At 47.7% G+C, this 142,788-nt stretch overlaps 3 protein-coding genes and 2 long non-coding RNA genes across 10 annotated transcripts; 3 read left to right on the forward strand and 2 right to left on the reverse strand.

Annotated features, from left to right (window-relative positions):
* Positions 1 to 32,536: 32,536 nt before the first annotated feature.
* On the reverse strand, positions 32,537 to 77,803 carry TMEM44 (transmembrane protein 44). Of its 5 annotated transcripts, none has more exons than XM_063704473.1 (10): positions 77,422 to 77,803; positions 72,878 to 73,004; positions 70,388 to 70,481; positions 68,064 to 68,230; positions 67,758 to 67,844; positions 61,590 to 61,760; positions 60,061 to 60,189; positions 55,421 to 55,582; positions 48,802 to 48,960; positions 32,537 to 33,497 (listed from the first exon to the last, which is right to left on the reverse strand). In XM_063704473.1, the coding sequence occupies exons 1-10, from the start codon at positions 77,688 to 77,690 to the stop codon at positions 33,387 to 33,389; spliced, it is 1,476 nt and encodes a 491-aa protein (XP_063560543.1). In that variant the 5' UTR covers positions 77,691 to 77,803; the 3' UTR covers positions 32,537 to 33,386. The 5 variants fall into 5 exon arrangements, 4 of the variants coding, with proteins under 4 accessions (XP_063560543.1, XP_063560544.1, XP_063560545.1 ...); XM_063704474.1 differs by having other exon boundaries at positions 55,421 to 55,525; positions 77,422 to 77,798; XM_063704475.1 differs by lacking the exon at positions 77,422 to 77,803 and adding an exon at positions 76,932 to 77,363.
* LOC109025562 (uncharacterized) lies at positions 33,493 to 35,106 on the forward strand. Its single transcript, XR_008678370.2, has 3 exons — positions 33,493 to 34,000; positions 34,332 to 34,484; positions 34,712 to 35,106. It is a non-coding gene; the product is annotated as an uncharacterized lncRNA (long non-coding RNA).
* LOC109026346 (uncharacterized) lies at positions 74,990 to 96,974 on the forward strand. 2 transcript variants are annotated; one of them, XR_010133034.1, is made up of 4 exons: positions 74,994 to 75,513; positions 76,857 to 77,020; positions 88,209 to 88,774; positions 95,756 to 96,974. It is a non-coding gene; the product is annotated as an uncharacterized lncRNA (long non-coding RNA). The 2 variants fall into 2 exon arrangements; XR_002005359.4 differs by lacking the exon at positions 95,756 to 96,974 and having other exon boundaries at positions 74,990 to 75,513; positions 88,209 to 88,928.
* On the reverse strand, positions 84,679 to 115,747 carry LSG1 (large 60S subunit nuclear export GTPase 1). The gene is made up of 15 exons (XM_019024338.4): positions 115,581 to 115,747; positions 115,156 to 115,366; positions 113,086 to 113,212; positions 109,533 to 109,653; positions 109,284 to 109,370; positions 108,638 to 108,724; positions 103,542 to 103,602; positions 102,427 to 102,603; positions 96,170 to 96,583; positions 94,554 to 94,655; positions 94,320 to 94,463; positions 92,125 to 92,248; positions 89,603 to 89,682; positions 88,107 to 88,280; positions 84,679 to 86,152 (listed from the first exon to the last, which is right to left on the reverse strand). Exons 1-15 carry the CDS (start codon positions 115,589 to 115,591, stop codon positions 85,973 to 85,975), a joined length of 2,100 nt encoding a protein of 699 aa, XP_018879883.3. The 5' UTR covers positions 115,592 to 115,747; the 3' UTR covers positions 84,679 to 85,972.
* Positions 115,748 to 129,858: 14,111 nt separating this feature from the next.
* On the forward strand, positions 129,859 to 132,023 carry FAM43A (family with sequence similarity 43 member A). Its single transcript, XM_004038237.5, has one exon. It carries the CDS (start codon positions 129,874 to 129,876, stop codon positions 131,143 to 131,145), a length of 1,272 nt encoding a protein of 423 aa, XP_004038285.1. The 5' UTR covers positions 129,859 to 129,873; the 3' UTR covers positions 131,146 to 132,023.
* The last annotated feature ends 10,765 nt before the right edge of the window (positions 132,024 to 142,788 follow it).

Below are 142,788 nucleotides of genomic sequence, written 5' to 3' on the forward strand. Positions count from 1 at the left end.
TCAAGCTTGTCCCTAAGGGGACATAGACTCTCGTGCCTGGAAAAGCATTAAAGGTCACGCAGGCCAGCCCATTCCCTTTGTAGCTCAGGAAGCCGAGGCGCAGGAAGAAGAGACTCCCGTGGGGTCAGAGGGTAAGGTAGTGGGAGAGAGAGGGTAAGAATCCAGAGCCCCTGAACATTCATCCTCAAATCTTCATGCTGGAAGGAGTATTAAAGGGCACACTGACCCCAATAAACAACAAGCCACCTGCAGTAGAGGGTTTTGCTGTCTACAAGGGGGGACTGCCAGAGCCTCAGTTGTCCCTGGTGTCCCCCAAACCCTAAGCCTAGCCAGGGACTCTCCAGACAAAACAGCATGGTGTGATTTGGAGTGAGGAGGCACCCAAGGGAACTCCTTTCTACTCACAGAGACTAACACCCCCTGACTCCTACAGTGACCAGCTCTCTCCTGACGGGTCAGCTTCCTGAATGGCCACACAAGGCCTGGGCTGCAGGGCCCCTCCTGTGCTCCCTAGCAATGGCGGTGTGATGAATTTTTACCAACAGAAGCAAACAGAAGTTACGGCTCACTTCCGGTTTGTGGTGGTGAAGGAAAAGCTTTGCTTTCTCTTCTGTCCACCTGGCTGGAAGCAAAGGATTCCAAGATGGTGAAGACACACATGAGCACAGCCAGGATGCCCAGTTTGGAAGACAGCTGTGTCAGAGCGCCGCCCCCACCAGCTCCACCCACATCTGACCTTGAAATGAAAGAGAAATAAATAAGTTTTTGTTGTGTCCCAAACCGCGATCGGCAGTGGGAAGGGCAGGCTACAGCCGGTGCCAACAACCCTGGTTAACACAGATGTTGTGTCACTGTCCAGGTGACCCCCATTTCCCACCCATCACTCAGGTCTTCTTTTCAGAGACATCTTGCAGCTCCATCTTTCTCACCCCTCCTCCCATCCTGCCCTGTCATAGGTGTCTAATGCCACCGTGCCTCTCCTCTGCCCTCTCCTCTCTTCCCTCAACATCTTTCCTCACTGTGTACCACCCAAACTGCTCAAATGGCCCCTTCTCCCCTTGAACGTGCCTTTTCCACTCTGCCAGAACCGTTTCTTTTTTTTTTTTCTTGCCTATGTAAGTATGAACTTTATTATTGTTTGTTTTGACTGTTTATATATATATATATTTTTTAATTATACTTTAAGTTCTAGGGTACATGTGCACCATGCGCAGGTGTGTTACATCTGTATACATGTGCCGTGTTGGTGTGCTGCACCCATTAACTCGTCATTTACATTAGGTATATCTCCTAATGCTATCTCTCACCCCTCCCCCCACCCGTTTCTTTAAAGGGCCCTCTGACCCTCTTCAGTCACTCAAACAACACACCTAGACCTTCCCCTGGAATTGTCTGGATCTCACAGTCATTGCTGGGTCCCTTAAAGCAAAGCTGCTGGTGAATAACAATATACAACAATATTCTTTTTGGGTTTGCAAATGCCCAAAGAAGTCTCTGTTATCACCTTTATTGTTTAAGAGGGACAATAATTTAAGAGGACTATTTACATGTTTTTGATAACAACAACAATAATAGCAATGACAGGAATGATAACCCAGCCTTTTTTTCCCCCCCCCCCCATTGTAGAAACTTCCAGTCATTCACCCTATCAATCCCTGAAAAGAGTTCTTCCTCCCTCACTCTTCCCTTCTGGGACATGACCTGGGTTTCTGCGTCTAATCTCTGAGATGCTGGGGTGGTACATCACATGGATTTTTTTTTTTAATTGCATCAGGCCATAGGGGATTTTTTTTTTTCTTTTTCGACTGAGAAGACAATGAAATTTATGTTCTTTCCCACCCTCCTGAAGGAAGAAACATTTCAGGGGGCACCACACCTAAACGTCCCGGGCGCTTCCAGCAAATCTCAGTACATGGTGAGATGCAGGAGGGAAATCACGCAACTGAGACCTATGGTACTCCAGGAGGTTTTCGGTGACATTAGCCCAGGATTTTATCCATGTTTCTCTTGAGTTGCTCCTGACTTTTTTTTTTTTTTTTTGACAGAGTCTCATTCTTGCCCAGGCCGGGGTGCAGTGGCGTGATCTCGACTCACTGCAACCTCTGCCCCCCCGGGTTTAAGTGATTCTCCTGCCTCAGCCTCCCAAGTAGCTGGGATTACAGGAGCACACCACCACCATGCCCAGCTAATTTTTGTATTTTTAGTAGTGACGGGGTTTCACCATGTTGGCCAGGCTGGTCTCAAACTCCTGACCTCATGATCCACCCGCCTCAGCCTCTCAAAGTGCTGGAATTACAGGGGTGAGCCACCATGCCCAGCCACATATAGATTTTTATAGTTAGAAATTGTCCTATTTAATTAATGGTGTGCTCAAATAAATATACAATCATTGCATATTCATTAATCGTCTTTCTCTCCCACCAGAATATGAACTCCATGACAGCAGGAATTGTATCTATTTTACTCCCTGCTGTCTCCCCAGGACCTATACAGAACTCAACCATCATTTGTTGAGTGAATAAATGAACAAATGAATAAGAAAAGTAGATACGGGCCAGGCGCAGTGGCTCACGCCTGTAATCCCAGCACTTTGGGAGGCCGAGGTAGGTGGATCACCAGGTCAGGAGATCGAGACCATCCTGGCTAACATGGTGAAACCCTATATCTACTAAAAATACAAAAATTTTGCCAGGCATAGTGCCGGGTGCCTGTAATCCCAGCTACTCAGGAGGCTGAAGCAGGAGAATCATTTGAATCTGGGAGGTGGAAGTTGCATTATGAGCCGAGATTGTGCCACTGCATTCCAGCCTGGGCAGCAGAGTGAGGCTCTGTCTCAAAAAAAAAAAAAAAAGATATGGATGGGCTCTTTTTAAAAATAGGGCCCTGAGGTGTGATTTTTTTTTTTTTCTTTTTGAGATGGAGTCTTGCTCTGTTGCCCAGGCTGGAGTGCAGTGGCGCAATCTTGGCTCACTGCAACCTCCGCCTCCAGGGTTCAAGTGATTCTCCTACCTCAGCCTCCCAAGTAGCTGGGACTACAGGCGCCCGCCACCACGCCCGGCTTTTTTTTTTTTTTTTTTTTTTGTATTTTTAGTAGAGATTGGGTTTCACAACGTTGGCCAGGATGGTCTCAATCTCTTGACCTCGTGATCCACCCACCTCGGCCTCCCAAAGTGCTGGGATTACAGGCATGAGCCACCGCGCCCGGCCTATGGTGTGATTTTTTACCCTCTCTATCTGCAAGAAAAGCTGTGAGTCCCCACGTGCACAGAGTATTGCCAGATAGAAGAAGGACTCTGCAGGAGAATGGCTAGGGGTTCACTTTAGCCACAGAGCAGTTTCTGACTTACGACTCACCTGACTTTCCTTTGCCCCCACTGTCACCTGAAGGGTGTATATTACCCTAGTGGTGGGATGGACAATGCATCCAGCCATCATTCAGATCACCAAACTAACTCCCCTTCCTGGATTCTAGGCTTACCATTAGCCTTCTGATTGTGATTTTGGCTTCCCATGCTGATTTCCGCAGCAAGAGAGAGCAGGCTGGTCAGGCTGACTCAAACGCCTGCTTCTCCCAGCATTTATACATTTCATTATAAACTCATCGCTGGACATTCTGCTCTGTCCCCTCCAGTCTCCTCTGAGTCAGTCCGCTTTGGGAGTCCCATTGACTATGGGGTGCTGAACCTACAAGGCCAGACTCTGAACAGTGGCTACGTCTGTCACAAGTTGCTGCCCCATGAAGGTTCTCAGCAGTGGGCCAGCTGGTCCTTCCCAGGCACCTGCCAGCATTGCTGCAAGATTTGTTCCACATTTTCCCACAGATGTAGTAATGCCACTTATGCCACTTAAAGGAGTTTATATGGAGGAGATAATTGGATACATATGTAAAGACGTATGTCAAAAAGGTATTCACTGTGGTATTGTCACCTCCCCTCAGCGGGAGGTATTGGTGGTGGCACTTTTATATCCCAGGATGTCCTCAGAGTTTGGGTGCCAGAGCCCCTCAGTCTCCACCTTCCATAGCACCAGTGGGGATTAATTGATGGTGTGGTCTCTCACTGTACGTGTAAGGGGAAGCGTTGGTGATGGAGTAGCAGTTGCCTTGGTGATCTGCCGAAGCCCAGAAGTGGGTAAAGCTTTGGCCTTCACTAGTGAGTACCAGGCAGCCGTGTCTCTTGCTGGAGCCACAGGTGGAGTTCTGGTTGCAGAGCAGCAACTGGACTGGGCAAGCTGGACCTTGGACCAGCGGCTGGTCCAGTCTTCAATTCTGGCTCTTTCCAGAGGTAGGTTAGCCGGGGCAGGGTCGCAAGCCGACCCGGAAGTCACCCAGGGTCAGGCCGGGCTCCAGGCACTGACATATCCTTGAGGTCTTCCCCTGGAGCATAGCAGCTTCTCCAGCAGCACCAATGGCCCCTTTATACTCTTTTATCCTGGAGGAGAGCCACAAAGCCTCCCACCCACCTGCCCATTCTCCAGAGACCTTAGGCCCGCAATCACCCGCAAACACTTACTACTTTGGAGGAAGCCAAGTGCTTTTAGTTTCCAAAGTTAATTCACATTCCCAAGGGTGGCCAAGATGACCTCTTTCCCTAAAGCAAGAACTAACCCCCCAAGTTAGTAAAAAACTGAGAACACCTAATCGATCAATCAATCAGAGTGTGGTTGACTATATGAAGATCTCTTCATACAATGTCTACTATGCAGCCATTAAAATGAAATTGTGGGTCTATATAAATGATTTAGTGTAGGGCCAGGCACAGTGGCTTATGCTTGTAATCCCAGCACTTTGGGAGGCCAAGGCAGGTGGATCATTTGAGGTCAGGAGCTCGAGACTAGCCTGGCCAACATGGTGAAACCCCATCTCTACTAAAAATACAAAAATTAGCCGGGCGTGGTGGCACACGCCTGTAATCCCAGCTACTCCAGAGGCTGAGGCAGGAGAATCGCTTGAACCCGGGAGGTGGAGGTTGCAGTGAGCCGAGATCATGCCACTGCACTCCAGCCTGCACAATAAGAGCGAAACTCTGTCTCAAAAATAAATAATAAATAAATAAATAAATAAATAAATAAATAAATAAATAGTTTAGTGTAAAGAAGAATATGACAAACTGCCTTTGTACTCTGGTCCCAACTTTGCCAAAATATGGACGCGTGAGTGCAAACATGTGCCTGGAGAAAACGGAATGGCAGTCATCAAAACGCTCGCAGTGGTTATCTCTGGGCAGTGAGATTTCTGGTAAGTCTTCTTTATACTTCTCTGTACTATTTGAAGTTTCACAATAAGCATGTTTATCTTATCATCAGAAAAAAACTTTTTTTTTTTAAATTTTGGAAGAAAAAACTTCCATTCAATTTGGTGTGCTCTAGTGTGCAAAATACTGGAGTAGTGGCCAGTACAAAGTCCTACAGAAGCCAAGTGGAGAGTGGCATTGACCTTGCTGACACTGTGCGGCCAGCACGCCCTGGATCCGATAGCCTCTGCGGTAGGCCTTCCTATTTCAAGAGTGTACGATTCTAAGACGCCAAATGGTATCTCCAGATCAAAACTATTTATAAGAATCATTTCCTTCAGGATGAGTTGTAACTTCCACTTGCTACTTGTATGTTTCGATGACATCATCTCTGAGATTTATGTGAAATGACTCCTTCTCCTTGATGTTATCAAGGAGTTTGAACAGTTGAGTTCCTTATAGTTCTTTGTGTTTAAACCATATCTGAAGAAGCTGTCATTTGTCCAGGTTTAATTGTTTCCATTATTTTTTTCCTGGTAAGTTTCCAGATATTGCTGGGCAGCTTTGATAAAGAGAACTGAAAAGAAGACGTTAAGAAATGGATGGAGCATGGCTGCAAGTTCCAGGTTCTAGCCCACATCTACTTTTTAGCTGTGTCATCTGGAGTTAGTCATTTCTTTCTGGGTATTTTCTCACTTAAAATTGGAGGGGAGGGTAAGAGGGACATTAGACAAGATTATTTTAAAGATCTTTCTGGGTATTTTCTCACATAAAATTGGAGGGGAGGGTAAGAGGGACATTAGACAAGATTATTTTAAAGATCCTGTCCTGGCCGGGTGCAGTGGCTCATGCCTGTAATCACAGCTCTTAGGGAGGCAGAGGCGGGAGGATAGCTTGAGCCCAGGAGTTCAAGACCTGCCTGTGCAATATAGTGAGACCTCGTTCTTAAAAAAAAACAAAAACAAAAACAAAACTTGTCCAGCTCTCTCTCCCTATGATGAGTTTTAGTTCTGAGCTTATAATAGCATATTTTATAGTCCTAGTGCCAAATATTCTTAAAGTTATCTTCATATCTAAGTCTTTCAATAAATAGAATAGTATATTGTTGACTAGGGCCTTAGAGGTCACTGCTTGAATCCTTCCCATGCCACCCTTGCTAGGTGGTCACCTTGTGTCAACTAACACCTACGGGGACAAGAAACCCTGTCCCTCCCGAGGTAGCCCATTTCTCTTTATTTGTAAAGAGCATTTAAAAGGTGTTTCTTGGCCGGGCACAGTGGCTCACGCCTATAATCCCAGCACTTTGGGAGGCCGAGGTGGGTGGATCACAAGATCAGGAGATCGAAACCAAACCCCGTCTCTACTAAAAATACAAAAAATTAGCCGGGCATGGTGGTGGGCACCTATAGTTCCAGCTACTCGGGAGGCTGAGGCAGGAGAATCGCTTGAACCTGGGAGGTGGAGCTTGCAGTGAGCTGAGATTGCACCACTGCACCCCAGCCTGGGTGACAGAACGAGACTCCATCTCAAAAAAAAAGGTGTTTCTTGGGAGAGCTGAAATCTGCAACCTTCTAACTTCCATTTACTGTCTGCTCTCCCAATCACTTTGCAGAGGACGCTTTTCTTTTGTCCCCTTCCCTGCACCCTTTGCAGCCTCAGAGAAGGTGTTTCTAATTCCCTGATGTTGGAGAAGGGGGTTTTCCCTTTTCTATTTTGTTTTATTTGTATTTTTTCTGGTGAAAAGATACATATATACCTTTAGAATTAGCAAGCTGGACTCAGATTAGATGATCCCAATTTTGTTGGCAACATCCAAAGCATGGTCATCAGGAGCCAGTGGACACATGCCTTCTTCTCTCCATCAGGTCGACTCAGTGTTGACGCTGGCCACACCGATGTCATGGAGCTCCCTCCCTTCTTCTCTCCATCAGGTCGACTCAGTGTTGGCCTTGACCACACCGATGTCATGGAGCTCCTTCATAGCCTGTTCCATCTGGTGCTTGTTGGCTTTAACATCCACAGTGAACACAAGTGTGTTGCCTTCTGTCTTCATGGCTGCTTCTCCAGCAGCGCCAATGGCCCCCCTCCCTTTTTTTTTTTGGAGATGGAGTCTCACTCTGTTGCCAGGCTGGAGTGCTATGGCATGATCTTGGCTCACTGCAACCTCCGCCTCCCAGATTCAAGCGATTCTCCTGCCTCAGCCTCCTGAGTAGCTGGGACTACAGGTATGCACCACCATGCCCGGCTAATTTTGTATTTTTAGTAAAGACAGAGTTTCACCATGTTGGCCAGGCTGGTCTTGAACTCCTGACCTCAGGTGATGCCCCCGCCTCGGCCTCCCAAAGTGCTGGGATTACAGGCGTGAGCCACCGTACCCAGCCACCAATGGCCCTTTTATACTCTTTGTTCCTGGATGAGAACCACAAAGCCTCCCACGCACCTGCTCATTCTCCAGAGACCTTAGTCCTGCCATCTCCTCACGGTCAGTGGGAACTTGAGGCTGGCATAGCGGTCAAACTTGTTTCTTCCGAGGGCACTCTTCCAAGGATATTTGGGCTACCTGTGGTGTCACAGTGTCTTGGGCCACCAGAGGTGGATGACTGGTCTCTGGGGAATGGGCAGGTGCGATGGAGGCTTTGTCCTGTGGACACCTTTCAGCACTGCCTTCTTGGCCCTTAAAGTCTTCACTTTGGCTTTGGCTTGAGGAGGGGCAGGGGCTTCCTTCTTCGCCTTGAATGCCATCTTGTGAAAAGTCCTTTCCTATTTTAGACTTCAGCACCTGAACAAGAGTGGGCAGATATGTACTCCAAGCTCCAGTGATGACCGTGAACCCTACAGAGTTGGAAGTGTGGAAAGCGGGGCATTGTGTCCCTTGTCTGAGACTTTGTCCTTTTGCCCTGAGCAAAAGTCTGGACCTCACTGAGCTGCCCTACAACCATGTGGCTGTCCCTTCCTTTTCTAATGCTGGTCTTTCTCCCTTCTCATATTCCCCCTTTCTTCTGTAGCCCTAGTGGGGTCCCTGCATCTCCCAACCCCATTTTTCTGAGTCACCAACACAGAAATCTCCTGGCCCTAGTTCTCTCTTGTCCCTATAAATTGTGCAGCCTCCAGCATCTCTCTCTGCTGTCCTCACTTTCTGTCACTGGGTACAGGGAAGAGGTAGCTCTGAGACCCAAGAGTGGACATAAAGGACATTCAGGATAAAAGGGGCTCCCATTTCAAAGTGCAGTTTGCTCTCCCCCAAATATGTTAGCAAAAAAATTAGACCCATCTTGCACTCAAGGATTAGTTAACTTTCAAAGGGGCTACATAAGTACTTCGCATTCCTTTTGTCAACACAGCTTTAATCTCACTTTGTAGAACAGAGGTCCCGCTGCCTTCTCACCCCTAGGTCTTTATCACAATGTGCTTTTCCATTAACTCGGGGAAATTATGCTCACATGTTCCTGCCTAATTCTTGGGTTCCTACTGTGGATGGGAAGGTAGGAAATGGGAGAGGCTTTGAAGAGAAAGGTTTTTATGTTTGCACCAGCCAGGGTTCAACTACAGAAACAGAGCAAGTAGGATATGTATGCTGATATATGAAGAGGTTCCGTGCAAGGAATTGGTTTATGCAATGGTGGGGGATGGCCAGGTAAGTCTGAAAGCCCCAGGGCAGGCTATCAGGAAGGACACGCAAGCTCTCAGGTGGAATTTCTTTTTCCTCAGGGAAACCTCAGCCCTGCTCTTAAGATCTTTCACCCGGCGGCTCACGCCTGTAATCCCAGCACTTTGGAGGCAAGCAGATCACTTGAGCCCAGGAGTTCAAGACCAGCCTGGGCAACATGGTGAAACACCATCTCTATAAAAAATGCAAAAAAAGACCGGGCACAGTGGCTCACGCCTGTAATCCCAGCACTTTGGGAGGCCAAGGCAGGTGGATCATGAGGTCAGGAGATCGAGACCAACCTGGCTAACAAGGTGAAACCCCGTCTCTACTAAAAAAATGAAAAAATTAGCCAGGCGTGGTGGTGGGCGCCTGTAGTCCCAGCTACTTGGGAGGCTGAGGCAGGAGAATGTCATGAACCCAGGAGGCGGAGCTTGCAGTGAGCCAAGATCACACCACTGCACTCCAGCCTGGGCAACAGAGCGAAACTCCATCTGGGAAAAAAAAAAAAAAAAATTAGCCTGGCGTGGTGGCGCGCACCAGTAGTACCAGCCATCAGGGAGCCCGAGGCAGGGGATCACCTGGGCCCGAGAGGTGGAGGCTGCAGTGAGCTGTGATTGTGCCACTGCACTCCAGCCTGGGTGACAGAGTGAAACTCTATCTGAAAAGAAAAACAAAAACAAAAAACCCTTCACCTATTTGAATTATCTGATGATTTAGGATAACCGTTCTTACCCAAAGTCAGTGATTACGGGCTTTAGTCACTTCTATAAAATACGGTACCTTCACAGCAACATCTAGATTTGTGTTTGAGTAAATAATTGGGGAATGTAGCCTAACCAAGTTAACACATAAAAAAGACCATCACATTCCTCAAATACTTATCTTGGAACTTGGGGAGGGACTCATCCCACATATACACTTATTTCTTCTTTCTGTTTCTTATAAGAAGGACTGCTAGAAAATGTGCCCTTCTAAACAAGCTTTTTAGAAATGTCCGTATTGTTTGCTTAGGATAGTAAAACCCCTTTTTGCCTGTTCATACAGAGGCATGAGGAGCCTCAAGTGGTTGAGGGTCAGTCTTAATTCCAATTCAGTGGAATCATTGCTGTGTTTCCTGGTGGAAGCATTCCTCCCTTTAAGCCTAAGACTCTAGACCAGCAGAACCTAAGGTCACAAGGAAAGGAGGCAGACGTTTTGCTAGTGGATCATTACGGGCAACGGCGAGTGGGGTCATTCCCATTTCCACCCCTCGAATCCTGGACTCGTGAATTCTGGCTATGGAAGAAACAGTAGCATGTATTAGACACTAATTTAGAGACTATCCAGCCTCCTAGAGGACTTTGCCCCACGAGGTATTGCCACCTGGTTGGCACTGTAATTGAGTCTTCAAAAGCCCATTCTGGCCAGGTACAGTGGCTCACACCTGTAATTCCTCGTTTGAGCCCAGGAGTTTGAGACCAGCCTGGACAACATAGTGAGACCCTGTCTCTAATTTAAAAATAAACAAAAACAATTTCAAGGCCATCTTACCACTCTATCAAGCCAGTTGCTTGAGGATATGGGGAACATGGTAAGATTCTGAGTTCCGTAAGCTGGGGCTCATTGCCACATGAATTGAGTTCTCCGATGAGAAGTAGTATTGTGTGAAATGTCATGATGGTGGATAAGGCATGCTATAAATCCATGGATGGTCGTTTTAGCAGAAAGATTGTCTACAGGAAAGGCAAATCTGTATCCAGAGTAAGTAGCTATTCTGGTAAGAACAAAGTGCTGGCCCTTCTATGATGGAAATGATTCAGTGTAATCAATTTGCCACCAGGTAGCTGTCTGATAACCCTGGGGTCCTATCACGGTCTCTCCGCTGCCAGCAGACTGGGCACTCAGCACTGGCTGCAGCCAGGTCAGCCTTGGGGCTGAGCCCACACACAGCCTCCATCCCTGCCACCGTGTCCACTTGATTCATGAGCCCAGTGGGCAATGACAGAACTGGCTGGGGAAAGAGGCTGACTGGTATCCATAAAATGGGTCATCCCATCCACCTATTGTTAAATTCTCTCTCTGCTGAGGTTACCATTTGGTGAGCACTCACGTGGAACATAAATATCTTCACATTTTTGCCTATTCAGAGAGGTCTATCTGCTTACTCCTCCTTCAGACCTCCTTGTCACCAACTTTCCAATTATGTTCCCTTTAAGTCTCTGACCATCCAGCCAATCCATTGGTGATAGCCCATGCTATGGGTTAAATGTTTGTATCTCCCTAACATTTATCTGTTGAAATTCTAACCCCCGATGTGATGGTATTAGGAAGTAGTGAGGGTGGAGCCCTCATGAAAGGGATCAGTACTCCTTAGGAAAAGAGACACAGAGACCCTGCTTCCTCTCTGCTCTCTCCCACCATGTGAGGAGCCACAAAAAGACGGCCATGTGCAAACCAGGAGACTGCATTCAGGAGGTGCCAGAACCGCCAGCACCTGGATCTTGGACTTTCCAGCCTCCAGAGCTGTGAGAAATAAATTGTCGTTCAGCTGTGTGCAGTGGCTTATGACTGTAATCCCAGTACAAGAGGAGAGGCAGGGGTGGGTCCTGAGGAGAATCAGCAGAACCTTGCAAGGCAACTTAGATGAGGCCTATGAGGTTTATACCTGAAGAGTGTGGCCAGTCTGCTCAGACAGGAAAGGCTACTTTTGGCAAAGAACACTTGGCAGAATTTAGGGGTTTGATGATCCCAGCTTCATCAGGATCTGCCCATATGTCCCAATTCCAATTATCAGTATCCCATTCCTTCCCAGTCAATGCCCTTGCTTTAATAAAAGATCCTGCAAGATTGAGAATTGAATTTACATTGGAATTTAGCTACTTGGAGGATAAGACCCGGGATTTTATTTTCAGAAATCTCAGTCCTTGTAACCACAGGAGATAAGAGTTTTTCTCAGGGCAGATAGAGAAGCTTTCAGATCATTTATGCAAAACATGAGCTAGGAATTTGAAGCCCTGAACTCATCCTTTTCTTTCCCCACTTTTTTTTTTTTAATGAGACAGAGTCTTACTCTTTCATCCAGACTGCAGTGCGGTGGTGTAATCTCAGCTCACTGCAGCCTCTGCCTCCCAGGTTCAAGCGATTCTCCTGCCTCAGTCTCCCGAGTAGCTGAGATTACAGGCGTGTGCCGCCACACCCAGCTAATCTTTGTATTTTTAGTAGAGATGGGGTTTTGCCCTATCTTAAAATATAAATAAATAAATATATAAAGAAGAACTCATTTTTAAGATTCTATTCCTTTAGAACCACTTTCAGAACCAAAGCCTGTATTAGCCAGACTATAACCAAGACAAAGATGACTAGGAGATAAATATTAAGAGATATATTGCAAGGAATTGGCCTGTGTGATTGTGGGGACTGGGTAGGCAAATCTGTTGTCTGAAGGGCAGACCAGAAAAAGCAAGGTATAACTTTCTCAGGCATTACCAAATGCTGCTGCCCACAGATGAAATTTCTTCAGAGAACCCTCAGCTCTGCTCTGAAGGCCTTTCAAGGTCTGACTGAACCAAGCCCATTCAGATTATCTAGAATAATCTCCCTTAAAGTCAACTGATTATGGGCTTTAATCACATCTATAAAATACCTGCACAGCAATGCCTAGATTTGGGTTTGACTGAAAAATGAGACTGTAGCCTAGCCAAGTTGACACATAAAACTGACCATCACACCGGGCGCGGAGGCTCACGCCTGTAATCCTAGCACTTCTGGAGGCTGAGGCAGGCAGATCACCTGAGGTCGGGAGTTTGAGACCAGCCTGACCAATGTGGAGAAACCCCATCTCTACTAAAAATAAAAAATTAACCATGCATGGTGGCAGGTGCCTGTAATCCCAGCTACTCGGGAGGCTGAGTTAGGAGAATCGCTTGAACCTGGGAGGCAGAGGTTGTGGTGAGCCGAGATCGTGCCATTGCTCTCCAGCCTGGGCAAAAAGAGTGAAACTCCATCTCAAAAAAAAAAAAAAAAAAAAAAAAAAAAATTGACCGTCACAATGCCCCCTGTAGAAGGTGGAAAGCCTTTCAGCAGCGGATGCATTCACATGATCACAAATGTGCTGTAGGCCCATCGATTGCCCCGTGGAGGCTTGTTTCAAGGAAGGAAAGGCTGAAGGCAGAGAGACTAGGTGAAAGATGATCCAGGCCTTGCTGTGAGCTGACTCGGGTACTCCAAAACTCAGTTGTTCAAGCTTAACACCTTGTACCTCGAGCAACTGTATTTGGAGATACAGTTTAGAGGTGCTTAGGTTAACATGAGGCTGTTAAGGCCAGGTGTGGTGGCTCACGCCTATAATCACAGCACTTTGAGAGGCCAAGGCAGGTGGATGGCTTGAGCTCATAAATTCGAGACCAGTCTGAGCAATATGAGAAACCCCGGCTCTACGAAAAATACAAAAATTAGCTGGGTGTGGTGGTGCAGGAGGCTGAGGTGGGAGGATGGCTTGAGCCTGGGGGGCGGAGTTTGCAGTGAACCGAGATGGTGTCACTGCATTCCAGCCTGGGCGACAGAACCAGAGCTTGTCTTTAAAAAAAGAAAAAATGGGGCCGGGCACAGTGGCTCACGCCTGTAATCCCAGCACTTTCGGAGGCAGAGACTGGTGGATTGGTCAGGCTTGAGGTCAGGAATTCGAGACCAGCCTGACCAACGTGGCAGAAATCCATCTCTACTAAAAAACACAAAAATTTAGTCGTGGTGCACACCTGTAAATTCCAGCTACTCAGGAGGCTGAGGCACAAGAATCGCTTGAACCCAGGAGGCAGAGGTTGCAATTTTTAATAAAATTTTATTTTTCTTGGTCAGGCGCCGTGCTTCATGCCTGTAATCCCAGCACTTTGGGAGGCCAGACGGGTGGGTCACCTGAAGTCAGGAATTCGAGACCAGCCTGACCAACATGGCGAAAACCTGTCTCTACTAAAAAGACAAAAATTAGCTGGGCATGGTGGCAAATGCCTGCTACTCGGGAGGCTGAGGCAGGAGAATCACCTGAGCCTGGGAAGTGAAGGTTGCAGTGAGCCGAGATAGTGCCACTGCACTCCAGCCTGGGTGACAGAGCAAGATCTTGTCTCAAAAAAAAAAAAGATTATTTTTTCTCATACCAACAAATTCAGCTTCGAAGGAAGAGAAATTTGAACAATATTGACAGAAAGTTGAAGGGCAGGCAACTGGTAACGGCTCAGGCCTGACTGAGGGGGTTCACTATCCTGCTTATTCCAGACAAGCGGTCTGTTAGATTTTCCATCAGCCCAAATAACCTTCTACAGGGTGGAATTTATCATTTCCCAAGAGAGAAGCATCCGCTGCACCCTCAAAGCACAGCCACACAAAGACCTGTGGCTAAACTGGACGCTTTGCTTGCCACTCATCTACTAGACCCATGGTTTCCAGAAGGAGATTGTCTGTGGCCACAGACGGATTGCGAGCAGACTGCGAAGGGGTAGTGAAACCACCGCGGGGCTTCGGAAATGCTTCTCCACTGAGCAAAGCTAAAAAGAAGTCTACAAGACATCGTGGATTTGGATGAAAAGAGTCTGCCTCCCCTTTGTCAACAGAAAGCCACAAGCATGTGTGTGTCATGATGTGAAATGCTGGCATGAAGCAGCAGGAGTTTCCATTTTGTCACACTACAGGGAAACGCTGGAGCATCTCTGCAGCTGTCCCACTGACCCCCAGGACAACTGCAAGTCTAACATTTTTCCTTCTCATCACCTCCTCCACCGCTGGTGAAAGCTTTCCTGCCTCTTTGCCTTTCTGGATGGGAGAGCACAGCTGGGGACACCCGAGGCAGCTCAAGCTGGAACACAAGGGCAGGGAAAAGCAGCGGACAAGATATGAAAAGGCTTGGGAGACATGGGAATGAGATTGAAGGGCCCGAAGCACAGACAGAGCTGGCCCACGAGAGAGGAAGTGTTGCCTAGAATGTACTGTCTCTTCTCCTTCCTGGGATGATGAGAGGGCAGGAGCCACCTCGGACACGTGTGCCCCCGTGCCCAGTGGAGTTCGCTAGAAGTGAGGCCTGCTGCTTCCCAACAGCTAAGTCATGGTGGAAAGCAGAGTGAAAATGTTTTCTTCCAGGAAAACAGGACCTCTGTTTCCATGACGCAGCCTCTGCTATTATCACACTGTGTGACCTGGACAAGTGTCAACCTTTCAATCTGTAGTTTCATCTGTAGATAATAATACCTGCCTCTTTGGGCTTGACGCAGAGTTATTAAGTGCAGAAAGAATGAGTAAATATTCATCAAACTCCAAAACACCAATAGGTGAAAGGTTTATGGGGAAACTTTTAGCCAGGCGTGATGGTGGGTGCCTGTAGTCCCAGCTACTCGGGAGGCTGAGACAGGAGAATCACTTGAATCTGGGAGGTGGAGGTTGCAGTGAGCCGAGATCACACCATTGCACTCCAGCCTGAGTGACAAGAGCGAGACTCTGTCTCAAAAAAACGAATAAATAAATAAAATAAAAACTAATTCGGCTGGGGAAGGGTAGTGATAAATTTGCAGTTGACAAAATGTTTAAGTCTGAAGCCATGGCTGTTATGGTCGAGATCTCTTCAGGGCCCAGGCAAGACTTCGGTCACTGTGGCCAGGGCCAGGACTCGGTTCCTATCTCCCCCTCGCCGCCCTTGCATTGTTCTCCAAATCCCCTGGTGACCGAGCAGATACCCTGGAGGGACGAAACAAGGCCCACCCTGGCTTCCTCGAGCAGGACAGGGCCTGCCTGTGTGCTTTTCTTTAGTCTCAGAAAAGCCAAAATTAGCCTCACTTTTGTTTCTTTTCTCAGGAGCCTCTAAATTGTATCTCAGGAAAGGATTATTGTGCTCTAGGGACCCTATCTTATCGTGGGGTGTGGGGGAGGTGATGAGTGAAAGGAAAATGGTCTTTGACAAATTGGTTCAATTGGGACAATCACGTGATTTTCCAGTAACTGCCCACCACTGCTGTAGTGAGCTATTGTTTCACTTCCCAAATATTTAGTCAAGTAGGAGGCCTGAGAAAACTGGGGAGGGTCAGAGGCTGGAGAGCACGCTCATGGAGAGGAAAAGTGCTGTTTTTGGTGATCTCTGCATATTGTTGTGAATGGTAATACCAAGGAGGCTCTGGACTCTTTATCACTAACTTTGAAGGACTCACAACCACTTTAGGTGTAAGGAGACCCCTCAGGGACACCCCCTGCCGGAATGCACTGCCGTGGGGGAAGAGTCCTTCTGAGGCGTGGGCTCTGGAGCTGGTAGCTTTTGAGCCTAGTTTGATCCAGCTCTTCCCTGCTTCATGGCCGACCAGGCTGCCTTGCTGACCCTTCTGAGGAGATAAGGGAGTGTTGTTTTACCTCTCCTGGTGAACACCGCTGAGAAAAACAAAGTCACACACTGTGAATTAGGGGACAAATGAGACTCGGGCTGCCGGAGCTAAAGGTTTCACACAAAGAATCCAAGGCATGACCAGGCATTTGCTCTTATGCAACTTTTCAAAAATTCCTGGGTCTCCAGGGAAAAAGAGCACGAGCTCTGGGGTGACCTCACCCTGCCTCACTCAGCCTGACATCACGGGACATTTGGGGGATGAGGTCGGACGGTGGCGGCAGCGGCAGCACGTGAGAATGTGTGTTATCGACGGGGAACACTTTTCCCGTGCTCTCATGTGGTCATCTGTCTGATATGCCTGTGGGTGGAGGTGGGCAGAGGGGAAGGGAGTGTCCTGTCACCGGCGACAGAAAAGAGCCATGAGGTCATTGGAGCCCAAGGCTTTCCTCACTGACCATCGGCAGCAATTGTCTTCCCAGCTTCCACTCCCAAGGGTTCACCTCCGCTCCCACAGAGGGTTCTGATCTTGGGATTCCTGCTTTGGACACACATTTTCTTCCATCTGAAAATAGGCCCTGATAGTCGGACAGGGGATATATTATTTGGAGAGAGATTTGGTAATTAACTTTGACAATTTTGGTTTTTTCCAGCTTCTGATGACAATTCCCTCACATCTGAGCCCCTCTGAGATGCTGCCCTTGCTTCTCATAACTCCCTGCCTAGGCATGATGTGCAGGCAGCCCTTCGCCTACCTTGCCCACACCCTCCCCGCCCAGGGTTCCTCACCATGCATCTCACTGCGATCTGGGATCCCTCCCACTCCTCCACCTCCATCCCACTGAATCAGCGTCGCCGATCAGGAGCTGAGCCCTGAGAAGCTGTATAAGAAGCAGACCACTCCCGCGATTCTGCTGCCCACTGAACTGGAGAATCATTGAGTCCGCTGATCTCTAACCACTGACTTAGAGCCTGCGTTCTAGAATCGAAATGTTCCCAGGGAAGGCAGCCTCAAGGGAATCAACGCACAGCCTCCCACTTGTGCAGGGGTTTTAATAACCATTAGGTCTCAGTCTTCCTACCTCAGTGATTCTCTTCCTTGGCTGCATGTTGGAATCATGCCTGGGGTTTTTTAAAGTTACACATAATATGGTTCCCAGCAGAGATTAGACATACGGGCTTTCCCCACCCCGCTTCTCTAAGAAGCAAAAAATGGCCTTGGAATCCCAGGCAGTGGTACCACCGGAAGTGTAATGTTGACACCTGGTAAGGAAATCGCCCAAGGCACAGAGGGCAGCCATCTGAACAGAGTGGGGACTGGGGATCCCAGGACTTACTGTGGTAATTTCCTTTAGAAGAATCGCTTCAGTGTTTGCAGAAAGGGGTGCTCTCAGACGCGTAGGCTCCAAGGTGGCCAAAGAAAAGCTGCAGACCCTGGGGTGGATCTCTGGGGAAGAGCGGGCAAGAGCGTGGAGGTCCTGGCTCTCTGTGCCGGTGAGGCTGGAACGGGGTCTGACACAGCATTCCAGAGCCAGCTGGTGTCCCACGAGGAGGCTGTACTGGTGAACTTAGGAGTCCAAGTAGGGATTGCTTGGCCAGGATTAGCAAGAGGGAGGGGGAGGTGGTCTCTTCTTGAAGAGGCACAGCTGCCCTGCGAGGCTGCTAGGAGCAGCTGGAGGGTACAAGCTAAGGATGGGGCAGGACCAATGACTGACAGTGACACCATGAGGCAGTGAGCGGTCACAGCAGAGGTAACCGTAACTGCTAATAGTGATTTGGTGTTATTGCCCAGCATTGATCAATGTGCCTTACACTTATTAATTCACCCGATAACAGTTCTATGAGGAAGTCATTATCACCCCCACTGTAGAGAGAAGGAAATGGAGGCATGAAGGCTATACAATTAGAGTGGCTGCCAGTCTGCGAACCCAGGCAGTCTGGCTCTGGAGCCCACACCCCTACCCAGGAGGCTTTGCTGCCTTCATGGCAATAGCCTTCATTTATTGAGCACTTACTATGTGCTGTCACGGCCTCTGTGCTCTTTCAGCCTTCACTGCGATCTTCTGAGGTGGGGCATACTTTTCTTCTCGTTTCACAGATAAGGAAAGTGAGGCGCAGGAAAGAAAAATAGGCAACTGCTCACCGTCCATTCTCTCCCCTCTGGGAGTGGAAGCCAGACTAATTCCATGGCAGCTCCTTTGCTTTTTTTTTTTTTTTGGAGACAGAGTCTCGCTCTGTCGCCTAGGCTGGAGTGCAGTGGCACGATCTCGGCTCACTGCAACCTCCACCTCCCAGGTTCAAGGGATTCTCCTGCCTCAGCCTCTCAAGTAGCTGGGATTACAGGTGCCTGCCACCATGCCCAGCTAAATTTTGTATTTTTAGTAGAGATGGGGGTCACCGTGTTGTCCAGGCTGGTCATGAACTCCTGACCTCAGGTGATCCACCCCGCTCAGCCTCCCAAAGTGCTGGGATTACAGGTGTGAGTCACTGTGCCCAACCAGCTCCTTCACTTTTTAGAACTTAATAAGCCTTTAGGGTTCTCAGAAAACTCAGGGTAGGTGGAAGCTTCAACAGGGGATTCTGGGCGTCCTGCAATAAAACGTTTGCCCTCTTGAATGCAGAACTGGAAAAACAAAGATTATAGGACATTCTTTCTCCCTCTAAATTCGTGAAAGCAAATCATACCAATTATAGGGGCCTCATCCCAGATCCATTGAATCAGAATACATGAAGAGTGGGGCCAGGAAATCTGAATTAAATCAAAACCAAAAACAAACCACAGGTGATTCTGGTGCACAACTGGGGCTGAAAATCACTGCGTTATCTCACGGTCATATGCATGGCCCCAGTGAGCAGTCAGCACTGTTTCACCTTGCCCGCTGCCTAGACACAGCCTATTTATCAAGACAGGGGAACTGCAGTAGAGAAAGAGTAATCCATACAGAGCCGGCCGTGTGGGAGACCGAAGCTGTATTATTACTCAAATCAGTCTCCCCGAGCATTTGGGGAGCAGAGTTTTTAAGGACAACTTGGTGGGTGGGGGAAGCCAGTGAGCCGGGAGTGCTGATTGGTCAGGGATGAAATCATAGGGACTCGGAGCTGTCTTCTTGCACTGAGTCAGTTCCTGGGTTGGGGCCACAAGATCAGATGAGCCAGTTTATCCATCTGGGTGGTGCCAGCTGATCCATCAAGTGCGGAGTCTGCAAAATATCTCAAGCACTGATCTTAGGAGCAGTTTAGGGAGGGTCGGAATCTTGTAGCCTCCAGCGCTGTGACTCCTAAACCATAATTTCTAATCTCTTGGCTAATTTGTTTGTCCTACAAAGACAGTCTAGACCCCAGGCAAGAAGAAGGTTTGTTTTGGGAAAGAGCAGCTGTCGTCTTTGCTTTAAAGTAGAAACTAAGTTTCTCCCAAAGTTAGTTCACCTTCGCCCAGGAATGAACAAGGACAGCTTGGAGGATAGAAGCAAGATGGAGTTGGTTAGGTCAAGTCTCTTTCACTGTCTCGCTTACAGTTTTGTAATGGTGGTTTCATTTCCAACAACAACTTCTAGTTTTCAAATTCTCTTGCTTAGAAAGAAGCTGCATGCGAGACCTGAGCAGAACTCCTCTCCTGTCACAGAGGGGATGTTGCTCAATAGGCAAGAGAACGCGCCAAGGAAGGAGTTGGGTAAGGCCTGGGGCAGACAAGCAAACATCCAGGCACTCTGTTCTTACCCTTCCCCCTGCCTTCTCTACTTGGAGAATCATCAACTGGTCTTAAAGCCAGGCCCATGAAGCCATGTCTTCTTGGTGAACACTCCCCCTGTCTGGCCTCCGCCTCCTCCTGGCCTCTCCTCCTGGGCACTGCGCTTCCCCTACATGGCTGAGATGCCCTTGCAGACAAGGGCTGGGAGTTATTCCTGTGCTCCCCCTGCCCCAGCAGGGTGCCTTGGACATAGTAACCCCTCAGAAAGTGTCAGTCCAATGAACATAAGGGAAAGGAAGATGGGAGGAGTGAAGACAGAGGGACAGAGAAGTCAGAGGGTAAAGCGGTAACCATATTTGGGGGATGGCCAGTGAAAGGTGATTTAATGCCAACCCCATGAGTAAATGGGATCTTTACTCTGACCCATGGGACAGCCGGTCCAGGTACTCACCTGGTCATCCTCTACCTGTGGATCACAAATACTGAGAGAAACGTGAGAACAACATGCATGATTGTACCAGGAATCATTTATTATCATTGTTGATCCTTATTATGACCCTCTGAGATAAGTAGGGTAGATATTAATAATCCCATTTTGCAGCTGAGGAAGCTAAAGCTCCAAAAGGGCCAGGTGCAATGGGTCACGCCTGTAATCCCAACACTTTGGGAAGCGAAGGCGGGAGGAACCCTTGAGGCCAGGAATTCAAGACCAGCCTTAGCAACATAGTGAAACCCCCATCTGTGCAAAAAATTAAAAGTTGCCAGGCACAGTGGCTCACGCCTGTAATCCCAGCACTTTGGGAGGCTGAGATGGGTGGATCACCTGAGGTCAGGAGTTCGAGACCAGCCTGGCCAACGTGGTGAAACCCCATCTCTACTAAAAATACAAAAATTAGCTGGGCGTGGTGGCGAGCACCTGTAGTCCCAGCTACTCAGGAGGCTGAGGCAGGAGAATTGATTGAACCCAGGAGGCGGAGGTTGCAGCCAGCTGAGATCGTGCCACTGCACCACAGACTGGGTGACAGAGTGAGCCTCCATTAAAAAAAAAAATTAAAAGTTAGCCAGGTGTTGTGGTGTGCACCTGTAGTCCTAGCTACTTGGGAGACTGAGGCAGGAGCATCAATTGAGCCCAGCAATTTGAGGTTATAGTGAGCTATGATTGCACCACTGTAATCCAGCCTGGGCAACCGAGCAAGACCCTGTCTCTCCAAAAAATTAAAAGAAAAAAAAAAGCTCAGAATGTAGCTACTAAGCAGAAGGTGGGTTAATACAAGTTCATCGTGAGGCAAAAATAGCTCGGATTTTTTTTTTTTTGAGACGGAGTCTTGCTCTGTCACCCAGGCCGGAGTGCAGTGGTGCGATCTCAGCTCACTGAAGCTCCGCCTCCCAGGTTCACACCATTCTCCTGCCTCAGCCTCCCAACTAGCTGGGATTACAGGTGTGCGTCCTGATGCCCGACTGATTTTTGTATTTTTTTTTTCTTTATTTTATTTTATTTTATTTTTTTTTATTGATCATTCTTGGGTGTTTCTCGCAGAGGGGGATTTGGCAGGGTCATAGGACAGTAGTGGAGGGAAGGTCAGCAGACAAACAAGTGAACAAAGGTCTCTGGTTTTCCTAGGCAGAGTGTTTGTGTCCCTGGGTACTTGAGATTAGGGAGTGGTGATGACTCTTGACGAGCATGCTGCCTTCAAGCATCTGTTTAACAAAGCACATCTTGCACCGCCCTTAATCCATTTAACCCTGAGTGGACACAGCACATGTTTCAGAGAGCACAGGGTTGGGGGTAAGGTCATAGATCAACAGGATCCCAAGGCAGAAGAATTTTTCTTAGTACAGAACAAAATGAAAAGTCTCCCATGTCTACCTCCCTCTACACAGACACAGCAACCATCCGATTTCTCAATCTTTTCCCCACCTTTCCCCCCTTTCTATTTCCACAAAACCGCCATTGTCATCATGGCCCGTTCTCAATGAGCTGTTGGGTACACCTCCCAGACGGGGTGGTGGCCGGGCAGAGGGGCTCCTCACTTCCCAGTAGGGGCGGCCGGGCAGAGGTGCCCCTCACCTCCTGGACGGGGCGGCTGGCCGGGCGGGGCTGACCCCCCACCTCCCTCCCGGACGGGGCGGCTGGCCTGGCGGGGGCTGACCCCCACCTCCCTCCCAGACAGGGTGGCTGCCGGGCGGAGACGCTCCTCACTTCCCAGACGGGGTGGCAGCCGGGCGGAGGGGCTCCTCACTTCTCAGACGGGGCGGTTGCCAGGCGGAGGGTCTCCTCACTTCTCAGACGGGGCGGCCGGGCAGAAGCTGCAATCTCCGCACTTTGGGGGGCCAAGGCAGGCGGCTGGGAGGTGGAGGTTGTAGTGAGCCGAGATCACGCCACTGCACTCCAGCCTGGGCGCCATTGAGCACTGAGTTAACCAGACTCCGTCTGCAATCCCGGCACCTCGGGAGGCCGAGGCTGGCGGATCACTCGCGGTTAGGAGCTGGAGACCAGCCCGGCCAACACAGCGAAACCCCGTCTCCACCAAAAAAATTCGAAAACCAGTCAGGCGTGGCGGCGCGCACCTGCAATCGCAGGCACTCGGCAGGCTGAGGCAGGAGAATCAGGCAGGGAGGTTGCAGTGAGCCGAGATGGCAGCAGCACAGTCCAGCTTTGGCTCGGCATGAGAGGGAGACCGTGGAAAGGGGAGAGGGAGAGGGAGCCCGTGGAAGGGGGAGGGAGAGGGAGAGGGAGAGGGAGAGGGAGAGGGTAATTTTTGTATTTTTAGTAGAGATGGGATTTCACCATGTTGGCCAGGCTGGTCTCAAACTCCTGGCCTGAAATGATCCACCCACCTTGGCCTCCCAAAGTGCTGGGATTACAGGTGTGAGGCACCGTGCCTGGCCCAAAACATCTTTATAGGTGGGTTGAGGCTGTGTTGGAATTACTCCAGTAACAGGGAGCCCGTGCAACCATTGCAGCTCAGACAAGGCCACATGAAAGCTCTCCTTTACCCTAACTTACAGTCTTTCTCTGTATCACATGCCCATTAGCTCAATCCTCTCCTCCTGAAGACCAATCCAAAGGCATCAGCTTCTTTCCACTCTGTGGGCTCTGCGCTACCACCCCTAATGTGACAAGACCAATATCCAGGACTGAGCCTAGGCCTTGCTTCCCACCCCTTGAAGTAGGAGGCTGCCAGCCCCTGCTCGGCTGGGACACTGACTCATTCGTGACAGTGTGGGTGAGTCACTGCTTGCCTACAAGGGGTCTACTTCCCGGTTAAGGTGCTATTAAAAGGGTAACAGCCTCTGCCACTCTGCTCACTCAGGAGACAGTGGAGCATCTAAGGTGTCTCAGTCTTGCCTCCTCAGAAGTTCAAAGGTCTTTACTTATACAATCTCATAATAAAAATATACTCAGGACCTAAAAGACATCCTGATGACTTTTAAAGAAATATGGAACTAGACCTAAAACAGGGGATGCTAGCTGGGCTGGGTGGCACGTGCCTGTAGTCCCAGCTACTAGGCTGGCTAAGGTGGGAGGATCGTTGAGCCAGGAGTTTGAGAACAGCTGGGCAACATAGCCAGACCCTGTGTCTTAAAGAAAAAAAAAGAGGGAGAATCTACAAAACTAACTGCTTCATGCTGAGGAAGTAATAATAATAACTGATACCTTTATAGCATTTGGGAGTGGAAAGGCCCTTTCATGGTTTGCTTTTAGTTTTTTTCTGTGTGTGTGTGTGTGTGTGTGTGTTTTTTGGATGGAGTTTTGCTCTTGTTGCCCAGGCTGGAGTGTAATAGCACGATCTCAGCTCACTGCAAGCTCCACTTCCCTGGTTCAAGTGATTCTCCTGCCTCAGCCTCCTGAGTAGCTGGGATTACAGGCACCCACCATCATGCCCAGCTAATTTCTGTATTTTTAGTAGAAACGGGGTTTCACCATGTTGGCCAGGCTGGTCTTGATCACCTCAGGTGATCCGCCCGCCTCAGCCTCTCAAAGTGCTGGGATCACAGGCGTGAGCCTCCGCGCCCGGCATGGTTTCTAGTTTTTGGAGGCACCATAGAGTGAAGCAGGTAGAAGAGGAGTACACTTTCTTTCTTTCTTTCTTTTTTTTTTTTTTTTTAATGAACAAGAATAGGAGTCCCACAGTTGGTGAATGGTGGGAGTTAGGACTGGTCCCCATCAGAGCTGGCCTTCTGGAGACCACACAGGTGCTGACAGCCCCGGGCACTGATGTGCGTCAGCTCGGGCCGAGTGCTGGCTGCCCTGGCTGGGACTGGCAGCAGCACTTCTGAGCCTGGCGCTTTATTGTGTACTATCTTATCTCAATAGGAAAAGGCAATTCAGGGGAAGAATTTCCCTGTCACAGTGCTCCAGACTTTCCATTGTCCAGCTTTCTTAGTCCTAGGTCATCCCCTGGGTCTGACCATTACTCATATCCATGGAGGCACCTTATCAGGGCTGTCTAAGATATAGGGCCTATTTTTTTCTCAGTACCAGACAAACTGGAATTTATCCACCCTTTGTGGCCTGACATCACACGACAGTTAGTCGGCCCAGAATCCAGCCACATTTGGGAAGCTGCTTGAAAAGCAGTCTCTAATAACCAGCTCTTTCCTTGCAAAGCCCTAGAATTTCAGGGTCCTCTGCTGGCAACAGTGGTGGAGATGTGTGGAGACCCCATCTCGTGATGGGCCAACTGTGAGACTCTTTTTTTTTTTTTTTTTGAGACGGAGTCTCGCTCTGTTGCCCAGGCTGGGGTGCAGTGGTGCAATCTCAGCTCACTGCAGCCTCTGACTCCTGGGTTCAATAAATTCTCCTACCTCAGCCTCCCGAGTAGCTGGGATTACAGGTGCCCACCACCACGCCTGGCTAATTTTTGTATTTTTAGTAGACAGGGTTTCACCATGTTGGCCAGGCTGGTCTCGAACTGCTGACCTCAGGTGATCCACCCGCCTCAGCCTCCCAAAGTGCAGGGATTATAGGCGTAAGCCACTGTGCCCGGACTTTTTTGTTTTTGAGATGGAGTTTCGCTCTTGTTGCCCAGGCTGGAGTGCAATGGCGCGATCTCAGCTCACCGCAACCTCCGCCTCCTGGCTCCAAGCAATTCTCCTGCCTCAGCCTCCTGAGTAGCTGGGATTACAGGCAGGTGCCACCACACCCGGCTAATTTTGTATTTTTAGTAGAAACAGGGTTTCTCCATGTTGGTCAGGCTGGTCTCGAACTCCTGACCTCAGGTGATCCACCTGCCTCGGCCTCCCAAAGTGCTGGGATTACAGGCGTGAGCCACGCCTGGCGAGAATCTTTCTTTATTCCTGTTCTTTCTCACCCAGCTGGCTTTGAAAAACTTCCAACCTACAGAAAAGATGAAAGAATAACGAACATGTTTATACTATTCGCCTAGATTAATCCATTGTTCCCGTTTTTCCATTTGCTTTGTCTCTCTCCAACTACCTGAAAAATTCATAATTTTTTTCTGCTGAAATATTTAAAAGTCAGTTGCTTGGGGCCAGGTGCAGTGGCTCACACCTGTAATCCCAGCACTCTGGGAGGCCAAGGCGGGCGGATCACGAGGTCAGGAGATCGAGACCACGGTGAAACCCCGTCTCTACTAAAAATACAAAAAAAAATTAGCCGGGCATGGTGGCTGGCGCCTGTAGTCCCAGCTACTCAGGAGGCTGAGGCAGGAGAATGGTGTGAACCCGGGAGGCGGAGCTTGCAGTGAGCCGAGATCGTGCCACTGCACTCCAGCCTGGGTGACAGAGTGAGACTCCATCTCAAAAAATAAAAATAAAAAATAAAAAATAAAAGTCAGTTGCCAAATCACGGTGCTTCACTCCTAAGTAGTTCAGCATGTATATCCAAAGGGGCGTTCTCCTGTGCAACCATAATATTATTAAGAAAGGAAACAATAAAGTTAGCTAATACACTGTACATATTCAAATTTGCTCAATTGTCCCAGTAATCCCATATAGCTCTCCCACCCCATCCCCACTGCAGACTCCTTTAAACTAGAACAGTTCTCTTAAGATGTATTTAAGTGTTTCCACAGTCAAGAAACATCTACTACAAAAATCCACATAATCTTTTTACAACAGAATCTAATGACTTCTAAGACTTTTCTGATCTATCAAAATTTTTCTTCTAATTGTGAATGGTGGCTCAAGCTCTCTTGTGTTCTACCTTTACTAGTTTACATTATGGTTTGTTTTTTTTTTTTTGAGACAGAGTTTTGCTCTGTTGCCCAGGCTGGAGTGCAGTGATCACTGCAACCTCCGCCTTCTGGATTCAAGCAATTCTCCTGCCTTAGCCTCCCAAGTAGCTGGGATTACAGGCGTGTGTCTAATTTCTGTATTTTTAGTAGAGACGGGGTATTCACCATGTTGGCCAGGCTGGTCTTGAACTCCTGACCTCAGGTAATCTACCCCCACTTGGCCTCCCAAAGTACTGGGATTACAGGGGTGAGCCACTGCACCCGGCCTATTAGCTGACATTATCTTTCATAATTTTTTTTTTATTTTTGTACTGTGTGTGAACTGGGAATTCATGCTGTGAGAACAGGCAAAGCCACTCAGGCACTGCAGTAGATGATTTCAAGGTAATTCATGTCTGTTCTTCAATCCATGGTTCTATGATATTTTAGGTTTAATGGCAAAATGTCGTTTCTTCATTAAAGCATAATGTTTGGGCCAGGTGTGGTGGATCATGCCTGTAGTCCCAGCGCTTTGGGAGGCCGAGGAAGGTGGATCACTTGGGGTCAGGAGTTCAAGACCAGTCTGGCCAACATGGTGAACCCCGTCTCCACTAAAAATACAAAATGTAGCCAGTCATGCTGGCTTGCGCCTGTAGTCCCAGCTACTCGGGAAGCTGAGGCAGGAGAATCGCCTGAACCCAGGAGGCAGAGGTTGCAATGAGCCGAGATGGCACCACTGCATTCCAGCTTGGGCAACAGAGACAGACTCCATCTCAAAAAAAAAAAAAAAAAAGTATGTTTAATTCTGCACAACAGTGGGGTTTGGGAGCTTCATCACTTTTTGTTTGTTTGTTTGCTATTCTAAGTAGTTTTGTGAGAACATCTCATACAAATAGATCTGTTTTAAAAGTAATTTCCCGGCTGGAGTGGTGGCTTGTGCCTGTAATCCCAGTACTTTGGGAGGCCAAGGCAGGAAGATCTCTGGAGCCCAGGAGTTCGGAACCAGCCTGGGCATCATAGTGAGACTCCGTCTCTGTATTTGAAAATGATAACAAAATACCAAGAAGAGATGGAAAAAATAAATACATAAAAGTAATTTCCCGAGGACAGTGTTTTTCAAAGACTGGTCCTGGGTCATCTGTAACAGAATCACCTGAGGAGCTTGTTAAGATTCCCAAGCCCTGTCCAGACCTAGGGAATCCTCCGGGGTGGAGCCTAAGAGTCTATATCTGAATATCAGGCCTTTAGGCTATACTGGCTAGCAGAAGGTAAGGCCCATGAAATGGCCCTTTTCATCCATGGCCATGCTGTCCTTGGGAAAGATGGTGGTGGCCGCCGTGTATGACGTCCCTTGTTCCAGCTGTGGGTTTAGAGAATCCCTCAGATTTCCTCTGGAGATTCCAGGTGCCAAGACACCTGTAGGAGGAAGGCCGGAAGGGAAAGGTCAAGTCCGGAGCAGAGGCGTGGACCGCGGCAGGCTGCTGTTGGAGCGTGCTGGGCTCAGAAGCCCGGTTCTAGCTAGGAAACTGCGGAGTGGCCAAGGAGGTCTTGGCGCGAGGCACGCCACACAACCCTCGGATGCAAAGACTGTGACCATCCATTTCTCAATACGCCAGTGGCCCTGCCGTGCTACTGAGCCTCATCAGCCTGTATAATGGAAGCTGAAGATAATAATGCAGCTCAGGAAAAGCAAGTATGATCTTAAGAACCTTGTAGCTGGAAAGCATGTTCCAAATCAAACCTAATGGAGTCAACTACTAGAACGTATAAAAGTTTTTTTTTTTTTTGAGACAGAATTTTGCTCCTGTTGCCTAGGCTGGAGTGCAGTGGCGCGGTCTCAGCTCACTGCAGCCTCTGCCTCGCGGGTTCAAACGATTCTCCTGCCTCAGCCTCCCAAGTAACTGAGACTACAGGCGCCCACCACCACGCCCGGCTACTTTTTGTATTTTTGGTAGGGACGGGGTTTCACCATGTTGGCCAGACTGATCTCAAACTCCTGACCTCAGATGATCCGCCCGTCTCACCCTCCCAACGTGTTGGGATTACAGGTGTGAGCCACCGCGCCCAGCCCAAAAGATTTTAAAAAGGAGTCTCTTGGAGGCAAAGGGACAGAACATTATTGTTTTTCATCATAAACCTTTTGGTGCAATCTGATTTTCTTTTTTAAACCATGTACTTGCACTATTTTTATCTCAAAAAAGGTTTTTAATGCATTTAAAAACAAAGAAAAGAATGGTTTATAATACACCGTTAGGCTTCTGGGAGGTCTGAAACACACTATGAACCGTAAAATAACCTTGTAATTATCTCCTTAAAAACCCAGTGGGGTGGGCCAGGCGTGGTGGCTCACGCCTGTAATCCCAGCACTTTGGGAGGCCGAGGCGGGCGGATCACGAGGTCAGGAGTTCGAGACCAGCCTGACCAACATGGTGCAACTCCGTCTCCACTAAAAATACAAAAATTAGCCGGGCGTCGTGGCGCGCCCCTGTAGTCCCAGCTATTCAGTCGCCGGAGAATCGCTTGAATTCGGCAGGCGGAGGCTGCAGTGGGCAGAGACCGCGCCACTGCATTCCAGCCTGGGCGACAGACTCCGTCTCAAATAAACAAACCAAAACTGAACTACGGAGACGCCCTCGGCAGTTCTTCCCCGGCTGCGTCGCCGCTGGCTGGGGTCAGAAACGCCGACCTTCGGCGGCGGCTGCGGCGGCGGGGCGGGGCCGCGGGACTCTCGCTCCTCGCGGGAGGCGGTGGCTGCGGAGTGCGCACGCGCGGAACCGCAATTCCGTTCTTCCCGGAAGTGCCCTGGTGGTGCTGGAAATAGGGCGCAAGATGTCGGCGGATGCAGCTCCGAGGAGGTAGGCAGTGGGAGCCGGCGTTCAGTCCGGCCCGTGCCAACAGTGGTTCCTCTCTCCCCCGTAGTTCGAGGAGACCACGCTCTGCCCCTCTGGCACGATCGTGGATGAACCCCCTGGCAACTGAAATGGGAAAGGCAGCGCCCCCGACTCTGGGGACTGGACCGAACTCCACGGTAGTGACAGCTGCCAGACCCTGAGGAGAGGACGAGAAGACCCGAGGCCTCTGCTACGAACACTGGCAGCCAATGGAAAATTCAGACGGAATTGGGACAGTATGCAGAGTTCTCCAAGCGACAGATTAACAGAGGCTCTTGAAGAATAACTGTGTAATCACGTGTTCTGCTCAAAAGAAGGCCTGAATGCCAGTGCCTTATTTGGCTTTCAGGGTTGGTGAAGGAAAAAGCAAAGTAGATGCTTTCTAATGCTAAGTCATTTAATGTAGCACCATTCCTTGAACTTCTTTCATCTCTAAGGTCGTCCCTTTCACCTGATGATGACCTTTGGGCCATCGTACAGGCATGTGTAAACTTGGAGATCTTCCTCAACATTGCACCATATCTTGGGTTCATTCAAGGCAGAGTCTCCTTGCAAAAGCATTCTAAAACAATGTAAAGTCGAAGAGAGTAGAGCAATACCTCCATAGTTGGAAAATGTGGAGGAGGCCAATTAAGGGACAGAAAAAGAAGTGCAGAGAATCTTGGAATTGTTGCAAAATTATTCTGGAGATATTTCTAAGTCTCCTCTGTCCTTTTCCTTAGTGATTAATACAGGTTTTTATATTAAGTGGACAGTAAAATCCAAACAGAAAGAGGTATATGTCGTATAATGAAGCCTATGTTCAAAGTATATCTGAAATTTGTTTTCATAATGTCTTTCTTGAGAGCTTATAAAGATGTCAGTATTCTGTGGGAAACAAATTGGCACATTCATAAAAGAGAAAAAATGAAAAAAATCAGGCCCAACTTTCATTTTACAGATGAGGAAACTGTGACATAGAAAAGGAAATGACAAAGATCACACTGAATCAGACCTGGGAACTGGAGCCCAGCCATGCTCCTTGGCCCAGTGCCTCTTCTTATTCTAGGAGCTCATACCCTTACTTCGAAAGAAACATCATATGAATGTGTCTTCAAATGATGCTCATAAATCTCTTCATCATACTGAGGGAGGGAGATAAGGGGATTAGTTCTTCAGGATCTAGACAGGCTTTCAAGAAAATCTTTAGCTGGGTGCGGTGGCTCATTCGTGTAATCCCAGCGCTTTGGGAGGCTGAGGCAGGTGGATCACCTGAGGTCAGGAGTTCCAGATCAGGCTGGCCAACATGAGGAAACCCCGTCTCTACTAAAAATACAAAAATTAGCCGGGCATGGTGGCGGGAGCCTGTAATCCCAGCTACTCGGGAGGCTGAGGCAGGAGAATCGCTTGAACCTGGGAGGCGGAGGTTGCAGTGAAGTGAGATTGAGCCATTGCACTCCAGGGCAACGAGTGAAACTCCATCTCAAAAAAAAAAAAAAAATCATCATCATCATCATCTTAGCAGAGCTCTCGCTAAATGATAAAGACTTGGCAACTGATATCCTTTTTTTCAGAGAACTTAAGTAGGGACTGGATAATCACTAATTGGGGTTGTGTTTAAGGGCATTCAAACCTCTGAAATCTCTTCCATCTGCAGGTCTAATTATTTGGTTACTCTTTCAGTACACGTGTGCAGGAAGCATGGGGGGGAAGAAAACTAATCCCTCTCCAAAGTCTTCTTTGAATAGGTATTATGTTTGCATTTTCATACATGTTAGTTCACTTAGTCTTCACCATAGGCTTTCTAGGTTGGTATTATTCTTAGTCTACCTAAGAAGTTCACAAAGGTTAGGTGACATGCTCCAAGCCACACAGATGATAGGCAGCACAACCAGATGATACTACAGGTCTCCAGATGAGTGAGCCGATGATTACATAGTTTGTTCCCCAGCCCCTCCCCAGTGTAAGTAAAGTGCCTGCACTGCTCACTGGGTCATTAGAGCAAGTTGCTCCCACTGCCCTCTTGGTCTAACGGCTAGAAACAAAGCTGCAACAGAGGCCCACTCCTACTAGGAGAAAGGCATTTTAATTGGCACCTCCTCACAAAGGCTCCAGTGTTCTAGAGCTTTGCATACAGGAAGATTCTCGTTGAACAATGAAGCCAAACCTCGCTTCCAAAATTCCCAGTTTGGTAGTTCACTGTGGATGAAGAGGCCGGAGACACCCTTAGACAAGCTGGGACCATGATGATAGGAACCAGTTTGTGAAGGGAGGAGGCTGGGCTAACAGGATCTAGGGAGATAGATGGTATCTGGACCTTAGGTAGTTCGTGTTACTCAAAGTCAGCAAGGTTTTTGTTGTTTTTTGAGACAGTCTTGTTATGTTGCCCAGCCTGGAGTGCAGCGGTGCGATCTCAGCTCACTGCAACCTCCACCCCGTGGGTTCAAGCAATTCTTGTGCCTCAGCCTCCTGAGTAGCTGGGACTACAGGTGCGGGCCGCCACACTTGGCTAATTTTTTGTACTTTTAGTAGAGATGGAGTTTCACCATGTTGGCCAGGCTGGTCTTGAAGTCCTGTCCTCAAGTGATCTGCCTGCCGCAGCTTACCACAAGTGCTGGGATTACAGGTGTGAGCCACTGCACCTGGCCAAGATCATTTGATGTTCTTGGGTGAATGGCCACTTTCACCTGGATCCCACCAATTTTTGGTGCCCTAGGGAGCATGATCCAGAGTTCCCTCAAGACAGAGGATGTGCTAAAGGCAAACTCCAGAGGTCATCCTATCCCCATGCCTTCCGCCTTTCTAAAGAGAAGCTCTTCTGCCCTGCTGTTACCACTCAGTACTCTAGATTAAACCGGTTCCCCATGTTCATTCTGTACCCATGACTATATTTCTGCTTCCTGGAAAGTTGTAGCCATAGGAATGAAAAACTCACCAATCAGTTGTGGTCTTCCTGAGGCAAGTCAGTCACCTTCCTACTCTGGTATCTTCCATGGCTACCAGTTGGCCACAGAACCAAGCACTGACTCACCAGCCTCCAGTCTGGTTCCTTTTCAGCCTTTTTGCCACCCCTACAGCCCATACTACATCATCCATTCTGGCCATCTCAGATTCTTCCTTGCTAGCTCCCACCTTTCCCTGCATCCAGTCCTCTGTACTATTTCATCTATTTGAACACTCTTTTCTCCCTGCATCCTGGGTCTCCATTCAAATCTTCCTCTTCCCTGGAAGTACAGCTTCAGTGGTTAACATCACAAAGCAAAGCTGACTTCAGCAAACTTTCCAAGACAACCAGGGACCAACACAGTTCAGATTAAAGGGGATAAATAAAGTGGCTTTAAGATCACTTGTAGTTCAGAGGTCACCCAGGGGATTAGGATCTATGCAGAGACCTGCAGAGCCACGCTGCTTCCCCAAGGGACCCCCTTCATGCTGCTGGAACTTGCCCTACCCCTCAGGAGAAACTGGGCTGCTGTAGGTGCGTCACGCAGGCGGCTGTGGGCCAGCCCGGAGCAAAACTGTGTTGCTTGGCATTTCTCCACTTCCTCTCATGGCCGACGTCATTCTGTGACTGTGCAGGGATTCATGCTTGAATTGATTTAAAATTTATTCACCCCAGTGTTCACTCCCACCTTAGCCCCATTCCATGCGCCCTTACCCTTACTCATCGCAGTATCAAAATAACTCCCAAATGGGATTGCTGTGCTTGAACACTTCCCATCATGCCTCTTATCTTCTGCATGCATTTAGTTAGTTCCTGAAGCATACAGCCCCCCTCACCTGCAAGCCCCGCCTCAGCACACACCCTTGCCAGGTTGGAGGAAGTCCTGGTACCCGGAGCAGTTTGCTTTGTTTTTGCAGTGTCAGTGATCTCACAAGCACTTGGTTGGCCACGCAGTCCTATCGATAACTTCCAGCAGATAACCCAAGTGGGTGACTGGGGGGCGGAAGCCAGGTCTTGGTTCCTGTGTGTGACCCAAGGCCCCCCAGCACAGGGCCCACCCTCTCATCTGGCTCAGCCAGGTCTTGCAGAATGGGCTCTGCTGAGATCTAACCAGACACATTTGCTATTTGTTAGATGAACTCATTCCTGGAAGCTAGCAGGCATTCAGTTTATGGCTGACTCTCAAGGGAATGAAGGGGAAAGGAAAAGCGGGTCTAAGATCCTTTGGATTATCTTTACAAAGCAAAAGCTGTCTGTGAACTGTAATCTTCAGAACAAATGCTGGGCCTATCCAGGTCTGTCTGCAGTACCCAAAGTCGTAGCTCCATGATGAGCTATGATGTAGCCCAGCCACACTCAGTGACGGCTCCTGGTTCCTCACTTTCCAGGGCAGCTTCAGTTCCTGCCGCGGTGTCAGTGCAGATTGATTCCTGCTGCGTTACTGAACAAACTCCTGACCCTGGGCTCTGAGCTCATGAGCTGGCTCCAGAAGGTGTTAATCATCATCACTCAGGTGTGCTGTCCTCACAGAGTCCTGGTGCACCTGGGATCCCAGTAGCTCCACATTTTCTTTGCTGCCTTCAAGGTTCACATCTTCAGGGTCCCACTATGGAGAAAAGATGCAAAGGGTACCTGGGTGGAACGGATAGATGCTCCTCACCTGTTATAACCCCTGACCCAAACAAAAGCTCCAATCTTGGTTCCCATGATCCAGGCACAGACAAGGACAAAAGGGTAAGGACAAGTTACCCAGGCCTGTGTTTCTAGGACCTAAGGAGGCAAGCATAACTTTACATCAAGCAACTAATGAACAACCACCCTAAACATAACAGCTCCACTTTCCTTCCCGCCCTCATTCTCCACTCTTCTCTGCCTCTACCAAGTCCTTATCTAGTGAGACTGAGTCATGTTCTCCTTATCCTGACTCCATGCCTAACTCATTCCTGGAAAAAACCAGGCAAACTTAATCCTTTTTTATTTTTTTAAGACAGGGTCTTGCTGTGTCACCCAGGCTGGAGTACAGTGGTGCAATCATAGCTCACTGCTGCCTCAAACTCCTAGACTCAAGCAATCCTCCTGCTTCAGCCTCCCGAGTAGCTGGGACTACAGGTGTGTACCACAATGCCTGGCTAAGTTTTTAATTTTTAGTAGAGATAAAGTCTTGCAATGTTGCCCAGGCTGATCTCGAACTCCTGGACCTAAGCAGTCCTCCTGCCTCAGCCTCCCAAAGTGCACAGCTTACAGGCTTGAGCCACCATGCCCAGCTTCAACCTATTCTTTATGGGCCAGGTAAATACCTCTTCCCCCAGGAAGCCTACCTTGACCGTGTTAGCCCATTGAGCTCTCACCTGCCTTTCTGTTTGTATTACCTATTCCACTGATTTGCCCCTGAGTACGGACAGCCCTGGCGTTTATGCGGACATCTGCCCTGTTGTCTCAGGTAGATGATGGGCTCCACGGGAACAGAGCACATGTTCGCTCCTGCCTCCTACACGGTGTTTCCTCTAAACCTGAGGCTCAGCAGACTTGTCATCACTTAAAACCCAATTCAGAGCGGGAGGCACTGCCAGTGAATAGTTCATCACCGACTCAGGTGAGTATGGGAAGTTGAAATTTGCAGGGGTGAGTGACGGGTTAAAACAAGTGGGCACAGAAGCATTGACGAAGCTGTCTGTGAGGCCTCCTGCTGTTCTAAGATGATGGATTACAGCCCAAGGGGATCCTTGGTGTTACCTTTGAGGTTCCAGCCATGGAGGCAAGTAGGGACTGGGCTCCAGTTCTCCTCCTGTCACTAATTTGCCTTCGTTTTGGGGGCCTCAGTTTCCCCATGTGTATGCTGTGGTATTGGATCAGCAACGAGATAAGAAGATCTCTCCCATTTCTGAGCGTCTATGATGATTCTGAGGCACGAGGTCACATTTGACAGTACTAGGAAACCCAGGAAACAACAAGCAAAGATGACAAAGGATGTGTCTGCCTGGGCAGACGATCTATTTGGACAAGATAATAGACCCAGGCATGGACATGCTCTCCAAGAAAGATGCCCTGACGGCTGCTCACACTGAAGCTGAATCGAACATTCCAATCCTTAGAGGTTCCAGCGAAGATCCTGAAGTCTCCCTGAGCCACTGACACAATGGCCATGCCATCCCAGTGATAAAACACAAACTGTGGCCTTGTTTTGGACAGAAATAAAGAGCCCAGTTTGTTAGTGATTTACTGATAATAACTGAATCGAGTACTAATACTTGGCGATTTTAAAAGCCATCATGTTAAAAAGACCACCTGATTCCCAGTGACCCTGCAGTGACTGGGTTTGGGCAGCTCGTCCCCTGTACCTGTTTGGGGCTGTGCCAGCCACTTCCAGTGCGAACATCGCATTAACTTGCGGTTGCAGACTTGGCTGGACCCCTTGAACCAAATTCCTTTCTGACATTATCAGACCCCAAATAAAAGAGCTCACCAGGCCCCTCAGCCTACGTGACCCACCTGCCCAGTGAAAGAAGTAGGGCCCTGTTCTGTTCTCTGAGGATGGTCCGTGTGCTCTTTGATGAAAACCGTTTCTAAGCTGAGGCCTGAGACCTAGATCATTGTTCTCACAGCGTGTTCTTGACCAGCCACACCAGAAGCACCCAGGCTGCTGGCTAAAGATGCTGATGCTGGGGCCCACCCTAGCCCCTGGGTAGGGGGTAGAGACCTAAGGTTTGGCATTTTTACAAGCTCCTAGGGTGATTCTTAGATGCCCTGATGATCGAGAACCACTGCTCGAGCTTCTTAAATGGCTGCTGAAGAATGATTCTTGCCAACCGTGACCAGTTCAGCAGCCTGCAAACAGAAACCTGTCACTTTGATCAAGTGAGCTCTTTAAACTAGTACAGGCCGGGCACAGGGGCTCACGCCTGTAATCTCAGCACTTTGGGAGACTGAGGCGGGCAGATCACCTAAGGTCAGGAGTTCAAGACCAGCCTGGCCAACTTGGTGAAACCCTGTCTCTACTAAAAATACAAAAATTAGCCAAGTATAGTGGGGGGCGCCCGTAATCCCAGCTACTTGGGAGGCTGATGCAAGAGAATCGCTTGAACCTGGGAGGCAGAGGTTGCAGTGAGCTGAGACTGTGTGATTGCACTCCAGTCTAGGCAACAAGAGTGAAACTCCATCTCAAGAAATAAATAAATAGGCTGGGTGTGGTGGCTTACGCCTGTAATCCCAACACTCTGGGAGGCTGAGGCGGGTGGATCACCTGAGGTCAGGAGTTCGAGACCAGCCTGGCCAACATGGTGAAACCCCATCTCTATTAAAAATACAAAAAATTAGCCAGGCATGGTGACAGGCGCCTATAATCCCAGCCACTTGGGAGGCTGAAGCAGGAGAATCACTTGAACCCGGGAGGTGGAGGTTGCAGTGAGCCGAGATCACGCCACTGTACTCCAGTGTGGGCGACAAGAGTGAAATTCTGTCTCAAAAAATAAATAAATACATAAATAAGTAAGTAAAAATAAAGTGGTACAAATCTTAGAAAACATTTAGAATCTATTTTTTCTGAATCTCCAGAATAATGTGTTTTAAAACTTCATTATTTATTTACTTATTTATTTTGAGACAGAGTCTCACTCCATCACCCAGGCTGGAGGCATGATCTGGGCTCACTGCAACCTCTGCCTCCTGGATTCAAGTGATTCTCCTGCCTTAGTATCCTGAGTAGCTGGGACCACAGGTACACACCACCACACCTGGCTAATTTTTGTATTTTTAGTAGAGATGGGGATCTCGCCATGTTGGCCAGACTGGTCTCCAACTCCTGACCTCAGGTGATCCGCCCCCCTCAGCCTTCCAAAGTGTTGGGATTACAGGTGCGAGCCAACGTGCCCGGCCTAAAAACTTCATTTTATAATAAAATCATTGCTGGAAACCAGGCATGAAGAGATTCTGAGCAAAAGATCCATTTTCATATCAGAAACAATCCTGGGAGACGACAGGCACAGGTAGTTGTCACAAAACGTGCCTGTCACTTGGAGGCAAGGGTGGCATGGAGACAGCAGCCAGCTGCCCAGGGTCCCAGAATGACAATGTCTGGAACTGTTTATTGCAACAGCTACTGCAGCCATGCCGGCCACTACTACTGTTGTTCCAAACCATGTTTCTTCACTGGGTTACATGTCTTCTTGGAGTCCCTATTACTTGGGCTTACCTGAATACCCCCAAAGCAGAAAGAACTCTGACCTGAGAGAGCCCTGAAAATCCCACTCATCCTCAGTCTTGCCTCTCATTTTGACTTTTTTTTTTTTTGAGATGGAGTTTCACTCTTGTTGCCCAGGCTGGAGTGCAATGGTGCAATCTCGGCTCACTGCAACCTTCATCTCCCAGGTTCAAGCGATTCACTTGCCTCAGCCCCTGAGTAGCTGGGATTACAGGCATGTGACACCATACCGGGCTAATTTTGTATTTTTAGTAGAGACAGGGTTTCACCATGTTGGCCAGGCTGGTCTTGAACTCCTGACCTCAGGTGATCACCTGCCTCAGCCTCCCAAAGTGCTAGGATTACAGGTGTGAGCCACTGCGCCTGGCCTGACATTCTTTTTTTACTAAAGGAATTTGTCATGGGTCTAGCCATCTAAGGAAGTCTAACAAAAACAGGAACTGAAATCAAGCCATAGGAAGTCCCTCCTGGAAGAGAAAGAGCATGATCGTCCATACCTGCTCCGAGTTTAGGGCCTCCCAATACTTCTGCTGCAGAATAAAAAGAGAGACAGAAAAAGCGCTGGACAGATTTTGCCACCATCACACAGCAGAGCAGAGCTCAGGACCAGCTCCTGTCTGCTCAGTGAGCCAGGAGACAGGACCTTAGATGGTTGGGGGCAAAGGAACAGGTGACTTCAGCAAGCAGGAAGGCAGCAGCTACTAGCAGTTACAATTTAGTTAAATGATCAATGAGATAGTTATGATAATTATGAAGGGCTGCACGTCCTGGGAAAAATTACAATATCAAGATTTAAAAATTACTATTAGTAGAAATTATTATTATTATTAGGAGGAGTAGCAGTAATAATAATAAATCTCCCATTTATTAACCACATGGCTGAGATGATTCAACTCAAACCCATAAAACTGAGATGCCAATAAAATTCCTGCCTTGCAAATATGGGGTATTTGCTACCAGCCAAGATTCATTTGTAGTCAGTGTTTACTGCATGGTTGGTTCCACTCCAAACCTCAAATATGTCTGACTCAAGTTCTTGCAGGGCAGGCATCACGTCTGCCCTTGTTACTCCAGCACCTCCTGCAGCGCCTGGGAAACATATGTTTCTGACATGAGCTAAGAATCTATGAATATCTGTTACATTGATCTGGGAATGTCTATTAAATTAAATAGCAGGCAGTCCGAGCAGTCCACAGGATTTAGGGTTATTATCACATTAAAACAAAGCATGTTCAACTCCTTAACATTTTTCATTAAAAAAATCAATTAATTAATTTTTTTGAGAGAGGGGCTTGCTCTGTTGCCCAGGCTGGAGTGCAGTGGCATGGTCATAGCCCACTGCTGCCTCCATCTCCTGGGCTCAACTGATCCTCCTGCCTCAGCCTCCTGAGTAGCTGGGACTACAGGTGTGTACCACCATGCCTGGCTGACATTTATTTTGTTTTTTTAGTAGAGATGAGGTCTATGGTGCCCAGGCTGGTCTTGAACTCCTGAGCTCAAGCAATCCTCCCACCCTGGCCACCCAAAATGCTGGGATTACAGGCATGAGCCACAGCACCTGGCCTAATTTTCTATCTATCTATCTATCTATCTATCTATCTATCTATCTATCTATCTATCTATCTGTGTATGATGGAGTTTCACTCTTGTCGCAGGCTGGAGTGCAATGGTACGATCTCGGCTCACTGCAATCTCCGCCTCCCAGGTTCAAGCAATTCTCCTGCCTCAGTCTCCCGAGTAGCTGGGATTACAGGCGCCCAGGACCATGCCCAGCTAATTTTGTATTTTTAGTAGAGATGGGGTTTCACCATGTTGGCCAGGCTGGTCTCGAATTCCTGGCCTCAAGTGATCAGCCTGCCTCAGCCTCCCAAAGTGCTAGGATTACAGGCATGAGCCACTGCGCCCAGCCAGGCGTAAATCATTTCATCCACAAATATTTCAAAATGTATCTCATAGATAAGGACTTAAAAAAAAAAAAAACCTAAGCACAATGCCATTATTATACCTAACAAAATTAGTGATAATTCCTTAGCATTCATCTTTTAATACTATCCTGCTGAGAGAACATAAACTGAAGAAAAAAAAGATTAATTGGAAGGGATACAAATTACTAAATTGATGGTTCCACACAGTCTGCAAAAGACAGAAATGTCGATGATATAAAGGAGGGTTGAAAAAGTTAACTTAGCGAACAAGTTTATTTAAAGCCAAGCAAACAAACAAGCAAATAAATAGGCTCGAGTCTCCCAGCTGTGCTGAAATGAAACCTTGAAACTTCCTTTACAAAGCTTAAATCTTCAGCGTTACAGGCAATCTAAAATTTAGGAAGAGCGCCCTCTAGTGGGAATAGTCAATATTTTTAAAGTTACTTTATAAACCGCTAATGATAGTGTGCCTAAGGAGTACAATTAACCCAAATCTTTGTAACTGAGGTCTCTCCTCAACCCCCCAGACTAAAAATAAATAAAATTATATAGTCTTTTCCCTGTTTCAAGAGCAAATGTGTTCATTATAGAACATTTTTCAAAAAACAAAAATCTACCAAAATTCTATCCTTAGAAGAAGGCCTCTACAAAGATTAAATATGCCTCTGAAACATGTATGTATTATGTATAATATAATAAAAGCAAATGGCTTTTCTCCCTTAACATACAATGAGCATTTCCACTTGCCCTTAAAATCATCTTCAGAAACATGATTCTATCACCTCCTCAAACCACTGCATATGGCATTTTAATTTGCCTCATGTCTAAAAGCACATTTTTCCTTGCTTCTGAAATCTAGAAGCATCCTATAGCCTTTGTCTATATAGCATGTAGTAATGTTTCTTTAATTCTGGAGGAGTTTAGGATGTGTCTAAGTTACTGAGGAAATAGGGTCACTTTCTAGGCTTACATTTTAGACTGTGGAAGCTGGATGGGGCCAAAGAAACCATTTGTCCAACTCTTTACTCTTACCTTTGGGGAGAAGTGACAACTCCACAGTCTTGGGGAGGTGAGATGGTGCTCGACTTGGGATGGATTGTAAAGTTTTAAGACTGGCCAGACATACACCAGCTTCAGTTCTCATTCTCTATTTTTTTTTTTTGAGATGGAGTCTCACTCTGTTGCCCAGGCTCGAGTACAATGGCATGATCTCAGCTCACTGCAACCTCCGTCTCCTGGGTTCAGGTGATTCTCCTGCCTCAGCCTCCTGAGTAGCTGGGATTACAGGTGCACGCCACCATGCCAGGCTCATTTTTTTGTATTTTTAGTAGAGATACGGTTTCACCATGTTGGTCAGGCTGGTCTCAAACTCCTGACCTTGTGATCTGCCCGCCTCAGCCTCCCAAAGTGCTGGGACTACAGGCGTGAGCCACCACACCCGGCCGATGGTCTGTATTTCTTACCTGCTATATCTGACAGCTCTCCTCAGGATCATGAAAGCCTTCCTGGAGGAAGGGGGATTTAGACAGGACAGCGAAAGGTAGGAGAAGACAGGCAGAGAAACCCAGAGAAGAGAAAGCTGGCTGGGTGCATGGGGAAGGACCTGCAAAGATGGCACAGATGGGGAGGCGTTCTGGAGCTCAGGCTTAGGAGCCTGGGCTTAAAAGTGTAAGCAGCAAGGTGCCCAGAAGGCCTCAAGCAGGGAAGCATCGGGCTGGGGTCGAGTGTTGGAAAATCCTGCTGTATTCCCTGCAGGACGGAAATGAAAGGAGGCAGAGCGCGCCTGCATCGCAATCTGGAGCTCCTGCCCCAGTCCAGGAGGAAGTAACGAGGCTCTTAACTGGATCTGGGGAGCCGGATTGGAAATGCCTCTAGAGACTAAGAGTACAGAATTTTCCAGAGTGGTTTCTGCGCAGACAGCAGCCTGCACTGCTGTGCTACCAAGATTCATTCACACATTTTGCTGGTGGTTTACTTTTCTGTTTTCCTGACAGAAGCCTTTCTGTGTGTAAGAACTGACTCAGTGCTGGGTGCGGCGGCTCATACCTGTAACCCCAGCCCTTTGGGAGGCTGAGGCAGGCAGATCACCTGAGATCGGGAGTTCAAGACCAGCCTGACCAACATGGAGAAACCCCATCTCTACTAAAAATACAAAATTAGCCAGGCATGGTGGCGCATGCCTGTAATCTCAGCTACTCGGGAGGCTGAGGCAGGAAAATCACTTGAACCCGGGAGGTGGAGGTTGCGGAGGTTGCAAGACTCTGTCTCAAAAGCCCCTATGTGCATCTGACTCCTGGGTCAAGGTTCTTTCCCCTGCACAGCCCGTTTCCCTTTGGGGCCCAGTGAAGCATCTTTCTCATGCATACTTTTTTCCCAGAACGAATGATTTGGCTTTAAAAAGGGCAGACATCCAGGGGAATATACCCTTATCTGCTGGTGCCAGAAAGTTTGGAGAGAGAACAAGCAGTTGGGTTATCAAGGGCCTTAGGCACAGAATTAACAGGAACACACGGGCCTGGGACTTGGCTCTCTTCAGACACAGCAATCTGGCATTTAGCACTGTTCTCATGGCCCACACAGGTACACCCACACATGGGCATGCGTGCACACACCCACATGCACACGCACACCCACACAGGACTGCACTGGCTCCAGGCACAGGCGTTCTTCACTATGCAGACTTTGTTCCAATGACAGAAACAGCCTCCTTGCAGAATTCCTATAAAGCTTACACCCTGTCTCTTGCAATGCTGGGAAGCACAGAAGGGAAAAATTGACTAGATGCTGTCTGTAAATGTACTTTTGTCACAAAGGTGGACTAAACCTTTTCTTGAATCCCAGAGGCTAAAGAAAAAGAAAGAAAAGGAAGCCTTTAAAAGGTATAGGAGGCTGGGCACGGTGGCTCACGCCTGTAATCCCAGCACCTTGGGAGGCTGAGGCAGGTGGATGACCTGAGGTCAGGAGTTCATGACCATCCTGGCCAACATGGTGAAACCCCGTCTCTACTAAAAATACAAAAAATTAGCTGGGTGTGGTGGCAGGTGCCTGTAGTCCCAGCTACTAGGGAGGCTAAAGCAGGAGAATCGCTTGGACCTGGGAGGTGGACGTTGCCCTGAGCTGAGATTGCGCCACTGCACTCAAACCTGGGCGACTCTGTCTCAAAAAAAAAAAAAAAAAAAGAAAAGAAAATAAATTCAACCTACAGGAGCAGCGAACTTCAGGCCTTTCACAGCACACGTGTTTGGTCCCTTCCCTGCTGTCACACATACCCCTGACCCATTTAGGTAAAAACAACAGTGAAATGGGATATCCTCAGCAGTTTCAATGCTGGGGGAAGTCAAGCCTGCATTTATAATATAGGTTCTGGCTGTCCCAGAAAGTGAGGGGTCACTCCCATAAGTCCTGCTCTCTCTGGGCCTCTGTCACCTACATGTAGACCCCAGGCACGGGACTCTGAGCTCAGGAACCCTTATTCAACATCTGTTCATTGTGCCCTTCGGATGGCTTTGCCAGGAGTGAGGCTGACGTTGTACTGAATGGGTGGGCTAGTGAATGAATGAATGGATGGATCCACAGTCTCCGTGGAGTATGCCGTCTGCTATGGAGATGTACAGAAATCTGCACAGCCCAGGAAAAAGCCCTCTCTACACAGTTACTGGTCACACTGAGGCTCCCACATGACATGATTCGTCTGGTACCCTGACCAGTGCAGTCAAGTTCTCCCTCCACGCAAGCCCCACATGCCCACGGTCCTGTCTGTCTCAGCCATCTCCTGTTCTGACACTCCTTGAGAACAGTCAGAGCACAGCTGGAGTGAAAAGACACCTGGGCAGAGGGTCCGTTTTCTCGTCTGTAAAATGGGAATAATGGATAATAAACATGCTCCTGCACACCTCCCCGGGTACCAGTCTCTGCCAAGGCAGTGGAGTGCAGTGGTTAATAAGAGAGGCTTCAGAGCAGACAGAACTGGGTTCAAACCCCAGTCCTGCCACTTTTTCTTATCACCATTATTATGTTTTCTTAGGTAAGTGACTTAAACTTACCGAGTCCCAGTCTCCTGACTCAGGCTGTTAAGGCAAACGGTGCTGGGAAGCGATAGCCCACACCGTGCCTAGCACAGTCACTGTTCGCAGTGAGCACCGCTTTTCTTGTTAATGGATTTCAAACACTTTATGAACGGGAGTGCTGGGGGTACCATGGCGTATTGAGGCACCACTCAGTTCTCCACTTCCCCTAGCGCACTGCAAGAAGTATTCAAAACAGTCGGTCCATGCCCCAAGAACTTGGACATAAAACCACCACCGCATCCCAGAGTTAAGTTACCAAATCAGAAAGGACCATAGATAAGGTAAACATGTCACCTTAAAGACACAGAGTGGCTCCCAGGCCCACAGGCCCCGACAGTGGGAGTCAGAGAGCGTTCACTCATCAACCCGAGGGATCAAACAGAAGCCGAGTTGGTGAGTAACAGACAGACAACGGGAGGTGGCTGAGGGAACCGCAGCCAGCCTTGGCAGCCAGGCCAGGGGTAGTCCAAGAGCAGAGACAGACGCCCTGGGTGGTCTGAGCCCAGCGCCATGAAATATTTGAATTATGCAATTCTCTTGGGAGCAAAAGAAGTCACGAACCAGAGGAAGTGAGGACGTAAGGCCCTGACATCAATCTTATGCTCTGTCTCTCCAGGGTATGGTCTGGAAGAACAAGGCAGGGGACCAGACTCTCAACTGTGACTGGTTTACCAAGTGCCTGCCACCCTATGCGGTGGGCTGGGGCCAGTCTATTGGTCCCTCACGGATGTTTCCTTCAAAATCCCACCGGCAGAATATGTGCGCTGCATGAGTGACCCAACAGCCAGGCGAAGTGTGGTGACACTTCATCTGCTCAAAGACACTGCCTCGCCCACCTTTGGCCGCAGACGAACCAGGATCTTCAAGGAATATTGCTTCAAGCAAATAGGGGGGCATGTCAGGCTGGCCCAACCTCACCACCTGGAGGCGGCCATTGGTTGGTAGGCTTGAGGGTTAATTTCAATTTTCTTCTTCACATTTTTTACACTTCACAAATTTTCTTTTCATTTTCTTTTCTTTTCTTTTTTTTTTTTTGAGACGGAGTCTCGTTCTATTGTCCAGGCTGGAGTGCGGTGGCTTGATCTTGACTCACTGCAACCTCCGCCTCCCGGGTTCAAGTGATTCTCCTGCCTCAGCCTCCTGAGTAGCTGGGATTACAGGCACGTGCCACTGAGCCTGGCTAATTTTTGCTTCTTGGGTTATTTTTTTGAGATGCAGTTTTGCTCTTGTTGCCCAGGCTGGAGTGCAATGGCTCGATCTCGGCTCACTGCAACCTCCGCCTCCCGAGTTCAAGTGATTCTCCTATCTCAACCTCCCGAGTAGTTGGGATTACAGGCATGCGCCACCATACCCAGCTAATTTTTGTATTTTTAGTCAAGATGGGGTTTGACCATGTTGTTCAGGCTGGTCTCGAACTCCTGACCTCAGGTAATCCACCCGCCTCAGCCTCCCAAAGTGCTGGGATTACAGGTGTGAGCCACCAAGCCCAGCCCCTTTTCCAAATTTTCTACCAAAACATTTATTTTATTTTTGTTTTGTTTTCAGACAGGGTCTCACTCTGATGCCCAGGCTGGAGTGCAGTGGCACAATCTCGGCTCACTGCAACCTCCGCCTTCTGGGCTCAAGCAATCCTCCCACCTCAGTCTCCCAAGTAGCTGGGACTATGGGCTTGTACCACTACGCCCAGCTAATTTTTTTTATTTTTATTTTTGGTAGAGATGGGGTTTGTATTTTTAGTAAAGACAGGGTTTCACCATGTTGTCCAGGCTGGTCTTGAACTCCTGAGCTCAGGCAATCCACCTGTCTCAGCCTGTCTCTGCCTCCTAAAGTGCTGGGATTACAGGCATGAGCCACCATGCCCAGCCCAGAAACATTTATTACTTTTAAGAACAGAAAATAGGCCGGGTGCGGTGGCTCACGCCTGTTATCCCAGCACTTTGGGAGGCTGAGGTGGGCAGGTCACGAGGTCAGGAGATCGTGACCATCTTGGCCAACATGGTGAAACCTCGTCTCTACTAAAATATTTAAAAAAATTAGCCGGGCATGGTGGTGCATGCCTATAGTCCCAGATACTCAGGAGGCTGAGGCAGGGGTATCGCTTGAACCTGGGAGGCGGAGATTGCAGTGAGCCGAGACCGTGCCACAGCACTCCAGCCTGGCGACAGAGCAAGACTCCGTCTCAAAAAGAAAAAAAAAGAAGAAGAAGAAGAAGAACAGAAAATATAGATTACCAGAAGGACCAGGGGATCACACACCTGAGAAAAGATTTCTTGCTCATTTGTTGTAAGTCTATATTCAGTCTATATTTGAAACTTTACAATCCTGTTTGACCTGCTATTATCTATGTTTAGTTTGGTATTACGCTATCTCTTTACAGGACCTCAGCGGCTTTGTCATTTGTATTATCTGTATGTTTTCGGGCATGAAGGAGGAAGACTGTGGTGGGAAGTGGGTGACGGTTATGTGGAGGGAGGCTGCAGCGGCTGAACTTCTAAAAATATATTCCTTTTGCATGGGCAAAAGCGTTCATTTCCACCTGCTTAATTTAAGTATGTGACCCTGTCTTCTTGGAATTTACTTGTTTTTTTTTTTTTTTGAGGCGGAGTTTTGCTCTTTCGCCCAGGCTGGAGTGAAGTGGCTTGATCTCGGCTCACTGCAATCTCCGCCCCTCCGGGTTCAAACGATTCTCCTGCCCAGTAGTAGCTGGGATTACAGGCGCCCGCCACCACGCCTGGCTAATTTTCTTTTTTTTTTGAGATGGAGTTTCGCTCTTGTTGCCCAGGCTGGAGTGCAATGGCATGATCTCTGCTCACCGAAACCTCCGCCTCCTGGGTTCAAGCAATTCTCCCACCTCAGCCTCCTGAGTAGCTGGGATTACAGGCATGCGCCACCACGCCTGGCTAATTTTGTATTTTTAGTAGAGACTGGGTTTCTCCATGTTGGTCAGGCTGGTCTCGAACTCCCGACCTCAGATGATCCACCCACCTTGGCCTCCCAAAGTACTGGGATTACAGGTGTGAGCCACCCCGCCAGGCCATGCCAGGCTAATTTTTGTATTTTTAGTAGAGACGGGGTTTCGCCACGTTCGCCAGGCTGGTTCTCAAACTTCTGACCTCAGGTGATCCACCCGCCTCTGCCTCCCAAAAAGTGCTGGAATTACAGGCATGAGCCACCGTGCCTGGCCGGAATTTACATATTTTTAACAATCGATTTCTAGAAAGAGAGAGATAAGAGTAGAGAAAGAACAAAGACTGAAAAACAAGAAAACAGCCCAAATCAGCTACAAGGACAGATTTCTGACTTTTTCAAGTTCACCGTGCAGTCCTTACCTCAACTGAGGGTGGGCGGCAAGAGTCAACCTTGTTTCCACAGAACAAATGTTGCTTCTCCCTCCCCGTCGCCCATCCCTGAGTCACCAACTTCACTGTCCCTGCTCACTGAATGCACTCTGCCATCATGCTCACTCCGGTCCCCTTTAGCCTTAGATCTCTGCCAAGACTGCTGGCTCCAGGCTGCCAGCCACGTGCCTTGGGTACCCTACAAATTCTGAGACCGGATCCAAGAACCACACAACACAGAATGATACAGGAATATGAACCCAAAGGATGCAGAGTCCCTAACTCAAACCCAGCCCTCAGGGGCCCGCTGTGCTCCAGGGTGCAGGGACAGAGAGACGCAAAGGCAACCCAGGCCGCTGTGGCTCCCGGGGCACACGGCCAGCAGTGGAAGTGGTGTCAGAAAAGTATGTGCTCTAGGCCGGGCGCGGTGGCTCACGCCTGTAATCCCAGCACTTTGGGAGGCCGAGGTGGGTGGATCACCTGAGGTCAGGAGTTCAAGACCAGCCTGGCCAACATGGTGAAACCTCATCTTTACTAAAAATACAAAAATTAGCCGGGCATGGTGGCGGGCACCTGTAATCCTAGCTGCTGGGGAGGCTGAGGCACCAGAATCTCTTGAACCCGGGAGGCGGAGTTTGCAGTGAGCTGAGATCGCATCACTGCACTCCAGCCTGGGTGACAGAGCGAGAACTCCTTCTCAAAAAAAAAAAAAGAAGGAAAGAAAGGTACGTGCTCTGGGCACTCAGAGGAAGGAGCCGCTAGCCTCTGGGTCAGATTCTGACCTGTGGCGAAAGGGCCAGAGAAGAGTCCGTGGCCAGGCAGTGCTCCCGGTGAGGGGAGGGGGGCGTGTGAGGCTGGGCAGGCTGTGAAAGGCCTGGACTGCCACCCTGAGGAATCCAGACTTCATCCCAGTCAGTGGTTCTGAGTTTCAGATTTCAAGGGTCAGTTTAAGTTCAACCAATCTAGGGGACTTACAATGGCTAATTGATTATTTTGCCAAATAAGGCCAATTAAAACCCAAACCAAAAACTCAACACCAACTACTGCTTACTATTACCATTCTTTCCTAAAAGGGCATTTAACACCAAAACAGTTGGGAGGACACAAACTCAAAACGGAAGACAGTCCTCTCCCCGAACCAAAAGACAGCTGGCAATTGTCTACTGACATACAAGTGGCTGCTACATTGTCCTTGCAGTTCTCATTTTTCCACAGACAGATGGAAATCTCCTCGCTGAATGGGGCTGGGAACCACAACGGTGGGACCAAGAGAGAGAACAGCTCAGACCTGAGAGTTACGCCTGTGTGTGATCCAAGCTGTGATGTGTGTTTTATTCACAGACATAAAAGCTCAAAATGAGGTAAAGTTTATACAGGTGTCAGCCATGGTGCCCACCACAGGGCCCACTTGTGTATGGCCCCACTAACACAGCAGGATGTAGCTGGTGCTCCTCGGGGGAAGAAAAGCTCCCGTGGCAAATTAGTTTGAGAAGCACTGAGACTTTTTTTTTTAGACGGAGTCTCGCTCTGTTGGCTAAGCTGGAGTGCAGTGGCGTGATCTCGGCTCACTGCAATTTCCACCTCCCGGGTTCAAGTGATTCTCATGCCTCAGCCTCCCAAGTAGCTGGGATTACAGGTGCGAACCACCATGCCTGGCTAATTTTTGTATTTTTAGTAGAGACAGGGTTTCTCCATGTTGGCCAGGCTGGTCTTGAACTCCTGACCTCAGGTGATCTGCCTGCCTTGGCCTCTCAAAGTGCTGGGATTACAGGCGTGAACCACCACACCCAGCCAACACCAAGACTTTAAAAAATGTATTGTTCATTCATTCATCGCGCAAGTGATCGGTGAAGACCGGACCCCAATATGCAGTGTCCCTGCGACTAATGTGACCGTGGAAACCTCTTGTTGGTACTGACACACACGATAGGGGCCCCGCGGAAGTTCATTTTTTTTGTTGTTTTTTTTGAGACGGAGTCTCGTTCTGTTGCCCAGACTAAAGTGCAATGGCGCAATCTCGGCTCACTGCAACCTCTGCCTCCCAGGTTCAAGAGATTCTCCTGCCTTCGCCTCCTGGGTAGCTGGGATAACAGGTGGCCGCCACTACACCCGGCTAATTTTTGTATTTTTAGTAGAGATGAGGTTTTGCCATGTTGGCCAGGCTGGTCTCAAACTCCTGACCTCAGGTGACCCACCTGCCTCAGCCTCCCCAAGTGCTGGAATTACAGGCGTGAGCCACTGCGCCTGGCCTCATTCATTATTTAGCAGGTATGAGGTTAACGTGGATAAGATGAGAACAGCTGTGCAAGCCCGAAGGGGCACCCAGCAAGTGTCGGCGAACGATGGCACCCACGCACCCGCCCAGCAGGCAACGGCCGTGTACCTCCAGGTCGGAGTTGATGGAGGAGACCTCAGAGGAGCTGCCGGAAGACACTCGGGCCCGGATGACCTGAACGGGAGGGTACGACGGGGGCTCCTGCAGGGACGCATCTCCGGTGCTCGTCTGTCCGTCACCTGGCAGCCTGGTGGCACTGCAGCCTGCCTGCAAGGTGTGTGAGAAAGGGCAGGCAAGGACACGTAGTTTAGTTTTGATGGTTGAATTGTCAAAGCATTCACATACTTCAGTGTTCAAAATGTACAAAAGGGTGTGCAGGGCAGCATCTACCTGTGCTCTCCTGCCCTGGCCATCCAGTTCTCCCCAGGGCAGCCAGTGCCCTGTGTCTTGTGTATCCCTCCAGATACTCTATACATATACAACCAAATGCACGTACACATATTTCCCCCGATTTCCAAAATGGTAGCACACACTCCATCCTCTTAAGCACCTTGCTTTTTTTCACCTAACACTATGCCTTAGAGATAGCTCTGTATCAGAAGATTTGGGAGGTTTTGGGTAGCATTTCAGGTGTTCCCAGTCTATTAACCCATCCCCTACTAATGGGTGCTTAATGTGTTTCCAGTCTCTTGCTTTTGCAATCAATACTGACTGCAGTAAATTACACTGTACATTCAAGATTTCAGAGTAAAGGATAAATTCCTAGAGGCGGAATTGCTGGATTAAAGAGAGTATGTACATTTGAAATCTGTATAGCTACTGCTAAAAACGCACCCCATAGAGGCCTTCCTCATGCCCACCAGCAGGGGATGAAAGTGAGTTGGGATGAATTAGGAAGGTTTAAGGTAGAAAGAAACTTGTGAGATTTTCTATGTATCTATGTATCTATCTATGTATGTATCTATCTATGTATCTATCTATTTATGTATCTATCTATCTACCAATCTATCTATCTGTCTCAGACCAAAGCTTCCCCCAATGGGCTCATGGGGACTCCTCAGAGATCTACAAAGCTCCACCAGCTGAACTTTTGAAGTCCTGCAGGATTCACATCATTCCACTGACACATGACAGGGCAGACAACCTGCTTTCTAGACCAGCAACTTCCACTAATTAACCATGTGATCTAATGTATTAGTTTGTTTTCATGCTGCTGACAAAGACATACCCAAGACTGGGAAGAAGAAGAGGTTTAATGGACTTACAGTTCCACATGGCTGGGGAGGCCTCACAATCATGGCAGAAGGCAAGGAGGAGCAAGTCACGTCTTACATGGATGGCAGCAGGCAAAGAGAGAGCTTGTGTAGGGGAGCTCCTCTTTATAAAACCATCAGATCTCGTGAGACTAATTCACTGTCACGAGAACAGCACGGGAAAGACTTGACCCCATAATTCAATTACCTCCCACTGGGTCCCTCCCACAACACGTGGGAATTCAAAATGAGATTTGCGTGGGGACACATCCAAACCACATCACCTAAGAAAGAAAGTTGTCCTCTCTGAGTCTCAGTTTCCTAATCTATAAAAGGGGATGCTAATCCCTGCTTTGCCTCCAGTGAGGGGGTGTCATGGGGCTCAGATGTAAATGCCTGGGACACATGAGGAGAATGGCTATGAGTACTCGACCCAAATCCAGCGGGGCTTCAGCCCTTGATGGGTTAGGTGCACAAGCTCCTGTCAGAGTCAGGTGGACTGGCAGAGAAAATCCACAAGAGAAACAAAGGCAGCATTCTGGAAGCAGGAACACAGGTGAGGGGCCACCCTGCTTCCCAGCTGGGAAGGATGCTGAAACAGAAGGCTCTGGATGGGAGTGGGGAAGCAGATGCCTCCCAGGAACAAAAATGACAAATTCTGTAAATGCCCAAGGCCTGACAACACCTGCGTCAAAAGATAAAACAGAATTTTCAAACACTCCAAGCCGAGGGTGCAGGATTTGATCCATATGGCCCCATGGGACCCCTCTGCCCCTCTGGAGGCTCAGCCTGAACCACAGTGCTGTTCCCCCTGCGTCTCCTGGAAAATCGCTCCTTAGGACCAGTGCTCAGGGGGGTTGCTGGGAAAACAAGGGAGCACCTCTGCAGCTCTCCTTACCCATTTCCAGATGGCCCTTCTAATGGGATATGTATCAGTGGACATGGCCAACAGGGTGCCTGTTCCCCACAATCTTGCCCATTGGGACATTCACATTACAACAGTGTTTAAAACTGCTAACCGAGCAGGTACAAAGTGGCAGCACAGAGAGCATATTCTCTTCATAAAAGCCCAGGTCCCTGAATCGGGCAGGCTTAGTTTGAATCCTGTTTCTGTGATTTTTCTAACTGTGGGATCTTGGGCAAGTTACTTAACCTCTCTGTGCCTCAATTTAAAATAACATTATTAATTGTTAATAAAATAATAATAATAGATACAGGCCAGGCACGGTGGCTCACACCTGTAATCCCAGCACTTTGGGAAGCCGAGGCAGGCGGATCACTTGAGGTCAGGAGTTCGAGAACAGCCTGGACAACATGGCAAAACCCCTTCTCTACTAAAAATACACACACACAAAATAGCCAAGCATGGTGGCATATGCCCATAGTCTCAGTTATTTGGGAGGCTAAGGCATGAGAATCGAGAATCTCTTGAACACAGGAGGTGTGGGTCACAGTGAGCCGTGACTGTGCCACTGCACTCCAGCCTGGGCGACAGAGCGAGACTCTGCCTCAAAAAAAAAAAAAAAAAGGAAAGAATAAAAGAAAAAATAAAAATAAAACAAAATAGAAATAATAATAGTATCTCTCTGCTATGGTTTGGATGTGGTTTGTTTGGCCCCAGCGTGTCTCATGTTGAAATGTGATCCCAGTGTTGGAAGTGGGGCCTGGTGGGAGGTGTCTGGATCCTGGGGGAAGGGCCCTTCTGGTGAGTGAGCTCTCACTTTGTTCTGCAAGAACTGCTTGTTAGAAAGAGCCTGGCACCCCTTCCTCTCTCTCCTGCTCGCCTTTGCCTTCCCCCATGAGTGGAGGCAGCCTGAGGCCTCACCAGTGCAGATGCTGGCGCCACATAAACATGCAGAACCACGAGCCACATAAACGTCTATTCTTTCTGAATGACCCCGCCTCAGGTGTTCCTTTATGGCAAATGCAAAACACACTAGGACCCTTCCTCATACAGTTGTTGGGCTCATTTTTATTAACACTTACACGGTAAATAGTATTATTTTATTAATAATAAATCGCCATTTATCAAGTGTTTACTTGGTGTCATTATGCCAAGTACAAGGCTGTACAGCACAGAGGCCAATGGCACAAACTCGGGTAGAGACAGGTCTGAATCCGGTTCTATCACCGACAAACTGTGTGACCTTGAGCAGGTCACTTAACTGCTCCAACCCCCAGTTTCCTTATCTGTAAAATGAGTATAACACTCAGGAGTCGGCTGTGGGGGCAAGTTAATGTGTGTAAAGCACTTAAACCAGTACTCTGGCCCATAAGTACCATGTAAGTGTTGGCTGCTGTTGTTTACTCAGAGCCTGGCAAGGCCCTAACCCTCAGTAGACAGGCTGTGATGGGAGGGGTGCCCCTAGTGCTGAGGGAGGCACCTGCCAGCCCAGCTGGACAGTGGGGCTCGGGGCTCCCTCTAGCCCTCTGATGGACACAGAAGGAAAAAGCTGGGTGGAAGCTCAAAGACGCACTTGTGGGCTTCAGTGGGAGGGAATGAAGGTGGAACACACTCTTCTTTCATGGAGTCTGTTCCCCAACAAGAATCCCTTCGACACTGAGCTACTGGAAGGGTTAAAGTGAATACAACTTTTACACATTCTCCTTCGGAAGTCCCATGATGTAGAACTTCCCAGTGCAAAGCTTTGGCCAGATGCTGCAGGAACTCCCGTGCCTTCCCAGGGGTTCCCCACACACCCTGCCTCCTCCCTCCCTTCGGAAGGATGGTTTAATGGCTGAAGCGGGCTCTTAGCTACAAAGGCATGCTCTGAATCTCTCTGAACTTCGCTTAGGTCATACACAAGGTTCTGTGCACCCAGTATACAAGGAGCAACAACAGCAAAGATCAAAACCTCTCTCTCAGCCCAGAGTCTCTCCGGACACCAGTGTGTCTGGGCAGCCTGGCAGGGGCCCTCACCACTGGACCATATATTCAAAACACACCTTTACTGAGAGCCCAGGACTGCAAGGTTATAGGCACCAGGAGTCAACGAGACAGGAGATAAAGTTTACATCTCAGCAGGACACAGACAAACCAAAGTAAAAGATTGTGATAAGTGCTTTGCAGAGAATTTCAATAGGTAATAAAATAGAGTAGAAGGACAGAGGGGTCCTGCTTCGGACTGGGTGGTTAGGGAAGAGCTCTGGAAAAGAAGACATTTACGTTGAAACTGGAAAGACAAGAAAGAGGCAGCTGTGAAAAATGAGGAGGGAGAGCATTCTGGGCAGAGGAATGGAGAGAAACTCTGTGCAGCTAGACAGGAGTGAACAGGAGATGAGAGACGGGGTCTCGCTATGTGGTCCAGGCTGGTCTCGAACTCATGGCCTCAAGCGATACTCCTACCTCAGGTTCCCAAAGTATTAGGATTACAGGTGTGGGCCACCAAGAGCTCTGGCCCAGAGGAGTGTTTTAAACAAAGGAGGAACAAGATGTAATTTACATTTGTGAATGATCCTTCTGGCTGCTCCTTAGAGATGGGCAGGGCAGGACCACAGAAGAAGTGGAGAGGATGACAGCCAGGAGGCTGCTGGATTCAAGACCTAGTTTAAATAAGAAAGCATTTACAGGACTCTCAAAAGGAATGGATGGGCATGGGGGTGTGGCCAGGGAAAGAGGAATTTTGGGCTCGAACCACTGCAAAGACAGTGCGTCATTTACTAAGATGAGGAAGATGGGGAGAGGAGCCGGTCTGGGCATGGAAATCCAGAATTCTGTGTTGGACGAGGTAAGCGTGAGATGCCATATGGTGACAGCTGAATGGGCAGCTGGGCAGCCGAGATGGGAACTGAGGGGAGGGGAAAGGACGGAGACACGAATGGGGGAAGTCAGCAAGAACTGGTGTGCAGAGCGAGGGGACTGTGGGACTGCAGGGCCCACCAGGAGCAGGGAGCCTGCCTGGGACAGGGCGTTGGACTCCCTCTCTACAGTCAGGCTTACCCAGAGGAGCCAGCAGAGGCCGAGGGGAAAGAAGAGCCTGTGAGGGTGGCAGGAAACACAGAAGAGTGGGGGCCACAGACGCCAGGAGCAGCTGGTGGCCGAGTGCGTGGACTCTCACAGAATGGAATGATGGTGGATTTAGAGCTTGGAGGTCATCGGTGACCTCGACAAGACAGTCTTGGTGGAATAGTGGGGCATGGGGTGAACTTCTCGTCACCTCTTTCCCAATTCTCTTCCTCCTGAGGACCCCTCGTGTAGGCCAGAACTCAGGGAGTCACCCGGAGCCCTCCTCCCTCACCCGCACCTCCTCACCCCTCCAGCGCTCCACTTCCCAACTCGCTCAACTCTGTCTCTGCTTCTCCGTCTGCTCCAACCTCAGTTTAGGCCACACTTCCTTTTCCTCGGGCTTCCAACTGGCCCTGACTGACTGCTCGGCTGCTCAGCTGCTACTCTCCTCTCCCCCAGGCCACCCGCAACAACTTCCCCAGATGGCTCTAAAATGCACATCTGACCCTGAGTCTCCAGTACTCAAGCCTCCCGACTCCCATCACTCTCAAGATGATAGACACGGCCGGAAGCAGTGGCTCACACCTGTAGTCCCAGCACTTTGGGAGGCCGAAGCCAGCAGATCACGAGGTCAAGAGATCGAGACCAGCCTGGCTAACATGGTGAAACCCCGTCTCTAGTAAAAATACAAAAATTAGCTGGGCATGGTGGCAGGCTCCTGTAGTCCCAGTTTCTCTGGAGGCTGAGGTAGGAGAATCACTTGAAGCCGGGGGACTGCAGTGAGCTGAGATCATGCCACTGTACTCCAGCCTGGGCGACAGAGTGTCTCAAAAAAAAAAAAAAAAAAAAAAGAGACAAAGATGATAGACTCCGTGTCTAAACGACCCGACCCCTGCCTCCTCCAGCCCTTTCATCTCCCCTCACTCCTAAAGGGTACCAGCATATACCACCCCAAAATATGCCTCTTTAGCATATGGATTCCTTAGATCTAAAGGTATTTGAAAACCAGCTATTAACCTCCCCTAACTGCCTGAAAAGAGAGTATACGTTTTCCCTTTCATAAAGGAAATTTCCATTTGTAAAGATATTTCTGCACCAGGAAGAGAGCTACTTCCACCCGAGAGACTGTCACCTGCATAGCAAGAAAACCCTTATTTCCCACACAGGTCCTCCCTCACCTTGCCTCCCACCCCAGAATCCCAAACCTCTTTTTCTTGATTTAGCCTAATATGGTATATACGCGTCCATCATCTGGCCACCTCCTTAAGCCACATTTTTCTTTGTACATTTAAAGCTGTTTTTTCTTGTTACTCTGTGTTTCATCAGAGGGGACAGGGAAAATATTTTTCTCTCCAACACTCCCCCATATCTGCCCCTCCACTGCAGCCTTGGACAGCTCCTTCTTTTTTACTTGCTTCTCTTGTTTTCTCCTGCTCATCCCTCAGCTAAAGCATCACCTCCTCCAGGAAGCCTTCCATGACTGCTTCCCATCCTCTCAGACACCTGGCCATGACCGATGGCCACTCACCTGCTGCACAGGCTCGATGGTCAGCTCCATGTAGCGACTGATTGCTGTCATTGTCCTCAGTGACTTGCAGTGTGACAGTGTGGTGAGAGGCACCCAATCCAAATTCTTGCAAGTAGAGGCAGGGAGACAGAAAGGGGAATTCTCAAAGTCAGGAGGCATTTTCTAAAAACAAGGTCACATTTTATTCAAAAGGACCCCCGTGGTATTTTCTCTCTCTCTCTTTTTTTTTTTAACAGCACGTCTCACTTTCTGCTTCCTATAAGATGTGTCTTATCTTTCTCTTTGAGGTCACAGTCATTTAGTGTTTCCCAAATTTTGCAGCACAGTAGAATCAGCTAGGAATCTTTTTTATTTTACTTTATTTTTTGTAGAGACCATTTTCACTGTACTGCCCAGGTTGGTCTCAAAGTCCTGGGCTCAAGTGATCCATGAGTGATCCTCCCACCTTGGCCTCCCAAAGTGCTGGGATGACAGGCGTGAGCCACCACACCTGGCCTATTCTGCTTTTTAAGATCCCCAGCTGAGCAGCGATCTGGAGTGAAGCTGTGATGGAGGCACTGCATTCCAGCCTAGGGGACAGAGTGAGACCCTGTCGTACAAACAAAGCAAAACAACGAATGCTTACTTCCCACTTCCAGACATTTTGATTTCATGGGTATGAGACGTAACCGGGAAGTGGATCGTTTAAACGCGCCCCAGATGATTCTAACATGCAGCCAAGTTTGCGAACCACTGCAATAGGTGCCCAATAAGTGCTTTTGCAAAGCTGTGGTTCTCTAACCTTGGTGCCCATCAGAAGCACCCCGTGGGTTTTGCTAAAATACAGATTGCGGCCGGGCGCGGTGGCTCACACCTGTAATCCCAGCACCTTGGGAGGCCGAGGCAGGCCGATCACCTGAGGTTAGGAGTGCGAGACCAGCCTGGTCAACATGGTGAAACCCTGTCTCTACTAAAAATACAAAAATTGGCTGGGCAAGGTGGCGTGTGTCTGTAATCCTAGCTATGTGGGAGGCTGAGGCAGGAGAATCGCTTGAACCTAGGAGGCGGAGGTTGCTGCAAGCTGAGATCATGCCACTGCAATCCAGCCTGGACAACAGTGAGACTCCATCTCAAAAATAAATAAATAAATAAAATACGGATTGCTGGACCACACCCTCAGTTTCAGATTCAGGAGATCTGGGTGGAGCCCCCAAATCTGCATTTCTCATAATTTCCCAGGTAATCCTGGTCTGGGCCCACACTTTGAGAACCACTGCTCTGAAGAACTGCTAGAGACTCCGGAGGCTTCTACTTCTCTCTTCAGAATTCCAAGACACACAGGGCTCTGTTAATATTTTGGCCCCCTTTTGGAATATAATTTCCTAACAGTTGCTAGAAAGAAATGAAAATAGCTTCCCACTAGGGCCTCATGGGAACGTGGCTCTTTGGTCTGGGCACCTATATAAAAAATGCTTTCCTCTGCGTCACATACACCACGATCTTCTATTTCACGGACTCAGTCGGATCACATTGTTAAGCCATTTGGAGAACATTCGGAGGGGCAGTTTTTGTTTTTGTCGGTCCAAATGCACTCCCCATCACTTCCTCCATCCTGGCCACGGAAGAAGTTACTCACAGCCTCACACCCACTCTCTGTGAGAGGAGTCTAAGGTAGTGAAGAGCCCAGGTAATAGATGAGAACTTTTTCCAAAAAAAAAAAAAAAAAAACATTGAAATCTTAGAAAAGAGGGAGCCATTTTATATTCAAGTCCTTTTTTTTGAGACGGAGTCTCGCTCTGTCGCCCAGGCTGCAGTGCAGTGGTGGGATCTCGACTCACTGCAAGCTCCGCCTTCTGGGTTCACACCATTCTCCTGCCTCAGCCTCCCGAGTAGCTGGAACTACAGGTACCCGCCACTGCGCCCAGCTAATTTTTTGTATTTTTAGTAGAGACGGGGTTTCACCGTGGTCTCGATCTCCTGACCTCGTGATCCGCCCGCCTCGGCCTCCCAAAGTGCTGGGATTACAGGCCTGAACCCTGCGCCCAGCCTATATTCAAGTCCTTACAAGCTTTCTTTGAGTTACTTTCTCAATTATTTGGAACCAAAAACTTTTGATGAAGACAAATGGCCTCAATTAGAGTAAGTTCTGGCTACTTGTAGAGGTCATCTGTTTAAATCAATAAAAGGAGACGCATTAACTTTAGCTGGTGGCATGACATAATTGTAAAGGTTTGATATTACTGTAAACAACACTTATTTTTTATTTATATATTTATTTTCTTGAGACAGATTTTCACTTTATTGCCCAGGCTGGAGTACAGTGGCACGATCCCGGCTCACTGCAACCTCCGCCTCCTGGGTTCAAGTGATTCTCATGTCTCAGCCTCCTGAGTAGCTGGGATTACAGGCGCCCGCCACCACGCCCAGCTGATTTTTGTATTTTTAGTAGAGACGGAGTTTCACCACATTGCCCAGGCTGGTCTCGAACTCCTGAGCTCAGGCAATCTGCCCATCTTGGCCTCCCAAAGTGCTGGCATTACAGGCATGAGCCACAGTGCCTGGCTTAATGAACACTTTTAAAAAAAAGTTTTTTTTCAAGACGGAGTTTTGCTCTTGTTGCCTAGGCTGGAGTGCAACGGCGCGATTTCGGCTTACTGCAACCTCCGCCTCCCAGGTTCAAGCGATTCTCCTGCCTCAGCCTCCTGAGTAGCTGGAATTACAGGTGCGTGCCACCACACCCAGCTAATTTTTGTATTTTTAGTAGGGACAGGAGTTTCACCACGTTGGTCAGGCTGGTCTTGAACTCCTGACCTCGTGATGCACCCACGTCAGCCTCCCAAAGTGTTGGGATTACAGGCGTGAGCCACTGCACATGACCTCCTAAACAACACTTAAAGATCAGATTTCTAGCATAAAAAAACAGAATAGGCCAGGCCCGGTGGCTCACGCCTGTAATCCCAGCACTTTGGGAGGCCGAGGTGGGCGGATCATCTGAGGTTGGGAGTTTGAGACCAGCCTGACCAACATGGAGAAACCCCGTCTCTACTAAAAATACAAAATTAGCCGGGCATGGTGGTGCATGCCTGTAATCCCAGCTACTTGGGAGGCTGAGGCAGGAGAATCGCTTGAACCCGGGAGGCGGAGGTTGTGGTGAGCCAAGATCGTGCCACGGCACTCCAGCCTCGGCAACAAGAGCAAAACTCCGTCTCAAAAAAACAAAATAAAACAAAACAAAACAAAAAACCAAAAAAAAACCCAGAAGGAATAGAGTAAGTAGTTACATTGCAGTGACCACAAACAGCAAATGGGTCCTTGTGGCTTGAGAGGACTTTCCAGAGGCAGCATCACAAGCTGATTCCCAAAGGCTGGATCACGTAGCTGGGCATGATGACAGGCTCTGCAGCACTGTGTTAGGTGGTGGTAATGATGTGGATATTAAAGATGCATGTGAAAGTGGGAATACAGTTTTTGAAGAAATATGAGTGAAAATCACATAATTTACTTATGTTTTTGAGATGGGGTCTCACTCTGTAGCTCAGGTTGTAGTGCGGTGGTGCCATCTTGGCTCACTGCAACCTCTGCCTCCAGGATCAAGAGATCCTCCTGCCTCAGCCTCCTAAGTAGCTGGGACTACAGGCACACACCACCATACCCGGCCAATTTTTTTTTGTATTTTTGGTAGAGACGGGGTTTCACCCTGTTGCCCAGGCTAGTCTTGAGCTCCTGAGCTCAAGCAACCCGCCTGCCTTGGCCACCCAAAGTGCTGGAATTACAGGCATGAGCCACTGCACCCGGCCAAAAAATCACATTATTTAAAAATGAATATATTAAGGTATGCAGCATGTGAACTTAACTACCAGTAAGTAAATTATTCAAAAGCTTCAAGTGGGCATTTGACTATTCCATCTACATTGCTAAAAATAGAAGCCATTAAGTGACCAAAAAACTTCAAAACATTTGTATAATTGGGAAACCGGAGGATCCTATGGCATTCAGGCTTCCCTTGGCTTTGAACATAAACAGTAGCTTTTTAAAGTGACCAACTGGGCTACGCACCACAGCTCATGCCTGTAATCCCAGCACTTTGGGAGGCCAAGGTGGGCAGATCACCTGAGGTCAGGAGTTCGAGACCAGCCTGGCCAACATGGTGAAACACCATCTGTCTCTACTAAAAATACAAAAAATTAGCCGGGCGTGGTGACATGTGCCTGTAATCCCAGCTACTTGGGTGGCTGAGGCAGGAGAATTACTTGAATCAGGGAGGCGGAGGTTGCAGTGAGCTGAGATTGTGCTACTGCACTCCAGCCTGGGCAATAGAGCAAGACTCCATCTCAATCAATCAATAGATTAAAAAAAAATAAAAATAAAGTGACCAACTGGGCAAGCAGGGAGGGACTTCTGGAATTCCCAAGCCCTGGCCCTTATGGAGGCTCAATGCCCCGTCCACTCCATGCCAGTAAACAGGAAGGGCCCGTTACATGTCATGTGTTAGGTTTGGCCACTATTCCCTCAGCGAGACAGGACAGCTGTCTTGAGTCGCCTGCAGAGAACACTCGGCAGGCAGCTTTCACACGTCCGTCTGCAGTATCCTGCTGTTTCTCAAGATACTGTTGCTGGGACCAGAGTTTTCCAGCCAGAGAGACCTTGTCCTCGTTCCTCACCTCCTGGTTTTCTTCCTCTTTCTCTGCACAGGTCAAAAGGGCTTGGGTGTCAGGGCTCTCTCTGGCTTCCTTGGCAAATCCTAAGGCCTGTCTCATCTTGCTCTTCATCACACACGAAAGGAAAATAATCTGAGATGGTGTAAGTTAAGGTAGGAAGCAGAATATTCCAGCTGCCTAGCATGGCCCTTCACCCCTCCACACCATGCTGCCACCCCCCTCCGCGCTCACCTACTCTCCTCCCTCCCCCGTATTATCCTGCCTGGGACAGAGAGGAGCTCATCTGAAGACAGGGCTAGGGTGGATGTTCCTGACCTCACGAGGGCCCAGCATCCAATGTGACCGTGTCCCTAACAAGGACATGGTAAATATTTGCAAAACTAAAGCATTTTGGAAAACGTCTTTCTTGACAGGCCTGGCTTACAGTGACAATACATGCAGTGGGTTGAATAGTGTCCCTCAAAATTCAGATCCACCTCTGAATGTGACCCCCTTTTTTTTTTTGAGACAGAGTCTCGCTCTGTCACCCAGGCTGGAGTGTGGTGGTATGATCTTAGCTCACTGCAACCCCTGCCTCCCCGGTTCAAGCGATTCTCTCGCCTCAGCCTCCCAAGTAGCTGGGATTACGGGCACCTGCCATCATGCTCGGGTAATTTTCGTATTTTTAGTAGAGACCGGGTTTCGCCATGTTGGCCAGGCTGGTCTCAAACTCCTGATCTCAGGTGATCCTCCCATCTTGGCCTCCCAAAGTGCTGGGATTACAGGCGTGAGCCACTGTGCCTGGCCCAGACTGTGACCTTATTCGGAAGTAGGGTCCTTGCTGATACAATTAGACAATGAAGTCATAGTGGATTGGATTGGGCCCTAACTCCAACAGCTGGGGTCCCTATAAGAAAAGGAGACACACGAAGATACACAAAGGGAAGAAGGCCACGTGAAGGGCGAGGCAGAAATGAAAACGACACTGCCATGCGTCAAGGGACACCAGGAGCCACTAGCAGCTCCTGCAGCTCCACTGGCAGCTGGAAGAGGCAAGCGAAGATTCCCCTCTTAGCGCCTGCAGACGGCGTGGCCCTGCCTTGCCTTCACACACACCCCACCACCAACACGCCACAGCCATTAACCACAGTCAGCATCTAAAAATACAAACATTTTTAGTCTCCACTAAAAATAACAAAAATTAGCCAGACGTGTTGGCATGCACCTATAGTCCCAGCTACTCGGGAGGCTGAGGCAGGAGAATTGCTTGAAATTGGGAGGTGAAGGTTGCAGTGAGCCAAGATCACGCCACTGCACTCCAGCCTGGGCAACACAGCGAGACTCCATCTCAAAACAAACAAACAAAAAAGGAAACATAAAACTACAAATAATTGTATTTGTGTTTGCCTGCCCCAAGCTTCAAACCACTCCCTGACTGCTGGGAGAGTTCCATCTAGCAAGAGAAAAGAAGGGTAGGGCAGGGGCAGTGAGAGGACGAGACACAGGCCTCCTCTGGCTGCAAGCAGGGAGCTCCCCGGGCCTGGGGTGGATACAGCGAGGTCCAGCGCCGCACGGCCGAGGGAGGTCAGGAACCAGGGTGTGGCCCGCAGCAGGTACTCAGGCTGCCGGTCGTGGGCCACAATGGCCGAGGCATAGAGGAGGCCAGCCAGGGCCGAGAGGAGCCGGGTCCACAGGTGGATGGAGGGAAATGTCTTCCCCCGGCACTGGGCAGAGAGAAGGAGGGGCTGGGCGGGAGAAGCAGCAGATCACAAGACCCAGGGCCCTCAGTGGCACAGCAGGTTGCGGGGCAAGCCCTCTGCCTGCAGCCAGTTCCCCAGGGCAATGCTTCTGTTAGACTTCCAGCTTTTGCTCGAGTTGCTTCTTCTGCCTGTCAAACTCCTACTCATCCCTCAGAACCTGGCTTCAACTTAACTCTGGGAAACCTCCCCTTACCAACTCCACCCTAAGGCGAGCAAGCAACTCCCTTTTCTGGGCCCTAACACATCCCTCCAGCGGGGTACCTTTGATTGATCATGACTCAGCTCTTTACACAGTCAGAGGGCTCCTGAGGGCTGGGCAGGGGTCCTCACCATCTCAGTGCCCAGCACCTGACGCTGGGCAGCGGCTCGCCAATGTCCGCTGGGAGAACGTGAGGGAGACTGGGATGGTTTGGACATTTGTCCCCCCAGATCTCATGTTGAGTCGTAATCCCCAGTGTCGGAGGTGGGGCCTGGTGGGAGGTGGTTGGATCATGGGGTGGATTTCTCATGAATGGTCTGGCACCATCCCCTGGGCGCTGTCCTCGCGATAGTGAGTGAGTTCTCCTGAGATCTGGCTGTTCAAAAATGTGTGTGTGGCACCTTCCCTTCCACCCTCTTGCACTCTCTCTCTCTCTCTCTGCCTGCTCACGCTTTGCCTTCCGCCATGAGTAAAAGTTCCCTGAGGCCTCCCCAGAAGCCCAGCAGATGCTGGCGTCATGCTTGGGAGCCTGCCAAACCGTGAGCCAATTACACCTCGTTTCTTTATGAGTGACCCGGCCTGAGGCATTCCTATAGAGCAACGCAAGAACAGCCCAACACAGAGACCGAATCAGAAGAGCTGAGGCCTGGCCCTTCTCTCCCTGGGACCCCGATTCTGACCCAGGTCACATGGGGAAGATCCGAAAAATGAGAGATGATATTCTGGAAATTTTGAAGCCAAGAGGACATTTCTGGAGAATACGTAATAAAACTATTGGTTCAATAAAAGGAAATATGCACTATTTATATTTATATGTAAGCAGCCTTTATATACAGAAAGTTGCTATATATATGAATATGTATATACACAAACACCATATATTTCTGATTACATACTTATATATTTAAATATATATGAATAAAAATTGTGAATAGTTTATATATTAAACTCATTAGATGAGTTATATATAAACTAAATTATAATTAGATGAGTTCATTTATTTACAAATTATATTTATATAATTTAGTTTTATATAAATTAAATTATATATAGTTAAGTTTATATATAATTTAGTTTATATATATATAATTCAGTTTATATGTAATACATATAAAATTTAGTTTATATATATATAATTCAGTTTATATGTAATACATATAAAATTTAGTTTATATACATAATACACATATAAACTCATTAGATGACTCATTAAATATGTTCATTTGATGACCATACTTACAGATATATAGGCCTTGGCTAGGGAATGGGAAAAATTCAGGAGAAAAAGCATGTTTTGGCCAATTTTGCCCCATTTTAAGTTTAATTCTCAAAAAGAATCCTTAAGAGTGTCACATTTCCCTCTGCGTCCCCTCCAGTTTTGTCTCCAGGCCTCCCTGTGTCTGGCCTGCGCCCTGAAGACTGCTTAACCGAGAGACAGCACAGTCCCACGCTTCTCCATGGAGCAGCCGGCTGGGAGGGTGAGCCCTGGCCCACTGGGCCCAGAGGCTGAGGGTGGAGACGACGCCCTTTCCCATCGGCCCTTCCTATCTCACACAGGAAGCAGCACTGCTATGGCTAGAGGTGCTTGGGGCCCCCCGACCTAACCACCAACCACCATGTTACAGAGGACACTGACGGCCAGAGTGGGGCTGGGCCTGGGCCTCCTGCCTCTTGGCCTTGCTCTTGCTGCTGCTCAGGATGAACCGCACGGGGAAGCCCTCTGTCCTCGCTCACGTGCTAACCCACTGACAGCGCCCACTGTCCTCCAAATCAGTCCCTTCTCAGGGTCAGTCCTGGGGCCGACCCTGAAAAAAATAGAGAGCTCTATTTATCTGCAGTGCCAGACAAACAGTAGGTGCTTAATCACAGCTTGAAGAACGGAACTGGATTGTGACTGGATGAGACATGGCAGTCCCTCTCCAACCTAGGCAGGCCTTGCCTACAGACAGGACGGAGGCCGGCGGCACGCCCCAGCCTGGGTTGCCTGGCACATCCACGTAAGGGGCTGGAGGTAGGACAGGCCTCGGATGGTCTCTGCAGCTGCCAGGACTCCTGGTGTCAGCACAACGCTTCACTCATCAGTGGGTGTTTCGTACCCCGTCCCATTCAAGGACTCACTCCTGGAGCAACGAGAACTTTCCCACCAAAGCCACCCAGCCATCTTCTCCTCAGCAGCCCTCACTGTGGCCAAATTAGGAGCAGCTTCTGGGAAAGCCAGGGTCTGAAGCCATGCTGGCCTGGCTTCCCAGAACACCCCAAACCCTGCTGGGTTTCTCCCTATGAAGGGAACCCTAGCTCTGAGCTCTTCCTCCTGGAACCAGAGTCACTGAGAGGCAGCAGCAGCTCCTTCCCTAGAAATACGGCCTGTTTCCTTTCCTGAGTCCCCAGGGCAATCTCACTCTATTGTCCTGCCCAGGGGCCCTCAGGCTTCAATACCTTGTAGTGATGGGGAGACGACTACCTCCTAAGGCAGGGGTAATGCTGGCAACTCTCCAGATGCTGGGCACTGTGCAGTGTCTTACCCTGAAGTTCTTCCTTTTACTCAACAGGAAGGGGCTGGGCACAGCGGCTCACACCTGTAATCCCAGCACTTTGGAAGGCCGAGGCGGGTGGATCACCGAATGTCAGGAGTTCGAGACCAGCCTGGCCAACATGGAGAAACCCCGTCTCTACTAAAAATACAAAAATTAGCTGGGCATGGTGGTGCATGCCTGTAGTCCCAGCTACTCGGGAGGCTGAGGCAGAAGAATCACTTGAACCCAGGAGGCGGAGTTTGCAGTGAGCCGGGATCACGCCATTGCACTCCAGCCTGGCTGACAAGTGAAACTCCGTCTCAAAAAAAAAAAAAAAAAAAAAATACCAGGAAGGGCCCACCCCTAACCTCTTCCCTGTCTTGGTTCTGTTCTCTGAGACTTAAGAGAACAAGGCTGCTCTTTCTGCCCCCACACAGCCCTTCTGATGCCTGCACTCATCAGCTTCCTTTTTTCCAGGCCAGATTAAATTGCTCTCTAAGTGTTTGCTGACTCCTACCATGATCAGGTCCCAGGTGCCTGCAATGCAGTGGGAAATGACACAGACAAGGCCACTGCCCGCAAGGTGCTAACATTCCACCTCAGGACCGGGCAGCAACCGGGAAAATAAAGGGGCACATTTCAGGTTGTTACAAATGATCTGAAGAAAATAAAGCAGAGTGAGGGGACACAGTGGCGGGGCTGGCCTGGCGGCTGTTTTAGGTGGGGTGGTGTTCTGAGTTGCAATGTGTGCCCCCAAAAGATGTTGAAGTCCCTAGGCTGGGTGTGGTGGCTCAAACCTGTGATCCTAGCACTCTGGGAGGCCAAGGCGAGCAGATCACTTGAGGTCAGTAGTTCGAGACCATCCTGGCCAACATGGTGAAATCTCGTCTCTACTAAAAATACAAAAATTAGCCCGGCGTGGTGGCGTTTGCCTGTAATCCCAGCTACTTGGGAGGCTGAGGCACAGAATCACTGGAATCCGGGAGGCAGAGGTTGCAGTCAGCCGAGATTGCGCCATGCACTCCAGTCTGGACAACAGAGCGACACTCTGTCTCAAAAAAAAAAAAAAAGATGTTGAAGTCCCAACCCCCAGCGTCTGTGAATGCAGCCTTATTTGGAAATAGGGTCTTTGTGGATGATCAAGTCAAGATGAGGTCATTAGGATGAGTCCTATTCCAATATCCTTATAAAAAGGAGCAAGTCGGACACAGAAAGGTACAGAGGGAAGGCCACGTGAAACCCAGGGTTACCACAAGCCAAGGGGCTACCCGAACCTGGGAGAGGAGCGAGGCCTGGAACAGATCCTTCCCTGGCGCCTGCAGAGGGAGCACGGCCCTGCCGGCACCTTGATCTCAGACTTCTGACCTCTGGCACCGAGACAATAAACTTCTGTTGTTGCAAGTTAGTGGCACTTTGTTACGACAGCCCTAGGGAGCTACTACCGGCAGTCAGGGCACGGTGCCAGCTTCTTCAAAGGCATTCATGCAATGTGGTCTCCCAGCTCTGACACCACCCTGGAGAGCCACCCCGGTGGGCTGCTGAGCTGAGCCCAGTGCTCACCACTCTCCCCTCCATTAATCTAAAGACAGGACACCTGCTGATGAGGCCCAGGCCCTGCGAGGCTTCTGGCAGTCACAGCACAGAATGGAGCTTCACTGACTTCATCAACAACCGCGAACAACCCTCCAGCCCTGAATCCTGTTCCCCTGGAGCTGCTATTCAACCAAGATGCTCTTGGGCAAGTAATTTTTTTTTTTTTTTTAGATGGAGTAGTGCTCAGTCACCTAGGATGGAGTGCGGCGGCACGATCTCGGCTCACTGCAACCCCCACCTCCTGGATTCAAGTGATCCTCCCTGCCTCAGCCTCCAGAGTAGCTGGGATTACAGGCACCCACCACCACGCCTGGCTAGTTTTTGTATTTTTGGTAGAGACGGGGTTTCAGCATGTTGGCCAGGATGGCCTTGAACCCCTGACCTCAGGTGATCCACCTGCCTCGGCCTCCCAAAGTGCTGGGATTACAAGCATGAGCCACCACACCCAGCTAATTCTTTTCAGACTAAATGGGCCTATGACTTGCCATGGAGTTGGGTTTGCCCACTGTTCCGTCAGTGAGACAGGAACAGTTGTCTCAGAGTCGTCTGCAGAGGAAACCTGGCAGAGCAGCGGTCACACGTCCACAGTGTCTTGCTGTTTCTCAGGCGCTTTCGCGCATGGGGGCTTTTCCTGTGTGCTCTCCTCTGCCGATGGCCTTTCCCTAGCCTGTGTCCTCAAAATTCATGTTCCCTTCTGAGGTAACATGATGCTTCCCCACCACCCCACGGTCTGGCAGTGTAAACAGTTTTCACCCTTGCTCATTTGAAGAGCGTAGGAGCCTTCTCTCTCTCTCTTCTGAAACCCCAAACATTTGTTTCTATCTTTCTTGAAGCGTGAGGAGATGCTGCTTCACATTCCCGTGTCTTCCATGAGACTGTGAGCTCCCGGAGGGCAAGCGCTCGCCCCTGCTCACATCTTACCCCCCACAGCACTGGCCGACACAGGGCCTCCCTCAACGTGGATGCCTGCCAATAAGACACTCTTTTTTTTTTTTTTTTTAGACGGAGTTTCCCTCTTGTTGCCCAGGCTGGAGTGCAATGGCGCAATCTCAGCTCACTGCAACCTCTGCCTCCCGGGTTCAAGCGATTCTCCGCCTCAGCCTCCAGAGTAGCTGGGATTACAAGCATGCACCACCATGCCTGGCTAATTTTTGTATTTTAGTAGAGACACAGTTTCACCGTGTTGTTCAGGCTGGTCTCGAACTCCTGATCTCAAGTGATCCACCCACCTCGGTCTCCCAAAGTGCTGGGATTCCAGGCGTGAGCCCCCGCGCCCGGCCTGAGACACTCTTGATCTACACAGAACCTCACACCTGGCTGCCTGGAGTCTCTCAAATCTCTTTCTCTCATGGGTTTAGCCTCAGGGGCTTTTTCCTCAGAGCCTGCTTTTCATTTGCGATAGGAAATGGGGAAGAACACACGGGCTTTCCCGGAAAGGCTCCCGCCGTCCTCAGGACGCCCTGGGTTGGCTGCCCACTCTCCACACACACCCCCTCCTTGCTGTCATACACACTAACGCTCTTCAGGAAAAGCTGAGGCCATGTCCATGCACCCATGGTGACGCCACACCTCCACCCCATGACCCTCTCAGGATGCTCCCAGATGCCCTGAGACCTGCCATGTGACCCACAGTCCCAGCCCCACCCCCGGCCTCACAATTCTGGAGAGAGGGGGGATCCGAGAAGCCCAGGAGCCAAAGGCGGCAACGCTACCCAGCAGGTAGCCGAGGATCTCAGTATTTTCCTGCAAGAACGAACAGGTGATCCACCATCAGTACTCTGCAGAGACTGCCCGTGTGCCCCAAGAAACAGCCAAAGCTCAGGAGTCCTTTTCTGCTTTTAGAGGGTTTCTTCCAACAAAGGAAGGCTTAACCCCACTCCCCCAGCCCCCGCCTCATCCCACCCTGGGCATTTGGCAGGACATGCAGTACCCTGAGTCCTCCCCATGGTGGCCCAGCCTCACCTGCAGCAGGCTCGCCAGCAGCCTCCGCTGCGGCCCCCGGATGGTGGCTGAAGCCTTCGGGACAGCAACCCAGAGAGCCCAGCACGGGCCCAGGCTCAGCGGCAGGGCCAGGGCAAACACACTGGCCCTGAGCTGCCGCCTCCTCTTCCTCTCTCGGGCTTCCCGATCTGCAACAGACACCAAAATCCCACATGGCTCCTGGAAGCCAGACCTTGTCAGATCAGATAGCTGCGTGGGAAGAACTGGTGTCAGCTCCCAACATGATGCTGAAGCGGGTTCCCACGTTATTCTGCAGGCCAGCTCCTCCCCACCCTTCAGGGCCCTGTAGTTGTGCCACCTCTTCAAGGAGTCTTTCCTCTCCACCACTGACTGCACACCCCGCCCCCATAACGTGCTGCTCTCCTTCCTCAGGCAGAGATGACATTATCTTCTCTCTATGCATCTGCATGCAGACAGCAGTGCCTCTTCTGGACTAGAGCGCCTAAGGATAAGGCACCATCCTCTGGTGGTTTCTACAATCTCCGCAGAGCAGAACTGGTACAAGTGTGGTACAAGCATCGACCAATGAATCAGCGACGGCACCAGCGGGAACTGTGTGCAGGACAAGCAATGAGCAGTGTCTTTGTCCCTGAACTGTAAGATAGGCACTCCTCTGAGCAATTCTGTTTATTTTTTCTTTTTGAGATGAGGTCTCATTAGGTTGCCCAGACTGGACTTGAACTCCTGGGCTCAAGCGATCTGGCCTCATGAGTGGGTGGGATTCCGGGTGTAAGCCACTGCCCAGCTCTCTCCTGAGAAACTCTAAGAAGAGCATTTCTCTTCTGGGCAGCATTGAGCCACTGAGGGCATGCTTCACTACACACTGCTGCAGCACCCCCTCTGATTCATTTATTTATTTTTGAGACAGGGTCTCGCTCTGTCACCCAGGCTGGAGTGCAGTGGTGCAATCACAGCTCACTGCAGCCTCCACCTCCTGGGCTCAAGTGATCCTCCCACCTCAGTCTCCCAAACAGCTGGGACCACAGGCATGCACCATCATGCCCAGCTACTTTTTAAAATGTTTGTAGAGATAGGGTCTTGCTATGTTGCCCAGGCTGGCCTCAAACTTTTGGCCTCAAGCAATCTTCCCAACTCAGCCTCCCAAAGTGCTGGGATTACAGGCATGAGCCACTGCACCACTTGGTTCATCCCTTTTTTTTTTTGAGACGGAGTTTTGCTCTTGTTGCCCACGTTGGAGTGCAGTTGTGTGATCTGCAACCTCCAGTTCCCGGGTTTAAGCAATTCTCCTGCCCCAGCCTCCCGAGTAGCTGGGATTATGGTGCATGCCACCACATCCAGCTAATTTTTGTATTTTTTTAGTAGAGACAGGGTTTCACCATGTTGGCCAGGCTGGTCTTGAACTCCTGATCTCAAAATGATCTGCTTGCCTCGGCCTCCTAAAGTGCTGGGATTACAGGTGTGGGCCACCACGCCCGGCCCCCTCATCCCCTCTTTTTGAACAAGGGCCCAAGCACACGGCTGACCCTTCTCAAGAAGCCGCAGCCGCAGATACTCGGGGCCACTCATCCTGGCCCAGTCATTTCCAACCCCTGCTGTGCCTGTGGTGCCCCGTGCCCATTCCTGGCATCCACTTCCAGTAGCTGTGAAGCTTCGCTTGACCACCCCGAACTTGCACGCTAAGCTATCACTGCTCATGCCCATGCCCTGCTCCACACCTCCTCCTAGCCTTTGCCCATGCTGCTCTGTGTGCCTGGAGTGCCCTGCCTGTGGCCCCAGCTCTAGTGCCCCATGCTTCCTTGACACCGGCAGCCCTTCCCTCCCTCTGGCTGCCCACAGTGTGCACACACCTCCAAGCTGGCAGCCCTAAGGAGACCCTCTCCTTTTTTTGGGGGGGGGGGGTGTTGTTTTTGTTTTTTGTTTGTTTTTGAGACGGAGTCTCGCTCTGTCGCACAGGCTGGAGTGCAACGGCGCAATCTCGGCTCACTGCAACCTCTGCCTCCCGGGTTCAAGCAATTCTCCTGCCTCAGCTTCCCAAGAAGCTGGAACTACAGGCGCCCGCCACCACACCCGGCTAATTTTTGTATTTTTAGTAGAGACAGGGGTTTCACCATGTTGGCCAGGATGGTCTTGATCTCCTGACCTCGTGATCCGCCCACCTTGGTCTCCCACAGTGCTGGGATTACAGGCATGAGCCACCGCACCCAGCCCTTCTCCTTTGTTTTTGCCTGGCTGGGGCCCACTCAGGGAGTGACAAGGAGTAGGCATTCGGTGTGCTGATGAATGAATGGGTGAATAAAGACAGGAAAAGACAGCCACACACTCACCTGAATTAGACTTGAATTTGGATCCACAGACTGGGAAGAGAATGAACATAAAGTTCACTAAGTCAATAGCTGCTAGGTAGGCACCAGTGAAAACCTGGGAGCAAACGGGAAGAGAGTCTTGGCATTCAAGCATCTTTCCTCAGCCCCCACAGAGTTTGTCATCCGGGACCCTGTACCGCGTGGGTTACACTGATGCGGTGCTTTCTCATGTACTCCTCCAGGGACACCTCCCGCCAACCCCGGAAAAGTCCATTATCATGTCCACTTGGCTGATGAGGAGATGAGGTGTTTACATGACTGAACCCACGGTATGCAGATGCCCACCAGCAGGGTTGGGATAAGAGCCCAGCCCTCCAGCTCTATTCCACACGCTTCCCACTGCATGGGGCAGTCTCTGCTGTGTACCCTTGGCCCACCGAGCTTCTCTGGCCCTCAGTTTCTCCATCTGTAAAACGAGCAAACTAACAGTGCCTCCCTCAAAGACTGTCAGGAAGGTTACCTGAGACGGTACATGGGCAGTGTTTAGACCAGTGTCTATGGGAAAGCAAACTACCTCCAAAGGCACCAGCTCCTCTGATAGTAGAGTTAGCGGTGAAGAAGTTGCATTGTGGAGTTTGAATCGCGGAATCTTGGCACTGCTACTTACTAGATGGGTGACCCTTAACCTCTCTATGCTTCAGTCTCTACATCTGTAGAACAGGAATAACGAGGACACTCATGTCATAGGATGCTGGGATTCCAGGAGTCAACACAAAACGGTCTGTAGTGCCAAGTATGTAGTTAAGTTTTTTTTTTTTTTTTTTTGAGACGGAGTCTCACTCTGTTGCCCAGGCTGGAGTGCAGTGGCGTGATCTCGGCTCACTGCAAGCTCTGCCTCCCGGGTTCACGCCATTCTCCTGCCTCAGCCTCCCGAGTAGCTGGGACTTCAGGCGCCCGCCACCACGCCCGGCTAATTTTTTTTTGTATTTTTAGTAGAGACGGGGTAGTTTTTAATAAATATTATTATTGGACTTGAGCTGGGACCTACTGTATTTTTTTTTTTTTTTTGAAACGAAGTCTTGCTGTTGCCCAGGCTGGAGTGCAGTGGCACGATCTCAGCTTACTGCAACCTCCACCTCCCAGGTTCAAGTGATTCTCCTGCCTCAGCCCACTGAGTAGCTGGGACTACAGGCACGCGCCACCACGCCCAGCTAGTTTTCTCCATGTTGGCCAGGCTGGTCTTGATCTCCTGACCTCAGGCAATCTGCCCGCCTCAGCCTCCCAAAGTGCTGGGATTGCAGGCATGAACCACTGTGCCCAGCTGGCCCTATTGTATTCTATTAGCTAAAGAGAATGGGCACCCAAAATGAAAGGTGATTTGCTTTTGAGACAACACTGCTTGAAGCAGGGTCTAGAATGCTCCGAATCTGTGCTCTGCCCACTGAGCTGCCTTCCTTCATTTCTACCTGGATGGGCATAAGACCAAGAACAGTCCCATGAGGTGCCTCCGCAGGAGGGCACGGCAGGTTTTCCTGGGGATATGTGTTTTGGGATAGGAGCCTTCCACACAGGTTTGTTTGAGGGCCTACGCTTTTGGGAAACTTGAAACTACTTCTCACTTGCCCCAAAGCCTACACCACTACCTGGGAAAGGACTCAGCCACCCTACATAAGCTGGGGCTGGGTCAAAGCTCTAAATGACTATGTGTTGGGCACCTACTAGGTGCCAGGTGCTGTTTGAAGTGATGGGGATACAGCAGTGAACAAATCCTTGCCCTTGTAGAGCTGACACTCTAATGGGAGTTCACATACAAGAAGTAATAAACAGGTCAGGCGTGGTGGCTCAGGCCTGTAATCCTAGCACATTGGGAGGCCGAGGCAGGCAGATTCTCCTCAGGTCAGGAGTTCGAGACCAGCCTGGGCAACATGGTGAAACCCCATCTCTATTAAAAATACAAAAAATTAGCCGGTGTGGTGGCATGCGCCTGTAATCCCAGTTACTCGGGAGGCTGAGGCAGGAGAATTGCTTGAACCCAGGAGACGGAGGCTGCAGTGAGCCAAGACCAAGTCATTGCACTCCAGCCTGGGCGACAGAGTAAGACTCTGTCTCAAAAAACAAACAAGCAAAAAAAAAGTCACGTTCTCAATAAGACCTCCCCTGCTTATAATGGTGACCCACCTCTTCCACCAGTATTCTGGATTCCCTTATTCTAATCTATTTAGAGGCCTGCCTCAGCCTCCCAAAGTGTTGATTACAGTGTGGGCCACTGCTCCTGGCCATGAGAAGTGACTTTTGAGCAAAGACGTGAAGGACTAAGCAGGGAGCCAAGTGGATGTTGGGAACAAGAGCCTCTCGGGGGGCAGAAGGAACAGCCAGGCACAGGTTCTGAGGTGACACTGTGCTATGCATGTTGAAGCAACAAGACAGAAGCCACCACGGCTGCAGCAGAGAGAAAGGCCAGGCCTCCCTTAGTGCTGGCCTAAGCCACTGTCAGCTGGAGGCCCAACATACCTGGATTGTGAGCTGTCTGGCCAGAAGAGCCCCGACGGTGTCACACAGACTGGTCAGGAGGCAGCACGCAGCACACAGTGCCGACTGGTCCTGTCTGGGTTTCTGTGCACATCTCAGATAGAGAAGCCTGGGGTGACAGGGGTGTGGACAGAACACAGCGACTGTGAGTTTGGACCCAAACGCGTGTATCTAAAAAGGGCAACTGTGACTCCGCATCGTCAGGGAGCTCTTTCTGCCCGAGGTATTTAAGACGTGTTTTTGAGCTTAGTTTACAGATGGGAACCAATCAGAAGACTCCAGAGCCTCCTGTCCAGATGCCCATGGCAGGAGCTAGACCTCGTGAGATGTGAAGACACTGCCTCTTTGGAGGAAGAGGAATTTTACTTTCCGACTCCAAATCAGGACGGCTCCATTTGATGACCCCCTACCTAGCACTGCAAAAGCAGCCATCGGGTTTTATTTTTTGAAAAGGAAACAGGAGGGTTATAAAAGTAACTCAGGCTGGGTATGGTGGCTCACACCTGTAATCCCAGCACTTTGGGAGGCCGAGGCAGGAGGATCCTCTGAGGTCAGGAGTTCGAGACCATCCTGGTCAACATGGTGAAACCCCGTCTCTACTAAAAATGCAAAAATTAGCCGGGTGTGGTGGCGAGTGCCTGTAATCCCAGCTACTCCGGAGGCTGAGGCAAGAGAATTGCTTGAACCCAGGAGGCAGAGGTTGCAGTGAGCCGAGATCACACCATTGCACTTCAGCCTGGGTGACAAAGCGAGACTCCGTCTCAAAAAAAAAAAAAAGTAACCCAACCACTGCAGATAACTGCAGAGCACAGTTAATTGCCTGAATTAAAAAGACAACTTGTTTCTCTGAAATAAATTCAAATGAAATTCTTCTAAACCATCTGTGAAGTGGGGCAGCCTGGCTTCTGCTGGCCTGTGTCCATGTTCTTTACACACAGAGCCCTTTTGGCACTTTGAGCTGTCCCTCCCTCAGCGCCCCCACTGCCACTTCTCCCCTTACAGCCCCTCCCCAGTCCATATCCACTGGAGAAGATGCACAGAAGGGCAGGAAGGGGCTGGCTGTTTCTATCGGCATCACTGATAGGGCCTCTGAAATACGTTGTCCTACGTGCCTCCCGAAGGGGCCGGCTGTTTCTATCGGCGTCACCGATAGGGCCTCTGAAATACGTAGTCGTACGTGCCTCCCGAAGGGGCTGGCTGTTTCTATCGGCGTCACTGATAGGGCCTCTGAAATACGTAGTTGTACGTGCCTCCCGAAGGGGCCGGCTGTTTCTATCGGCGTCACCGATAGGGCCTCTGAAATAATACGTTGTCGTGCGTGCCTCCCAAAGGGGCCGGCTGTTTCCATCGGCGTCACCGATAGGGCCTCTGAAATAATACGTTGTCGTGCGTGCCTCCCGAAGGGGCCGGCTGTTTCCATCGGCGTCACCGATAGGGCCTCTGAAATAATATGTTGTCGTGCGTGCCTCCGGAAGGGGCCGGCTGTTTCCATCGGCGTCACCGATAGGGCCTCTGAAATAATACGTTGTCGTGCGTGCCTCCCGAAGGGGCCGGCTGTTTCTATCGGCGTCACCGATAGGGCCTCTGAAATAATACGTTGTCGTGCGTGCCTCCCGAAGGGGCCGGCTGTTTCTATCGGCGTCACCGATAGGGCCTCTGAAATAATACGTTGTCGTGCGTGCCTCCGGAAGGGGCTGGCTGTTTCTATCGGCATCACCAATAGGGCCTCTGAAATACGTTGACATACGTGCCTCCCGAAGGGGCCGGCTGTTTCTATCGGCGTCACCGATAGGGCCTCTGAAATACGTTGTTGTACCTGCCTCCTGAAGGGGTTGGCTGTTTCCATCGGCGTCACCGATAGGGCCTCTGAAATAATACGTTGTCGTGTGTGCCTCCCGAAGGGGCCGGCTGTTTCCATTGGCGTCACCGATAGGGCCTCTGAAATAATACGTCGTCGTGCGTGCCTCCCGAAGGGGCCGGCTGTTTCCATCAGCGTCACCGATAGGGCCTCTGAAATAATACGCTGTCGTGCGTGCCTCCCGAAGGGGCCGGCTGTTTCCATCGGCATCACCGATAGGGCCTCTGAAATAATACGCTGTCGTACCTGCCTCCCGAAGTGGCTGGCTGTTTCCATCGGCGTCACCGATAGGGCCTCTGAAATAATACGCTGTCGTACCTGACTCCCGAAGGAGCTGGCTGTTTCTATCGGCGTCACTGATAGGGCCTCTGAAATACGTTGTCGTACCTGCCTCCTTGCTACATTTCTCTGGAGACACCAAGGCAGGGCAGCAGCGCTGGCTTCATTTCCACTCAGCAGAGGGTGGTGCTCATTCCACATCCTTAGGACTATTTAGCTGATTCTGAGCGCCTGTCCTTGGGAATGGTGGATGAGGACAGAGGGCTCTTGGCTTTCTAAACATTTCCTGACCTGCTGGCCCAAGCCTGAAGCTCACAGTGGCAACATCAACTTTAATCTGGGCCCTGGGCTCCTAAAACCAATTGAAGACCAAGGAGTGGAGATTCTTAAATTGGAGACCCCCAGAGGCGGACCCAAATTAGAAATAATTTATATCAACCCTCCCATTTGAGAGGACAAAACTGAGGCCTCTGGTGAGAAGGTGAGTTAATGGTGGTCTTCTGGCTTCACACGCAGGGGCTTTGCTCCGTACCCTGTTGTTCTCAGCCACTTCCCCAGCTCTTGGGGCCAGGGTGCCAGCTGACCTTAACCCAGCCCACACACCACTCCGAAGAGACATTCTTCTAAGAGAAAGGGGAGCAGGGGAGGTTCAGGGATGGCAAGGCCCTGAAAACAAATGGGTATGTCCAGATCCCAGGCAGGGTGAGAAGCAGAGGCTCGCTCTTAACCCCTGCAAGGTTGGCAAACTGCCTAACAGTGCTGGTCTGAGGACAACTGTGAGGAACAAAAGGATAATGCGTGTCCAGTGCCTTGTTAGTTTCCAGCCTCTGATCTGGACAGTTTAATCTCTTTTACCAGCCTGCCCCTTTTCAATAGGATCTGGGGTTTTGGTTCTTTCCTTTCACTCAGACAAGTTATTTAACCTCTCAGAACCTTAGCGTTCCCTCCTGAAAGTGGGGGTAACAGCACCTACCTCCTGGTGCTGATATTGTGAGTGGCAGGCATTGAATGAGTTAATGAATGCAACACTGGGCCTATAGTAAATGTTCCAGGCGTCTTTTTATTTGTATTGCAGTCACTGGGTAGTGGGGCTGCAGAATCTCTGCAATACGACCAAATGCCTTAGGAGAATATCCACTGAGTGCCTACAGGGAGACAGTTCTAACCTCTCCAAGGGGTGCTGGTCCTTTCTCCCCTGCCAGGGAATGCTTGGGCGGCACCATCCTGAGCACTGCTAGTGGATTTCCATGCCTAGGACAGAGCGGCTGAGGACCTGGAGATTCACTCTTAGAACTTAGGCTACGGTGGGCATCTGGACAAACCAGTCCAGGTGCTGGACAGACCAGGGCAAAGACAGGCCAGCTGGATCATCACTACCTCCCTTCCCACCTAAGAGGACTTTGGGTAAACTGAGGCCAGAAACATCAAGGGACTTGCCAAGGTCCTAAGAGTTGGTGGCCTAGCTGGAGCAATACAAATGATGTTTAATGAGCATCTAAGTGCTTTAACGGTACTGATTCATCGAATCCTCCCATCATCCTATGAGGTATTATCTCCGGTCATAGGAGGCCCAGAGAGGTTCTGGAGCTTGCCCAGGTCACACTGCGAGTCAATGGGGAAGGGCTGACAACAGCACCCAGGGCTCGCGGTGTCCTCGGGGCCCCATCCGCTGCACCACCCAGCCTCCTCCCTTTGGCTCACAGCCCAGCTTCCCTGTGCGTGGGATCCGGAAAGAAGTATCCCACTTCAGTCTACAGAGCAATGTTCCATTGGATCCTATTACTGAGCCAGCTCCTTCATCCCCCTTTCCGCCCCCTCCTCTAGGTTTCCGAGAGGGAGCAGCAGGGGCGTGGCGCCCGTTTCCCCGCCCGATAGCCCCCCGACCCGTGGCCCCATTACAGCACGTGGGCGGCGATCCAGCAGGAGGAGGCGCAGATCCACAGGCCGAAGGAGATGCAGACGCGGTGGCGGGCGAAGCAGCGGTCCAGGTAGTCCCAGTCCCAGAGCGCGGGCGCGGGGCTGGGCGCCTCCCCCATGGCGCCGCTGGGCGCGCGGCGCGGGGCCGGGGACCTGGGCGCAGCCTCCCTCGCCGCGGGCAGCCCCGAGCGCCGCCGCCCCGCGTCCCCTTCTCTGGGTTCCGTTCCGCCGCGGCGCCTCCGGCCGAGCGCACCGACCGCGGGCAGAGAAGGGCGCGCTCCCGGGCGCGGGCGGCGGCGGCGAAGGCGAACGCGCCGGGGAAAAGTTTCCGGGACCGCGCGCCGCCCACCCCTCGCGCTATTGTCGGGGGTCGGCAGGGCGGAGGCCGCCCCCCAGCGGCGGGAGCCGGGAGCTGCGCGCGCACAAAGACTGCGGCCCCCCGCCCCCCGCCGACCTCTTCGCGGTCACCCACCTCCAACATCCTGGCCGGAGCGGGGCGGGCGGCTGGGCTCGCGGACGGCCGAGTCCCTGCCGGTCGCTGTAAGGCACGGCGTCCCTTCCTGCATATTCTCCACATTTCCTGAGCCAACAGCAATTAGTTGCGCTGCTGAAGCGCATGGGTGCTGGGATCCCGAGGTGAAGGGGGCGTGGTCCTGATCGCGGACAGGGCGCAGTAAAAAGGGTGGGGTGCAAGGCCAGGAAGGAGGAAACAAACGTGCCGGAGAACAAATACCCCCACATCTGCCTCTCACTCTCCTTTCTGAAGCTGCCAACGGCACCCTCCGCCCCCAGGCAGTCGCCCAAGCCCGGCTCCTGGATGTCATCCTAGCCCACGGCCCTGCAGCCAAGAGCTGGTTATCTCTGCAACCGGCCGCCTCCTGTCCAGCCACACGCCGCACAGTTCAAGTACACAGGGCTGTTTTTCTTGAGAGTAAACTATTATTGTAATTTTTAAATCTCCTTATTGATTTTAGTAGGTTTGTTTAAAGCAAGACATGACTTGAAAAAAATATTTCTATAGAAGGAGCAGGACTGAAAAAAAGAAAAAAGTTTTTTTTAAAATTTTCAAAAACTACAGCTTTATTTAGATATTATTTATATGCCATAAACATAGTCTTTTTTTTTTTTTTTTTTCTGAGACAGAGTCTCACTCTGTTGCCCAGGCTGGAGTGCAGTGGCGCCATCTTGGCTCACTGCAACCTCCACCTCCCAGGTTCAAGCAATTCTCCTGCCTCAGCCTCCCAAGTAGCTGGGACTACAGGTGCGTGCCACCACACCCGACTAATTTTTGTATTTTTAGTAGAGACGGTGTTTCACCATGTTGGCCAGGCTGGTCTTGAACTCCTGACCTCGTGATCTGCCCTCCTCAGCCTCTTAAAGTGCTGGGATTACAGGCGTGAGCCACCACATCCAGCCTACATAGTACTTTTAAAATGTACAATTCTGGCCAGGCACGGTGGCTCACACCTGTAGTCCCTGCACTTTGGGAGGCTGAGGCAGGCGGATCACTTGAGGTCAGGAGTTCAAGACCGGCCTGGCCAACATGGTGAAACACCGTCTCTACTAAAAATACAAAAATTAGCCGGGCATGGTGGTGCGCGCCTGTAATCCCAGCACTTTGGGAGGCTGAGGCAGGTGGATCACTCGAGGTCAGGAGTTTGAGACCAACCTGGCCAACATGGTGAAACCCCATCTCTACTAAAAACACAAAAATTAGCCAGGCATGGTGGCAGGCGCCTGTAATCCCAGCTACTCGGGAGACTGAGGCAGGAGAATCGCTTGAACCTGGGAGGCGGAGATTGCTGTGAGCTGAGATGGCGCCACTGCACTCCAGCCTGGGCGACAGAGCAAGACTCCATCTCAAAACAAAACAAAAAATAAAATGTACAATCCAGCAGTTTTTAGTGTATCCATAGCGTTGTGCAACCAACATCACTGTCTACTTCTAGAACATTTTCATCACCCCCATCTGAAAAGAACCCGGCCCACTGGCAGTTACTGTCCACTCCCCTCAACACTCCCAGCCCAGGAATCGCAAATCTACCTTCTGTCTCTATGGATTTGCCCATTTTGGACATTCCACATCAATGGACTCATCCACTATATGACCTTTCTGTGACTTTCACTTAGCATGTTTTCAAGGTTCATTCATGTTGCTGCGTGTATCAGTACTTCATTCCTGTTTATGGCTCATCATAATACATGGTATGGATATTTTTATACCACATTTCGTTTATCCACTCATTAGTGGGATGTTTGGATTGCTTTCACCTTTGGGCTATTATGAATAATGCTGCTCTGAACATTTGTGCACAAGTTTTTGTGTGGACACAGGTTTCATGTTCTCTTGGGTATATACCTAGGAGTGTCCTTGCTGGGATCTGTGGTAACTGTGTTTAATGTTTTGAGGAATTGCCAGACTATTTTCCAAAGTGGCTACACTATTTTAGTGGCTCACTGTGTTTTCAAAGTTACGATTTGGCTTGGTAAGGTGGCTCATGCCTGTAATCCCAGCACTCTGGGAGGCCAAGGTGGGAGGATCAGTGGAGCCCAGGAGTTGGAGACCAGCCTAGACAACATAGGGAGACCCCAGTCTCTCAAAACAAAACAAAGTTATAACTTCTCAGGAGAAATGAAATCTAATCACTAATTTGATGGTATTAGATTGGTGCAAAAGTAATTGTGGTTTTGGCTATTAAAAGTACTGGAAGCGGTAGCTCACGCCTGTAATCACAGCACTTTGGGAGGCTGAGGCGGGTGGATCACTTGAGGTCAGGAGTTCCAGACCAGCCTGGCCAACATGGTGAAACCCTGTCTCTACTAAAAATACAAAAATTAGCCGGGTGTGGTGGCAGGCACCTGTAATCCCAGCTACTTGGGAGGCGGAGGCAGGAGAATCTCTTGAACCTGGGAGGCAGAGGTTGCAGTGAGCCGAGATCACGCCACTGCACTCCAGCCTGGGCAACAGAGCAAGACTCTGTCTCAAACAAACAAAACAAACAAACAAACAAACAAAACAAAAAAAGCCAGATAAATAAAAGTACTTCGGTACAAAAGTAATTGCAGTTTTGGCCATTAAAAGTAAGCTTTGGTGCAAAAGTATTTGCGGTTTTGGCCATTAAATGTAAGCCACTTTTTTTGGCCATTAAAAGTGGCTTACATTTAATGGCCAAAACCGCAATTACTTTTGCACCAAACTATATTAGGTGGCGCCTTTAGGAACCAGAAAGCAGGCCCTTCAACTAAATCTGCAGGCACCTCGATCTCGGACTTCCTAGCTTCCACAACTGTGAAAAACAAATCTGTGTTATTTACACGCCACTCAGTCTAAAGCATTTTGTTATAGTAGCTCAAATAGACTAGGACAGGCATTGTGTTAGGAGCTGGGAACACACTATTGAGTAAAACAGACATGGGTCCTACTTACTTGGAGCTTACAATCCAGTAGGAGAGACAGAAATTAAGCAAGCAACTGACGGGGCACTGTGGCTCATGCCTGTAATCCCAGCAATTAGGGGGGCTGAGGCGAGTGGATCACTTGAGCTCTGGAGTTCGAGGTCAGCCTGAGTAACATGGTGAAACCCCATGTCAACAAAAACTACAAAAAATTAGCCTGGCGTGGTTGCATGCATCTGTCCCAGCTACCTGGGAGGCTGAGATGGGAGGATCACTTGAGCCCTGGAGGCGGAGGTTGCAGTGAGTTGAGACTGCACCACTGCACTCCAGCCTGGGCAACAGAGCAAGACCGTGTCTCAAAAAAAAGAAATTAAGCAAGCAACTGAACAAAAAGATACAATTAAAATGGTTTTTACCAAAAAGGGCCAAAATTAAAATAATAAAACAATTAAGATGAAGTGTTATAAAATGGAGGAATGAGTCAAGTGTTAAAAGAAAAAAAATACATAACCAAGTTTCTCATAGTCTATAAATACTAAGTACCCACAGGGTCTTTCTAGCTGAGCCAGTGCCCACAATGTTGAAGGACCTCCCATCCGAAATTCCTGCCGTCTGTTCCTGGAACTTTTGGTGTGTCCTGTGTGCTTATCAGTGGTCATCTCTGCCTTTACCTTCCTCAGATACTAACCTGTGGTTGCCTGGATCCTAGCTCTCCTGGGGACATTGTCCACCTGCTGCTCGCTATCCTGCTAAAGCAGGGAAGTGCCCCACCCAGTCTTGTGTCATCCTCTCACCAGGCCCTGGGGCAGAGCTCCCTGTGCTGTGAGTTTTGTAGAGACTTGGAGAACGGCTCAGCATGAACCCTCAGAGCTGGGCCTGATTTATAAGGTGCTTCACTCCTCCCCACCTACTCTGGGCTGGGTTTACACACCTCAGCAGTTTGTTCTTAGATTAGTGGTTAATGGTTAGTGGTTAGTTCTTAACCTTTTTTTGTGACCCCTTTGAGAATCTGAAAAGACAAAAACAAAAACACCTCATCCTTGAAAAATATGAATATATGTGCACACCACACATAGTTCCTCATACAACTTAAAAAAATTTATGAACCAGCCCCCACCCACTGAAATTCAACTATGGATTCCATGGAGCCCAGACTACAAACCCCCAGTTCAAGGGTTTGAGTCCTTTGCTTCGAGTCCCCTGCCTGAGCAGTTGGGGCAGCGTGGTCCATAGATCGCTGGTATCACAGCCACTCTGCCTATCAAGAACATAGACATACTAAATCCAGCTCCTGGGCACGTGTCCTTGGACTCGGCATGGATTCGTTTCCGGTGGCCGCCATAACAAATCAGCACAACTTCAGTGGATTCCCTCACAGTTCCGGAAGCCAGAAGTTAGAAATCAGTTTCACTAGGCCAAAGCCAGGGTGTCAGCAGGGCTGTACCCATTCTGGGGGCTATAGGGGGAGAATCTATCATTCCCTTGCCTCTTCCAGCTTCTGGTGGCTGCCAGCATTCCTTCCCTTAATGGCGTCACCCAGGTCGATCCATCTCTGCCTTTCGTGATCACATTGCCTTTTCCTCCGTGTGTGTCATGTCTCCCTCTGCCTCTCTGACACTTGTGATTACATTCATGGTCTACTCAGATAATCTGTGATAATCTCCCCATCCTTAATTTAATCACAACTGGCTGGGCGCAGTGGCTCACCCCTGTAATCCCAGCACTTTGGGAGGCCGGGGTGGGCGGATCACAAGGTTAAGAGATCGAGACCATCCTGGCCAATGAGGTGAAACCCTGTCTCTACTAAAAATGCAAAAATTAGCTGGGCGTGGTGGTGCGTGCCTTGTAATCCCAGCTACTCGGGAGGGATTACAGCTACTGAGGCAGAAGAATTGCTTGAACCTGGGAGGCAGAGGTTGCAGTGAGCCAAGCTCATGCCACTGCACTCCAGCCTGGTGACAGAGACTCCATCTCAAGACCAAAAAAAAAAAAAAAAAAAAAATTTAATCACAACCACAAAGACCCTTTTTCCATATAAGGTAACATTTGCAGTTTCCAGGGATTAGGGCCTGATATATTCAGGAACCATTATTCAGCCTCCCACACTGCATCTCCACAAGCTTCATGACAATTCTTACAAGAAACTATGGGTTTTGGAGATGGCCCTCAGTCGGGGAGCTGCTCCCAGTCACTGGACAAGCTGGCTCACAGAAGGAAGCAATGGGAGGCTGGGTGCGATGGCTCACACCTGTAATCCCAGCATTTTGGGAGGCCGAGGCGGGTGGATCATTTGAGGTCAGGAGTTCGAGACCAGCCTGGCCAACATGGTGAAACCCTGTCTCTACTAAAAATACAAAAAATAGCCAGGCATAGTGGTGGGTGCCTGTAATCCCAGCTACTTGGGAGGCTGAGGCAGATCACTTGAGCCCAGGAGGCGGAGGTTACAGTGAGCAGAGATCGTGCCACTGCACTCCAGCTTGGGCGACAAAGCAGGACTCTTTCTCAAAAAACAAGCAAACAAACAAACAAACAAAACAGAAGCAATGGGAAGAGTGGGGGCTCTGGAGCCTGCTGATCTTACACTGGAATTTTCCCTCCGCATTGCAGCAGCTGTGCTGTGACTTGGGGCAAAGCACTGGTCCTCTCTGCACTTGTGTGTTCCTTTCTGTAAAAGGAGGAAGGTCAGCTAATCGGGGGGAGACATGTGGCTCAGTTCTTGGTTCTCATCCCTACCTATCCTCTGTTGGGGATCTCATCGGGTCTCTGGCTTTAACTACTGTCCCTGTACCTGCACCTCCCGAATGCGCAGCTCCAGGTCACCTCCTTCTCAAACTTTAGACTCACGTATGCAGCTGCCTACTTGATACCTGACATCTCCCCTGCATGCCTAATCGCACACGTCTAAAGCCAAACTCCTGGCTCTCCCTCACAGAGCTCTTCCACCGCAATCATCCTTGCTTCAGCTGACTTGCTGTCCTGGTCCTGGGGGGCCCAAGCCCCAGTGCCTGCACCACTCTATTATAAAGACACCTCTAAAGGGTGAAGAGTGCTGTCTTTCTACCAGGCTGTGAGCTTCTTGCAGCCAGGGTTGTTTAGTTTACACTTGCATCCTCAGCTTCTAGCTCAGTGCCTGGCACATAATAAGGAAAATATTTACTGAATGAATGCACTGATTTTTTGCTTTTTTTTTTTTTTTTTTGAGACTGTCTTGTTCTGTCTGTTGCCCAGGCTGGAGTGCAGGGGTGCGATCTTGGCTCACTGCAACCTCTGCCTCCCGGGATTACAGGTGCGTAACACCATGCCCGGCTAATTTTGGTATTTTTAGTAGAGACGGGGTTTCACCATGTTGGCCAGGCTAGTCTTAAACTCCCGACCTCAAGTGATCCACCCGCCTCAGCCTCCCAAAGTGCTGGGATTACAGGCGTGAGCCACCATGCCTGGCCCGATATGCTGATTTTTAAACAATCCATAAAAATACGACATGTACTACAGCAGGGGCATGTTTAAAGTACATTGACGACACCCCGCATTGTGGGCGGGGGTGTGTGGGGGAAGGTTTCCAAGAAATAATGCATGAGCTGGGCCTTGGAGAATGTTTGCTTTTGGCAACAAGGCCATGGCAGCAGCTCTGCAGAGGCCCTTGGAGGCGGCAAGAGATGGTATAGGGAGAAAGGCAAATAGCAGAGGGAGGGCAGCACCTGCAGGAGGGGAGGCGAGACGGTCAGCGTTCAGTAGCGAGGGAGTCGGGACTTCATCCTGCCGTGAACACTTTGGACGGTATCTTCTAACTAGCTCCCTCCGGGTCATTAGAACCCTGCCCAGGTTCTCCCTGTACTTTCCACAGGGCTCTGCACGTGGTCGGCCCTCAGGAAATGAATCAGTTCCTTAACCAGGCTCCTCAGAGGTCCAGCAGCTGCCCAGGAGCTAAAGATAATGTTTTTGGCCATGGTTCAGAGTTAGCCAAAAAGAAAAACTAACAAGAGGACCGCAGCACTTGTCCTCCTGGACAGTGGGCAGTGATGTGACTGCTCAAAGGCATTTCCTGTTGGCAGAGGTGGCAGGACCTCAGGCACCGTCCTTCTGAAGGAAAGGCTGCAGCGGCCTGGGCGGCCCTACGGGAGTGGGCAGCCAATGGTGACCATAAATCCCAGCAGCCTGGCGGAGACAGGCCAGCAGCTCAACAGCTTTCTCTTCTGGGAGGGCACATTGCTTGAATCCGGGAGAGGGAGGTTCCAGTGAGCCGAGATCACGCCACTGCACTCCAGCCTGGGCGACAGAGTGAGACTCCGTCTCAAAAAAAAAAAAAGAAAACCAGAAATACCAGAGACAGTAATTTATAAAGAAAAGAGGTTTAATTGGCTCACGGTCCTGTAGATGGTACAGGAAGCACAGCAGCTTTTGCTTCTAGGGAGGCCTCAGGAAACTTACAATCATGTTAGAAGGCGAAGGAGAAGCAGGCACATCTTATATGGCCAGAGCAGGAGGGAGACAGAGGGGAGGTGCCACACACTTTGAAGCAACCAGATGTGATGAGGACTCAATATCACGAGAACAGCACTGAGGGGGTGGTGCTAAACCGTTCGTGAGGACTCTGCCCCATAATCCAATCACCTCCCACCAGGTCCCACCTGCCACCAGGGGGCTTACATTTCAACATGAGACTTGGTGAGGACACAGATCCAAACCACATCAATAGTGCTTTCATGCTTTTGATTATCTTTTGTAACTATGTTATTGAACGATAATTTACATACCATACAATTCACCAACGTAAAGTGTGTAATTCAGTGGTCTTAAGCATATTCAGAGTTGTGTGACCATCGCTACAGTCAATTTTAGGACATTTTTATCACTGCAAAAGAAAGACCTCAATCTTCCCATTCCTCCCATCCCGAAGCAACCACTAATCTACTTCCTCTATATGGAGATTTGCTTATTCTGGACATTTTAAATAAGTGGAATAACCAGTGAAGATGGGGGCTAGGTAGTAAATACCGCAGCTTCCCTGTCACCTGGTGGTTACATTCTACATGTTCCTTAGTGGACGTGAGCCCCTGCTGCACACTAACTGAACCCAAGTCCCTTGTTTAGAGTCGGAGGAACCCAACTAGGACACTCAGAATGGGGAATTTCTCTTTCACCTTCGTCCCAAATGTGTCTCGTGAACCATCCCTTGCAAATTTTTTTTCTTGTGATGCAGTCTCACTCTGTCGCCCAGGCTGGAGTGCAGTGGCGCAATCTCCACTCACTGCAAACTCTGCCTCCCGGGTTCAAGTGATTCTCCTGCCTCAGCCTCCCGAGTAGCTGGGATTACAGGTGCGCACCACCACGCCTGGCTAATTATTTTGTATTTTTAGTAGAGACAGGGTTTCACCATGTTGGTGCGTGAGCCACTGTGCCCGGCCAGGAGTAGGATTCTCGGGCTCCCAGATGACTCCTTTTTGTCAGAGTTGGTGTTTCCAGGAGGCCCTTGGTCTTGACATGGAGACTGTTGGGTGCAGCTGTGCTCCGCAAGAGCAGGGCCTGTTCTACAGTGCTAGTGTCTTGGGACAGTTCCAGAGGCAACAGGCAGCTTCTGCTCTTTTCCATCTGCACAATGCAGATGACATTTCTGTTGCAGCCCAACCTCACATATCCAGGTGCTTGTAGAGTCTACGACTTTTTTCTTTTTTATTTCTGTTGCCATGTTTTTTCCAGGGCTTCCCCGCCCCGTTCTCAGAGCTCACAGTGGCTGCAGTCACTACACCACTCCCGGGCTTGTAACCCATCACAGCCTGGACTCCTTTGGTCAAAGCCCTCACATTCTCCTAGGAAATAAGAGAAAACATTATCTGAGCCGTCAGCAGGCTATCCTTTAAGGGATATGCACAGTACTATTAGTGGATCACTTCAAGATAAAAAGGAGTCAGTCACTGGGTGAACTTCCGCCCCCCTCCCCTTCACTGGTCCTCTTTCTCCCCCCAGCATTCTGTCTTCAGTTCATCTCTTTCCCCTCCTCATTCCCTCGTCAACTTTGTTTACTCCCATACTTTCAAATGCCATCTACAACCAGACTTAATACCAGCTGTGTTCTGGAAATTTGTCTTAATATCAAAACTTAACCTGCTTCAACCACATTAGAAATGGACTCTAAACAAATTTTAAGTTTACTTAGTAAAAAAAAAAATTAGTACCCTACGATTTGCAAGTTACTTATAATAGTAAAATATTACTCTAGAGGTTATGGTTTAGACATATGAATTATATTAAAATTATGACAAGTTTTCAGCTTTCTGGTACATAGCTTTTAGAAACCTATAAACGTTTAAAATTTCAAATGAAATGTTCTGTATGACAGCTGTAGGCCCAAGAATAAACTTGCAATCTTTTTGCATGTTGGTAAATTTTCTTCCAAATACTGGTACGTACCAACTTGAAAATAATTCAAACTAGGAGCTACAAACATCTAAGTTTTATCCCAGCTTTGCAATTTAAAGCAAGTGCCCTTGGGTAACTCAGTCTCTTTGAGCCTCAGTGTCCTCAAGGAATAATACTTGCTTGGCCTGCTTCACAGTCTCATTGTGTAAGCCATTCAGACAAAGCACGGGATAAATACAAAAACATTCTCTGGATATAGCTGATCACCCCATCCTAACCCCTGTCCTATTTTCGCTATAGTAGTCACTTAAAAACATTTTTAACCTACACTGGGTACAACTATGTGATTTAGCTCTTTTGCATGTACATTTGACCTTTAAAATACTGCCTACAAATTGTAGCTGTGATATAAGCAACTGAAGTTATCAATATTTTAAAGTGCAGAAGACATTTATGAAGTCTGTTTCTTTAGCACTTTCTATCACCAAATGTGTTGGCTCAGAGAAAAGACAACTGACTAAATGGGTGCAAATATTTGTAAATCATAAATCTGATATGGGACTTGTATCCAGAATATATAAAGAACTCTTACAACTTAATAACAGACATTTCTCTAAAGAAAACATGCATGTGCCAATGAGCACATAAAATCATGCTCAGCATCGCTAGTAACTAGGGAAATACTAATCAAAACTATAACGCAATACGCCACATGTATTAGGATGGCTAAAATAAAAAAAGACGGGAAATAATAAACATTGACAAGGATGAGGAGAAAATTAGAAACCTCATACATCACTGGGAGTAATGTAAAACAGCACAGCCACTTTTGGAAAGTTTGGCAATACCTCAAATGTTAAACATGGAGTTACAATACGACCCAGCAACCCCACGCCGAGGTATATACTCAAGAGAGACGAAATCCATGTCTCCACAAAAACCTGTACACAAGTGTTCATTACACCATTATTCATAGTAGCCAACAAGTGGAAACAACCCAAACGTCCATCAAATGATAAATAGATAAACAAAATGTGGCATATCTATACAATCAAACATTATTCAGTAATAAAAAGGACTGAAATACTGACACAGGCTACAACATGGATGAATGTTTAAGATACCATGCTAAATGAAAGAAGCCTGTCACAAAGAGCACATAGTATGATTCCAGTCACATGAAGTCTCCAGAACAGGCAAATCTGTTCATAAAGATTGATTATTGGTTGGCAGGGGCTGGGGGAAAAAAGGGGACAGGCAGTAACTGCTAATAAATAAGGTTTCTTTTGGGAATTATTAAACCCTTTTTGGGGTTAATAAAATGTGTCTATGGCATGTGATACTCAATAAAGCTGTTATAAAAGAGTGTTGGATCAGAAGTTTAAGAAAAGCTTTAAAACTTACTTGATGGAAAAAAGTTTTGTCAACGATATTTTCAATCTGCTTTGCTTTTTTATTTCTGCCTAGCTGCATTTTTATTTCATCACTGTTCATTTTGTTCTCTAGGAGTCGCTGGTGTTGATGCTGAAAAGTTACAGGATCTCTTCCAGGAGGAGGATGGCAGTACAGCAGCTTACCCTACAAAGACAACATGAATGACAACAGTGCAACCTAAGTGCCATCTGTGGCCTCAGAGGAGACAGTTCCACCCAGTCACACTCTGATGGAGCTTTCTGCCTTCTGGTTAAGTTAGCTGAGTTGAGTTTTGGTCTACTGCAGCTGAAGAGTCCTTTTTCTAATACATCAATGGTCAAAGTGTTCTAGAGACCTAGCTCTTCCCATGGCGCCCCAGACTAGGATGAAATCTCTTTCTTCTTCTCTCGTTTGCATTCCCACTCAAGTATTCTTCAGTATACGGACATGATCACACTTATGGTGAATATTTTCCAAAACAAAACTCAAGACATAACTGGACAGTTACGGTAATGCCGGGATAGACTGTTAAAGTCAGGAGAGTTCCTCGACTCCTGTATGTGGGGTTGCAGTTGCTCACTGGGTGCAAGTCTGCCTCTTTCCATCATAAATGATCTGAAGGCTGTGACTACTTTTACCTCATCTTTACATCCTCCACAGTAAGTGGTAAACGAATACATGACTTATCCATATCAATAGCATGAACTGCTTTCTTCCTGAACTGAAGGCAAGCCCATATGGTTGCCACTGAGCTCCAAGAGCTCCACTGATGTGGTCTTGCGAAGAGGAGGAAATAAAGCCAAATCCTCACAACTGGTTATTAACAGGGCCCTGTAATGCTTATTGGTGGAAAGAAACTTAATAGATAACAATTACTGGGGGCTCATTATGTGCCAGGCATTGAGCTTAGTGCTACACACACACACACACACACACACACACACAGTTTTCATTTATTTCCCATAATAATCTCATGAGATAGGCCCTGTTCATCTCCATTTTACTATGGGGAAACCCCCAAATAGCATGTTCTCATTTGAAAAGGAGAAATAGTAATCTCACAGACTTGTTACATATTTTTACTGAGAAGATGCACGTAAAACAGAACTATTTCTAGCAGGGTTAGCTTTGAAGAAATGTTAGCTGTTGTTATCGTTACTAGGCAAATATAGAGATAGGCATATAAACAGCTATACTACGAAGAAGACTGTGACAATAGTTGCAATCATAACAAGCAAAGGGCTGTAGGAGACAAAAAAAGCCAGATGCATATATTGGTGATTTTCACTCATAATAGGTGTTCAGAGATCTCCATCTTTTGTAATCTCTATAATCCATATAATGTTAACTACCCTACATCAAGAACACAACTCCAGTTTCAATGAAAAAATATTTCCTTTACAATCGAACAGGTTGCCATTATCTAAGAACACAGAATGTGGAAAAGACTTGCGTATTGGAGAGCATGAGAGGCAGGGTTCACTTACACTGACATAGTCCTTCAGGATGTAGCGCGCAGATCGAGGCTGGTCTGGCTGTCCATGCGCTGTCATGAATCCTCGCATGTCTGTGGAGAGAAAAGAATTTTGCAAAATCTTAGATGACAGAATATCACAACAAAGACAACTGAGGTGATGTAGCTTCTATTACTAAGCATTCTTACTCTTGGATTTTAAAAAATTAGGTATCATTGTAGAATATATATTGTTTAGCATTAAAAACACTAGATAATCCAGGAGAATATGTACTTATATCTGATATCCTAACAATGCCACCTAGCACCACGCTATGAAAGACAAATTCGATTTCTCTCTACTCCAGTTATTTCTTCTCTTTATTTTATTTTTATTTTATTTTTTGTTGAGATGGAGTCTCGTTCTGTTGCCCAGGCTGGAGTGCAGAGGCACAATCTTGGCTCACTGCAACCTCCATCTCCGAGGTTCAAGCGATTCTGATGCCTTAGCCTCCCAAGTACCTGGGATTACAGGCACATGCCACCACGCCCGGCTACTTTTTGTATTTTTAGTAGAGATGGGGTTTCACCACATTGGTCAGGCTGGTCTTGAACTCCTGACCTCAGGTGGTCCACCCACCTCGGCCTCCCAAAGTGCTGGAATTACAGGCTTGAGGCACTACACCCAGCCTCCTTATTTTAAACATTTATTCATGGAGGCTACCTGTAGGAGAATGCTACGCTATCAATACTACTTGCAAAACAGAAAGCAACAGAGAAGTTTTCTTATTGAATGATGTACCTACATTTTCTTCCCCAGTAAGATCCCTTTAATACTAACTCAGTTAGAAGAGTAGCGAAGCATGGTGGTTAAGAACACGGCTTCAGCAGACAGGCTGGGTTCAAAACTCAGTTCCCTCACATACTAGCTGTCGACTGGCTTTTCCAGTTTAGAAGAAAATAGTTAGAATCCTAATTTACACAATATACAACAATAAATTTCGTCAGATTAAAAACCTAAATGTTAAAAAAGTAAGTAAATATTACAGGAAGATAGTTTTATCTTTTTGGGAGGGAGAAGACCTTCCCAAGTAAAACACCAAACCCAGTCAAACCAAAAAGGAAAAATATAGTCTATTAAAATTGTCAACTTCTTTGGGGCCAAAGAAACCATAAATTAACATTGGAAAAAATGTGTAGCACATATAACAAAGAACTTCTACAAATCATTAAGACAGAACCATGTATAGGAAAATGTGATTCCCAGAAGAAAAATAAATGGTCACAAAACATTTGGAAAGATGCTCAACTTCACTAGTATTTAAAGAAATACAAAGTAAAATGAGAGTAATCTGGCAATATCTTTGAAAATTTACTGTCAGAGATTTTCTTCTATATGGACTTGCAGATAGTGAACTTAGAAACTGTACGTGTGGTCATTTGCTTTTACAAACTGGCTTTTTCCTTACTCTGATTTTATCAGGCAGCATTAGATGAAACATCTTAAAAGACTCACATTATTTTCAGTTGTATCGGAAGTACAATCAAACTGGAAGTTTGGTGGAAGTCCACCTTTCTGCATTTTGCAGGCTAACATCCTGGAGGGAGATCTCACCCAGGCTATTCCACTGACCAGCCACCTCACCTTGGGTCAGCTCAGGCTCTGAGTTCAGATGATTATTCTTAAAAGCAGGGGCTAGGAGGTGAGGTGATCTTTAAGGTCTTTTCTTGTTCTATGAATCTGTAATTAGAATAGTCTTACCACAAGTGTTTAGTATTTATCCTCTTTAGAGTCTCTAAGTTCAAGGTTTAAGTGTGATTCATATCAAATCACCTTTCACCTTTCTCTGCCGGTAAATACTCAAATAAGCTGAACTCCTTCCCAACCAGCAGCAATCCTTGTAAAGGCAAGTCACCCATGCACGGAAATGTTTCCCACACTGCATTTTTTTTTTTTTTTTTAGGTAGACACAAGGTTCTCCAGGCCACCTTTAAAGTTTACATTTAAGGCAAGAAATCATAGGTTCTCACATGGAATTGGGATAAAACATGGAGGTGGGAGAGCTGTGGACTCATTTTAATGTCAAATAAGTTTACAGGGGCTGATGGGAGAGGAAGGAGGATGCTTTGTGCCCCTATCCTAACCAAGCTCCACTCTGTCCCCATCTCTGAGGGGTCTCCCTTCTGGTGCTCCCCTCCTAACTCTCCTGCCTTGCTGTGGCGTGCGGATTCATTTTCTTCCACACATCCGCTTTCTTCTTGTTTGGGAGACGACTCCAGAAAGAGCCAACACAGCCTACGATGAGAACCCCTGTGCTGCACGTGGGTACCATCAAAGCAGCAAACGTCCTAAAAGCTTTTTGCACTTTAGGTTACTTTGTAGGCAAGGCCCGCAGAGACAAAAGATGGCGGGAAAGAAGGATTGAAAAATGCTGAAGAAATATTATAAATGTATATCTTTGCAGAATAGCATTTCTAGTATTATTACTATTCTTATTTCTATTCATTAGGTATACTGTTACTTTTGTTCACATTTTCTGATGAATCACAACTTACATCCATAAGCTGTCAACAGTTCTTCCGATGTTGGAGGTCGGTGCGGATCTTCATCCTCTCTAGGCGTTATGATGTTAATGCCATAGGTAGCTTCTAAAACATGTCTTGGAATATTCTGGCAAACGTAGCTTGTCAGGGAATCCATTTTCCTGAACGGACTCCCTCCTCCCCATGGCATACAAATCGTGCCTCGAAGAACATGGTACTTCATTCCGCGTGTGACAAACACTCTCTCCTCTCCACAGGAAGAGGATAGTTTTTGACTAATCTAAAAAGACTCAGTTGTTTTTTCCCTTTTAAACAAGGCCTTAAGCTCCCATGACTTTTCCATATGAATTCATTTAAAATAGTAATTTAAAATATATCTGAAACAGACTTTAAAGATGACACATTTTTACCCTGAAAAGATTACGCATTTGTGATTCTAATTTAGAGATAAAGCAAGGGGAGTCTCTGTTTCTAATGCCTACAGTTATGCAAGATTACTTTTCCTCCTTTGTCTCATCTCCCATAGTTTGTCTAAATTTTCCTTAAGCCACTAACAATATTCTACCTTGTACTAGAGTTATTCAAGTACATGCCTCATGTGCCCCAACAGACTGATGCTTCGTAAAGGGCAGGAGCCATCTCTATTTATGCCCTATCCTCCACAGCACCTAACCTAAGGCTACCTGCAATAAATGATTCATGTCTCACTATAAATTTACAGAGAAACTTAAAAGGCCGGGCACAGTGGCTCACGCCTGTAATCCCAGCACTTTGGGAGGTCGAGGCAGGCAGATTATCTGAGGTCAAGAGTTTGAGACCAGCCTGGCCAACATGGTGAAACCCCATCTCTACCAAAAAAAAAAAAAAAAAATTAACTGGGCATGGTGGTGCCTGCCTGTTAATCCCAGCTACTCGGGAGGCTGAGGCAGAAGAATTGCTTGAACCCAGGAGGTGGAGGTTGCAGTGAGCAGAGATCGCACCACTGTACTCCAGCCTGGGTGACAGAGCGAGACTCCATCTCAAAAAAAAAAAAAAAGCTATATACTTTTTCATATATATGTATCTATAAGCTGTGGCCTTAAGTGTAGTTATGAAGGGAATTTTACTCTACTTACAAGCCAGCGGATTAGTGTGCCAATTTCATGAAGTCTCCTGTTTTCTGCTAGTATCTACAAAACAATAATAGACTAACTTATTAGCTTATAAGTAGAGTAAAATCTCAGACCTTGCAGTTTTTTTTTTCTTTCATTTTCTTTTTTCTTAAAGGCAAGAGTCTCGCTTTGTGGCCAAGGCTGGAGGGCAGTGGCACCACCTCAGCTCACTGCAACCTCCGCCTCCCAGGTTCAAGAGATTATTGTGCCTCAGCCTCCCGAGTAGCTGGGACTACAGGTGTGCACCACCACGCCCAGCTAATTTTTGTATTTTTAGTAGAGACAGGGTTTCGCCATGTTGGCCAGGCTGGTCTGAAAACCTGGCCTCAAGTGATCCGCCTGCCACAGCCTCCCAAAGTGTTGGGGTTACAGGCATGAACCACCACACCTCGCCCCTGCATAGTTCTTAACAAATCCGTCTTTGAGTCTTTTTTCCATGCCGGGCACTGTCCTAGATGCTTTATGTAAGTTAATTCATTATGCTGCTGAGAGGTAGCAGAGTTCCTAATTTACTGCTTACTAGCTGTAAGAGCTTAGATAAATTATTTAACTTCTCTGTGCCTCAGTTTCCTCAAGTTTGAGGAAATGGGAATAACAGCAGTATCTGCCTTAAGGGTTGCTTTTTGAGGATTAAAAGGTATTTGGTTAGGGTTTAGAAAAGCACACAGCAAGTATTCAATATATGTTAGCTATACTGATTAAATATAATCAACCGTGAGATAGATTTTCCCCCACTTAGAGAAAAGGAAAGTATTTGGGAAGGTTAAGCAAGTTTTCCAAGGTCATTCAAATGGTTACATGGCATTGTTAAATAGGTTTGCAACTTGGAACTGAGTATCTGAAACCTGGATTCTCCCATTTCTTCAAGGCTACACTGCTGAAATCAGGAAATGAGGTTCTATTCTGAAGTTCTCATGCTATCTCACAGTATAAACTTGTGCAGATCACTAGTATTTTCAATTCTTCATCAAATCTGAATCCCTCAAATGCCCCAAATAAACCTGAAGCCCTAATATGCACGTAATAACTAGAGTGTTTCCAAAGCAGAAAGGATATTAATGATACAGGAGGAACATGATCTCTCATCTGATCAATTGGGAGGATTCCGCTGCAAGTCATGTCTGCCTTGGTAGACATGAAAGATGGCATCACCAAGCCAGGACAGTCACACAGGCAGAGGCCAGGCTCCACGTAGAGAGTCTGGAAGACAAGCAAGAGGTTTGAGCTGGGTATACAACAGATAAAAGGAAGAAAGAGCTGCATGTAAGTGGCAAAGCACCACAGAAATACCTGAAAGTGCTTTGTGTGACCAGGTGTGGCAGACACAGATACTTTCTTGTTGCCCATGATGGTGTTGATTGTTGAACTCTTACCAACATTAGGGTAGCCCACCTAGAAGAGACTCAGAAGTTACCAAACAGTAAAACAGGACATCTATCAAAAGACTCAAAGATATGACATAGATGGTGGCAAGACTAGCATAAGCATCTGGTTACTTTAGAAAATTATTTGAAATCCATGCTCTCTGTGTTTGTTGAGACATCTTTTTTCTCTTGTGGTGTGGGTATATTTATTCAGACACGTCTCCAGTGACAAATGGCCAAGCTATGCACATTTTAATTTTATAAGTTTTGCTGTTAACAGCAGATGCTACAGAAAATTTCATCCCCTTGTTCTCAGCCTTCCCTCACTGCCCCATCTACAGACAGTGGTTTCCATCGCATCTTCCACACTGGGTGAGGCTGATCGTATGGACATTTGAATAATCACGACACACGATTATTTTTAATTTTCAGTCACTTTTTAGTTAAAGCCAAGTGGAATGTCTGGCACGTGGCAGGTGATCAGTAAGTGTCTGCAGAATTTCTAGATAAGAAATTCAGAAAATGAGGGAGGATGCTCAGTTTTTCCATAAATGTGAGAAAACTTGTAGAGAAGCTGTACTTTCTGATACAAATTTTTAGCAACAATATAGAGAATGAAGCTTTAAAGCTCAGAGACATTAAGCAACTTTCCCCGTGTTCCTAACAAGTTAGTTCTACTGCTGAATTGGGAATTACACCTAGGTCTGTCTGATTCCACAGACAGCTCTTTTAACTACTGCACTAAAATAAGATGCTAATCTACTGTAGTCATTTTAAACAGGCATTTTGGGGCAGGGGGTTGGGGCAGAGAGAAGGGGGCTCAAAACTACTAGGATTAGCTACACTTAGCATGTAACTGAAAAGCTGGGAGACTTTAAACGTGCCATGATCTCCTTTCCCTCACTGTTATATTCTGGATAGGTCTTTATAATAAATACCTTCTCTAACATCTCATATCTCCTTAGCTAAGGATGGGGCCATCTAGAGCCATGCCGTAGCCCCTTGGGGTTTGCACACTTCCACAGCCACTTCTGGAATTAGGGTATATAGGGCTGGGGATGTGATCTGCTTTCCCCTATCTACTATGCCGTGTTTATGCAACTAATGCATTTGTCATATTTTGTCCAGCCCCAAGATGCTGGGATTCTCCCTATTAAGCATCTGGAACATTTACAGCATAAGCTGGCAAGGATCACAGGGTGCCCAAAGAACACTGGGCTGAAGTCTCAAGACAACATTAACATCTCTCTCATTCTGCTGTCTCGGTACTTCACACGGCAGGAAAAGCTGAACTGAAAGGAGATTGGAGAATACATTCAATGTGAATAGGTATGTTACCAACATAGGCCTTGAGGAAGTTGATTCCTTTGAGTTGGGCTCTGTCTATTCCACTGCCTAATCCCGTGATGCCAGTGGGCAACAAGAGGGCAATGTTCCCTATGATGCCGGAAGCCTGGTTGGTCTTTGGGGTCGTGCAGCTACTGAAAAATGGGGATTAAAGACAATCATGTGGTAACAATGTTACGACATATGTCATCTTACCAGTCCGACCGTAAGTTGCCCATCTTTCACCTTTCTCCCGGTGTGTAGCTCCTTAAAGAGCTCCAGTAACTCCTGCTTGGATACCAGATGGCTAAAATTGTGTATCTGCCTCTTCTGTGGGGTTTTCCTGCTCCGAGCCTCAGAATCTGCAGTAGAGCTTTCCTTCCGGTCCTGGCCGCAGTCCTCTTCCTCGGGACCGTCTTCTTCTGAGCACGTCTGCCAGTCGTCTTCCTCCTCCTCGGGACAGTCCTCATACTCACTGTCATCTTCATCCGTTGTGGGATTTTCACTAAGTGAAGGAGAATCCCTAGCTGGGAGATGTTCAGTCTCACTGTGGGAAATTTCAGCCTCGTTGAAACTGGAGTGTCCAAACTCGGTTGTGTTGCTCTGTCTATCATCTCTGTTTGCCTCTTCCTGATAAAATAATAGAAACGCTCAGAAGTATATAACTGCAGTTTCCACTCTAGTAAAAATACTTAATGAGTTGTAAGATGGACAGAGGATGGCTGGGCGTGGTGGCTCAAGCCTGTAATCCCAGCACTTTGGGAGGCCAAGGTGCGCAGATCATTTGAGGTCAGGAGTTTGAGACCAGCCTGACCAACATGGTGAAACCCCGCCTCTACTAAAAATACAAAAATTAGCCAGGCGTGGTGGTGCACACCTGTAATCCCAGCTACTTGGGAGGCTGAGGCAGAACTGCTTGAACCTGAGAGGCGGAGGGTGCAGTGAGCCGAGATGGTGCCACTGCACTCCAGTCTGGGCAACAGACAAGGCTCTGTCTCACAAAAAAAAAAAAAAAAAAAAAGATGAACAGGGGACAAGCAAAGTTCGACAGAGATGGAAAGGTGAATACAGGGAGGAGACAACGAAAGCCTTTCAGTTCAGTGCTGTGACAGACAACCACCGAGGGTGGCGCCCTCCTGGAGGGAGGAGAATTGGACCTTCCCTTCACTTTTTACTTTATATGTTTCTATACTATTTGAACTCTGTACAAAGAACATGTATTACTTTTGTAATTTAAAACAACTCTAGGCCGGGTGCTACGGCTCGCGCTTGTAATCCCAGCACTTGGGTGGCGGAGGTGGGAGGATCGTTCAAGGCCAGGAATTCAAAACCAGTCTGGGCAACACAGCAAGACTGGGTGTCTACAAAAACAAACAGAAAACAACAACAACAACAACAACAACAAAACTCTTCAAAGACAGCAAGGGGAAAAGCTTATGTTAAACTGAACTCTTGACAGTACGTTATTTTGCAATGGGCTGCACGATAAAACAGCATTTCTCAAGAACAATAACACATTTAACATACTCTTCTCTGCACAAAGCAAGGGCAGACTTTGCCATTTGCAGTTCATTTCACATTTGTATTTTTAAAGACGGTGGTTGGCGTTTTTAAAGACGGTGGTGGATGTTTAAAAAAATCTGCTCTTCTCTCATAATTGCTTTTAGAAGTCAAAGCACCATGGAGCACACACAGATCCCTGTGTGTGAAATGTGGCAGCAAAACTCAATTCCACATGTGGAAATTATTTACTGATGAAAGATTCCCTTTGGAAAGCGAAAGGTACAAATCATTTACTACTCAAGGGTGTGTTAATTCTTCTGAATCCCTCTTGACAACAAAGCAGAAATAAGGGTGAATCTGTCCGGACTTGACAGTGATGGAAACCTTGTATCATTTCCAAGTAGCTTTGTTAGAATGATTAACAGTCACAGAAGGGAACACAATGAACTCAAACATGTATCCTAAATCTTAAGAAAGCAGAAATAAAAACAAAATGTCAGGAAAAATAGGTATGATTTAACAATCAAGCCTGGCAACTCAAAAAGAACCCTGGCTTATGAGAGAAATATAGAACTGGAAGCAATTTCCACGGTAAATGAGCAGCGAAGGTAAAGAAGTCAGTGTCCTCACTGTGGGCTCTTTTGAGTCATTTTCAAATATGAAAGTAGCATAAAAACAAGAATGTGAACTGAACATGAATGTGTAGTAGAAAAACTACAGCGGGGAGCAGTTCAGCTTCAGGAAAAGTACTAAAGACAATCAAAGGACTTTGCCATAATTATGTTAAAAATTAAAAGAAAGGAGGAAAAAGTCAAGCTTTTGGGGAACACAGTGCAATTTCAAGGTGACCAAAGGAAACCAGAGATACTCAACTCAGAATTGGGCTGTGTCTTTTGAAAAATGTCACATTTTTTCAGAACATTCACGTTTTTCAAACAACTGAAGTTGAACAACTATAGATGATGACCCAAACTTCCAGGCAAGAAAACAGTGAATATCAAGCTACTTCTAATACATTCATGTTTGATACCCAAATTACAGATATTAGTAACAAGTTACAAGTAAGACTTCACAACCTGAGAACTCATGGAAAACAGCAGAGAGTCCAGAAAACTTGGGAGAAGCAAATGGCGCCTCACTCTTAAAAAGGAGGAAAGAATATCTTCCATAAACTATACACTGTTAATCCAGACACTGACATTAAAACAATTCTACAGGTGACCTGGTGAGCCCTAAAAATAAGACAGTCATCAACAGGAGGCAGTGAGTTCCCTGAAAACTGATCATGCAAAAAATTTCATTTCCCTTTGTTATCTTGGTTAGTAAATCAAGAAGGCCACAGATGCAGAAACTAATCTCTTCCATTTTTGATAGGGTTATTGCATCAGGGCAGAGCAATATAATGATAAGTATCTATTTTAAAACTTCAGCAAGACATTGACTTCCGGGAAAGACTGGAACAACAGAAATAATGGTTTAACAGGGCAAACTATTCTTCTGCCTAAGAACTGTAAGTATCTATACTTACTGCCGAGAAGATTAAATGAGTAAAATATGTAAAGTGTTTAGAACAGTGGTGTCTGGTAAAGAATACGTTTTTATTAACTGATTAATTTTATGGGTTAGTTTTAATTAATTATAGTAATAATTATTATTGGTATATTCTTGTGAATATATCTATATTCACATAAAAACGCTTGGCATAAGTCAATCCTAAGCCAAAAGAACAAAGCTGGAGGCATCACGCTACCTGACTTCAAACTATACTACAAGGCTACAGTCACCAAAACAGCATGGTACTGGTACCAAAACAGAGATATAGGCCAATGGAACAGAACAGAGCCCTCAGAAATAATGCCGCACATCTACAACTATCTGATCTTTGACAAGCCTGACAAAAACAAGCAATGGGGAAAGGATTCCCTATTTAATAAATGGTGCTGGGAAAACTGGCTAGCCATATGTAGAAAGCTGAAACTGGATCCCTCCCTTACACCTTATACAAAAATTAATTCACGATGGATTAAAGACTTACATGTTAGACCTAAAACCATAAAAACCCTAGAAGAAAACCTAGGCAATACCATTCAGGACACAGGCATGGGCAAGGACTTCATGTCTAAAACACCAAAAGCAATGGCAACAGAAGCCAAAATTGACAAATGGGATCTAATTAAACTAAAGAGCTTTTGCACAGCAAAAGAAACCACCATCAGAGTGAACAGGCAACCTACAGAATGGGAGAAAATTTTTGCAACCTACTCATCTGACAAAGGGCTAATATCCAGAATCTACAAAGAACTCCAACAAATTTACAAGAAAAAAACAAACAACCCCATCAAAAAGTGGGCAAAGGATATGAACAGACACTTCTCAAAAGAAGACATTTATGCAGCCAAAAAACACGTGAAAAAATGCTCATCATCACTGGCCATCAGAGACATGCAAATCAAAACCACAATGAGATACCATCTCTCACCAGTTAGAATGGCGATCATTAAAAAGTCAGGAAACAACAGGTGCTGGAGAGGACGTGGAGAAATAGGAACACTTTTACACTGTTGGTGGGACTGTAAACTAGTTCAACCATGTGGAAGTCAGTGTGGCGATTCCTCAGGGATCTAGAACTAGAAATACCATTTGACCCAGCCATCCCATTACTGGGTATATACCCAAAGGATTATAAATCATGCTGCTATAAAGACACATGCACACGTATGTTTATTGCGGCACTATTCACAATAGCAAAGACTTGGAACCAACCCAAACGTCCAACAATGATAGACTGGATTAAGAAAATGTGGCACATACACACCATGGAATACTATGCAGCCATAAAAAATGATGAGTTCATGTCCTTTGTAGGGACGTGGATGAAGCTGGAAACCATCATTCTCAGCAAACTATTGCAAGGACAAAAAACCAAACACCACATGTTCTCACTCATAGGTGGGAACTGAACAATGAGAACACATGGACACAGGAACAGGAACATCACACGCCGGGGACTGTCGTGGGGTGGGGGGAGAGGGGAGGGACAGCATTAGGAGATATACCTAATGCTAAATGACAAGTTAATGGGTGCAGCACACCAACATGGCACATGTATACATATGTAACAAACCTGCACATTATGCACATGTACCCTAAAACTTAAAGTATAATAATAATAAAATTAAAAAAAAAAGGCAACCTTAAAAAACAACAACAACAACAAAAAAAAACGCTTGGCATAGAGTGCTGCTAGTAAGTCCACAAAAGATCACAGAGCTGTATCCTTGGACCTAGGCTGTTCAACGATGTTATCAATGACACGAAAATTCACAGTTAGAAGGCGAGGAAATGCTAACTGCACACTCTAAAACGAACTCTACCTTGGTACTAAACCATTAACATATTTAAAAGGAACAGTACTCTCCTAAGTTGAGGTAAAACAGAACAAATATCTTTCCATTAAAGATGGGATGAGGTTTGCTTAGTAAGTTTTTTTTTTTTTTTGATATTTGAGGGATTCGGTTGCTCACAGGTTCAATGAGCCAAGAGCAAACAGCTTCTGAAAGGGGATGAACTAACAGAAACTGAATTAATGTGAATATCCTGATCACAAGAAATATGAATGCTGTGCATACGCCCTAGGCAAATACCACCTGGAATAACGTATTCAGTTAGGTGTGGCTAGTTTTGCCTGTGGTCCTGACGCAAGAAGACAGGCATCCAGGATGGGTGTCCCGGAGCTGGCGTCTATGAGGAATATGAAAGCTGAAAATGCACAGCTGCGGGAGAGAACTGAAGGGACAGAGTCCTCAGATCAAAGGGCAGCGTGGCTGACTTCGTTCCACTGAACGGAAGAACTTTCTACATTTAGAGGTAAAAAGAAATGAGTTACCTGGTCTCGAGCATCCTGTCGCTTAAAGTAGTCAAAGAGAAATATGCAACTTTGACAGGGAAGTGGAGGAAGAAACTCCTTCACATAGTTAGAGGTGAGAGCTTATACACTGAGCTCATGGAGGGGAGGGTGTTGTATTCATAACCCAGCTCAACACACACTCCACAGTCAACAGATGCCTGATAAACAGAGACAGGAGAAAAGGACAGGGAAAAAGACAGTACTTCTTAAGTCTCTCCATCTCTACGATTCTAATTACTAATTTCTTTTCATAGTTGTTATTATTATTTTGAGACAGAGTTTCGCTCTTGTTGCCCAGGCTGGAGTGCAATGGCGTGATCTCGGTTCACTACAACCTCTGCCTCCCAGGTTCAAGCGATTCTCCTGCCTCAGCCTCCCGAGTAGCTGGGATTACAGGCACCCGCCACCACGCCCGGCTAATGTTGCATTTTTAGTAGAGATGCGGTTTCTCCATGTCAGTAGGGCTGGTCTCGAACTCCCGACCTCAGGTGATCTGCCCCTCTCGGCTTCCCAAAGTGCTGGGATTACAGGAGTGAGCCACGGCACCCGGCCCTCTTATAGATATTATTTTATTCAAAAGTAAAAATAAAGCCCAAAATACTTTTGCAAAATTTGGGCTAAAAGATAAAATATGTGGTAAATCCTAATTTAGGGTTACTTAGTTTCTCTGTTTTCAAAACAAAGTCAAAAGAGATTCTAATCAAGTCCTGAGAACTGACTACATCCTTCAGTTGTACCCTTGTGTTCTGACTTCTCTTAAAAGCAGTTACAGGGTCATTGTGGAACTTTCTATACAATTTCTTGTCTACAACCTTTTAAAAAAATTAAAAAATACAGCTAATATCAGTGTGTAACAACACTGGAGATGTCAGACTGTCCAACAACCACAGAGAAAGTAACTTTGTGATTCACTTTCTATAGGTCATCCTAATCCAGCACACAGGGGAAAAACTCTAATTCCCACAGATTTTCAATAAGAATAAACAAAACACAAACGAAGCACATTAACGAGAAATCAAAATCCCCCTCTTTGAAAGCCAACCTAAAATGTCCCTCAGGTTACCTCAGAGTCACCATTCAGGGGAATGGCTCCAGCCAAAGCTGACCAGAAAATAACCTTCACATCTTCTTTTTCGAAGTACGTGGCCCAGGCACTCCGCTGCTCGGCAGTCAGCAAGTCTGCCTTGTTGATCAGAATGACGTTCTCCTTATTGGCATCCATTTCTTTCACATAACATTCCTAAGCAAGACAAAGAGATTTAGAACGACCTCTTCAAACAAGTAAAAAATGAGGCTAATTATATTAAAGATCCCAATACAAGTTTTTACTGCCCCCAGTTTTAAATCATTTCCTAATTTAAACATTTTTAATCATGACACATTATACTAATCCTTTCAGTAAGCTTTGAAAAGAAGTTCCACCATTAATATTTTTGTTATGCACCAGTGGGTTTAAAAATAATCTGGGCCAGGCATGGGGGCTCACGCCTGTAATTCCAGCACTTTGGGAGGCGGAGGAGGGAGGATTGCTTGAGCCCAGGAGTTCGAGACCAGCCTGGGCAACATGACAAGATCCTGTCTCTACAAAAAATTAGATATATAAGATAGTAATAAATAAATAAATAATATGTATTACAGTTCTCAAAAAGAAATATGAATACCTCACATATTATACAATGTTTTGTTAACTAACCCAAAGCTATATTACATTATTTCATGGGATTCTCACACGTTAGTTATCAGCCCCTGTGGTGTTTCATAAACTTAGTTCACTTGTAAAATACCACAGGGAATCATAACTAAAGTGTGAGAAGACAGAACCTTATGGGATGAATTAAAAAGTGAAGTGACCGGCAATATGCTAAAATAAATAAAATGCTATTTCAACTGGTGTTTCCTGACAAATGGGAAACCGGCAAATGCCTTAAGTGGCTTCTAAACTAAAAGCTAGAAAGCTCATTTAAGTGTCTGTGCCTTCCTGCAGATGGACACCATTGTGTGAGAAAACATCTGTCTCAACAGTGGCATTCTGCAAGCTCCTGGCCTTGGAAGGAGGGAAGGCCTCACTAAACGAAGCCAGGGAGGGCAGAATGTATGCCTACAGTCACTGCTGAGGGATGCGGTGCTCGCACTGCTACTCAAAGGACTGATGTTTGAATTTTGTCAAACCTGACTTACCAAATCCTCACATCTAAACAGGAGTGGGTTTCGAGCATCTACTATCTGGACCACAATATCACTGAAAAACAAACACGAGATAGACCAATCACTGTGAAGTGAAAGGGATTTTACTAACCACATAATAATGGCCAGAGTAGCAAACCCTGGCAATATATTAAGCACTGGACATATATTAACTTTTTAAGGTATAATTATTCCCGGTTTATATATGAGTGACTTAAGGCTCAGGGCAGTTAAGTAACTTGCCCAAGGCCACCAGCTAGTAAGTAACACAGCCAGAATGGGAGCACAGGCAGCCTGGACCAGAGGTGATGCTCTTAATCATAACGTGCTATTGCTCTCATACAGCCTAGAGGGGTTCGGATGATGTTTCATTGCTAAGACATCCACCGTACTTCTATTAAACTGTCCTGGTGAGATAAAAGAGTATTCCAAACACTTCACTCCACGGCGAAGTCTACTAAATACTCAATCCCTAATCTGCCCTCATGTTAAGGCCTCAAAAGAAAACTAGTAAATCACTTGCTGACAGCTGCCACTATTGAAGCTAGTATCTTATTTAAACCCAGGAATAACAAGGAAGAAAGCATATTTTTGGCAAACAATCATCCACCAATTCCAACAATGTGTTTAAATGGCAAAAAGAGAAAACAGGAAAGTATTAACTTAGGTTGCCCGGCTGAAGCAGGAATGGCAAGTCCAACTTCTTCCATCACATATAAGAAGGTACAGCAGTAAGATAACTTTCTGCAGCTGGTGGCAAGCCCCTCAAATCCCTCACAAATATAGTGGGGACTACAGGTGTCCAGTACTGCAAGGAGAAAAAAAAATTCCCTTCTATGGGAGGCTCCTCCCTTCCTTCAGCCTCTGAGCTAGATGTTATAAAGGCCCACCGTGACTGCCGCTGGGAGGAAATAAGCTACAGATGCATGACCACCTCACGGCAGAGTCTCCCCAAAATCCTTATTCTGTTAACCAGCCTTTTCTGAGGCAACTTTGCAAATATGCTAAATTCCAAGGAATTAAGGTTACCATTTAGGTCATTCTTTTGACAATTAAAGTGCATTTTCTTTTAGGATAGTTAAAATGTCAGCATAATCCTGCGACACAAAGAAACTCACAGAGTTGCTAATTTTGGACAAATTGTTTTTTAAGTTCTCTAGTTAAGCTGGTTCTAGTATTTCCTTCTTTAAGGTAATAATGCACTTTCAAACTGGATATTTAATAGTAAGTGAAAAAATGATTACAAAAAAATGGACAAAGCCTAATCAACTAAAACTACAATGTCTACAAACATTATGTTTACATATGGAACATGTACGAAGAACCATCAGTTTAGAAACACCAGTAAGAAAAGACATTTCAAGACAGCTGCTTCATGTGCTGAGTGAGGATGCAGAGAAAAGCACCAGCCATGTAGCAGGAAGGGTCTACACAGCACAACGGAAGTGCCTTATCTGACTGGAAGACAGTGTTCCTCCCTCAGTGCCTCTGCGGTTTCCTGCATTTCAATGACATGTTATACATCTAATCTTTTCTGATAACTACTATTAGAATTAAAGAGGCAGATGGTTTAGCCAGCCTGTTACCAAACAGGAGACATCTGCTGTGGAGAAGACGTCAATAAATATTTCCCATTCAAAGATGTGGCGGCCGTCATTTTTAAATAAATATTTCTGTGTAACTCAGATCCACTTTCATATAGCTATATTCCTTGAGCTAGAAAACATGTTCTCTTATTTTAGAAAAGGAGAAATACCACATAACAAAAATAAGAGAGCAAATAATACTGTAATCCAAGCTGAAGCTAGAAGTTTCAACATGTACAGGCTCACTTGGGAAATTATTAGGGACATAAACAGTGTAAGAGGGGCTTCCTGTTAAACTGAACACAGATGGTTACCTCTGCTCCCTCTCAAAACCTACAAAAACAAAAGCTGAAACCCATTAGGATCAAGAGAAAGAACAGCAGCAACCAAATGTCAAACCAACAAGAAGCAAACCTGTTCATGCCCCTGACACCCAAGAAAGCCCAGGATTAGAAGCATCAGCTCTATCTCTCCAGGGCAAGAACGAGGTCCGCGCCCGTAATCCATCTGAACAGTGAGCTCGTAGGTCGGCTAACCTGTTCCATTCAGTGAGGCAACTGCAACCCACCACACAGCCCCCATTCCCCACCCCAATAGCAGAAGGCTAGGGTTTATTATGGAGAAAATGAACTTGACAAGTTCCAGGACTGGGACCTCAGGCACAGGGAAAATGGGAAAGAGTTGCCACAGGGCAAAAAGGGGAATTCAGCGTAAGCCTATGAAGATACTGAAGTGTGAAGGTGCCCAGCACCCTTGTATTATACCACCTCCTGCCCCTTTCCTGGCAGAAGATCATTCTTCTTTTTAAAAACTGACTGGCACTGGGCACAGTGGCTCATGCCTGTAACCCCAGCACTTTGGGAGGCTGAAGCGGGTGGATCACCTGAGGTCAGGAGTTCGAGACCGGCCTGGCCAACATGGAGAAACCCCGTCTCTACTAAAAATACAAAATTAGCCAGGCGTGGTGGCGCATGCCTGTAATCCCAGCTACTCAGGAGGCTGAGGCAGGAGAATCGCTTGAACCCGGGAGGTGAAGGTTGCAGTGAGCCGAGATCACGCCATTGCACTCCAGCCTGGGTAACAAGAGCGAAAGTCTGTCTCAAAAAACAAAACAAAACAAAACCACACACACACGAAACTGACTGGCTCTGGGGAAAAGCCCTATAGATCTTAACATCTTGGGGTATTCCAACAAAATAAAACTGACCCCTGCCCAGGCACCCTACAGTGAAGCTCACCAGTTGGCAAATTCCACCTCAACAGGCAGGCTTGTCAACCGGCTTTGTAATGCTTTGTTCTTAAAGACAGACAAACACCACTAGACACCTGAGGAAGGCCTCTTCCGTAAAAGTCAGAAACTAGGAGAAAAAGAAAAGGAACAAAGAGGAAAGACAGATAATATAGGAAGAAGGACAAAATCTGAAAACAAAACAAAAACTGTAATTAAGTGTGAAGATGGAGGGTGCTGTCCTCAAGGTCCGGGCTGCAGTACTTCTGCGCTTGTTACCATTTCTCTTCGGAAATTAGAAAACGGGCATTCTCAGGAGTACACAGCGTCAACTACCAAGGAGGCACCAAAGAAGAGGCTACTCTGCTCCACAGCAGTTCCCCAGTTCCCCAGGAGAATGACTGTGGGCCTTCCGAAGCCCTCCTCAAGCTTGAGTAAAAGGAGCCTGCATGGACCCAAAATCAGCAGAAATCCTTTCCCTTCTTCCGCCTCAGAGAAAGCCTTTCCCTTCTTCTGCCTTAGAGATTTGCCTTGCTTCTCTGACCTCCCCACATCCCAGCCCAAGAGCCCTTTCTGTACCCGCAGAGCTGAGGATGGGGGCATTCAAGTGACTTTAATTGTCATTACCCTAATAAGAAATGTAAGTGACTTTTACAAGTTTAGTCCAAGTACTGTTTTCTTTTTTTTGGAGACAGAGTCTTGCTTTGTCACCCAGGCTGGAGTGCAGTGGTGCGATCTCGGCTCACGGCAACCTCCACCTCCTGGATTCAAGTGATTCTCCTGCCTCAGCTTCCCAGGTAGTAGCCAAGCCTGGCTATTTTTGTATTTTTAGTAGGGACAGGGTTTTACCACGTTCCTCAGGCTGGTATCGAACTCCTGACTTCAAGTGATCCACCTGCCTCAACCTCCTAAAGTGCTGAGATTACAGGTGTGAGCCACCGCGCTGGGCCCTGTTTTCTTAATAACAATGCTAAATGTGATAAGATTCTTTTCCGAGAATCCCAATTAAAGCATTCCGTTTCCTAGTGTTCTTACTAGGTTCACTTTATAGATTTCAAAGGAAAAAAAAACCAGCCTGAAGGGTCCTTGTTGAAAACATCATTTCAAATATAAGGTTCATTTATGGCATCCTTGAAAGTAATTCAGGAACTCTTTGAGGAAAACAGAAACCTTTTAATTATACCAAAGAGGTGAGATTAGGGACAGGTGTTCATCAACTTCTAACAATCAGGAATTCTCCTTAGCGTTACATGAAAAAGAATAAAAATCTCCCATTCTCAATTTGTCAAAATCATTCTCTTCTTTTCAGAGCCCAGTTAAAAAAAATAAAAACCAGGCCAGGCATGGTGGCTCATGCCTGTAATCCTAGCACTTTGGGAAGCCGAGGCGGGCGGATCACGAGGTCAGGAGTTCGAGACCAGCCTGACCGACATGGTGAAACCCCATCTCTACTAAAAATCCAAAAAAAAAATTAGCTGGGTGTGGTGGTGTGCGCCTGTAATCTCAGCTACTTGGGAGGCTGAGGCGGGAGCACTGCTTGAACCCAGGAGGCGGAGGTTGTGGTGAGCTGAGATCGTGCCATTGCACTCCAGCCTGGGCAATAAGAGCAAAACTCCGTCTCAAATAAATAAATAAATAAATAAATAAATAAATAAATAAAAAACATAAAAACCACCTCGTGATTTCCTCAATACTTATCAACCGCTCCTTCCTCTGCTATGACTCAGCCCACTGCCTTTCTAGCTGCAGCAAAGCAGGAATCATACTGCCCTCTGTATTTTACTACATATTAAGTTTTCTGAGTGCAAGAATTGCATTTCATTCATCTGTGTGTCCCTGGTGCCTGGTGCCTGGTGCTTTGCTTAGCATTTAGCTGAACATGGTGTAACTCGGCTGACAGGAGCTTTGACATTCGCCTCTCCCCATAACATAGATGCTCTTTGCAGGCAGGAACTTAACTCTTTTTCGTATCCATATTTTCCACATTACCAGTAGAAACTAAATATACATTTGCTAAAATATCTATATAGGTGCTTCAGAATTCACCTTGCAGAAAATGTTCGTTATTCTCACATACTTATCAACATATTCATCTAACAACAAAAAAACTATACAAAATATATGGTAGTATCATACTGTGTTTTTATAATAATTCTCAGTAACCCTCTGCATAGCTTAATTCCCCATACCCTGAGCCTATAAGCCTATATCAACAGCCAAATCGAATATAACTTCACTACAATGTCTTTATTACACAAAAGAAAATGATAATTCACCTTCTCTCAATGACTCTCCAGAGCTGGCGCCAAAAGTCCAAATTTCGTTCAAATGGAGTCAATAACAGCTTCTGTTCCTCTTCTAGCCTAGTTTTTGAATGAGAAGTTTATATATTTGCCAGATTATAATAGACAATTTTTAGCAGTGTAAATGCTCAAATTTATTACATTAAAAATAGGTACTGGGCACAAATATCCAGAGTCAAATTATTTTATATATTTCCTGCTGAGACACCATAAAAATACTATTTATTTAGACAATACGCCACCAAATTCAAATTTTATCCTGAAGCTATTTATGCCCTGGAAGTTTACCTATCACACAAAGTCATTTCTTTCCCACACTCTTACTGGAAAAATGTGCAGGAGAGCAGCGATCAACTCCAGGATGCCCAATGGCCAAAGAAGGGAATGAAAGGAAAAGGCCCGGAACTGAGCAGAGTAACCAACTCACGATCTCTGTGCAAGGATGCATATGCACCTAGCAATCTTGTTTTTGCATACATCTATTTGCACTTGTTAGCAGAATGCTACCATTTCCTTCTTAAAAGAATCAAAACTTCAAAACACAAATGGCTGTGTAAGCATGCCAAATGTCTGAACTCAGGATTTCAAAGTAAGTCTTCATAGAGTCTATAATACTCACCGGACAAGCTGACGTCTCCATTCTAGAAAGTTATCTTTCTCTGCTTGTTTGAGTTCTTCTGGGGTAGTATTTTGGTTCCAGTTTGGTCTGAAACAATCATAGAAGGAAAAAAATTCCTCATATAAGTAACCAAAATAAAATAGGGAATTTGGATCTAATAATGGCAGCTGAGAAAAAGAAGCAATTTAAAAAATGAATACTCAGCAGCCTCGTATGTTTTGTGGCATTCTAAATTCTTCTTCAGCTCACCTCCTCGGTATACACAAGAACTGTTTGTTTTCTTCATGGAGCTTCTTAATTCTCTGGCTCTCCTCGAAAGACAGTAGTCCAGTTCTAGCCTCAGCAGGCACAAACTTAATATTAAGTTTCTCTGTTCAAATAAAGAAAAGTACTATTACTTAAGAGGCAATATAGATACAGAGTGTTTGGTCATACTGATAAACTTAGAAAACTAAAAATGAGAGCCTAAGAGAACTTAAGATTTCTTGATTTAGATTCTTCTAGCCTTGGGTAAATTATTATTCCCAAATGAAGTTTTATACCAAATAACTATCCGGAGTTACTACATTCTTTTTGACTGCCACACAGTATTTCATACTGTGTCTATATCACATTTTCCCTGCTATTGAACATTCAGTTTCCAAGTTTTCATTATTAAAATACAGCATCATCTGGTAGCTTGTTAAAAATGTAAATGCTGCAGCTCTAACCCCCACTCACTGAATAGATGCTCTGGAGTCTAGAGGATAGGGCCAGGAATCTGTATGAAAGAGTTCTCCGGGCAATTCTGCTGCTCTGGGGTAGATGCTGAGAAGTAGAGGTGCTGGCTCATAGGATATGAAACTGTAAACTTGCTTTCTTTGTCTTCTGTTTTTTTTTTTTTGAGACAGAGTCTCACTCTGTCACCCAGGCTGGAGTGAAGTGGCGCAGTCTCGGTTCACTGCAACCTCAAACAATTCTCCCAACTCAGCCTCCTGAGTAGCTGGGACTACAGGCACGCACCACCACGCCCGGCTAATTTTTGTATTTTTAGTAGAGACGGGGTTTTGCCATGTTGGCCAGGCTGGTCTCGAACTACTGACCTCAGGTGATCCGCCCGCCTCGGCCTCCCAAAGTGCTGGGGTTACAGGCATGAGCCACTGTGCCCGGCCTGCAACTGTAAACTTCGAACAGATACTGCCAAAACAAATCTTTCCAACTTCCCTCTCTACTGTCTCACCCCATAACCTAAGAACATACTACCATTAACCCTGATCCTTCTCACACACACCCTTACACTTCTCTTTCCCTGCCATAGTCAGCTACCTCAGGAGAATACAACTTGCTCATTCCTTGATTTCCTCACCTCCCACTTCCTGTTTCTCTAGATTCCAGCTGTGGCTCTACCACTCCACCAAAACTGTTCTGCCAGATTACTAATGACTTTAAGAAGAAAATAGCAGCCAGGTGCGGTGGCTCACGTCTGTAATCCCAGCACTTTGGGAGGGCAAGGTGGGCGGATCACAAGGTCACGAGTTCGAGACCAGCCTGGCCTACATGGTGAAACCCCGTCTCTAGTAAAAATACAAAAATTAGCCAGGGGTGGTGGTGCATGCCTGTAATCCCAGCTACTCAGGAGGCTGAGGCAGGAGAACCGCTTGAACCTGGGAGGCAGAGGTTGCAGTGAGCTGAGATCGCACCACTGCACCCCAGCCTGGGCAACAAGAGAGAGACTCCGTTTCAAAAAAAAAAAAAAAATATATATATATATATATACATAGCTTTACTACAATATGATTCACATACCATACAATCCACCCACTAAAGCATACAATTCAATAATTTTCAGTATATTCACAGAGTTGTGCAGCCATTGCCACAATCCATTTTAGAATATTTTCATCACTCCAAAAAGAAAGCTTTACCCATTAGCAGTCACTGTACACCCCCAGGTACCTGGTGGAAATCATCTACTTTCTGTAGATTTGCCTCTTTGGGACTTTTTTTGGTGTTTCCACTTTTTGGTGATTACGAATAATGCTGCTATGAATACACATGCACATATTTTTGTGTAGATATGTTTTCATTTCTTTCGGGCATATACCCAGGAGTGGGACTGCTGGATCAGATGGTAATTCCATGTTTTACCTTTTGAGGAACTGCCCAAATTTTTTTATAAAACAGCTACACCATTTTATACTCCCACAGCAATGTATGGTGTTATAATTTCTCTACATCCTCACCAACATTTGTTACAGTCTCTTTTATTTTAGCTGTCCTAGTGGGTGAAGTGGTTATTTCACTGTGAAACCCAGGAGTTTATTTTTGTCCCTTCACTCTTTTTCACTTACACTACCCTCTCCATCAAGTCTGGTTTACTCTAGCTCCTTAAATGTTCTTGTTCCTCTTATTTTCTCCCTTCTTCTACTACCTGTATTTCAGTTCTGGCCTATTTTGCTAGACTAAAGTGATACGGTCTCCTAACTCATCTTGCTTCCTTAAAATGCATCAATGATCTTTTAAAAAATGAAATCTCATGTAACCCATTAGACATACCTGCACTCCCATGTTCCCTGCAGCGCTATTCACAATAGCCAAGATATGGAACCAACCTCAATGCCCATCAACGTATGAATGGATAAAGAAAACGTGGTATATGTATGTATACAATGGAATACTACTCAGCATTACAAAAGAGGGAAATGTTGACACTTGTGACAATACGAATGAACCACTCTGCTATGAGAAATAACCCAGGCACAGAAAGACAAATACCACATGATCTCACTTATATGTGGAATAAAGCCGAGCTCATAGAAGCAGAGAGAAAATGGTGGTTACCAGAGATTAGGGAGTGGGGCAAATAGGAGGATACTGGTCAAACGGTAAAGTTTTACTGAAGCAGGATGAATAAGTTCTGGAGGTCTAACGTACAGCCTGGTGTCCATAGTTAATAATAACGCATTTATTAGTTAATAATATGAAATTTGCTACGACAGTATATATCTTGTTCTCACCACACACACAAAAAAACAATGTGAGGTGATGGATATGTTAATTACTTGATTTTAGTAATCATTTCACAATATATACATATAACCAAACATCACACTATATACTGTAACTATATACAATTTTTAGTTGCCAATTGTATAGCTCATTAAAGCTGGAACCCACACATCCCCCCAAAAAACACTAAACAATGAAATCTGAAATCATGTCGCACACGTGCTTAAAGCCCTGTAAAGCCTTAAACCTTTGTTCTCTCCAGAATCTGGCCCTTGCCCCCCTCCTCAGCACCTGTGCTCATCACATCCCGCCCCCTGCACCAGCAAAGCCAAACTTCTAGCCATTTTCTGAACAAAGTTGGCTGCTGCTTCACATCTGGGCTCGAGTCCTCTGCCTGTCTGTGTAAAAGGTCTTATCTCATCTGTCCTTTGAATATCTACTCATTGTTCAAGACTCAGGCCGGGCACGGTGGCTCACACCTGTAATCCCAGCACTTTGGGAGGCCGAGGCAGGCGAATCACGAGGTCAGGAGATTGAGAACATCCTGGCCAACATGGTGAAACCCCATCTCTACTAGAAATACAAAAATTAGCCAGGCGTGGCAGTGCGTGCCTGTAGTCCTAGCTACTTGGGAGGCTGAGGCAGGTGAATTGCTTGAACCCAGGAGGCGGAGCTGCAGTGAGCTGATATCACGCCACTGCACTTCAGCCTGGGTGACAGAGCGAGACTCCATCTCAAAACAAAAAACAAAAAAAACCTCGGCCCCAGATGGAAATGTGACAGTGTCACATGCACTCAGCAATAAACAACTTACCAGCTACAAACTCTGTTCCTGCAAGTTCTGCAGTAGCAAGGAAGTCATCAAGGGAGCTCTGTTCAGTCACCGACTGAAGATTAAGACGACCCCAATCATAGCCATCATTGAGTTCACTTGTGTGCAACTATGAAAAAACACAGGGTGATAAATACAGCTGCTCTCTTCTGCTCTTGGCATCCAATAAGCTCTAAAATTCCTTGCAACTAGTCTATGGTCTTGAGGGTGGTTGTAGTCCCTTTAGAATCAATACTACTCATAGTTAATGTTTAAAGGAACACGTTCTTACCTCACAGTAGGCAGTTCCCTTTCACCATTTCATTAATTTTCAAAATCTTTTGAGGTGAATTTTATTGTATTTCCATTTTACTGATGATGAAACTAAGGCTTCAGCAGATAAAATAACTTGCCTATAGTCGAAAACTAAATGGCACAGATAGAACTTGAACTCAGATTGTCTCACTCTGCTAGTCAACATTAGTCAAAACTTTATTTGATATAGTCCCACAATAAGAAATACATTTTACATAGTGACCCAAAGGTGTATGTACATATAATGATACAAGCATTCAAGTACCATTCAGTACAGTAAAATGGAAACAGAAGAATACTGAAACCACACCCTATTACATGCAACATTCTGATATTTCTCTATCTTGCTGGGGAAAAAATAAAAACAAAACAAAAAAGCTAGCTGCAGACCACTAAATTGACTTCCAGACACAACCCAGAGTTTGATAACCATCACCCTAAGCTATATACTTAGTATAGGTACAAATAAAAAAAAATTGCCAGGCGTGGTGGTTTGTGCCTGTAACCCCAGCTCCTCAAGAGGCTAAGGCAGGAGGATTGCTTGAGGCCAGGAGTTTGTGATCAGCTTGGGCAACATAGCAAGACCCTGTCTCTCCAAAACAAACAAACAAACAAACAAACAAACAAAACCAAACAACCAGGACTGATGGTGTGCACCTGTAATGCCAGCTACTCAAGAGACTAAGGCAGGGGGATCATTTGTGCCCAGAAGCTTGAGACTGTAGTGAATTGGTGAGTTCTGATCACACCACTGGCACTCTAGCCTGGGTGACAGAGTGTGACCCTGTCTCTAAAAATGAATGACTGAATGATGAATGAATTTCCTAAATAAATATTAAGGGCCAAAAGTTTAAGTAGGCATAGAATCAGCAAAAATAAGGAATCAGGATCCAATTCTTTACCATTCATGTTCCATCTTCCCACAATTTCCTAAAAGGCTTCATTAATAACAAGTTGCTTCAAAGCTAATAAAAATTACCAGTAATCTAATGTCCAGAGTAACTCTGACCTGATGAATACTGATAAGCACTCTATGCTGTTTACTCTGCAGACTACATGGATGAAAGTCAGCTGGTGTGACAGTGGCACACGCTTACTTAGCTCTAGGGACATATTTAACTAAATTTAGCACACGATCTCAGCACTCAACATGTTCTCATTCATTCCCGGGGGAATGAATGGTGAAAATAACGACCAGAATGATGAACACAAGCCAAATCACTTCATTCATTTTTTAAAGGTCCTTCTATAACCTAGTAAAATATTAGGTCTTGTCACACCTGAAAAATCAATGATTTATCTTTGAGCTAAACCACTAGGGGGTGCTTCGCAAGGGTGAGGCAAGGATCTGAATTATTTTATATTTCTGGCAGTAACCAACCGCTTCTGGAGGATCCATTCTTTGAACAAATCAATACAAAAATACATTTTGTCTTTTTCCTGCTCTGGAAGTTCCAAGCACTTCAGTGGCTTCTAGGGCAAAACCCAAACGTACTCAAGACCTGGCATTGAAGACTCTTCAGATTCTCACTCCACGCCTCATCACCACACTAACTCTTCTTTCAAGCTTCTCCTACCTTTGTGTTCTGGGCCTTGCCAGGAGGAGGGCCTGCTACTCAGCTTGGCAGAAACTCCAACTCATCCTTCAAAACGCGGCTGAGGCGTCCCTCCTGCAAAACTTATCTGACTTTTGACCCCGAATTTTGCAGCACTCAGGCTAGACAGAAAAGATAAGAAAGATGACATGGTCTGTCTTACCCAGGAGTCAGTGTGACGATGGCTTCGGCTCCGCTGAGTCTGATGGCGCATAAGGGCCCGTCCCAGCGACCCACCGGCCGGGGCTCTCCTCCGGCCCATGGCAACACGACCGCTGGACGAAGCTTCCCGGCTCGGCGCGTGCAGTTTCCGGGATTCACAGTTCGATCCCCGGAAGTGACGATAAGCGAGCCCAAGTAGTTCAGGCTCAAACCTGAGAGGGGAAAGCAGAATGACTTGTTCTAAAGTGCTCCTTTTACGTCTCGATTTTACCAGTATTATAGAATATAAGTGAAAAAATGGTTCTGGGAAATTTTCGATAGATTTCCTGGCGAATGTCTCGAGTTTGGATAAATGACTGAGTTAAAAGAATGGTCCATTCTTAATTTGTGCGTCGGTCTTTAGCGTCCGGCGAGAAACTAGCGCACCTCGGAAACATGGCGGTTCCTATTCGCGGCACTAGCTCCGCCTCCCGCTGCTTCCGTCAGGAGGACGCGGAGACTCGGAGGAAGAGTGTTTCGGTGGCGCTGGGTCGGGGGCGTTTCCCAGCGCTGGTTTTCAGCTGGCGTCCCGAGGTGTGGTCTCTCCGAGGTCCAGCACAGCAACTAACTTTTTGTTTATCTAGCCGACCCCAGCTGCGAACTGGGGAGAAAAGTCTTCGCCTGGATGTGAATTTGGAATGAGAGGCTGAATAGTATTTCCAGAGCTTGGCAAGGTTGTAAGAAAAGCCAACAGGAAGCGACTTACGCTTTATTTCAAAGAAAAAAAAAATGTTTAAACGGTTCTAATTATATTTCATTACCCTTTTTTAAAAATAATTAAAATGAAAGTGAAAACAGTGAGCCAGCTCCACTCCTAGAGGCCTGGGCTTTTGTTCCTCACTTGAATGTTTGATTTCCCTATGATGGGAATAATAGAAAGTCAGCTTAGAGTGGCTGGTGAACTACATTCTCATTGATCCAGAGAACCATCTCTTTGTTTTGATGCTTGGAGAGAGGAAGCAGCTTGAGCAAGTCGTAGATTGAGTGCGTGCAGTGTCAGGAATAAACCCAAGTCTTGTCACTAGCCTGTACACCCCTGGGGAGAGTGGGGAATGAGGGTTGTTAACATGTATTATTTATTTATTTTTATCTTTTGAGACAGAGTCTCGCTGTCCCCCAGGTGGAGTGCAATGGCATGATCTCGGCTCACTGCAACCTCTGCTTCCCGGGTTCAAGTGATTCTCCTGCCTCAGCCTCCCGAGTAGCGGGAATTACAGACACGTGCTACCGCACCCAGCTAATTTTTGTATTTTTAGTAGAGACAGGGTTTGGCCATTTTGGCCAGGCTGGTCTCGAACTCCTGACCTCAGGTGATCGCCCGCCTCGGCTTCCCAAAGTGCTAGGATTACAGGTGTGAGCCACTGCGCCTGGCCAAACATGTATTTTTAAATTATAGGATCGAGGTAATGCATATATTACCTAGCATAGCTTGATTTAGCCATTCCACAATGTACACATATATCAAAACATTATGCGGTACAAACATAAGTAATAAACAATTTTTAGTTGTCAATTAAAACAACAGCCAAAAAGAAATAAATAGGATCAAGAATCCGTTTAACCTAGGGCTTTTCACACTTTAATGTGCATATAAATCCCCCGGGAATCTTGTTAACATGCAGATTCCGATTCATAAGGTCTGGGGTGAGGCCTGTGGCTCTAACAAGCTTCCAGGTGATACCCATACTACTGGTCCTTGGGTCACACTTTGAGTAGCAAGCGTAGTCCACTCTTTTCTGGTGCAAATGAAGACACAGAAGTGGACTGGCTAAAGGTCAGTCATAGCAAGTTAGCATCAGGCGAAACTGGGTCCAGACTCCCACCCATTCTGAATTCCCTGCCAGGGTTTCTGTGTGCTACACCTTACCCCTCTTACTGAATTGAAGTGAGTTTTGGGAAATGCCCTAGGGACTGCTGACAAGCTGTGAAGCAATTGGCAACACTTTGAGAAGGCAGTGCTCACAGATGAGCAAAGGAATGTATCAGAACATCATTTCTCAATTTAGAAACAGTGTATCTTTAAAATCCTACACATAATCTCCAGAAGTAAGATATGAAGAAGACCCACGAAATAGAATTAGCAGACAGCTCCCGGCATTCTCTCCAGAGCTAAGTGGTTAAAGGTCAAACTAACTCATGAAGTAAGATTTCACATTTTAATAATAATACTAGGAGGTGAGATAAAGAAACTCACCATCTCATTCCTAGAGCTCAACCAGGAACTTGGGACTTCATCTAGTTTCTTTTTCCAGATTTTGTCACCTCTGGAGAAAATAAACACTTTGGTTTTCCACTGTTACTTTTCTAAGGGCTTAAAAAATCTTGACCAAATAAGACCAGGCGTGGTGGCTCACGCCTGAAATCCCAGCACTTTGAGAGGCTGAGGCGGGTGGGTCACCTGAGGTCAGGAGTTTGGAGACCAGCCTGGCCAACATGATGAAACCCCGTCTCTGCTAAAAATACAAAAATTAGCCCAGTGTGGTGGCATGCACCTGTAATCCCAGCTACTCGGGAGGCTGAGGCAGGAGAATTGTTTGAACCCGGGAGACAGAGGTTGCAGTGAACCCAGATCGCGCCACTGCACTCCAGCCTCGGCAACAAGAGCGAAACTTCGTCTCCAAAAAAAAAAAACTTAACCAAATAAACCAAAGTGATAATCAGGAGTGGTGAGGAGTCAAAAGGTCATAAAGATTTAATTAGCAGCAACTACTCCTAGCTGACAAGAAAAGGATAGATAATTCTAATATTTCTCCCAAGACGTTACGAAAATCTACCGATGACAGACAACTGAGTCTCAGTCTTCTCATCTGGTTAATGAGGCTAATAACAATTCCTGACCTGAAGAGGTAACAAATGAGATAATGCTGCAAGGTGATTGCCTAGTAATTTGTGGGGGTATCATCTGGCACAGCTGAACACGTTTTCTTTCCCCAAAAACTAAGCAATGACGGTGAAAGCCCAGCTGGATAACTGTTCAGTGAGAAGGACAAGGAGGAAGGGAATTGAAGGTGTTGATGAGACAAGATCATGGGACCCAGATTAAAAGGAAGGAGGTAAGATCGTGGGGGAGTGATGATGGTGGTGATGGAGGGTGGAGCAAGGTGCTGGCTGCTGCCCAAGTGAGGGGGTTGCAAAGATGAATCAGTCCAGGTCCCTGCCCTCCAACTGCAGAAACCATTTCACCCACACACTTCAGGAACAGCAATACCTAGCTGAACCCCTGTCACTGCTTTCTCACGCCAGCGGAAACTGTCGCCCACCAGGCTTGTGACTGGAAGATGGGTCAGATCCTCCCGATTCCCCACGTAGCTGAACGCTTCTGTTAAAGCCAGGATTCTCTGAAAAGCTGGCTCCTGGAGGAGGCTGCATTGATTTGGGGATTGGAAGCCTGGCACCCAGCTTCTAAATAGTGACACAGGGAGTGTTCCCTATTCATGGGGTTACATAATGCTTGATTTCTACCGCGTCTCAACAAATGTAGTTACAAGCTCTGAAACCCACACCCAGCAACAAACTTTGGAGTTGCTTTCAGCTTTCCAAGTCCACACTGTTGTGCCTCTGGGCTCCACATCTGTCTGAGGAAGGAGAGGAAAGAGTGGGTTGGTTTCTGTTGTTTTTCCTGTCATACTTTGGCCAAAAATGAGTTGGTGGCAGAAAAGTTGTTCCAAGGCGAGCTTGCAGTCTGGTCTCTCCTTCTTTCCCATACGATACACCACCTCCTTCTACAAGGACACTAAAACAGTTTGCATAAGACTGAGAGTTGTGAAAATAGACACTGGCAGCCTCTGTAGAGCGTAATTGAATCAGTAGGGAAACTCCCTATGATTATCTGCCATTCTCAGTTTATCCCTATTGAAAATGGGTGGATTCTCACATGAGTTTCATAATTCAGCAGATTTTAAAAAATCTTTTTAATTGACATATAATAATTGTAGGTATGTATGAGGTGGTTTTGATACATGTATACATTGTGTAATAATCAAATCTGAGTATTCAGCATATCCATCACCTCAGTTATCATTTCTTTGTGGTAAGAACATTCAAAATCCTCTCTTCTAGTTATTTTGAAATATACAACACAATATTGTCAACCATAGTCACCCTACTGTCAGCAGACATTTATTGGTGGCTATTATAATGATTAATTTGAGTCCCTGCACTCAAACATTGATTTCTTGCCTGTGCAAGGAAATGTGTAAAAGACCTCTTGCTTTGGTGACACAGGCCACAAGATCCTATGTATTTGAACCCACGAACTTTTTCTCAACTCGTGTTATGTATGGAATATCTAGTGTCTTTTATTCAGAGATGACTTTGCAATTACTTTTTCCCTCTTGACAGTCAAGTGAAAAAGGGTATTGTTATTTTACTGCACTTTTAGCTGTAGAAGTTGAGTCTCAATAGGGTTAAGTTAAGCAAATAAAGTAAAATAAAGGAGGCTAGAAGTAGAATTAATAATCACCAACTCTAAAATCTGTACATGGAAAGTCCTAGGTTTCTCCCATTCATTCATTCACTCATTCATTCATTCACTCACTCATCCATTCATTCATTCACTCATTCATTCATTCATTCATTCATTCATTGGTTCATTCATCACAGGACTCTGAGGATTCAGCACTGGACAAACTCCCTGCCCTGAAGAGCTTACACTTTAGTGGTGATCAGCCTAATAGAGAGACTCAGCCAGGGTTAAAGAGCTCAAGTCAGGGAGCCATGAACTACACCACCAGGTAGACCTTACTCCATTAAGAGGGCTTCTGACCACCAGGATTTTGTGTTTTGTCTCTGAAAGTGATCCATCTCCTTAATTCCCCATAGTAAATATCCTAATACATATATGCATGTAAACCATAGTGAATATCCTAATATATATATGCATGTAAACCTGGATGGTGCTGGAACGCACAACTATGTCGTATGAGGAAAAGGTGATGGAAATGAGACTAGCCTAAGGAGGGAGACTCCAGGGGTATGTGGGAACCATTTCCATTGATGTGGAGGACTGTCATAGGGAAAGGAGAGAAGACTGTTCTGAGAAGACACAAGGCAAGAACAACCAGAACAAATGGGTAGAAATCACAGGGTTATAATTTTAGGTTCAATTTGTTGGAAACTTCTTACAATCAGAGGGGCTCAAAGACATATTGGACAGCTTTGTAAGGTAGTGAGCTCCCTGCCATCAGAGGTGTTCAAGCAAAAGCCAGATAATCAGGTGTCAGATGTTCTAAGTCAGGTTCAAGCCTCAAAGTGGGTGTTGGAATAAAGAACTGCTAAGGTACTTAACAGATTCCTGACCCTGGTAGGTTCTCTTCCTTTTTATGCTATCCCTTGCCTCATCCCAGCATTTGAAATCGCAAGGGAACAGTGATGGTCTCAGAAATGGTGCCTAGGTTGGCAAAAGCAGGGTGGTGCCTTCAGCATGTCACATGAGAAAAAGAGTACATCTTGCCCTCATTGTCATGAGATAGTTGAGGGTACCGCGAACCAATATTTAGCAAATTCAGCCATCATTAGTCACAGATACTACTAACACAAATGGAAATGTTAAAAAGAATCAGTTTGAATGAAAGATCCATGGTTTCTGCTTTAAAGTTAATCATGTAGGGGTAACATGTCCCCTCCTTCCATCTTCAGAGGGGACAAACCCATCTTGACTGGTCCCTGCCTTTGGTGGCACTGAGGAGAAGGCTCGCTTGTAAGGCTCATGATTTCATCACTCTTGGCTTCCTTCTAGTGCCCTTGCATTTCTGCCTGGATCTCTAAAGCCTATGTTCTTTGTGTTTGGGTCAGGCCAGGGCCTGACTCCTGATGGCAGGTTGTCCATCAGAACAACTACCTTCTGCATGGGCCATTTTCTTCCTCTGGACCGCTCTCTCCTGCCTCTGTCTACGGCAATCTGCCCATCCTTCCAGGCTTAGCATGAAGTCCACTTCCTTCCTAAAGAGGGCCCTGGCCTGGGCACTGTTTGACTACACGTTATTTCTCCTGCAATGGGAAATGGGCTACCAGACTCTCAGAGACCCAAGTGCGAACCTCGTCCAAGGTTCCAAGCAAGCAGCCCATGAAAGGAGAGGCTCCAAGGCAAGGGGCATGGTGAGAACACTTCTGGGAGCTTTGGTCACAGGGTGACCTCCAGAGTTCGTAGACCTCTGACTTGTCTGTTGGTTCTCTCTCACTCCTGCAATTTCCTGTCATGGGCTCTGTTTTGATCTTTTGTCTTTTATATTTATTTATTTATTTATTTTCAGCACGCTTTGTTGGAAACATGGCTTCTGTTTTGAGTTAATGGTGTCCCTTAAAAAGACATGATCAGGCCTGGTGGCTCATGCCTGTATGTAATCCCAGCATTTTGGGAGGCTGAGGTGGGAGGATCACTTGAGCCCAGGAGGTCGAGGTTGTGGTGAGCTATGATAGTGCCACTGCACTCCAGCCTGGGCAACAGAGCGAGACCTAACCCCTAGTACTTGTGGATGTGCTTTTATTTGGAAAAAGGTCTTTTTTTTTGAGATGAGGTTTCACTATGTTGTGCAGGCTTGGTCTCAACCTCCTGGGTTCAAATGACCCTTCTGCCTGGGCCTCCTGAATATTGGGATTACAGGCATGAGCCACTCACTGTACCAGGTTTGGAAAAGGGTGTTTGCAGATGTAATCAAGTGAAGATGAACTCATACTGGATTAGACGGGCCCTAATCCAGTAACTACTGTTTTAGAAAGAGAAACATTTGGCTGCATATACAGAAGACAAAGAAGGAGAGGCCAGAGGCAGAGACTGGAGCAATATGTCTAAAAAACAAGGAACGCCAAGGATGACAGGCAGCCATCAGAAGGCAGTAAGATGCAAGGAAGGATGCTGCCTTCTCCCAACCTCCAAAATTGTGAGGATACATTGTTGTTGTTTTCAGCCACCTCATTTATGGTAATCTGTTATGGCAGCTGCAGGAAATACCTGCAGCTTTCTTGTGATCTTAGAAATGAATGAGGATTTGCTCAGCTCCCCAATAGGCAGAGAAGGGCAGCAGCGTGCTCCGGGACCCTCGGTGAGTCAGGGCTGGAGGGCAGGGGTCTGGATTCCTTCTTGGCCAATCTTGTGTACCTGAGCCTTGGCTCTGATCGTGGCATGTCCCTGCTCTAGCGCCTCCAGTGACTCACCACAGCTTATGAGACGCCTCCGCCTGCCATTCAGGGCCATCAGGAGTCAGGCCCTGGCCTGACCCAAACACAAAGAACACAGGCTTTGGAGATCTTGGGCAAATTTCTTAACTCCTCCAAGCTGTGGTCCTTTCCCCCGGAAAAATGAAGAGACTAGCACAGACCTGACAACACTCTTAGGAGCATGAAATGTTTGGACGGATCTGACTCAGCACAGTGTCTGACATGCGGTAGGGGCTCAGTGCTTTTGCATTCCCTCCTTTTGCCCGGCTGTTGGATGTTCAACACTAACTACCTTCTGCATGGGCCATTTTCTTCCTCTGGACCGCTCTCTCCCGCCTCTGTCCACAGCAAGCTGCCCCTCCTTCCATGCTTAGCATGAAGTCCACTTCCTTCCCAAAGAGGGCCCTGGTCTGGGCACTGTTTGACTACAAGTTATTTCTCCTGCAATGGGAAATGGGCTACCAGACTCTCAGAGACCCAAGTGCGATGTCGACCACAACAGAGACCCGTCTCACTGGTGGAGTCCTGTGACAGTCATGCTTGACTCTAACGTCTTTGGGGGCAGTGAGAGCCATTAGCAAGGTGCACTTTTCATTAAGGGGCCCAGCGAGTGGCCACTCAGTCAAGTCACAGAAGTATGTTTGGCTTTCTTCTCCTGTTCAGATCATCAAATGAACCTGTGAGCCCCCAGGCAGCTCTTCCTAGAGGGGGAGCAAACGAAGGATGTGGGTTCTACATACATATATGTGTTTAGAAGCTTTTGGCTTTACGTTTAGCCACAGGAAAGGGCCCTGGATTGAGATTCAGGCCACATGGGTCCTCATATTGGTGTGGCCACTAAATTACTGTATGGCCATGCACCTGTGCTGTCAGGGCCTCAGTTTCCTCATTTGTAAAGCCAGGGGAGGTTGACTAGATTATCTCGAAGGGCCTTCCAGACAATGCTCTTCCAGTTCTGACAGTCTGTGCTCGTGACAGTCCCATGACTTTGAAAATAAACACATGGTTAATGTTCGTTCTAGAAACACTTGCCATACATTAATTTGGTGGCTGGCATTGTGCTAGAAGTTGGGGATACAAAGAATGAATAAAATACAGTCACCAGCCATAAGGAGCCCATAGTCTACTGGGGGAGACAGAGAGTTAAAGACGATACTATAGGCCGGGCACGGTGGCTCGCGCCTGTAATCCCAGCATGTTGGGAGGCCGAGGTGGGCAGATCACAAGGTCAGGAGTTCGAGACCAGCCTGGCCAACATGGTGAAATCTCGTCTCTACTTAAAAAAATACAAAAATTAGCCAGACGCGCTTTTGCGCACCTGTAATCCCAGCTACTCAGGAGGCTGAGGCAGGAGAATCACTTGAACCTAGGAGGCAGAGGTTGCAGTGGGCCGAGATTGTGCCGTTGCACTCCAGCCTGGGCAACAGAGACTCCATCTCAAAAAAAAAAAAAAAAAAAATTAGCCGGGCATGGTGGTGGGTGCCTGTAATCCCAGCTACTCAAGAGGCTGAGGCAGGAGAATCACTTGAACCTGGCAGGCAGAGGTTGCAGTGAGCCAAGATCACGCACTCCAGCCTGGGCAACACAGCAAGACTTAAAAAAAGACAATATTATAACAGGGCAAGTGCAGAGGTAAGGATGCACACAAGGGCATGTGGAGAGGCGATGAGTAGGCCTAGGCGGTTTACCTGGAGAAAATGGTATCCAAGATGGCTCTGTAAGAATGAGTAAGCCTTGGCTGGGAGAAATGGCAGGAGGAGGTCATATCAGTTAGATAGAGCCACATAAGTCATGGCAGGAAGGGAAAAACCACTCTCACGAGCATGGGGAGAAGCATAGGCTATTCTCTGTGGCCGGTTCATAAATTAGGAGTCCAGGAGAAAAGAATGAGGCTGGAGACATAGGCAGGTGCCAGACCTGAACATTCTCATGTGTTATACTGAGGAGTGGGAGTGTACCCTGTGGCTGATGGGAAGCCACTTTGAAGGTTAAAAGGGGAAGAGAGAAAAGGTCAGAGGTGTGGTTTGGTAAGTATTGAAGGTGGCTTTCAGAGGGGCAGGTTGAAGGGAGGAGAGACTTCGGAGCCTGGAGGAGGGAGGTGGGCTTGGGTGTGGACGTGCTCTTCGTAGGTTGGCAGGGGCTGGAGGTTGCTCTAACTGCCTCAGTTCTGAGGCAGTTCTGCTGAGCTCTGGGGGAGCCGGTGGCTTTGGGAAACTAGTGAGGACTTAGCGTATGTGTTGAGGAGAGTGGGAGAGGGAAGAGAGTCAGGATTAGGGAAAAGATGGCTGGATGGGAGGTGTACTGCTGCTGGAACAAACTGCCACGAATGTAGTGGCCTAAATCAACACAAATTCACAGCGCTGCAGGTTAGAACCCAACACGGGCCTCACTGGGCTAAAACCAAGGTGTCTGGTAGCCACCTTAAAGAAGCAAACAGAAATAGGTAAGTTTTTGTTGTTGTTGTTGTTTTTTGAGACAGAGTCTCGCTCTGTCGCCCAGGCAGGAGCGCAGTGGCACAATCTTGGCTCACTGCAACTTCTGCCTCCGAGGTTCCAGTGATTCTCCTGCCTCAGCCTCCGGAATAGCTGGGATTATAGGCATGCACCACTATGCCTAGCTAATGTTTGTATTTTTAGTAGAGATGGGGTTTCACCGTGTTGACCAGGCTAGAGAAATAGGTAAAATTAATCTGAAAAATTTATTTAAATCAACATAGCCAAAATACTATCATTCAATATATAATGAATATAACATTATGAAGATTTTTTGCATTCTTTTTGTTTTACTAAGTCCTGAAAATCCAGTGTGTAGTTCATACTCATAGTGCGTCTAAATTTGGGCCAGCTATGGTTCAAGTGGCAGCAGCAGCCTGCGGCTGGTGACTGAGTACTGGGCCGCACAGGCTGCAATGCTCTCCCCCATCTCTTTGCAGGTTCATCTCATTCCTGTCTCTGCCCAGAGCCACCTTCCCTGGCCATGCTGTCTAAACCAGCCACCTTCCACTCCTAGCACTGCCTCCTTTTCTCCAGAGACTTTTCACTATCTGCTATTTCATTAGTTTTTTGTTTACTGTCTGCCCTCCTGCCTCCATCAGAGGCTATAAATCCCATGCAGGCAAAGACCTCTCTATCTGTCCTCTTTAGTGCTATATCCCCAGCAACTATGTGACATTCATGGGAGACTCTCCACAAGTATTTACTAGATGACATTGAAGATTCCAGATTCGTCATGTGTCATCTCTGAAGTCAATGTCCCCTGAGTGGGATGTTGGAGGAGGGGCGAGAGGAAGGAGCATTATGTAAGACGTAAGGTGGGAGGAAGCTGGTCCAAATCCTCTGTGAGATGAAAGGCTTACTCCTGGATGTCAAGTTTAGGGCTGGGACTCCTGATGGCAGCATTTCCTTCCAACGGCGACCCGGTTGTGTGTAGTTTCAACCACTAGCTTATCCGGTTTGACGAGAAACCACCCACCTAGCAGCATGTCTGCCTGCTACCAGTAGATGGGGCAGTGTCATTAAAAAAGTACACTGCAGTTTCTAACCTGTTTCCCAGCTCCACTTTGCTGACGGTCTGTTCTGGAGTTGCCCTGTCTCAGATCTGTGATGTGCACTCCTACATGGTGCTGCCAGCTCTCCCAGCTGAAGAAACGCAGCCTTAATTGTGATGTGTGCTTCAGGTGGGGTGGTCAGCTTCTCCATAAGGTGAGGCGGGCCCTAGAAGCTGGCGCAGGTCCAGGCCACAAGGGGACAGCGGGTTCTCCTCCAGGGCATGACTCACACCAGGGTGTTCACACTGGCCTAGAACCTTTCTGTTCTCCCAAGGTTGAAAACAAGCTTATTAGGAAGGCGGTCAAGGCGTGACATAGCCTCGTCAACAGGAGCAGCTCTGTGGGCCTGTGCTGCTGGGACTGGCATTCCGGCTGCTGCTGAACAGCCCGGCCCACCAGTAGACTCCTCCCTGCCTCTGTGGGCCACTGGGGTCCATGCCACTGCATGAAGTGCAAAGTGGTGCCTCTCGCTGAGGCTGAGACCAGCCTTAGCTCCTGCTACTACTCCCTCTTCCTCTTCCCCAAACCCTCTTGAGCCTTGGAACTTTGAGCGATTTGGAAATGATCACTGCTTAAACATGATGTCTGCTTTTGTGGAGTTCAAGATTATGGACCTACTAAAGGTCACTGAACACAGCCTCATTTGATATGTTTTTACCAGAGTTTTTGTTCTTTAGAGCGTGTGCTATCTCCTTCATTGCCACTACAAGATAGCCCAGAAATTTAAGGAATTAATGTTGGCTTAAATGGCTTATTATAGTACTAACTACCTCATTCCAACAGCATGTCTGGTATCCCTCCATTAACCCATCAGTGCAGCTGAGGAGTAAGGCGTTATAGCTCTGGTTGAAGGACGCTGTGAGGCCAGTTAGCCATGAAAAGGCCATTCCTTCCCTCAGAGTGTAAGAGAGCCAAAAAACACAATCAGGAAGCGTTATTCTTTGATTGTTACAAGCTCCATCTTAATTACTACATGTGTATGCATTTTCTTTCTTTCTTTCTTTTTTTTGTTTTGAGACGGTCTCACTGTGTCATCCAGGCTGGAGTGCAGTGGCGCGATCTCGGCTTACTGCAACCTCCGCCTCCCGGGTTCAAGGGATTCTCCTGCCTCAACTTCCCAAGTAGCTGGAATTACAGGCGTGCACCACCGTGCCCAGCTAATTTTTGTATTTTTAGTAGAGATAGAGTTTTGCCATGTTGGCCAGGCTGGTCTTGAACTCCTGACCTCAAGTGATCCACCCGCCTCAGCCTCCCAAAATGCTGGGATTACAGGCGTGAGCCACCGCGCCTGGCCTTATGCATGCATTTTCATGCTTCTGTAATTTTGCTACCCTCTATACCCATAAAGCCCTTCAGTCTTTTCCTGTTTGGATAAACTCTGTTCATCTTTCAAAGGTCACCACCTCCATGAAGCCTTTTCTGATTTTCCTAGTCACAATGAATGCTTTCTTCCTCCAGCTTCTCATAGTGCTTTGAGTCTTTCTCATAGCATTTAGCCCACTCTGTCTTCTTGTCCACATGCATATCTTGCTCACTAATTCTAGTTACTGAGTGCCTATTTGTACCATATTGGGGATACAGGGTACTTGCAGAGAACCCACAGTCCAGTGGAAACCCAGAGTTGGGTAGAGTTTACAACCTTCATTGGACTAGGAGGCAGGAATCCCGTCTGCTCCTAGCTCAGGGCCTGGCACCAAAAGGTAGTCAGAAAAGTAACTTAAATGGAAACTCAGCATCAACGACTCTGAGAAAATTGAGTTAGATTTCAAAGGAAGGTTAAAAGTTGGCAAAGGTAGAGGGTGGGCAGGGGTCAGTTTTATTTTGTTGGAATATCCCAAGGGAATTTCCAGGCATGGTTGCAGTGACTCTGGCATGAAGACCTGGTGTGGAAGCCAGAGACATCAAAGATCCCCAGGGGACTGGGATGGTGGGAAGGGATCACTGTCCTCCTCCAGGACCAGGCTGGGAGTTTGATGCAGGATCATTCGGACATTTATCCCACTCCAGCCATACGTCTTTTTGCTTTGACTGACTATACCATAGAGGCAAGCAGGCTGTTTCAAGGGCCCAGAAATGAGTTACTGGCTAAGGGTCAAGCCGGTCAGAAGACAACTACACTGTCCAGTTGGCACATGATAAAAGCAATACTGATGCAATTATCACTCCCATTGGAGGGTGGCCTGGCATTATTTGTCACTTAAATAAAAAACGTCATTTGAATTTTTACTAGGAATTCTCATCCAAAATATGTCAACGATAGAATTAAACCGCATGACCGGCTTGCCAAAGTAAACTAAGTCCTAACTACACACGAGCATTAGAAATTGTGTGTATCTCAGAAAACTGCTCTACCCTGAGGCCTGACAGCAGGAGGGGTTCTTGCTGGGGTTCGGACGGGGAAGCGCCTTATTCATTGACGGTATTCTACAGTAGTCACCCCAATCATGTTACCACTCACCTCACTTTACACTGTCTGCTGCTTACCTGTGAATACGAGCTCAAGATAGTGAGAGATAAGCCTTGGTGTTTTCTGTGCATCTCTCTTTTCTTTAATGGAATACAATTCTGAAAATAATATTAAACAGCACCCAGTCATTCTCAGAAAGCCGTCACACAAGGAAGAAACCACTATTTTCCCAAACTTTTTGTACAGGAAATTATAATCTGTAATCTCATTTTCTGCCACCTCCCTCAGAAGTTTCGATCTAGACATACATGTATTCAGTGAGTGGCAATTCAGCCTGGGGGGTGGAGTGTCAGGATTCAAGTCTTTTTGCTGCGGGGTAACCCCAGGTCCCAGTGATTTCCATAGACAAAAGAGATGCTGGTAAATTTGGGATGTAATTGGCGGATTGGACCGGTCTCCCCGCTCCCTCGACCAATGGCTGTCACGAGGTCCCTTTAAGAAACCAGGAATCCGCCAGGAGTCGGAGCCCAAAACAGATCCTCTTCTCTGCTCCTCCCCTGTCCCCGCGCGGCGAATGGTTCGCGCCGGCCTATATTTACCCGAGATCTTCCTCCCGGACGGCAAGGATGTGAGGCAGGCGAGCCGGACACCGCTCGCAGCACCGGAGAGGGCGCGCTGCAAAGGCGGGCAGCAGACCGTGGAGAGCCCGGGAGCGGAGCTGGACACCGCCTCGGAGGGAAGAAATGAGGTAGCGGCGGTTCCCGGACCCGGCCATGCCCGTCGCCTGTCCTCGGAGCCCAGCGCCGTCTCGGCCAGGCCAGCCCGGACACTGAGTGGGCCGAGCGCGAGTCCCCGGCGTCCGGCGGAGCGAAGATGCAGTGAGTCCCCGCGGGACTGCTGCGCGGGGCCCGCCGCGGCCAGCCGGACCCAGCATCCGACCGCACTTTGGGCGAGCTGCTGACTCTTGAGACCAGCCCAGCCGGGGGGCTTTCCGTCTCCAGCACGCCTCGGAGGTGGGGAGCACCGGCCCCTGGGCACACTCGCTGTAGAGTTTCCGCGGCTTTTGGCCCCAGTCCTGAGGGTTGTGTGTGTTAGGGGACCCACCTCACGTTCGCCGAGGAGTTCCTGCATATTCTCGCACCATCCCGGGTGCTGTTGCTGGGGCTCTTTTATTTATTTGCACGCGCGCTTCTAGCTTTTTTCCTGACATTTTCCACTCCACGCTCGTTCTCTCTCCCTTGCATTTTGTTGCTTGCCTGAGACTCTTTGCTCTCGTCCTTGCCCAGGCTGGGGTAATTCTGTGTGCGCGCGTGTCTCCCCAGCACCAACCTTTTTTGCACACTCGAAGCTGAATATTTTCTTTTTTAGAAAATTTACCCCCACCTCCTGCGGGGTTCCTAAGCACTCTCTCTGCTCCCCTCCCCCCAACTCCCTACCACTGGGCCGCTCCCAGTAGTTTAATTTTTCGATCTTGCCCGTGCCGAGCCTGGCAGGGGCCGGTGGCTCAGCGGGCCTCGCACCCGGCGCTCCGCCGCCGCCGCCGCCCAGCTGCGCCGGGGCGCCCTCCGGAGATGCTGCCGTGGAAGAAGCACAAGTTCGAGCTGCTGGCCGAGGCGCCGCCGCGGCAGGCGTCCAAGCCCAAGGGCTACGCTGTAAGCCTGCACTACTCGGCGCTCAGCTCGCTGGCGCGGGCGTGCCCCGAAGGCGCGCTTAGCCGGGTGGGCAGCATGTTCCGCTCCAAGCGCAAGAAGCTGCACATCACTAGCGAGGACCCAACTTACACCGTGCTCTACCTGGGCAATGCCACCACCATCCAGGCGCGCGGCGACGGCTGCACCGACCTTGCTGTGGGCAAGATCTGGAGCAAGAGCGAGGCGGGCCGTCAGGGCACCAAGATGAAGCTGACGGTGAGTGCGCAGGGTATCCGCATGGTGCACGCCGAGGAGCGCGCGCTGCGCCGCCCGGGCCACCTCTACCTGCTGCACCGCGTCACCTACTGCGTGGCCGACGCGCGGCTGCCCAAGGTCTTCGCCTGGGTGTACCGGCACGAGCTGAAGCACAAGGCCGTGATGCTGCGCTGCCACGCCGTGCTGGTGTCCAAGCCCGAAAAGGCGCAGGCCATGGCCCTGCTGCTCTACCAGACGTCGGCCAACGCGCTGGCGGAATTTAAACGCCTCAAGCGGCGGGACGACGCGCGTCACCAGCAGCAGGAGCTGGTGGGCGCACACACCATCCCGCTAGTGCCGCTGCGCAAGCTGCTCCTACACGGACCCTGCTGCTATAAACCGCCGGTGGAGCGCAGCCGCAGCGCGCCCAAGCTCGGCTCCATCACCGAGGACCTGCTCGGCGAACAGCAGGAGCAGGAGCTGCAGGAGGAAGAGGAAGAGGAGCAACCCGAGGGCTGCCCGGAGGAGGAGGAGAACCGTGCGGCAGAGGGAGATCCAGCAGAGGAGGAGGCCGAGGCGCAGCGTGCGCTAGTGGTCGCCATGCACTTTGAGTGCGGGGACTTGTTGGATACTCTGGAGAATGGCCGTGGGGAGGCGCTAGGAGGCGGCGGGGGCTCCCTGGGCCCGGGGGCCGGGCCGCCGCCTCTGCTGCTGGGCAGCGCCTCCGACATGAAGGCTGAGCTGTCGCAACTTATTAGCGACCTGGGCGAGCTCAGCTTCGGCAACGACGTGCGCACCCTGCAGGCCGACTTGCGGGTGACGCGCCTGCTGTCGGGCGACAGCACGGGCAGCGAGAGCTCCATCGAGGGCGGGGGCCCTGACGCCACCTCCGCCACCGCCGGGGACTCGTCCGGCCAGGCCGACGGCGCCAGTGCAGACGAGCCCCACTCGGGCTGAGCTCTTCCGCGCGTCGCCGGCGCTCCACCGTGGCTACCCATCCGTGGTCCCGACAACCTCCCTGTCCCTTGCCCGCCCCCAGGAAGGGGGAAATGGGGCATTTGGGGCCCAGACCTACACTTAGAGCCCAGGTCCAGCGTTCCCCCGACCGCTTCCCCCTACCTCCCGGCCCCCGCTCCCGCCCCAGCACTTTTGGCTCTGTTGCGCGTGGGGATGCGGGGAGATTTGAGAGGGGAAAGCCCCGCCAGGAGGGAGAGAGAGGCACCCCTCTGGGATGCGGGTGAGGGAAGGTTGGCTGAAGTTCCTAGTCTCAGGCCGTAGGTGCCTGGCCAGTTTCCTGTTTGTGGGGCAGCTGGGGCCTGAGGAGGAGGGGTTCACTTCCTCCTCCCACCCCCTGGGAGCGGCCCTGCGCTGTCACTGACATCTCATTAAAAAAAAAAAAAAATTTTGTTCTCAAGGTGTTTGAGGCTTTAATGCAACCCTTTAGCCCTTGGTTCTTTTTGGTGCAAGAATTCTGGCTGTTTACCTCAGACTCAGACCCCTGAAATGTTGCCAAATTCTTCAAATAACTGTTTGGGGGGTGGGGGGAGATGAAAGAGAGTTGCATTTTGTTTACAGTTAAAGACATCCAATATCTTAAAAAGGAGTTTTCCTTTAGAAACACACACACCCTTCCTCTTGCTCAAAAGATCTCACTCCATGATACTGTGTAAAATATTTTTGCACTGTTGTGAAGTATTTTTGACTTTTTTCTGTACATAACTGTGTTCTCAGAGCTGAATGTTTATATCTTTTGCTGTGCAAAAGAAACATGTAAAATGTTGTTCAGTTGTATATACAGAAATGTGTATAAAACATTTTGTTATTTTTTAAAAGTAGCACTGTTCTGGTTCTGTTTGCACGCCAGTGGGGAGAGAATAAAGAGGAAAATTTAACAGAACAGGTGAGCGTCTGGAACTGCTGCGTTGGGGTGGGAAAGGCTGTGTCTGACCCTGGGATGGTGTCATAAGACAGTCTTTGGCCTTTCCTGTGCTTGGAGAGAATTAGGGAAGGAAGGTCCACTTTATGCGCCATCTGGGGCCTTCCTGGACCTCCACAACTCCGGGTGCTGTGTCTGGGACCAGCCTTTTCTTGTATTATCCTGTATTTTTCACTAATTAAGTTGTGTGATCTTTTTCTGGTCTTTTGGAGAGGCCACGGTGAGTTCCATATCGCACTCCCAGACCTGTGAGGTTATTTATGGAGGAGTGACTTCCAGATCTGCTGAGATTTTACTACCTCCTTCTGTGGGCCATGCTAATAATCAAGCGTAAGGAGATTACCTTATCTTTTCCTTTACAAACAGCTCAGGGAGCTTTAAAGATGAACTAGAAACCCAAAGAGGAGTTCTCTGAGGAGTGGGGCCATCTATGTTTTTCCTGGGAGGAAAACCAAGGAGAGAAAAGTTGACAAGTTCCGATCCTGGTGTGAGTGAGTCACGGTGCAGGTGGGTGGGTGGCTGGGCAGGCTGCAGAGCCCATTTCCTTCCCTTCTACAACCCAGTGTGACCCAGTTGGGGGATGGCGTGAAGGTCGAGGGGGAGAGGAGCTGTTAGAACGCGGTATGGGTGTGCATGTTTCAGCACTTTCATGCTTTCTGTGTGTTTGTTTCTGTTGTAAACTCCAAACAGATGTCTCTAGTTTGGCTACACCCGATCAGCTGGAAGTTGTAATAAGATGCTGCCAAAACTGTGCCTTCTGCAAATTATATTTTCCTTTTGCCCCTTGAGGCCTCTCTTCCTGTGTTGCAGAAATGGATCTCACTCCTGGCCTTCCCTGGTGTCCTGAGGCCACTTTGCTTTGTTTTCATCATAAATATGTTCTGAGCAGCTAGACCCAGAAATCCTAAGGAGTCTGGAATTCACTGGAACCATAGAGGAAAGAGGGGTGAAAGATTTTCTTCCTAATTAACAGGAATGGTTCAGGCATAGAACTATCTTTAAAAAAGAAAAGCAAAGGGGCGAGTGGAAAATTGTGTGTGTGTGTGTGTGTATATATATATATATATATATATATTTTTTTTTTTTTTTTTTTGAGACGGAGTTTCACTCTTGTCACCCAGGCTGGAGTGCAATGGTGCGATCTCAGCTCACCGCAACCTCCACCTCCTGGGTTCAAGCGATTCTCCTGCCTCAGCCTCCCAAGTAGCTGGGATTACAGGCATGTGCCACCATGCCTGGCTAATTTTGTATTTTTTAGTAGAGATGGGGTTTCTCCATGTTGGTCAGGCTGGTTTCAAACTCCCGACCTCAGGTGATCTGCCCACCTTAGCCTACCAAAGTGCTGGGATTACAGGCGTGAGCCACTGTACCCAGCTGAGTGGAAAACATTTTTAAAAAATTCAGTCTTAAGGGCCTTAGGACAAGGTCCAGGCCTTTGAATCTATTATGTTTTGGCTTGGTTGTGCGCCCCGATCCCTCTCCCTGAATACCTCAGATACACATCATTGAATGACATTAAAAACCCCAGCTAGAGAGAGGTCAGGAAAGTCCAGTCTCAGCCCAGCCACCCATCCCAGCCCTTCCACACCAGTGTGCTCACCTGATAAGCAGACGGCTGTGTGGGCCATCACCAGCCTGCGTGACTAGATTTCACATTTGAAATTATTCCCGTGCATAGCCAAGTTCCTCTGCTGTTTGAAACTGATGAAGAGATGAGACAGAGTGAAGATAATACGGCTAATACTTGGGAGACAGGGCAGGGCCTGTGTGTCTTCCTTCTTATCTAGTTTAAGTGCCCTGTGAGAATGCCAGTGTTGGCTTTCATCTGTGACTGAGAGGCATGTGGTGGTTGGTCCAAAAGTTCAGGCAAATAGTGTTGAAACCAACACCATCAATAAATATAAAGCAGCCGTCTCTTTAAAGTCTGATATTTCCTCTTATGTGATTTATAAATAGGAAGGGGGGCTTGAAGGTTGAGGAGGAGGAAGGAGAAAATAAGCAGGCTGGAAAGAGCCAGCTCCCTTCCTCCTCCGTCTGTGCCCTCCCCATCTCTCCTTCCTCCCCTGTGCTTTTTGGCATCGATCCCCACTGCACCTCAGAGCTCTGACTCATGTAATTCTAGAAGAGATGTGAAGGTGACACGTGATTCACCTCTTCTGACTTCTCAGTCTTCCAGGGATGATATCACTAGAGTAAGAAGAGATGTTTTGAATGAAAATAAAAGAAAGACCCTAAAACTACTTTGCTCCTGGAGCTCAGAGGGAAAATAATGGAGCGACAAAAGCAAAGCTAAGTCATTAGATAAAATACACCTTCCAGAAAACACCTGAAGTCTGGTTTACTCATCAAATTTAGCTTTTCTTTCCTGCAAAGTGAGGCTTATGTTTCTCCATGACTTAACCTGATGGTACTTTAAATGCACTGAGACACTTTCCACGTTCTTTCCCAGCCTAGGTAATCCTCCGTGTTCAACAATGCAGCATTGACTGCATGAAAAACAGAGTGACTCCCGGCGGCACGCGGTCCTCCAGGGGTGGCAGCGTGAGTCCGGGAGGAGGCATTCATCGACTCCTCACAGCACAAACATCCCATGTTCACTTCTACCATTTGTTGCATATGTAAGCAGGAAGGTGGGAGGAATAAAGTGGCATAAAATAAACAATAGTATTTCATACCCTCCCAACTATGACAGCTTCAGAGAACCCCCTCCACACACACGTGTGTGGACATACATGGTTTCCCTAAAGAAACACCTCTCGCTGCCCCACAGTCAGCAGAACAGATTTTAACCAAATTAGAAAGGCTCTGTTATACTAAGAAAGCACAATTCCCTCCCAGGGGACAGAGCTGTTTTTGAGGGTTCTGCTTGTGAGTAGAGAGAGAACTGGTTGGAAGAATTTACCCCTGGCACCATATTGGAGATTTAAAAATCTCATTGTAGTTGCCAAGGATCACGAGAAACATAGAAATTCTATTAGGAGCAAGTTGCCATCTTTTTAAACAGGATTTAGTAATTTAATAAGCAGAAATCTTTCCTCTGTGTGGTATGTGTCAGTAGTCCCAGCATCTGCTGGTAAGTGATGCATGACAGAGCTAGAAATGTGCACGGACTGCTGGGGTAGGAGCCATGACTGACACATGGGGAACTACTCAGGGCTCCAGGCAGCCAGGAGGGTGCTCGGCCCAGGGCGCTCTGCACTCTCTGCTCCAGGCTTGTTGCACATGTCCACTGTCTTAGTCTGTTTAGTGTTGCTATAAAGAATACCTGAGGCTGGGTAATTTATTTATATTTATTGATTTATTTATTTTGAGACAGAGTTTCACTCATGTTGCCCAGGATAGAGTGCAATAGCATGATCTTGGCTCACCACAACCTCCATCTCCCGGGTTCAAGCGATTCTCCTGCCTCAGCCTCCCGAGTAGTTGGGAATATAGGCGCCCTCCACCTCACCCGGCTAATTTTGTACCTTTTTTTTTTTTTAGTAGAAACAGGGTTTCACCATGTTGGTCAGGCTGGTCTTGAACTCCTGACCTCAAGTGATCCACCCGCCTTGGCCTCCCAAAGTGCTGGGATTACAGGCATGAGCCACCATGCCTGGCAAGGCTGGGTAATTTATAAAGGAAAGAGGTTTATTTGGCTCAAGGTTCTGCAGGCTGTACAAGAAGTGTGGTGCCAGCTTCTGCTCTGGTGAGGCCTCAGGCTGCTTCCACTCATGGTGGGAGGTGAACTGGAGCAGGAATCAAATGGCAAGAGGAAGGAAGCAAGAGACAGGGAGAAGGGCAGTGCCAGGCTCTTTTGGACAACCTGCTCTCAAGTGAGTGAGAGAGAAATCACTCATTGCCTCCATCTCCCCACAGGGAGAGCATTAACCTATTCATAAGGGATCCACCTCCATGACCCAAATACCTCCCATTAGGCCCCACCTCCAACACTAGGATCAAATTTCAAGAAGAGATTTGGGGGAACAAATATCCAAACTACAGCGGCCACACCTGGATCTGACATTACCAGTAGCCGGGGCCATTTCTGTTCCTTCTGGCTCACCCCTGTTCGTAGGCCCAGTGTCCCCTAGACCAAACTCCCACTGCTTGCTCTAAAGCTCTTGTGACCCAATTTGAGCAGCCTTGACTAACCATCGTCTTCGTGGTTTGAATGGTGAGAAGATGGCCCTGGAACTTGGCACTCCTTCCTTCCTCTTTCTTGAGCTGCTCAGTGGTACCAGAAAAGGACCTTGTTTCTAACCTCCCATGGGGAGTGACATTTCTGAAGGCCTCCTCTTCTCCCCTCCTCTTCATCTCTACCCCTTCCTGCTTCTCCAGTTCACACCTCATTCCCCTATGGCACAGCTCCCCACCTGAATTTCTCCTTTCCACAAACTTAGCTGAGATCTTATATGGCCTGAAAGAAAAGATAGCCCAGGCTTTAAGGGAAAAGCAAACCAAGCACATAGGCATCAGCCAGCACCAATCCTGCAACTCCAGGGCATGCTAAGGGACCCATGGGTCCAAACTCCTAGACTGATGCGCTTTTAATAGGCCTCCAATTATTTTATTTTATTTTTTTTGAGACAGTCTTTCTCCGTCTCCCAGGCTGGAGTGCAGTGGCATGATCTTCACTCACTGCAACCTCTGCCTCTGGGGTTCAAGTGATTCTCCTGCCTCAGCCTCCAAGTAGCTGGGATTAGAGGCGTGCACCACCACGCCCAGCTATGTTTTTAAATTTTTAGTAGAGGCGAGATTTCGCTATGTTGGTCAGGCCGGTCTCGAACTCCTGACCCCAAGCGATCCGCCGGCCTTGGCCTCCTAAAGTACTGGGATTACAGGCGTGAGGCACTGCGCCCAGCCTAGGCCTCCAGTTTTTCTGGCATATAAATAAATTTTTCCCTTTGGGATGGCAGAAACTGGCATTTGGATTTCCCCTTACTTTCCCCCTTATTTGTACTCCCACATTTCATACACGGTAGATGCTTGATGAGAACTATTTCTGACGTTGTTCACCAAACCACCCCCCCCGCCCGGCCCCAGACCAAGTGTGAATGAATATGTACTAGATGCATGACGCTGGAGGTAAAGAGGCCGGGGGTCTGTCTTCCTGGGGAGAATGCTGCCGGTGGGTGGGGTTCAGCCCCCAGGGGAACTTCGTCTTCTTTTGCTCCCACCCTTGGTATCTGGTGTGGTGAGACCCCATCCTAGAAGAGTGGATCTAGTTTGTGGGTGGAGAAGCTCTTGCCATTGTATCATGGATATGAATTGTTTGTGTCCTTCCTGGTTGGCTGAATTCTTCAAGGACAGGCATATGTCTTAGGCAGCTCTGATTTACCTCACTTAACAAGGGGTCTGGCACCTAGTAGGTACTCAGGAAATGCAAAGGAAGGAGTAAAGGAGTGATTCCACTCCAGGAGAGAACAGGTCTAATCAAGCTCAAGGTCATTGTCCAGAAGTAGGAACCAAGGTTTCAAGGATATAAGTTTGGTGAGGAGGGAAGATTGGAAATCATTCAATTCCTCAACTCTCCATGAGGTATATTTAATTCCCAAGAATTTCCTTGGAATGTCCCTGACCTTCTAGGGAGGGGTGGTTCTGATTTGGAGAAGGATGGTTTATTTGGAATCGGCTTTGAACGGAATTGGAGTCTTATCCCTGCTCATCCCAGCCCCAGATTAACTGCCCAAACCTCCCTAAATTGTGCCAAATGAAGACTCAAACAATGTGATGGTGTGGCAGAAAGCCAGGGAGACACGGGTCCAGGCCTGGAGTGCCCTGGACTTCCTCAGTGTGTGAGTCAATCAAGTCACTTCCCCTCTCCAGCCCCAGGATCCTCCCAGGTAAAGTGGGTGCCCTTGATTAGACAATAACAAGACTTTCACTATTGTGACTTAAAGAAGCCAAGGTTAAGGTCAAGAGTGTTTCTCCCTTCCCCTTTCCCTAGTAGGACAAAACAGAAGAAGCCTCTGACTATGGGCTAGAAACTATCTCGGGCTCTGAGGACAGAGCTCGTCTTCAGGACCTACATTCCTGGACCTTCACCAACGTCTGGTTTGGAAGTGACATTCCCTTGGCGAAGCCAGGAACCCGCTGGTAGATATCCCTTTCATTACCTCAAAACTTAGAGGCCATGGTGGGTCCTGAAACGGCAACTGGCACTGAATCCAAGGGCCAAGTTAGGGTTCAGAGAAGTGCAATCGCTTGCCTAAGATTACTCAGCAAGTTGGGACCAGAACTCAAGGCCCCTGACTCCAAGTCCTATACTCTTTCCCCTGAATCCTTTAAGGTGCGGATAAGTTAGTATGGAGGCAACCCAGGGTACTGTCCAAGGAAACTTGGCAGAGCCTAAACATCTGGTCAAAGGCCGTGAGGGCATCTGGCAGCAGGGAGCTTGGGGCTCCTGGCAAGGGAGACCAAGACCCACTTGAGGAAGTCTGGGAAGAAGAGTGAGTTGATGGCCTGGGGAATGCTTCCCTGTCTGTCTTGCAGCAGGATCCTCCTGCTCCAGGACTCACCCCCACCCTGGATTCTTTCTCTAAAAGAGTTGGGTCTTGGCTGATGACTGGGGAGTCTCCCTACCCTCTGCTCCAGGATTAGCCAATCATGGCTCACCAGTTCACTTCAAAATCTTGAGAGCCAGACACAACCTCATCACCCCTTGGTTCCAATCCTTTCATTTTACAGATAGGGAAACTGAGGCCCAGAGAGGGGAAAGGACTTGTGCGTGTGCCACAGGAAGCTTACAGCAGAGCCAGGATTAGAACCCAGGTTTTGTTTTCCCCAGTGTCTTTCTAAGATGCCACACTGCCCTCTTTCAGACACTCTCAGCAACAATGCAGGGAGCCCCACTGCCCTGGGGACGCCAGCCAGTTGTATGTGTGTGAAGCTTAGGGCTCTCCCCCTTCTCACGCTGCTAAAGTCTCCACTTTTGCCACCTCAAGCTATTGTTCCTCAGTCTACAGTGAATATCCCAAACACTCGCCTAAATGACTTTTCCATGGACCTGACAGTTTAATAGGGGACACCCGAGTATTAAAAGTCTTTGAGATCTAAAAGGCCAAATATTAAGGCTATTTTTAGGCACCATGATGGGAGGAGGCCAGCGTGGGCAGTAACAAATATTTCAGTGCAGGGAGTACTTTTAATCACTTTATGGATGTTCTCCTAACACCATAAGCCACGTTCCTAAAGGTTCCAATCTTGCAGCTGAACTCCTGCCCAGAGAAAGAGAAAATGAAGTTGCCAAGGTCACATGAGTTCAAGGAGGGAGGGTGGGTCGGGACGCTGGGTCCTGCATCAGCACTCTCTCAGTTCTGTGTTCCAGTTCAGGGCTTGCCAATGATTCCCAGGTACCATTTACAGATCTACAAAACCATCAGCAGTTCCTTACCCACAGCTTCTCTCTGTCCTCCCGCAAGGCTTCACCTGTAGGGAAACCTGCCTTCATCTTTGTATGTCGACTTGCCCCCAGTGGCTGTGATTCCCAGGGGAAACCTTTGCTGGTGCTCACCACCTGATTTCCAGTGCAGGAGCTCATCTCTTCAAAAGAGCAGCATGTGATTCAGTGCTACTGTTTGTGTCTGCACCAAACCACGCTGCTTATCTGAAAGAGATCCACAGACACACCCAGGTGTATGAGGCCTTCCCTCTCTTGTGTCTGCAGCAGTGGTTGCAGATGAAAGAAACTTACAGAGTCCATGGCTGGTCGGATCTTTCTGGAGGTGTCCACACTGATGAGATCAAAACAGGTTGCAGTCATAAATGACAAATCTGCCACTCCATTCCTCTGCCCCAGGTCTTAGCAAGTGTCCAACGTTACCTGACAAAAGTGGAATTGGGGGCTGGATGGGGTGGGGTGGTGAGGCTGTAAGGTATAGCTAAGGAGAAAGGCACCTAAGACCCCCAGTTCTAGCGCCGGTTTTCGCACATATTAGCTCTTTGACCTTGGGCAGGCTTCCTTTTGGCACCAATTCTTTCTGTGAAATGCAGCTGGTAATACCTAATCAAACTCTCTCTCTCAGGTTGGGTTTAGGCTCAAAATCTAAATGTTGGACCAGTAAGGGCCTTGTAAAGTGCAGTACGGAAAGGAGTGGCTGCTGCTGGAGTATTCACATGGAAAGAATACAGTCTGGCTGGGTGAGCTTCGGTGAGGCTCGCCCACGGAGCCAGTGTGCCAATGGGTAGGAAGGTTTTCAGAAACATATCTCACGACCCAAGGTGGGAAAACCCGAAAAAATGAAGTAATCTATTAAGAGTAGGAAGCAGTAGGTGGGTATTTGAATGGCATGCTTCATGTGGAAACATTACGGGCTAACTTTCCATCCAAAATGCTCGATATCCACATGGGCTACATGGCCATCTCCAGCCCAATCTCCTCCCTCAGCTGTGGCAGGAGAGCACGGCAGCTGCCCTATGCTCTCTGGCTGCATTTTTATTTGTTCCATATAATGGGATTCATTTAGTCAGCATTTGATTATCAGCCCAGATCAGTATTACTGATGTGATTAGTGTTCTATACTCAAGCACACACACATGCACAACCGCCCAAAACTTTCCACAAATATTTGCAATTGTGATTTCATTTACCTCTCAAATAGATGTCCCTGAAATGGACACACATCCTCTTAAAGTAATTCTTTAGACTGATTATTTTCTAGAAAAGCGGAGGTTCTGAGATTTTTCTTGGAAACATATGCAGGGAGAGTACACAAGAACATGTGGGATCCTCTCATCCTGCTAGAACGGTGGTGTGTGTGTGTATACATGTGTGTGTTCCTGTGGGTAATCCTGGGACTGTGCTCTAGGGTGGATATGAGCTGTATTGTCAACTCAACCTGTTGTGCTTGGCATTGGTGTAAAATGATCGGTGAAAACTCATAGCGCAATGAGAGAGCGGTGCTGATCCTCCCAGGGTTCCGCCAAAAAACCCTTCAGATCACAGCATCCTTTCCTTTCCATTGTGCTCTGAGTTTTCTTCTTTGTTTGCTTTTAATATTACATGTTCTTAAACTAATTGAAACCACTGATTCCCTTTGAGAATGCTCTGTATTGCTGGAGACCATGGTCCAAAGACGCCTACTGCTATGATGACTGTGGGTAATTACAGTAGAGCTGCCTTTCATCCTCAGGGTATCCCAGTTTGATGAAAAATGATAAGTGATATAGCCAACCCCCTGGAACCTAGGCAAATTTGTCAACCTATGCATGTCTTCATTCATTCATTTCTGTTCTCTCCTTCACTGAAGGGACATTTACAAGGTATCTCCTGTGTGCCAAGCACCGTGCTGGTTGTGGAGGGAGGTGGGAGAGTGGGGGGAAGGGGTGAGATTGGGGGATAAAGTGGGGGGCTGGAGGATGAACCCAGGGAGATGAGATGCAGTCCTTGCTCTTACGGAGCTTGGAATCCAGCAGAAAAGGACAAAGCGTGTAAGACCAATCCAACATAAAGAGAGGCATGGTCAGTTTATGTGTAAAGTATTGAGGGAATATAGTGTAGGGGCAGCCAACCCACCCAGGGGAGGGAGGGGTGATCACAAAGGGCTTCACAGAGGAGATGCTCATCCCCTTTAACCATTAAACTGGGTCTCCTCAAAGGCTCTGCCTGGAGTCACAAACCTGCCTGACTTAGGTTCTAGAGGAAGCATCATTCTCCAGAACTTTTTTTTTGGTGGTGGGGAGGTGTTTTTGGAAATCTCCTACCTGCAGCCTCTCTCCAGCCCTGTAGTTTTAAAGGCCATTTCAGAAAAACACTCAAGTTTTCTTCCTCATTGGTTCATTTCTTGACCTGCACACTTGGCCACCAGAAAAAAATAGAATATGGTGAGTATAATTAAATAGGGTAGAGATTACCAGCTGCTTTAATAAATCTCATACTCTTACTGGCTTGAAGTAATAAAAGATTAGTCCTCACTTATGCAATAGTCAGTATGAATACTCTTGGTTGCCAGGCATTCATTCAGAGACCCAGGCTCCTTCTATACTGTGGCTCCACCATCTCCTAGGGCAAGAGTCATGGGCCAAATTGAGCCTGCCAGCTGTTTGTAAATGAGGTTTTACTAGAACACAATCGCACTCATTTACTTACGTATTTATGGCTGCTTTTGAACTCTGACAGCAGTTGCAACAAATGCTATGTAGCTCACAAGCCTAAAATATTTACATCTGGCCCAAAAACTTGTTTATCTCTATTCTAAGGTCTTGGAATTTCTGCATCTGGCCCAAGAATGTCCTCCAGTGGACAGAGAATGTGTATGATCATTTAGAACATCTTAATGGGCCAGGTCCAGAAGGGATACACACAACTTCTGCCCATGTTCCATTGGCCAGAACTCAGTTTGTGGCTATATGTCACTGCAAGGGAAGCTGGGAAATGTAGTCTAGCTGTGTGCCCAGAAGAAAAGAGAAATGGAGAAATGGGCTTGGAGAAGAGGTGTGCAGACTCTGCAACAGGTGGAGGGGCAGGCCTACTCATCCAAGTCTGCATGTACACTGGAGATTCGATTTTTTGTTTTTTAGAAAGGATCTTGTTCTGTCACTCAGGCTGCAGTACAGTGGTGTGATCATAGCTCACTGCAGCCTTGAACTCCTAAGCTCCAGTGATCCTCCTGCCTCAGCCTCCTGAGTAGCTGGGACTGACTACAGGTGTGTGCGATCATGGCTGGCTAATTTTTTAATTTTTA

Source organism: Gorilla gorilla, chromosome 2 (assembly GCF_029281585.2).
Source record: "Gorilla gorilla gorilla isolate KB3781 chromosome 2, NHGRI_mGorGor1-v2.1_pri, whole genome shotgun sequence".
Classification (NCBI taxonomy): Eukaryota; Metazoa; Chordata; class Mammalia; order Primates; family Hominidae; genus Gorilla; species Gorilla gorilla.

Coding starts and splice junctions, on each gene's coding strand:
- LSG1 (XM_019024338.4), bottom strand. Junction 103,603..108,637: donor TGGAGAGTCATTGAGAGAAG/GTGAATTATCAT, acceptor TTTGTTTTTCAG/TGATATTGTGGTCCAGATAG. Junction 92,249..94,319: donor ATGTTCCTCCTGTATCATTA/ATATCCTTTCTG, acceptor CTGACAAGCTAC/GTTTGCCAGAATATTCCAAG.
- FAM43A (XM_004038237.5), top strand. CDS start 129,874: ATGCTGCCGTGGAAGAAGCACAAGTTCGAGCTGCTGGCCGAGGCGCCG.
- TMEM44 (XM_063704473.1), bottom strand. CDS start 77,690: ATGTGGGGGTATTTGTTCTCCGGCACGTTTGTTTCCTCCTTCCTGGCC. Junction 61,761..67,757: donor TCCCCCCTCTCTCCAGAATT/GTGAGGCCGGGG, acceptor CTCTCTGCCCAG/TGCCGGGGGAAGACATTTCC. Junction 33,498..48,801: donor CCATCAACTCCGACCTGGAG/GTACACGGCCGT, acceptor TTTTCTCCATAG/TGGGACCCTGAAGATGTGAA.